The sequence below is a fragment of the Bos mutus genome, chromosome 7 (genome assembly GCF_027580195.1).
Source record: "Bos mutus isolate GX-2022 chromosome 7, NWIPB_WYAK_1.1, whole genome shotgun sequence".
NCBI classification, from domain to species: Eukaryota; Metazoa; Chordata; class Mammalia; order Artiodactyla; family Bovidae; genus Bos; species Bos mutus.
The window spans coordinates 83,670,735-83,811,147 of NC_091623.1; the positions used below are offsets into that span (position 1 = coordinate 83,670,735).

General features: G+C 54.6%; 4 protein-coding genes and 1 pseudogene across 14 annotated transcripts; 1 reads left to right on the forward strand and 4 right to left on the reverse strand.

The window, feature by feature from the left end:
• Positions 1 to 9,867: 9,867 nt before the first annotated feature.
• On the reverse strand, positions 9,868 to 18,458 carry MEX3D (mex-3 RNA binding family member D). The gene is made up of 2 exons (XM_070374309.1): positions 17,718 to 18,458; positions 9,868 to 12,112 (listed from the first exon to the last, which is right to left on the reverse strand). Exons 1-2 carry the CDS (start codon positions 18,322 to 18,324, stop codon positions 10,743 to 10,745), a joined length of 1,977 nt encoding a protein of 658 aa, XP_070230410.1. The 5' UTR covers positions 18,325 to 18,458; the 3' UTR covers positions 9,868 to 10,742.
• A 4,703-nt stretch (positions 18,459 to 23,161) lies between these two features.
• MBD3 (methyl-CpG binding domain protein 3) lies at positions 23,162 to 31,840 on the reverse strand. Of its 2 annotated transcripts, none has more exons than XM_070374310.1 (7): positions 31,564 to 31,840; positions 27,317 to 27,476; positions 26,662 to 26,799; positions 25,733 to 25,823; positions 25,287 to 25,464; positions 24,461 to 24,658; positions 23,162 to 24,377 (listed from the first exon to the last, which is right to left on the reverse strand). In XM_070374310.1, the coding sequence occupies exons 1-6, from the start codon at positions 31,671 to 31,673 to the stop codon at positions 24,466 to 24,468; spliced, it is 870 nt and encodes a 289-aa protein (XP_070230411.1). In that variant the 5' UTR covers positions 31,674 to 31,840; the 3' UTR covers positions 23,162 to 24,377; positions 24,461 to 24,465. The 2 variants fall into 2 exon arrangements, with proteins under 2 accessions (XP_070230411.1, XP_070230412.1); XM_070374311.1 differs by having other exon boundaries at positions 31,660 to 31,834.
• Positions 31,841 to 39,244: 7,404 nt separating this feature from the next.
• Positions 39,245 to 42,265, reverse strand: UQCR11 (ubiquinol-cytochrome c reductase, complex III subunit XI). The gene is made up of 3 exons (XM_005890437.3): positions 42,108 to 42,265; positions 39,727 to 39,870; positions 39,245 to 39,400 (listed from the first exon to the last, which is right to left on the reverse strand). Exons 1-2 carry the CDS (start codon positions 42,155 to 42,157, stop codon positions 39,750 to 39,752), a joined length of 171 nt encoding a protein of 56 aa, XP_005890499.1. The 5' UTR covers positions 42,158 to 42,265; the 3' UTR covers positions 39,245 to 39,400; positions 39,727 to 39,749.
• Positions 42,266 to 44,883: 2,618 nt separating this feature from the next.
• Positions 44,884 to 77,992, reverse strand: TCF3 (transcription factor 3). Of its 10 annotated transcripts, none has more exons than XM_070374313.1 (19): positions 77,693 to 77,992; positions 75,732 to 75,855; positions 72,523 to 72,595; positions 60,133 to 60,206; positions 59,839 to 59,917; positions 57,435 to 57,502; positions 56,203 to 56,332; positions 55,901 to 55,950; positions 54,586 to 54,688; positions 54,343 to 54,506; positions 54,132 to 54,261; positions 53,741 to 53,799; positions 53,562 to 53,640; positions 52,776 to 52,849; positions 52,260 to 52,418; positions 52,065 to 52,167; positions 49,753 to 49,882; positions 49,362 to 49,597; positions 44,884 to 47,115 (listed from the first exon to the last, which is right to left on the reverse strand). In XM_070374313.1, the coding sequence occupies exons 2-19, from the start codon at positions 75,801 to 75,803 to the stop codon at positions 46,973 to 46,975; spliced, it is 1,926 nt and encodes a 641-aa protein (XP_070230414.1). In that variant the 5' UTR covers positions 75,804 to 75,855; positions 77,693 to 77,992; the 3' UTR covers positions 44,884 to 46,972. The 10 variants fall into 10 exon arrangements, with proteins under 10 accessions (XP_070230414.1, XP_070230420.1, XP_070230413.1 ...); XM_070374319.1 differs by having other exon boundaries at positions 49,369 to 49,597; positions 52,260 to 52,421; XM_070374312.1 differs by having other exon boundaries at positions 52,260 to 52,421.
• Positions 77,993 to 116,355: 38,363 nt separating this feature from the next.
• LOC138988597 (large ribosomal subunit protein eL18 pseudogene) lies at positions 116,356 to 116,869 on the forward strand (annotated as a pseudogene).
• The last annotated feature ends 23,544 nt before the right edge of the window (positions 116,870 to 140,413 follow it).

Consider the following 140,413-nt stretch of genomic DNA (forward strand, 5'->3'; position numbering starts at 1 on the left):
CTCAGTCTCCTGTCCACTTGCCCTCCAAAGGCCAGGGCCCCTTCTCCCTTCCACCCCAGGTTCTCCCCACATTGGCAGATCAGCAGCAGCAGCGGAGATCAGGAACAACTCGTGCTGAGCAGGGGTGGTGAGGAGCTGCTGCTCACAGTCTGGGAACTGGGCCAGCCTGGCACCTCCTACCCGCTGGGCATCCTCTGGGGCCATGGCTGTGCCCCAGGCACCCACCAGCACCTTCAGCATGCCATCCTCATGCTACAGAGCATCTAGCGATCCTGAGGGTCAGAGTAGACCTCTGCATGTTGATGGACCCAGGACCCAGGGTCCATTTCTGCTCCCGTTGCCCTCCTTTCCCCACTGAGTGACGTACTCGGGGGCAGCATAGGGAGTGTGCAAGGGGTGCGGGGGCCTCGCCTCACCTCTAGACATGACTGTTCAACCCAGACTTGTGTCTGGATTTGTTCTTTTTTCATTAAAGGAAACTTGACTCTGCAGCCTGCCCCATCTGCCTCTCTTTGGGGCATTTGAGGAACTTTGGCAAACGGGCACCCAAACCCAGCATGATTTGAGCCCACCGCTCTCTGTGACACAGATAGATGGGCCAGATTTTCACCAACACAGAAATCCTTACCAGAGTGGGGTTCTGCCATGACCAAAACTCTCAAGTATGGAACACTGCTTAACGGATGGGCAGGCAAGACACGGATGGGGAGGCTGGGAAAATGGTGACCTCTGTCACACCAGGGCAAGACATTTGGCACCTGCTGCTGCTGTTGCTGCTAAGTCGCTTCAGTCATGTCCAACTCTGTGCGACCCCATAGACAGCAGCCCACCAGGCTCCCCTGTCCCTGGGATTCTCCAGGCAAGAACACTGGAGTGGGTTGCCATTTCCTTCTCCAATGCATGAAACTGAAAAGTGAAAGTGAAGTCGCTTAGTCGTGTCCAACTCTTAGCGACCCCATGGACTGCAGCCTACCAGGCTCCTCCATCCATGGGATTTTCCAGGCAAGAGTACTGGAGTGGGGTGCCATTGCCTTCTCCACAGAGGAACCTGGCGGGCTACAATCCACTGGGTCGCAAAAAGTCACCTGCTATCAGTTTCCAAATTGCAACCTGACATATGAAGCTAAATCCCCAGGGCTGATGCCTCTCATCTCTGGTCCTCTTCCTTCCTGGGGAGGAGGCCCCAGCAAGGTTCTCTGGATCTTTCTATCCATTTTCAGGCACTTATGCTTCTGTGGCTTCCCTGGTGGCTCAGCTGGTAAAGACTCTGCCCACAATGTGGAAGACCTGAGTTCAGTCCCTGGGTTGGGAAGATCCCCTGGAGAAGGGAATGGCTACCCACTCCAGTATTCTGGCCTGGAGAATTCCACGGACTGTATAGTCCATGGGGTCTTGAAGAGTCAGACAGGACTGAGTGACTTTCAGTATGTTGCTATGGAAAAAATTAAACCATTGGTGTTGCTCTTTTTCTCAACACTGTGACTCGGTGCATTCCTGCCTCTGGGTGGAAAGACCCAGCTGGTGATTTTGTGGAAGAATGGAGTGAAGGGAGGGAACGAAGGGGCTGGGGGTCCATCAGGGGAGGTCACAGGCCTGAGTGTGGTCAGACCTGGGAAGAGAAACTGTTCTGCATAAAAGAGGGAGAGTTTAGAATCTCCTTGGACTCCCTGGAGAACACGGAGGAATGGGGTGTGAGCAGAAAAGTACACAAACCGTGTGTGGATTGTGTTTTTTTTTGTTTTTTTTTTTTTACTTTGCTACTATTATTACTACTGAGGTAACATAACATGAAATTCACCATTTTAAAGGGTAAAGCTCCATGGCACTGAGTGCATTCACACTGTTGTACAGTTACCACCCCTGTCTAGTTCCAGAACAGTCCATCACTCCAGAAGAACACCTGTCCTCATCAGCAGTCACTCCTCACCCCTCCACTTCCACAGCCCCTGACAACCAAGAACCCACTCTCTGTGCCTGTGGATCTGCCTGGAGATCCACACTTCCCATTTTCTGTTCTGGACATTTCCCATCAACAGAATCACATGCTGTGTGGCCTTTTGTGTTTGGCTTCTCTCACCGAGTATCATATTCTTTTTTTTTTTAATTAAAAAAATATTTATTTATTTGGCCTTGCTGCATAGCATGTGGGATCTTAGTTCCCAGACCAGGGATGGAACCCATTCCCTCTACAGTGCAAACCCACAGTCTTAACCACTGGACCTCCAGGGAAGTCCCGAGCATGGTATTTTCAAGGTCCATCCACACTGCAGTGTGTCAGAACGTCACTCTTTTTCCTGGCTAATACTCTAATGTATAAACGGATGTTTCAAGTCACTCAGTTTGGGGGTGATGCATTACCCAGCAATAGCTAACTAATACACATGCCAAAGCATGAAAAGAACCCAGCCCCTTTTCTGCCCAGAACATTTGTTTCTGGGAGTGGAGGGGAGGCAAAACATCCACAGTCCATTTAACTGTGCATCTTGCAAAATGACCTACCTAGAGTATTTATTTCCATCTGTTTGTGGGCGTAAGAACAGCAACAATCTGTGAGAATCGCCCACACCCTGAGCCTACAATGGTGGTTTATTAAAAATAAACCAACCACGGAATATATTAATTTCATAACCTCCCAGACCGATTCTTATTTCTAGGTATGAGAACTTCGAGAGATGGCAAAGTGCCCACACCACCCTCATACTGAAAATTTCTGGAATCTTCTTCAGAGAGGTTAACTGTGTGTCTTAAGAAATAAAATTATTAGAAGAATTATTAGCCTCACCTTTTGGGGCATTTACAACGGGCTGGAGCTTCATGAAATGGAAATGAATTCATTCCAGGGATGACCAGGCCTTTTTTTTTTTTAAAGAAACCACGGAAAGCCTATTTAAACCTGAAAAGTGAGGGAAAATTTGGCTTCACTCAATTCTACCCTTTTCCCCCAATCTAAAGCGTCGGTAGAACCCAGCCTCTGGACTACCTACCTCTTCATTGGTCTGTGGGAGCATGTGTCACGATGCCTCCTCCAATCACCAGCAGGTGAGGCGGGACCAGGGCTGGAGCATCCCGGGCAGGCACGTTGGTTGGTGCCATGGCAACCTGGTGTGCCATCACAAAGCCTCTCTGGCTCCAGGTCCTGACTGCGGGCACCTGGTTCCCCATCTACTCTAATTCTCAAAGTTCACCTGAGTGCTTTCCCCCTCCCCATTTAACAGATGAGAAAACTGATGCACATGCGTTGCTAGCAGAACAGCTGTAAGTAGGTCAACCTGAATCATATCAGACTGCCTCACTGAAGAGTTTAAAAAATTCTGATGACTCAGGGGAATCATGCTGAGCAAAAAACAAAAACAAAAACAATGTCACAGTCTCATATACTGTAAGATTATGTTTATATAGCACTTTTTAAATGATATCCTTTTTGAAATGGAGGACATTTGAGTGGTTGCCAAGGTTAGGGAAATGGGCCACTGTGGTGGTGTATACATGTACCCACCCTACTAATACAACTGTAGATAACTAAATACACACACATACACAAACGCAAGAAAAACTGAGGAACTTGGAAATCTGATTTAGATATAAATGTATCCTGGTTGAGGTACCGACTGTCGTTTTGCAAACGCAAATTTTGCGGGAGACTGGACAGAGTGTATAAGGGATAAGCATTATTTCTTAAAACTCCAGGGGAATCTACAATAATCTCAATAAAAATTTCAATTAAAAACTCTGTTTTAGGCGGATTCATTTTGATATTTGGCAAAACTAATACAATTATGTAAAGTTTAAAAATAAAATAAAATTAGAAAAAAAAAAAAAAACTCTGTTTTGGACTTCCCTGGCAGTGCAGTGGTTGAGACTCCTCGCTTCCATTGCAGGGGTGCAGGTTTGATCCCTGATCTGGGAACTATGATCCCACATGCCAGCATACCTCGACGAAAATTAAAAATAAAACCGAAAAACTGTGTTCCTTGGTTCCTCAATAAATTAAACATAGGACTACCAAATAATTCAGCAATTTTATTCCTAGGTCTCTATGCAACTAAACCTGTGTGCCTCAACTACTGAAGCCAGTACTCAGCAATGAAGACCTAGCACAGCCAAAAATTTTTCTTTAAATTTTTAACATAAAAACAATTTAAAAATTCATTCCTCAAGGATGAATGGATAACAAAAGGTGGTCCATATATACATTAGAGTATTCTTCAATGATAAGAGGAGAGAAGCCCTGACCCTCCCTACACTGTGGATGAAACTTGAGAACACAATGCTCAGTGAGGGAAGCAGACACACGAAGACACACAGGGTGTGATTCCACTGATGGCAGATGTCCAGAACAGGCCGATCCATAGACACAGATCCTGGTTGTCAGGGGCTGGGGGTGGGGAGTGACTGCTAATGGAGGTGGGATTTCTTTTTGGAGTGATGAGAATATGCTGGAATGAGACAGGGGTGATGGATTGGCCAAATTGTGAATATACTCAATGTACACGTCAAAGTGGTAAATTTTGTTATGTTTACTACAATTGAAAAAAAAATCCTGCTGCCCACATGGCACCCAGACTAATTATGGGGACTCAGGCTTTGATATTTTTTAAACCTCCTCATCCACACTGAGGATCTGTGTTGGGAACCACTGGTTAGAGTACGTGAACAAGACATGAGAGCCAGATCTCCAGGGAATATGCGCCTGATGTAGATTGAAACCAACTGACTTGTAAACAATAACAATACACTCGAGGAAACGGAAATGCTGCCCAGAGAGTTACTGTTAAGAAATCAGCCTTACCATGAGGACTCCCCTGGTGATCCAGTGACTAAGACTCTGCACTTCCAATGGAGGGGGCCCAGGTTTGATCCCTGGTCAGGTAACTAGATCCTATATGTCTTAACTTTTTTTTTTTTTTTAAAGTTATTGTTAACAATTTTAAGTTCTGATGGTGACATTGTGGCTACGTGTGTTACTCAGTAAGCATTCTGGCTTTGTGGACAAATGCAGTTTGCTACAGAGCCTGGTGAGGGTGGGGCAATTGGAGAGAAACAGCCAAGAATTGCTGGGGAATTTGAGAATTGGTTATTTGCTGAAGCTGGGTCCTTTGGATTGACCCTCTCTGCTTGGATTTACATGTGATGTTTCCAACACTAAAAAGTTCTACGAGTCAAGCATAAGTCATTTTAGCTGGGACATGAATCCATCTTAAGGGTTGCTTGAAATAAACGAAAATCAGATGTTCCAACTCTGCAAGCGGAACCCTCCATGTGGGTGGGTATGTGGGGAGATTCCGGGACACAGCCTGTTCAGGGCCAATTTGGTCCAATCCCCGAGAAATGGGATGAACAGTTCTCACTGGGGGAGGGGAGGTTCCTGCCACCAGGGGAGACTTTAGAACATTTTCATCGTCAGAACTGGGAAAGGGGGGCTCCTGACATCGAATGGGGGGTGGGCAGGGATGCTGGTCAACCCCCGTAGTGTCCAGGATGCCCCTCAGAGGATGATCCATGATCCAGACCCCAAATGACCACAGTGCCTAGGGGGAGAACTTACATTAATTATCTAGAAAAATAAACTCCAAGCCCTACTCACACTGGACACCAGGGTAAATTCCCAACGGTCAGATGGTGTAAACCAGGTGGCTTCCAGCGTTTGTGTCACCTCCTCTCCCACTCAGGTGTGTATTTAAATGTGCGCAGTGTCTCAGGACCTCAGGAGGTCAGGCGGTTAGGGATCTGGTTAGGCTAAAGAAAAAACCCTCAGTTTCATTTGGGTAGCAGGGAGCGGTCCCTGTCGTGTATTCAGTCAGCAAACGTTTAGGGAGGGCCCACTGCGTGCCAGCGCTGAGTTGCTGAGCGATGGATTGTGGGCTGTGGAAGGGGACCGGCTTATGTCCTGAGGAGCCCACAGGCCTGGGCTAAGGGCAGTTACACCCACTTTACATAAATAATAAGGAGCGGGCTCTGCGGCTGTATCGGGCAGAGTGTCATGTGCAGCTTCGGCCACACGGTGGCGACAGAGGACGGGCAGTTCTGGTCCCTCCCGGCCGCTGGAGGGGCCCGGCTGGGGATGGCGCAAGGGGTTAGTAGCAGCAAAAGTACTTGGGGCTTTCTGGCTTCCTCCAGCTTCCGCCCCGGAGCAAACCCGCTCCTGGAATAGCAAGGATCAAGGCGCTCAGTCCATATCCATAAATGTGTGTGGAATTAATTCTGCTCCAGGTTCACGAACCTGCCAGTCCCCACCCCACATCCTGGTGTTGTTCAGTCCATAAGTCTTGTCCCAGCCTCTCGGAACCCATGGACTGCAGCACACCAGGCTCCACTGTCCCCGGCTATCTCCCTGAGTTTGCTCAAATTCATGTCCAGTTGAGTGGTGATGCCATCCAACCATCTTATCCTCTGCTGCCCCCTACTCCTCCTGTCCTCAATCTTTCCCAGCATCAGGGTCTTTTCCAATGAGCTGGCTCTTCACATCAAGTGGCCAAACCATAGTGTTGACTCTACAGACCTTTGTTAACAACGTGAGGTCTCTGCTTTTTAATATGTTGTCCACATCCTGTTAGGCTGCTCTGCACCTTTAAAGTCAGGGTGGAATTTAGGAACCACAGGAGGGACCTCTCCAGCAAATATGTGTCTCCCTGCAAATCAGTGGCTTCTCATCCCCCTCCATGCCTCATAGAGTTACCAATGAAGCAAATAAAAACATAATATGTTCTGTTAAATCTGAATTTCAGGTAAATAACCGAATGATCATCAGGTAGAGGGGTGTCCCAGGCAATATTGGAGACAGATTTTGACTAAAAGCATGATCCACTGTGTATTAGAAATTCAAGTTCACTGGGTGTCCTCTGTCTTCTAGGATGCATTATTTCAGCTCTGGCCTCTGGCTTCGGTGTCTCTTGGACATGCCCTCATTCTCATGGGGTGTTTTGAGGATGTCCTTACTTTCTGGCACCACAAGATGTCTAGGCTCATTTTGTAGTTTCCCTGCACAGGGCATAGAATCAGCCATTTCTCCAAGGTGCTGGGGCAGCTTTTAACACAGCTGTGTGAGTTTCCCATATTGAAATGAAGCACCACACATGTGGGGGCTTAAAGCAACACAAATTTATTCTCCCTAACAGTCCTGGAGGGCAAAAGTCCTCAGATTCACACGTGGGCAGGGCTGTCCCCTCTGGAGGCTCCCGGGGAACACTGGCTCCCCACTTTTCCAGCTTCTAGAGGCACCGCATCCCTGGCTTGCGGCCCCTCCCTCCATCCTCACAGCCAACAGTGCAAATCTCCCGTCTCTCTGCCTCTGACCCTCCCCCTCCCTCTTATAAGGACCCTGTGATGACACTGGGCTCCCCCTGGGGAATCCAGGGTTGTCCGCATCTCAGGGGCCTTAACCCCACCTGCAGAGTCCCCTCTGCCACATGAGGCGACACGTCCACAGGCCCTGGGATCAGGAGGTGATGTCTTTGGGATCATTATGCTGCCGACCACAGCAGCCCACAGGTTTTCCCTCCCCCGTGGCTTTGTCACCTTCAGGCCACTCTGTTCAGGATCTCCACTCCCTGTTACTCTCACCACAATCTCTGGGCACACTGGCCTTCCTGTTTCTCTGCTTTAAAAGAGTCTACATGGTAAACAGCTTCCCTAGATGCTATCTCAATTTAAAGTAAAGCCAAACAACATTTAAGATTCAATCTCTTGGTTGCACAAGTCACATTTCAGATGCTGGGTCACCCATGTGGCTGATGGCTCCTGTACAGGTCAGTACAGGTCTACAACAGTCCCATCATAACAAGATGCCCTATGGGACAATCCTGAACTGGAACCTTCCAGAGAGATGTGGCCCACAGAGGAACCTCCAGCCACCTGGGGCTATTTACATTTGAATTCTCTTGGCCAAAGTTCAGTATGGGCTGGTGTGTCTTTCTTTTTGTAAAGGGGAAGGTCCAAGGGTGAGGAAGACCGTGGCAAAAATGGGGACCCAATAAAAGTCCTGACACAGGTGGGAGAGATTAAAGGAGAAATTCCAAGGCCTGGCTCCAATCCACCTTTTCAACTCATCTCCCCATTATTCTCACCTGTCCCTCTGAGCAGCCATTCTGTGTTCCCTGGATGTGTCCTGGGATCTCATCACCTCCAAGTCTTTGCCATGCTATCTGCACCTGACTATGCCGTCCAGTCAACCCTCAGTCTAGCCCACCTACCATATCAGTTTCCCAGAGCGGCTTTAAAAAATTACCTTAAAGTGGGCAGGTTAAGACAATAGGTATATGTTCTTCCTGTTCTGGAGGCCAGAAGTCAGGGATCAAGGTGTGGCAGGACCATGATTCCTCTGAAGACTCCAGGGCAGGCGGTGGGTGGTCCTTCCTGCCTCTTCCAGCTTCTGGGGACTCCAGGCATCCTGGGCTTGTGGCTGCATCAACCCCAGTCTCGCCTCCAGTGTCACATAACTTCTCCCCACATGTCTGTGATCCTGCTGTGTCTCTTACAAAGACATTAGATTTAGGGCCACCCTAACACAGATGAAGGTTTTTCTGATAGCTCAGAGGGTAAAGAATCCATCTGTGATGCAGGAGACACAGGAGACACAGGTTCAATCCCTGGGTTGGGAAGATCCCCTGGAGGAGGAAATGGCAACCCACTCCAGTATTCTTGCCTGGAGAATCCCATGGACAGAGACGCCTCCAGGGTCACACAGCTTCTGCCCACACGTCTGTGACTCCTGCTCTTTTATAAGGACACTGTCTTACAGGGTCACCCTGATGCAGGATGATCTCAAGATTCTTGACTATAGCTGCAAAGCCCGGTCTGTAAGTTCCCACCCATAGGTTCCAGGGCTGTATCTTTTGGGGGCCATGTACCAATGCACTCCAAGGCTGGAGCCTCACCAGTGCTGGGAGTGTGGACCTAGGTGTTTCCCCATTTACAGATGGGGACATTCCAGCAGGACTAGACTGGAACCCTGGGTGCACAGGGTCTGTCCTGAGACCCAACTGGGTTCCACAGTCTGGGGTGACTACTCTCAACCAGAGGGTCCGAGGTGACCTCCATTTGCTCTTGGGCATGTCCTCTCCATCTCTGGCTGCTTCCTCTCTGTCCCTGTTGCCCCTTCAAATGCTCCTGTTATCCCAAACTCTTGGCCTTCTCCTGAAAGCCCTCCAGGCTGCTCTGCTCTGTCTTCCTAGTTTCCCTAGCGGGCTGTGTTCTCCAGGTCCCTCAGTGCCTGTTTCCAGAGCCAGCAGCCTGTGGTCACCTGGCCCCTGGGCTTGCTTGTCCCTGGAGCAGTCCTGGGCCCCTCCCTGTCAGCACATCCCATCCTCAACTCACTCCACTCAGCTTCCTCCCATCTCTGGAGCTCTGCTGGCCCCTGTCAGCAGCCCACAGTCCAATCTGTGACCCCCGAGTCCTTGCCTCTGGGCCAGTCCCAGTCCTAAAGAACCATGTCTGGCAGCCCCACACCCCAGAGTTCTCTGCTCCCAACTAGATGCCTGGGGGACAACACCTGAGGCTTATCACTGGGAGGAAGACCTGCCCCTCCTCTATACAATGTCATCCTGCTGGCCATGGGAGTGTCATGGCAGCAGGCAGGTGCCCCAGGAAGCAACCAATATCATCACTCCCCCACATAGCTCACAGCTGTCCCCATGGTTGGTTGTCCCCTAGGATGTGGGGTCCTGAGAATAAGAAGACCTGGCTGGACCACCTCTTTGTAGAACCCCAATAAGATGCCAACAGCACCTGGCTTGTGGAAAAGCCTAGAAGCGGGATATCCTGAGCCCTAACGCTTTGACCTGGAAGACTAGGTGGGTGGGGCTGGAACTGAGCCCCTATCCCAATCCCTCCCCCATGCCCACCCACCCCACACCAGGCCAAGGTCTCACATGTAGTAAAAAGACTTTATTAAGAAGGCTTTGAAGTCAAAAAATAAAACTCTTGATACAATTTTCTGAACCCTTAGGTCAGCTCAGCAAATATATAATCAGTAATTTAGCTGTGTAAGATTAAAGGTCCGTTACTTTATTTAAAATAAAATATATTTTAGTCTTAAAATTTATTCCATAAAGTACATATTTCCCTATAAATTCCCTACATATACACAAGAGGTAAAAAGTAAAAGTTTTTTTTTTTTTAAAAACAACAAAAATTAAAAACTGTCAAAAGAAACCACAGCAGAAAGGGATTAATAATTAAAAAAAAGTTAGAAAGTTCCGGACGCCCCTCGCCCCCTCCCCCCCACCCCCCTCCGGCCTGCGCGCGGCTTACATACTACAGGGTAACCATATGATCCCCCCAAAGGGAGCCATCCTCCTCCTGGAAGTTGCTACAGAGGTTGAGACCATGGGAAAACAAACACTGTCAAATTGATATCCGCTACATACAAAAGAAGTACAACCCAGAGTTGTAAAAATCGTGTTTTTTCTTCTTAAAAAGATCACCTTGGGCTGGGGGCTGGGGGCGGGGGGCGGGGGCGGGGGATAGGGGGTAGGGAGTGTCTTAAATAAAAAGTGCAAGCAGGCAAGCAGGCCTTTTCTCTCTGGTTTATTTTAACCTGTCGACTCAATACTGTCATTTGTTAAGAACTGAGGTGCCGCTTGGCCGCGTCGTCTCCACGCCTGGGACCGGAAGAGTTAAAGCTCGTCTGTAAACACTGGCCGCCGCCCCGCCCGCTTCCTCCCCTCCAGGCCCTGTGCACCCACCCTGCGCCCACTGATGGCCCCGGGGGTGGGGGTGGGACCGCGGGCGCACCAGGGGCCCAGCTAGGAAAAGATATGAATGGCCTGGGTGGCGGGTGTGCGGCAGGCCGGGCACTCCGGCTCGCTCTTGCCGCAGATGCGGACGGCGCAGTCCATGCAGAAGAGGTTGTGGCCGCAGGGCACCAGCGCGGCCATCACCTCACCCTCAGCACACACTACGCACTCCCGCGCCAGGGCCGCAGGCGCTGGGGCCGCTGGGGGCTTACGGCCGTTCTCGGGGGCGCTGGAGTCCAGCGCCGAGCACGAGGAGGCCGAGGAGCTGCTGGGCAGCGAGGTGGCTGTGGAGAAGCTGGCGCTGCTTGAGAAGGACGTCAGGGAGCCCTGTGGGGGCCGCCAGGGCAGGGCGCCCACTGGGTCTGGTGTAGGCCGGCGGGCCAGCGGGAGCTCCAGGCCCAGGCCACCGGGCTCGGGCAGCGTGGGCGAGTGGCGTGGTGTGCCGGTCCCGCTGCTGCGTCGGGCACCCGGGGCTGGCGGGGCGGGGGCCCCATTGACCGCTGAGCAGCCACCGAAGGCCGGCAGCGGGGTGGCCCGCTCGAAAGGCGCCCAGATGGTGGCCGCGGTGGGCACGGTCAGGTCCAGCGCCAGGAAGTCGAAGCCAAAGTCGCAGTCCTCGAGGGCGGGTGGCCCCGTGGGGGCCCCAGGACCGTCCCCGCCGAAGGTGAAGCCCCCATTGCCAGAAGTGCTGTAGGGGCTGGCGGGGCCGGTGTCCGGTACCTGCACAGGCACCGGCGGCCCCCCACGGCTGGCCGCGTAGAAGGACTCAGGACCTCCCGGAGCGCCCAGCGCAGTGTCCCCACGGAGACTGGCTGTGGGCGCTGGGGGCCGGCGGCCCGGGTTGGGGGCTTTAGCCCAGAGGCCTGCGGCCGCCCCGAGCAGGTCCAAGCAGACATCTGTGCCGTTGGAGTGGAAGTCGCTGTCAGGGCTGGCGTCGGTGAAGGCCCCCGTGCGCAGTGTGATATGGGCCTCGATCTCCTCGCGTGCCCGGTCCACGTTCTCGGGCATGCCCGTCACGGCAAACACCGGCTCCTTGTCGCGCCCAGGCGTCACGATGTATGTATGCGTCCGTTGCTGGATGCGCTTGATGGTGGCGCCCTTGGGCCCCACCACCAGCCCCACCACGCGGTAGGGCACGCGCACCTGAATCGTGGTCTGTCCGGGTAGGTTGGGTGGGCCCTGTGCGGTACCCGGCAGCCCGCCCGCCTTGCTCCGCGTGGCCCGGATCACGGAGAAGTGCTCGGCGGCCGACAGGATCTCACGCTTGGCCATCTCCACGTCCTCCTTGCGGCCGGTCACGATAAAGACCGGCTCCTCCCCTCGCACCGGAGTCTTGATGTACGTATTCGTCTTGGCTCGCAGAGCCTTTATCTTGCACCCTGGGGTGGGGGAGGGGGAGACATGGTGAGGGCGGGGACCCCTCCTCAGGACAGCCCCTCCAGGGCCGCAGCTGCATGGGACAGCTGGTGACCTGGGTGGGTGCCCCCACCTTCCAGCTGTAACATCAGACTGCCACTCTACATGTCCTTCCTCCTCTATAGAGACACTGGTCACTGGATTCAGGGCCACCCCAACCCATCATGACCACATTCTAACTACATCTGCCAAGACTCTTGCCCGGTAAGGTCACATTCTGACATTCCAGGTGGACATGGATTTGGGGGGACACCTTTCAACCTACAACAGGGCCTCTCTTTGCCTTTTTGACAATCCCCCTGCTATGCAGCAGGGGTTTGTAGGACCAGAGGGGACACTGAGGCCCAAGGATGGAGGGAGGGACACAGAGTGTCCCTGAGATTACAGTCATGTGAAGACGGAGCCCAGGGCTGGAGGGAGGTGGCCACAAGCCCCAGGACGCCAAAGCTCGTGAGCACCACTGGAAGCCCGGAGGCTGGAGAAGACCCTCCACTGGAACCTCTGGAAGGAGCATGTCCCCCGCCAACACCCCGATTTCAGATTCCCACCCTGCAGAACTGTGAGCATTCAGTTCTAGTTTCAAGCCATTCGGTCCACTGTACCGGACAGAGGATACTAACGCAGACTCTTTGACACCAACTCCCAGACTGCCTGGAGGGGAACCCGAGGCCTGGGCGGTGGGAACTTCTCATCACATGACCCTCCCCCAACAGCAGATCCTGTGCCCCAGGTCAAAACACCTCCACAGGCCCCCCAGTGGTCCCAGACACTGAAGGGAAGCTGGGGACATGCCTTGGGGGTTCATCACTGCTGCCCAGGTGACCCTGGGCCGCAGTCTGAGGGTTGACCCTGCAGAAAAGGGCCGGGACATCTGTTGAGGAGAGGGTCAGTCATGCAGGGTCCTTGACTTGGCACCTCACCCAGCATCTGGCAGCCCTCCCAGGGCTAAGGGGAAGCTACACATGAGAAACCTAAATGCCAGGTGTGGTTTCACCAGGCCCCTGACACCCCACCCCCACCCCAGGGCCTTCTGAGACATTTTGAACTGGGGCCCAGGAGACTGGGAGTCCCCCCACCCTCTAAGCACTGGGAAGCCAGGAGGACATAGGAATACTGTTTCCCTGTGGCAGGCAGGCGGCTCTGAGTGGAGTTAACAGTGTGGCTAAGTTCTCAACAAGAAAAGATACAAAGTTAGCCAGCAAGCCTTCTGTGCTGATCAAGTCAGAGTGATGGAGCCTGGGTCCCAGGCAGGTGCCCCTCACCCATAGCTGAATAAAAGCAGGGCAGGTGAGCAGGGGTCTGCCATCTCTCAGCCTCACCTCTTGGTCCCTGGCCATTTCCTCCATGCCCACCCGGGGTCCTCCCCTTGGTGGCTGCCCGGCCTTTCTGGCAATTCCAAAGGCCCCCCCGACCTGTGGCTGCGTCCATGCCTGCCCTGGTCTCCTCCCTACTTGGCTGCTGGGAAGGGCCTCTCCTGCAGTCCCCTCGCACCTAACCTTTCCCATCTGCAACTTTACTTTCATATCCTCTTCCTTCTTTGCATGACATCAGAGCCTGGCATGCCTTCCTCCAGGGAAGCCCACCCTGACTATACTGGACCAGGCCCCAGTACACACTTCTCAGACCTTATGTCTAACTTTCTGAACTCTCTGAGACTGGGGGACTGTGATGTAAGGCTGGTGCACTGGGGATACTCTGGGCATCTGAGGGACCGTTCCATGCCTCAATTTCCTCATCTGTCAAAAGAGAGCAGAAACAGACCCAGACTCACAGGTTTGGGGCAGGATCTGATGGGCCAGGGACTGGAACCTGCCCTCATGGGGGAGCCTCAAAGCGGGTGGAACCCTGCAGCTTTCTGTTCACGGGACCCCATCCTGCCCTGACCTGAGAGCAGCCTCGGGTGGAGCCCTCAGTGGCCAAACAGAACCCTGCTCACCACCCCCACTTCAGCTGTGATAGTCACTGCCCCCCCCACCACTAAGACCCCTAAAGGTGGCAGAGCTTGGGGGCATGGAACTGCACAAGACAGGAAACTGGGGCTCCAGGAGTGACCCTGGGGGCTACTGCCAATTGGTGGGTACAGCAGAAATGCAGATTCCTGGGCCCTGCCCCTACCAGGATTCCAACTCAGAGAACCGGGGAGGGCGGGTGACTTCCCCCGGCCCCAGCGGGCCCCATAGCTGCCGGACCTGCCCTCAGAGAGGCAAGGCCTCGGGTCCCCACAGGCAGCCTAGTTGCAGGCAGTCCTGCTTCCTGCTGCTCACATGAGCCTGGACCAGGATCCAGGCCACCCCTGCACTGAGTGCACTAGGCATTCAAGGAACCAGGCCCCAAGGGAGCTCATGCAGGTGACCATAGACCACACTTATCCAGGGAACCTCAAGGTCATGTGGGGGAGCCAAGGGCACCACCCTGGGAAGAAGGCTGCGTGCTGGGGGAGCGCTCCTGGCTAAGGGGACAGTGGGGACAGCGTTCCACAAGCAGGCGGGTGCTGGGACAACCCAGTGGGGTGCTGTCCCAGAGCAAGGCTGAGTCACAGTCGGATGTCTGGGGACAAAGCTGGCTCCCATGTGAAATAGGGAGCCATTGTGCAAGCAGGGAAGGCTGCGACCCCCAACCTGGGCCTGGCTCTCTTCCTATACTCCCCACTCTGGGTGGGTAGATAAGAATTTCAAGGCATGGCCCCCCATCACCCTAGGATCATCCCACAGGGATGGGGCCACACACAGGCAGAGAATACCAAGCAGAGGTCCCTCTCACTGAGGGACAATGAAGGGGACACTAGGTGGCTGGCAGGTCACTTGTTCCTGACCGTGACCTAGTGTGCTGCAGGCCAGGCTTGGTGCTGAAGACCCAACCCCAACACCCCAGTCATGGCCACACTGCAAACTCTGGCAAGGGGAGCCAGGCAGGAGGGCACTGGGGTGGACGGGGGCGGGTCTCGGAAGGAACAGGGCCAAGGTCAATGGTAGCAGATGTGTGCCAGCCCTGCCCACTTACGGGCTGGGGTGACACCCCCCAAACTGGTCCTTCTGAGTTTCCACTTTCTTGTTTGTGGAAAGGGGTCAGCTCCTGACACACCCAACCCTGGAGCCAGTTCTCTCCCAGCTCACCTTTTCTCCCCCGCAGTGCAAAAAGAGTCTGAGAGACTAGAGTGCAAATTCCGGCCCTACCAGCTGGCTATGGCTGCACTTCCACCTCAGCCGCTTTACCCTCCTGGCCTGGAGGTGACAGGTCCTCTCTAGGGGATACCGTGGGGCAGGCTGAGGCCCCCACTCAGTGGTCCTCTCAGTCCCTCAGGCCCCTCAGCCTCAGGGACCAGGGAGCACCACAGGGGTCATGGTCCCTACCCCTTGCCCAGAAGTTGCACAGACCTAGTGGGGAGGAGACTGAGGCTCACGGAGCAACATGGGGTTGTCCGGGAAAGGGAGAGCCCAGGTTTGTGGCTCTGGTTGCCAGAGGAGGCTGGACAGATGCACACCCCCTCCATGAACTCCAGGGAAGGGGTGGCCTTAGACCAGGGGTCAGACAGAAGAGTAAGTTCAGGGCAGGCCACGACCCCTGCACTTGGGCCAGCAGAGCAGGAAAAAGGGACAGGCTCCATGTTCAGGGACCCACAGGGTAGATGGGGAGGGGTGGGGGACTGTGACTGGAAGAAGGGCATAGTGTGTCTTCCAGGCTGTGCCTGAGGACTGGTGAGGGAAGATGGGAGCCACAGATACTTCAAGAGTGGGGAGCAAGGGCTGCTGAAGCTGCTGACCTGTCCTGGCACGTGTGCTCCACCCCCTGAGGCCCTGCACCCGACTAATTATGGGACGGCAACTGTGTGCCAGCCGGGACTGGGTGGAGAACCAGCATCTTGCTTGAGAATTTTCACAAAAACCTCCATTGAGGTGCTCTCCCCCAACCCCCGTCACAGAGAGGAACCACCCTAGATGTGGGGAGAGCTCTGGGGGTCCCTGCCTTGCTGCCTGCCATCAGTGGGAACCCAGGCGGACACCTGGTAAACGGGTACCAGAGGCACAAGTAAGAGACAGGGCGGAGCCTGACGACTCAGCCACCAGATGGCTCAGACGAGACCAGGGCTTGGGGCCCTCTGCCTACTGCCCACACCCCCAGGTGCTGCCACGTGCATCCACAGGGGGCTTGCCCTCATGCTCCACCATCCACCAGCCTAGTGACCTTGGGTGGCATCCCCGGCCTCAGTCTCCACATCTGCCCCCAACGGGCTTCTGAACATTTGGTGTGGGGCGGCTGTCTTCTTCCAGGTCCCAGTGCTGTTACCGGGGACAGGGCAGGGAGGGGACAGAGCTGGGAGGGGACAAGGCAGGGAGGGGAAGTGTTCAATTGGGGTCTCTTGGTGCTTGCCCATAGCCAAGGACCCCCTTATGGCAGTCCCCCGACCTAGCACCACACCTGGCCCTCCTTGTGTCCACATGAAGGGTGGACAAATGAATGACTGAATGTACCTGTGGCCGAGGCAGCAGGCTTGCTGGCCCCAAGGCCCCACCCACCTGGAACTAGTAGAGGGTGGTGTTGAGGTATCCCTGTGGTCCTCTGCCCGTGGCAGTTAGGGTGACAGGTCATCTTGCAATTCAAGCCCCCCACACCTTTCTCTAGCTCCCGTGACCGAGGTCCCAGAGGCAGGGTCCCCCAGCCCCATCTCAAGCTCCGCCCAGGCCCCACCCCAAGTTCTAGAACCTGGCTGACCAACAGAGAGGCCGGAGCCCAGAGGTGTGGGCAAGAGAAAGTTGAGGCTGGTGGGCAAGCAGCTAACAGGGTGGGTGGGTGTGTGCTGGGCCGGGCACTGCCCACCACCTCCGGCCCGCCCGCCCCGCAGCTCCAGGGCCAATGAGCGGCCGCCGGCCTGATGTCACCCAGCCTGGCTCTCTAACAAAGAGAACAATGGGGCGGCTGCAAAGACCTCCGACAATGCCGCTTCGGGACCCCCACACCCTGGCCAGAGAAGGGCTGTCGGGCTGGATCCCCCCAAGTGGCTTTCACAGGGGGTCCTTGTGCACACCCTAGATCCCTGACGGGGCTGACAGCGGGAGGGATATTCGCTCACCCTGTCCTGCTCCCCCTCACCCCAGCAGGGTGCCCAGGCTGGCAAGTCTTAAGGTGTACCCTCTTTGTGCCACCAAATCTCTCTCCTGACCCTGCCAGAATGCCCTGGCCCCTAGCCCCCCTCACACGCGAGCGAACCGCCCCGGGCCATTTCTGGGTGTGGAGAGGGCACTGCCCGGCCCAACCTCCTTATCCCTGGGATGGAACCTCCGGGAGCCCAGGGCCCAGGCAGTGAGCTGCACGCAGGGCGCTCTCCAGGCTGGAGGCGCCCAGACAAAGGCGGCAGCGGGGCCGGAGCGCCGAGGGGAGGAGCGCGGGCCGCGCCCAACTTTCTCCCGCGGCCAGCGGCAGGACAAAGGCGCACAGGCGGCCACCGAGGCCCGAGCCCACGCGGGGCGTGGCCGGGGTCTGGTGTCCAGCCGTGGGCTGGGCTGGGCGGCCCCTCTGGGGGCGAGTCGCGCAGGAACCCCTGGGGCGGCGCCCCCGACGGCGGCCACTCACCCTGGCGACCCACGATCTCGGCGACGTGCTCGGAGCTGGGCACGGGCACGCACTCGGTCATGTTCACGCTCTTCTTGCGGCTGCCGATCACGCTCATCTGCTCGGCCAGCAGCGTCGAGGGGCCCAGCGCCGCGGGGTGGGGCGCGAAGCCTGCGAACACGTCGGGCGGCGACGGCCGAGGCGGCGGCGGGGTGCTCACGTCCGGCTCCAGCAGCGGCAGCGGGCCGGGGGCCACGGCCACCCCGGGCGCCCCCGTCTCAGGCCCGTCGGGGGGCGCCGGCTCCGCCGCGGCCCCGCCGTCTGCGCCCCCAGTCGCTGCACCCGCTCCGTCTCCGCCGCCCGCGGTCGCCCCCTCCTCGTCCTGGTCGCCCGCGCCCCCCAGCCCCAGACCCGAGAGCTGGTCCAAGGCCAGGCGCAGCGCGGCGGCCGCGTCGTCGGGCTCGGGCGGCGGCCGGGGCGCGGGCGCGGCCTCATCGGCGCCCTCGGGCGGGGGCGGCGGCGGCGGCGGCGGCGGGGGACCCGGGCTAGGGTCCCCACAGACCGGCGCCCCGGGTCCGCTGCCGCGCGCGCCCCCGCCGCCGTCGGGCTGTCCGGTGGAGCTAGGCATGGCGGCGCTAGCGCGCGGGCCCGCGCTCCCGCCTCCCGGCCGCCGGCCGCCCCGCCCGCCGCCGCCGCCGCCCGCGCCGCCGCCCTCCGCCTCTGGGAGCTCGGCCGCCGGCCGCCGGCATCCAGCAGCGGGGCGGGGCGGCGGCGGGGCTGCTCGGGCGCGGGCGGCGGCGGCGCGGCGCGGCTCTGCTTGCTTCTCGGCGGCGGCGGCTAGTCGGCGGCGGCGGCGGCGGCGGCGCGAACGCTCCTTCCCTCCGCCCTCCCGCCGCCTCCCTCGGGCCGCCGGCCGCCCCGCCCCGGCCCCGCCCCCGTGACGCGGCCACCGCCAACAATGGGGCGCCGGGCAGGGCGCACGCGCGGGGCGGGCGGGGCGGTCACGTGGCGTGGACACCGCTGCCGCGGGCGCTCGGGCGGGCCGGGCGCCCTGGCACGTGCGGCCGCGGCCGCAGGTAGGTGCCCGCGGCGGCCCGGGCGCAGGGTGCGCGAGGGCGTCCGGCCCCAACCTCGCCTCTGCGCCGGAGTCCCGGGCTCCCCACTCCGAGACCCCTAGCACCCCTGCCGGGCTCTGTACTCAAGTCCCCTTCCTCTCCGCGGTCCCCGTGCACACCTGGCCTCTGGGCACCCCCGGGAGGTCACGGGCACCCACATCCCCTAAGTGCTGGTGTTTCCGGGCTTGGGCTGGTTTCCAGAGGCCAGAGCCCTCGGACGTGAGCGTCGCTGGGTAAAATTCCCGAGAGCGGCCCCGTGTGCCCACGCCTAAAGCCATCCTGTCCTAGTGGCCTCCAGCGGCCCTTCGGGGCCTTCTTTTTGCCTTTGGGGCGAAAGAGCCTTCCGGTTTCCCTTTACAGGTAAATAGATGGGCTGGAAGGAGGATTGGCCCGCCGAGTCGCCAAGGGGACCTTGGCCCCAGTCTCTGGCTGGATGCCGTGGAACCTCAGGACAGTTGCATGTGCTCTTTGGGTGCGAGAGGGGACGGCCTGCCCCTTTGCCCAACACTGGTCTCTCCCTTGGGTCTGCTGCCATCCTCACCGGACTTGGGTTCCTGCCCCGAATTCTGTGGAGTCCCTCAGCCATAGCTGCTCCCATGACTAGATGGTCCTTCACCTAGTCTCTTCTCTTCGTGGACTCTTGTCTCTCCTGGCAGGTGCCCCCTGCCCTTGAAGCCCTCAACTCCTTGCCTCCTCCTCATGCCTTTCCCGACCCCAGGCTGCATTCCACCCAGTTTCTCTCTCAGGATCTGAGAGGAACTTTTTTCCTTTTCTGTGTTTGAATGCTCTCAAGTATTGATTACTTCATCCTGACTTATGTGTGTCCCCTCCCCACTAGGACTGGGCTCCTGGAGGCAGGCACTGGAGCTACAGAACTGCTGGGCTCCCAGGAAGCATTCAGTGTGTGACCCCGGCACTCCCTCCCATGCCCCCTCTGTTCCAGCCACAGGCTTTGTCCTGTCTCCTCACCCAAAGTTCTGCTGGCTGTAGCTGGTGTTCAGAGCACAGGGGGACCTGCCCTGGCCCACCTGGCCAGCCTCAAGTCCCCCTGGGGGCACGGTGTGGGGAGGGGCCTTGGTGCCTGCTCATCCTTTCCCCTTCCTGGAACCCCACCCAGGGTGGCATGTTGGATGCTGAGAAAGGGGCTTGGGTGGGGAGAGGAGAGGCCAGGAATGGAGGAGACAGTGTTTGAGCTGGGGCAAAGAGTGGTATCCAGCCCTTACTGGTAACAGATGGGGAACAGGCCAGAGTGTCTTGTCCTGGGTGCACCCCTGTGGGTGGTCATGCATGCACACACGTGTTCTTCAGACAAGCTCGGACTGGTGAGAGTTAACAGCACAGTAGCAGGAGTTCAACATCAGCAGGAACTCTCCCAGAAAGTCAACCAAAGAGACAAAAGGTGGGGGAAGAGAAAATAAAGGAAAGGAAAGGAAAATGGATGGAAGTTGTCCAGGAAATAATGGGATAGTGGAGCCAGAGCCTCCAAACAGCTAGGACCCCACAACTTGTTCAGGGACTCAGGTGTCCTGGGACCACTAAGGGCTTTCAGGTCACATTCCAAAGGATCAGGAAGAAAGCCGAGCTTCCTAGGAGAAGTGATGGCTGACCCCAAGGTCCATATCAAGAGGGAGGAGAAATCAAGATGTTTCAGGCCGGCAGATCATCACGGATTAGCTTAATATACTGCAGGATGCACTCCAGCAAAAAAAGGGAGTAAGTAAATGAAGAAACAGGTGCTGCGCTAGGAAGGTGAGTTATGTGGGGCTGGATGATCATCTGAGGGGTTTAATCGAGGCCACTGATCAGGGTGTGAGGGGAACCGATCATCAGAAGCAGACTATGATTTTAAAAGAAGGCTGTCAGGCAAGAAATGGACAAGAATGGAGAGAGAAGGGGGAACGGGGACTCTGGGGCCTTGATTTCAACATGCAGTTGGAGACACCTGAACAATGACCTGTTGTATGTACATGTGGATTTGTTCACGATGGCCCTGTGGTGATGTGATTTAAAAGTCCTTTTAATAAAAAATAAAAGTCCTTTTAGAACTGCAAACCACCAATCTCTTTAGTGATTTTCATGCTGAAGTATTTAGGGGCAGGGGGTGGTGTCTCCTTCGAAATATACCAGAAATAAGACGAAGGGAGGGATGGACAGAAAGGTGGATGGGGGTTGGGGGAAGCTACAGATGAAATGGCAGTCCTGGACCCCTGGGCAGGGTACTCCCCTTGGCACTGTGGACATTTGTGGCTGGGTCTTTCTTGATGGCTCAGAGGTAAAGAATCCCACCTGCCAATGCAGGAGATGTGGGTTCTATCTGTGGGTGGGGAAGATCTCCTGGAGGAGATAGCAACCCACCCCATTATTTTTGCCTGGGAAATTGCATGGACAGAGCATCCTGGGGGGCTACAGTCTATGGGGTCGCAAAGAGTTGAACATGACTGAACAACTAACCAACAACATCCTCAGGGAATGGGGGGCCGCTGTGGGGTATGGAGTGGCATTCCTGGCCCTACCCACTTTATGCCTGGAGTCACCTCTCCTCTACTCCCTGGAGTAGTTTTCTGTGGCACCATCTGTCCAGCCTCCACCGCTGAATCGCAAGGTGTTCATCTCCCTGTGTAGCTATGTCCTGATTTTTTATAAGGGCACCAGGCATTGGGTTCAGGGTCACTCTACTATGTGACCTCATCTTAATAGTGACGTCTGCAAAGATCCTATTTCCACACAAGGTCCTGCTCACAGATTTAGGGAACCAGCTATCTGGGTGCCCCTCAGCCTGGTCAAGTTGACCCCTAAAATTAACATCATGGCGTGGTTAAGTCTGGCTTCTCACTGACCAGCATGTTCTCAGGGCCCATCCACACCCATGGTAACAAGTGTCAGGGCTTCTCTGCTTTTTGTGGCCAAGTGATGCTCCTGTGTCTGGAGGAGCTGGATTTTTGTATTCACCAGTGGATAGACACTTTGGCCATCATTTTTTAAAAAAAATTATGGCCATGGTGGCTTTTCATTGCTACAAAGGCTTTTCTCTAGTTGCAGAGTGGAGCATGGGCTCCAGAACACGCCAGCATCAGTTCTGACACAGGAGCTTAGTTGCTGGGACATGTGGCATCTTCCTGGATCAGGGATCAAACCCATGTCTCACGCATTGGCAGAGGAATTCTTTACCACGAGCGATCAGGAAAGCCCTGGCAGTCACTTTTTGAGAAGCCTCACCTGATCTTATACAGTGGGTGTCATCCCCTGATCCCTCCAACCCCACCGAGGATCAGCATCCTTGTTCTGGACAGTGTGATGTTCTCTGTTACTCTGTCCAGTCATGGCCCCCAGCCCCATGTGGTCAGGGCAGCTGAGGAATGCAGTGTCTAAGTTGTCACTGATTTCTATATCCATGGCCACATGTGACTGGTGGGAGTCCCGCTGCTTCCTCTGACCAGAAAGTCCCTGTTGCCAGGCATCACTGTCCCGTCACCCCCGGCCCATGAACCTGGGGGATCCTGAAATGATAGGTTCCAGGGCTTCTGTAACAACTCTTTATCCCCTGAAGGGACAGCAGCGACAAGGCCCAAGAGGCTACAGTGAGCTGGGGGAAGCTGAGGTTGCAGGGGCCTGGCCACATGGCCAGGTAGGAGCTGCCTCCACTGAACAGGAAACTTATCTTCAGGGTAACGTCCCCCAGAGTCACCCTGGGGCCTGTGGACACATCACCTCACAGGGTAGAGAAAACTTCGCAGGAGGGATTAAGCTAACGCCCCTGAGATGGGGATGACCCTGGATTCCCTGGGGGGTCCGTGTCAACACAAGGTCCTTATAAGAGGAGGCAGGAGATGCTGCCCTGCTGTGAGGATGGAGGGAGGGAGGGGCCACAAACCGGGGATGCGGCACCTCTAGGAGCTGAAAAAGGCAGGAGCCAGTGCTCCCCTGGAGTCTCTGGTGGGACCGGCCCTGCCCATGCCTATAAGAGCCACAGAGTAGGAGTGAGGAGGGCCCAGGCCACCAAAGCCCTGACCAGTTGTGGATTCAGACAGAAGCTCTGAGGGTCCAGGCTAGGTGGCTGGGCAGTGGAGGAGCCAGGGTTCTCCCGGCTCCTGAGCCCGGCTTTGGATCAGGAGAAAAGCCAGCCATGACCACTCCACCAGGGGTGGAGGGGCTGCTGGAGTGGGGTGGGTGGGACCAGCGCTCTCGCTCACACTGCTGGGGCCTGATCCTCAGGAGACCCCGCTAAGGGCCACAGGGAAGCCACCCAGCATCATTCTCACTTTCTTGCCCCGGGAGACGATGAATTTGAGGGAGGCTCCCAGCACACGGACACAAAACCCCCAGATTTGGACTGACACAAAGCCCTAGCCATACTTGCCTGACACGCTTTATTCGATGCCACCCACAGAAACCTCCTGCAGCCTCCTAGCTCCTCCCCTCAGGGTTGCAGCGGAGGGGCTTTCCTGGGGCCTGTGGCTACCTGGGCAGTGGTACTGCAGCCTGCACGGGGCAGTGCCCAGTCTTCAAGGCTTTGTGCTTTGACTGAACTTGGGAGGACGGGGTCAGCCAGCCTCCCAGGCTGGTGTCCTCAAGAGGGAGCCGGCAGTGTGACCCGGCCCCTGGAGGGTCCCAAGGCCACTACCACCCCGCCAGCAGGCCACCACAGCCCAGGGAGTCCGGACAAACGAGGCAGTGACCCGGGCCTCTCCTGACAGTCATGGCTGCAGGTGCGGCAGGCATGGGACAGGTCTGGCATTCACAGGCCACACTGGCCATGGCTCAAGCCTCCAGGCTGATGGATGGGCTGCAGCGAGGGTGCTGGCCGGGATCCACTCAGGCAGCAGGGTCTCCCTTCGCCCAGGCCCTTGGGCTGCTGGGACTGGGGCAATGCGACTCTGCTCGCCTTGTTCTGTGGAGGCCGCTGCCCAGGCCAGCAGGAAATGCACCTGGTGAGACCCAGGCCCAAGGGTGGCGCTACCCTGGAGCCTGGCCTGAGTCTGGCTGTGAGCAGTTAGTTCTCCGTCCATGGTGCTGACCATCAGGCTAGGCCAAGTCGGAGACAGCGAGATCTTCAGGTGCCGAGGCCCGAGTTCCCGTCCGTGTGTGGCCAACACAAGGTTCGCAGCAACGGAGACGTTTGGCCCCTGGGGGACCGTGAGTTTATTGTGGGTGCGCTGCGCCCGGCTGGTGGGCCTGGGGAGCCATCCTGTACTGCTTCTGGGAGCGCTGACATGTAGCCTGGGACATCACCCCTCAAGGGCACAAGTCAGAGGCGAGACTGTTCCACACACATTTCTCCAGTCCTGGGGAGCCTCGCAGGCAGCCTGGTGGCAGTTGTCCTGTGTGAGGAGCTCAGGGCAGTGGCCGTGGGGACCAGGCTGGCCTGAGTGCAGCATGGAGCAACCACCTGAGCAGGGGGCCTCCTGTGGACGGGCTGGGCCCTTCAGAGAAGCAGATGTGGGGGGTCCGTCAGGCGAGGGGCTGTCCTTCAGCCAAGCTCCTGCGGCCCAGGGGAGGGGGCACACCAGGGCAGGGTGAGGGCCGAGTCTGAGGTGGCCCCATGTGGGCGGGCTGGCAGGCGGGGCCCCTGCAGAAATAGATTGGGTGGCGTGAGTGCCTGGCCAGCCCAGGGCTGCTGCCGCAGGCACAAAAGGCCAGGCCTGGTGGCACCTGCTCTAGACGTGCTCCATCTCTGGGTCCTGGTCGGGCTCCTCCTCCTCCTCGTCCTCGTCCTCCTCGTCGTCAGCGCCCGCCCTGTCCAATGGTGCCTCACCATCCCGGGCCAGCTCCTCCACGTGAGCCAGCATGTCGGCCATCAGCGCCTCCTCCAGCCGCTTGCGGACTTGCTGCACCAGCTCTTCCTGCTTCCTGGGGACACAGGGACCCAGTGGCCAGGGTTTCCCAGTCTCAGACAGACCCCAGCCCCACGCTGTCCCACCTGCGTTTGCTGCTGCCCCTCCCCAAACCAGCTCTGCCAAGAGGGCCACTGTCAACCTGGGCCCACGACCCCTGGGCCCTCCCTGCCTCCTCCACGCCTGCCCCCTCTATGTGGACGAGACTTCCTACCATCACCAACCCATCCTTGGTGCCCCCACACTGATGGCCAAGAGTGCCCCCTGCAGGCAGGACCAAGGCCACAGTCCCACGTGGTCCCCACCTTGCTGACTCTATTTCTCCAAGTGGTGCTTTAAACGTCGCCCAGACTCTTACACAGTTGTCTTGACCTATCACTTCTGTCACCTCCTGCCCATTCCCTCCACGTGAGGCCTGTGTGTGTGTGGTCTAAGCACGGGTCCTCACCTCTCATGGGGCTCCCCTCTCGCCAACCCCCAGCACTCCAGGTGTGGCTGCTCTGCCTTGCAGTCTTCTGTGCACCCCCCACCCAGAGCCCCTTGAGGGGCTCAGAGCCCAGCACAGAGAAGCTGCTGCATGGCCAAGAGACCTGGCCTCTCTGGAGCACATAGCCTGTGGGGAGGGAGGAGCAAGGGGCAACTACCTGATGTCCTCATCAGTCACCATAAAGGCCTTGCAGAGCGGCTGGGCCGTGTTGAGCCACACCCCAGGGTTCTTCTCCACAGCGGCTGAGAGCTGCCCGGTGATGGGCGTGGTGCTGGTGTGCAGGGCGCTGGCGATGGCCGACAGCAGTGTCTCGTCTGTGCAGCCAGGACCCACTCCTGCTGGGCATGGAGGACGGTCACCAGCCTTGTCCCCTCAGCCCTTCTACAGGTTCGTCCTGAACCTCTCTCTGCGGGTGGGCAGCCCGTGGTGACACAGGAGCACGAGCTGCCCTCGCAGCGACAGCAGGGAAACCAGACCCCCAAGGCTTCTCAGGACCAGTGACTGTCCCGTCCCGAGGGTCAAGTGCACCCTGGCTGGCCCCAGGCTGGGGGACCCAGAGCCTTGTCCCTCCTCTGTCCCCTTGCTCCCCCTGTGGCAGGTCACCTTGCAGACCCTTGGGGAGGTCCATGGTCTTCACCAGCTCCTCTGCGATGTCAAAGGCATTCAGGCCGCTCAGCTTCTTCTCCCAGAAAAGCTGCCACCAGACACATATCAGGCGAGGGGATTCCCAGGCCACTCGCCCCCACAGCAGGCAACACGGGGGCTGGGCTGGGGTCTCAGCCTGACCTCTAACCCCACACTTGATGGGGCTGTTTGCACCCCAGGGCAGAGAAACCCCAACCTCGTTTCCAGCAGGATAAACACCCCAGACATCTGACTTGCTGCTGGATGGTCTGTGGTCCCTTCACCCCGGGGTTGGGGGTCAGGAGGCCCAGTCTCCACCTGAGCTGAGCCCGGGCCTGAGGCCCTGGGCATACAGTGAGCTTGCACCCTCAGGCTTTACCTTGAGACCCGGGAAGGGTGTCTAAGGGGTAAAGACCTAAATGGGAGAGTGGGAACACAGAGGTTTCTGACCTGTTAACCGGACAGCTGCAGCCCACATGGCACCGAGGGCACAGCCCATAGTGGGATCCCTGCCCTGCGGGTCTCCCAAGTGTCCCCCCTGTGCCAGCCATGGCCTCCCGACCCGGGCCAGTACCCCCACACCCAGCTATCTACTGGGTGTTTGTAAACACATGTGAAAACGTGGTAAGTCTTGGTTTTTGGAAAACAGTTCACAACACTGCATATGTGAAACATCATTGACCTGCTCGTGACAGTGGCGGCCCAGGCGGCCCCTTGTGTGTGTGGGTGGGGGGGGTGGGGAGACTGCTTCCCGTGGGACTGCACTCCAGGATGACGGCTCCTGATCACAGTGCTGGGGGCCCTGGGCCCACCAACTGGGCTCTGAAGAGTGGACTGAACTCCAGAGCCCACCTGACCCAGAGCCAGGCCTGCCACCGCAAGCAATCAAGGTGTGTGTGTGGGCTCACCTGCCGGGGCTGCTCCACAGCCTTCTGGGGGTCGCTCTTCACCTTGTTGCTGGGGTGGTTGGTGATCTTGGTCACTGGCTGCTTAAAGATGGATGCTGTTTGCCTGACCGGGAGGGCCGTGTTCAGGTCAGGCTTGCCCTGTGGAGACGGGATGGGGCAGGTCCTCAGAGTGCATCCCTGTCAGTGAGGAAGCTGTGCTCCAGGGCTTCAGGGTCCCCAGCACACCCCAGCACCCCTGGACCAGAGGCAGTGCTATGCCCAGGCCTGGGCTGATGTGCTGCCCTCGGTGAGCTTGGCCAGGGGCTGTGGACACACACCTGCCCCCTCCTGCCTCGTGGCCCCGTCCTCTGCAGAGCATGGGCCAGGTGCCCTTAGCCACCTCTGTCCTGCAATCAGGGCAGGGGACAAAGTCCCTGAACACTTGTTTATTGGAGACTTGCAGACACTACAGGCGCCAGGTGCCCAAGCACAGACCGCAGCTGGGCCTCTCCTGGGCAGGTGACGGGCAGGTCCCGATCTTCCTTCTGCTTTTCCATAGCCGCCGAGTCTCCCCCAAGGAGCAGCCAGGCATCTAACTCCAGGATGGGGGGTGGGGGATGGTGGGGGGGGGTGAGTACCTCCCTCCCGCCCCCAGCAGCAGCTCCCACGGGCTCACCTTGACCTGGCTTGGGGAGTCGTAGCGCACCCGCTGCCGGCCCTTGTTCACCTTGCTCATTAGCATCTTGCCCGTGCGGAAGTCAAAGGTGCTCAAGTCCATGGAGCCGCCCAGGTAGCGTGCCAGCTGAGGCTTGCTTCGGAACTTCTTCCCGCTTGGGCTGCGGACACAGAGGGTCAGCGGAGGCCAGGTACCCACTCCCCCAGCAGAGCAGATGCCAAGGCCAAGAGCAGGGACAAACGCTCCCGCCTATGGCAGGATGGGGCCAGCCCTAGGAGCCTGGCTGACATTTTTGGAACATTCCGGAAGCAGACCATGTGTTAGGAAGCCTGAGCCCTGGCTATGAGGCTCTGCAACCTGCACAGCCCATGGACGGGGCCAGGCCTCGCCTCGCCTGGCCTCTCAGAGCTCACACCGCAGGTGACCAGCATGGGACCCTGCACCAGCAGTAAGGACTGGTCACTGGGGACAAAGACGGGTGTGGCCACTTTGAGAAACAATCCAGCAGTTCCTCTAATGGTTACAGAGCAAGTCCACCTCTAAGTATCCAAGAGGAACCACAACACACGTCCACAAAAACAGATGCCTCGTCACTCACGGAAGCTGACTTACACTGGCCAAGGGAAATGTCCTGGATGTCCCTCGACCAGGGAACCTCATTCAGCCACGAAAATCCCAAGAACTAGTGAGTTGTACACATGAAGCCTCCAGCAGGCCTGGCACCCATCCAGAACATCTTGTTGCTCTCTGTCCCTGCCACTCTCCATCTGAGGCTGATGAGGGCTGCATTTTGTAGACCTCCCCTGAAGGCCTTTAGTCTGAGCTCATGCCAGCGCACACCTGCCCCCTCCAGGTGTCCCTGAGTACTGCAGATCAGCGACAAAAGCGGGCAGCATGGAACCCATGCTGACTATCAGCTGGGCAATGCCAGCTCTCCCCTCCACACCTCCCACCCCAGAGTTCCAAGGCTGCCGGGGACTCTTCTGGAAGATCCACTTTTCCCTTACTCCCTGTGCTGGCTGACGTGAACAGAGTTCACGTCCTGACTCCAGCTTCATGGGCAGAGGCAGGACCTCGACAAGCCCTCACCCCCACCCACTGCTGTCCTGCTCACACAAGGCCAGGGAAACAGAAACCCAGGCTTCAGATCTAGGGCTGGGGAGCAGGGGTATGGGTCAGAGGTAGTTGAGGTCTAGGGCTGTTTTTGGAATAACAGAAGGGTCTAACTCTGACCATGGTGACAGGTGCACTGTGTGACCTGTATGCTTTACACAGGTGACAGTACAGATGGCTCCTACCTCAGTAAAGCTCTCACAATAGTGAAAGTGAGGCCAAGTAGGTGGGGGCTGCCAGCAGCTGGAGAGCTAATGGATGTGGGTCTCTTCTGGGTGACAAGAACATTCCAGAACTATAGTGGTGACGGCTGCACCATGTGTGTGAATGTCCTAAAAACTGCTGAGCTGGACACTTTTAAAAACTGAATTGTGCAAAACATGAACTATATATCCTTTTTAAAAACAGTTTTTGCAGACTTGTATTGGGACATAAAGATGTCCAAGGTATTTTATCCAATGAAACAAAAATCTAGATTTGGTAAAACCTGACATACAGAACAAGAGTGGCCTTTCTACAGAACAAGGGCCACCCCGGGGAGCAGATGGACAGCCAGAAGCCAGATGGAGGGCCCCCTGAAGCACTGAGGTATTGTGGGGGTGGGAGCCAGTGCCCAGCATGGACACAGGGCTGTGGGAGGGGTAAGGAGTGGGCAGCAACCCCAGGCCTATAAGGGAGCTTGTAAGGTCTTGTGAGGTCTTAAGAGCAAGACACAGCTGGTTCCAGCCAAGCCGAGCCTGCTGTTCAGGGAAGGGGGCCGACCTGCTGAGCACCACCTACTTTCCTAAGTGTATTCCCACCTTTAAAATGGGCTCCAAGAAGTCCTCTGTGTTCCACTCACCCTAAAGAGTGACGCTAACTGCCAAGTCCTCAACTTCCTGCCTGGACTGTAAATGACAGCCACAGCTGGAGTCAGCTGCTTCATCCTCATCTCCCAGTCCTCAGGGCCCAGTTGCCAAGCTGGAGGCGGGTGTGTGTGTATAATCCCTCCCCAAGTATGTGAGGTGACACCACTTCTCCTGCAAAGAACACTGTCTCCCCACCACTCTGTGGACCAGGACACCACAGTTCCATGTGCCCAGGGGCCGGGCTAGGATCCAAGGGCAGCTATGTCCGACTCAACAGTCCAGACAGCTGCCTTCCCTCAGCAAGAAGAGTACCAGGGAAATCCACATGCTCCTGCCCCGGCACCTGGCTCCACATCGGGGGCTGAGAGGGCCAAGGACCCATATCCCAGAGAACACTGAGGGTTTCCTATCACAGCCCCCGGACCTCCCACTTCCTGAGACCAGGCAGGTCACCCAGACCAGAGGCCTGGGAGAGGCACTGGACCCCACACCCTCATTCTGTCTCAGGCCCTCACCTCTCATGGGAGCTATCCAGTCCCCTCTGGAGGCTTTCCCTACCACCAGATCCCAGTGCTCAGGACCAGGGCCTTGGCGTGGGATGCCACTGTCAGAGGCCCTGAGAGGCTCCCAGGTAGGGAGCAGGTGGGGACGAGACCTCAGATGATGGCAGTATGGGGCCTTTCAGCCACTCTGGCCACTTTCAGCTCCTGAGCCTCCTCACAGGCTCCTCCCACCGCCTGGACACTCCTCCTGGCTCCAAGGCCTGGCTCAGCTCTAGACCACCTATTCAGACAAACCCTCGCTGACCCACCCCCAGCTCAGCTAGGCACCCTGTCATTCACCCCTCACAGACCCCTGCATCTCTGCATATGTCACCACCTGTAACTATGAAAGCAATGGGGCACTTGATGACTGGGGCACCAGCTGTCACCCAGGAGAGGAGACCCAGTTCTTGTTCCCAGCTGAATGGTCAGCAGTTGCTACAGAGGCATCTACTAAATTAACAATGGATTAAAGGCACAGAGACCTGACTCAGTCTTTGGATCTAAAAGGAAGAAGTAAGTACACAAGTGTGCTTGGAATTAAATGAGGGCACGTGGTTCTTAGCCAGAGGCCACTTCAGGCACCTAGGAGGACAGAACCAGGATTCAAGTTTTCTAAAGAGCCAGCCATGCAGTCAGATACAATGAAGGGGAATATACATACAGGCCCTTAAGAGATGCTGATTGTAACCCCACTATCTCCTGCTTGACCTTTCCAGACTACAGCCAATCACAGTGTACACTGGAGGGCTACCAGCGCTTTTCCGACGTGAGAACCTGAGCTTGTCCTGGGCGAACTGCCATCCCTTTCCTGCTCACTTCCCTCACTCCTCCCAAAAGGCGGCTAGCAAAGGCCCTGGACCTGCTGCACACACCTCACCACCTGGCAGGCATTCAACACGTGGCAGGTGTCCTGCCTGCCTGCCTCCCTTTCGCCAGGGTCCTGAAGCAAAGGGGAGGGAGCCATCAAAGCCGGCTCAGAAACAAAGCATCTTCACCAATCAGAAAAAAAAAAGGAACAGAAAAGCAAACCGCAGGTGGTTGACGGTCTGAGGCTGGGGTTCCAGCCTCTTATTGTGTCACAGAGGTGTGGGTCCGTGCTACCTCACCCAGCCCAAGGGCAGGTCTCCCTCCAGTTTGGGTATGGGGGGGTTCACAAAGACCGCGTCCCCGGTCTGGGGACTACAAGGGCCACTACCCACGGTCCGAAGGACAGAAGGGCGGACCTTAAAAGACACGCAGCTCTGGAGCCCAGTAGCCCTGGTAAAGAGCCAGGAACCTGCATCCCTAGGCAGCCTTCCCTAGTTCCCCAGAACCAATACTGCTTCCGGAAACCCTGGCTCCCCATCCGCCCAGGCTGCGCCTGGCCCGGGAGAGCCCCACGCGGATCAAAGGGACACCCCAGCCCCCACCCCCGCCTCCCAGCGGCATCTGGCTCGAGCCGGGGTGCCCCTTGCCCAGCCGGCCGCTTCGCTGCGGCAGCCGAACAAAAGCCTCCGCGCGCCCGGGACCGGTTCCAGGGCCATGCGGCCGCGTGGGAAGCGCAAGCGCACTGAGACAGGGCCTCGCCGGGCACGCACGCGCAATGGGCAAAGCGCCCGCCGCACGCCGGCACGCACGCACGCACGCACGCACAACGCACGCGCGGGGCCCAGGCCGCGGCCCCGGTCCGGGAGCCCAGGCCGCCGCAGAGGCCGCTGGGAGGCGCCCGTTGGGGCCCTGCCCGGCCGGCACGTTCATTCACCTATAGTAAAAGACATCCCTGTGGCCGGCCGACAGCCCCGACCTTCTGGGCACTTCTTCCCTCTCCCAGCCCTGCGGGAGCGCCGGGCACTCCCACCTCTTCCGCTCCATCGCGCCCGGGTCCTCGGCCCGCCGCCGGCGCCGCCGCTGCCGCCCGGACCCCCGCTCGCCGCCGCCTTAGCTGCCTCCGCCGCTGCCGCCGCCACTTGCCGCGGCTGTTCCGGCCCGCAGGCCCCCACCCTCCGCCCCCAGCCGGGCGCGCGCCGGCTTTGCCGCCCTCTCGGCCCCCTCCCCGCGCTCGCCAGCCCCCGCTCGGGGGGCCCGCTCCGCCCACCCGCCCGCGCGCGGGGCCCCGTGCTGCGCAGGCGCCGCGGAGGCCCCGCCCGGACCGCGGCCTCCGGCCCCGCCCCCTTAACGGCGGCGCCAATCAGCGTGCTTCCTGGAGGCGGGGCCTGCGGCGGCGCGCGGCTTGTCTGCTATGCGCGTGCGCTTTGGGCGGTTCACACGTTCCTCTTAGCGCTGGGTCTCCGCTGCCCTCCTTGAGTGGTCTTTTCCCGAACCTCCTCCGCGGTCCCTCTGGTGTTTCGGGATGCCAGTCCAGTGCCGGATTGCCATCCTGCTGCTCCCCTAGTCTCGTCATTGGCATGCACGTCTAGGCGCATTGTAGGTGACCACCCACCTCCACACCCCAAGGCCCACCCGACGCTTTAATGACACCTCAGAACCCAGGCGCCAGCCCCTTCTTCCGCCTCCTCCTTGGTCCACCGCCTTCTGTTTCCGTGGGCTCTAGGACCTTCCTCGGAAATTTCCCGTCCCTCTTATGTCCCTTCACACTCCCCTGGGCGCTCCCCTGGCTCCGCTGCTCCTCCAGGGCTGAGCCGGGGCGGTCCAGGGCAGGTATTTCAGAAAAGACTTCTGAGTGAGTGGCCGAAGCTATGGTCAGTGCCAGGGGTGAGCTGGGCCTCCCGTCAGGCTTTTCCGGGCTTCCGGCCCCTGGGGGATGGGAGGATGCGGGTGGGAAGGGTCTGGGCTCCCCCGAGGGCAACCAGCTGGGTCCGCACGCCCTCAACTCCCTGCAAGTGCAGCCCTGGGTCTCCCGGTCCCTGCTCTGGTTGGAGGCGGTGCCTGGGCGGAACCCCAAAGATCGCGGCGGACAGGTGCCACTTGTTTATTTAAAGTCCCTGGTAAGTGCAACTTACTCATTACGTACCTTTCTCTTCTGAGTTCCCCAAGGCGGGTAACTGGGCTGTTCTCCTACAAACAAAGGGCAGAGTGGCCGGGCAGGCACCCTGATGGGTGAGCGGTCATCCTGTTACAAAGCTGGTTTCCAGCACTGGATGCTCGTGTGCAGTTCAGGCCCAAACCCAGGCCTCGAGGACCCTGGCCTTGCAGGGAGGGCAGTCCTGGTCACTGTTGTATTTTCTCCCAGCGTGTGTGACTTCGTTTTTCTTTTTTAAATCTTAGTTGCAAAGATAGACACGTGCATTGTAATCAGTGAAAGCACGGGTGAAGATGCTTAAAGGAAAAAGTTGTCATCCTTCTTGCTGCAGGAGCCCCCAGCCCTGCTTTTACTTCTCTTGGGTGCACATCAGCTGGAATTACTAGGTCATCTGGTGATCCTGTGTTCTTAATTTTTTGTTTTTATTTTTTGAGAAGGGCAAAACATCGTTTTAAACTTTTTATTTGTATACGGTTTTCAAAGGTTACTTTGCTTTTGCAGTTATTACCAAATATCGGGTGTATTCCCCTTTTGTGCAGTACATCTTTGAGCCTTACATCTTTGGGTATAGATCTATACCCAACAGTTTGTACCTCCCACTCCCCTGCCTGTATATTGCTCCTGCTCCCTCTGGCAACCACTAGTTTGTTCTCTCTATATATATGTGAGTTTTCTTCTTTTTAGTTATATTCACTAGTTTGCTAGTATTTTTAGATTCCTCCGATGTGAGATAGCATACAGTTACTTTCTTCATCTGACTGAATTTTGTTATTTTTTATGGCTGAGTAGTATTCCATTGTATTGATATATATATACACACACACACACACACACACACAGAGACATCCAATATACCACATCTTTATTATCCATTCATCTGTCAATGGACATTTAGGTTGTTTCCATGCCTTGGCTGTTGTAAACAGCCAGAGCAGTAAATAGTGCTGCTCTGAACACTGGGGTGCTTGTATATTTTTGAATTACTATTTTTATTTTTGTTTTGTTTTTTGATATATACCCAGGAGTGGAATTGCTGGATGTTATGGTAGTACTATTTTTAGTTTTCAGAGGAACCTCCCTGCTGTTCTCCACAGTGGCCGCACCAATTTACATCCCTACCAACAAGGCAGTAGAGTTCCCTTTTCTCCACATCCTCACCAGCATGTTATTATTGGCAGACTTTTTGATGATAGCCATTGGGACAGTGGTGAGGTGATACCTCATTGTGGTTTTGATTGGTGTTTCTCTGATGATTGATCATGCTGAGCATTTTTCATGTGCCTACTGGCCCTTTGTTTAATTTTTGGAGGAGCAGCCAGGCTCTTGTTCACTGTGGCTGTGCCCTTTCTCTTTCCCACCGGGAGTGAACAAAGGCTCTGATCTTTCCACACCTTCCAGTGTTAGTCTGTGGGTTTTGCCAGTCGCACACAACAGGTGTGTAGTGTCAGATCACAGCATCTGACATCAAGAACCAGCCCCCGCCAGTCTCTTGCCTCTCAGGGAAGCTGACCCCAGAGCATAGATAGTGGGCCTGTGGGTGCTACTTGGCCTGAGCCAGGCCCCTGGGATTGTCCTTGAGGGACTGCCCCAGAGGCCTGATCAGGAGGGTGGCTGACCCAGGGTGCTGGTGGCAGATGCCGAGGGGAAAGGCCAGGAACACTGCATGAGAGGGACAGGGGCTGGCCAACTCTTCTGTTGGGTGGGCGCTGGCTCTCTGAAATAAACTCTGTTTGCCTTGGCCTACTGGCCCAGTCCCTGAGCAGACACCCTCTTCTGCCCATTTCCACAAGGTGAAAGGTAGAAATCAAACCAGGAGGCTTAAACCACATGAGGACCTTGGAAAGCCTTTCAGAGGCAGGGTCTCACTCCCCTGCATCTGCTACCATGGAGGGGCTGTCCCAGGCACTGTGGGGTATGGAGCAGCATCCCTGCCCCCACTGTCCTGACTCATGCCAGGAGGACCCCCCAGTCATGATGACTACAGACATCCCCAGCCAGGGGTTCCTGCAAGCTGATACAAGGTATGCGTGGCACTCACCTCAGGGAGAAAATTTAGTGAGCACCAAAAACGTCAAGATTAATGGCACTTAATGTACTATTTTAACATTTCAAAATGAAAAAATCCTTGATGAACAAAATGTCAAGATTTTTTACTGAAGTATAGTTGATTTATAGTGTGTTTATGCTGCACAGCACAGTTACATGTAGTTATACTGCACACTCAGTTATATGTAGATATATTCTTTTTCATATTCTTTTCCATGATGGTTTATCACGGGATGTTGAATAGAGTTCTCTCTGCTATACAGTAGGATCTTGTTGTTTATCCATCCTATATATAATAGTTTGCGTCTGCTTGTCCCAAAAACTCCCAGTCCTTCCCTCCCCACTCCCTCTCGCCCTGGCAACCACAGTTCTGTTCTCTATGTCTTGGAGTCTGTTTCTGTTTCAAAGATATGTTCCTTTGTGTCATATTTTAGATTCCACATATTAAGTGACATCATATGGTATTTGTCTTTCTCTTTCTGACTTATTTTGCTTATTATGCTCATCTCTGGTTGCATCCATGTAGCTGCAAGTGGTATTATTTCTTTTTGATGGCTGATGTTCCTTTGTGTATGTGTGTATGTGTGTGTGTGTATCACATCTTCTTTATCCATTCCTCTGCTGATGGACACCTAGGTTGCTTCCATGTCTTGGCTGTTGTAAATAGTGCTGCTTTGAACATAGGATGGATGTATCTTTTCGAATTATAGTTTTTGGTATATGCCCAGGAGTGGGATTACTGGATCATATGACAACTCTTTTTTTTTTTTTGGCCACACCATGGGCTTGGGGATTTTAGATCCCCAACCAAGGATCAGATCTGGGCACTTGGTAGTGAAAACACAAGAGTCCTAACCACTGGACCACCAGGGAAGTCCCTATTTTTGGTTTTATAAGGAACCTCCATACTGTTTTCCATAGTGGCTGCACCCATTTACAGTCCCACCAACAGTGTAGGAGGGTTCCTGTTTCCACACCCTCTCCAGCATTTATTAGCTGTAGAGTTTTCTAATGATGGCCATTCTGGCTGGTGTGAAGTGGTACCTCACTATTGTTGTGATTTTCTTTTCTCTAATAATTAGTGATGTTGAACATCTTTTCATGTGCTTATTGGCCATCTTTGGAGAAATACCTATTTAGGACTTCTGCCTATTTTTCAATTGGATTGTTTCTGTTGTTATTGAATTGTAGGAAATGTTTATATACAAAATGTCAAAATTTTAAATACAGATTGAACAGTGCTATTTTAAAGTCTGAGACAAAATGAGGAAGATATGCCCTTTATATATGTTTTTATATAGTTTTTGATGGTTTATTTTCCTCTCCTGGAATATTAAAGTGGTTGAAAAAGTTAGCCTAAATGTTGTACTTAATCCAAACCTGCATTTATTAGAATTTTACTTTTTTGGCTTTCACAGGAGGAAACTCTGATATTTTCATTAAAACTATTAACCATCATGAAAATACATAAAAACTCATGTATGGCACGTTCACATTTCCTTTTGTCTCAGGCTTTGATGGGGCCTATGGGACTGTCCACACCTGCGAGTTAGAAATTGTTAAAAAAAAATGAAGTGTAACTTGTCTCATAATCCATCACTTATAGGTACTCAAGTGATATCTATTAAATACAGAGATTTAGGTGATGTCTGAAATCACATCACTCCACAGATAGTTATAATGGTAGATGACAGGAACAGAATGTCTCACTCTTCCCTCACAGCTCAGTTGGTAAAGAATCCACCTGCAATCAGGAGATCCCGGTTTGATTCCTGGGTCAGGAAGATCCTTTGGAGAAGGGATAGGCTACCCACTCCCGTATTCTTGGGCTTCTCTTGTGGCTCAGCTGGTAAAGAATCTGCCTGCAATGTGGGAGACCTGGGTTCGATCCCTGGGTTGGGAAGATCCCCTGGAGAAGGGAAAGGCTACCCACTCCAGTATTCTGGAGAATTCCACGGACTGTATAGTCCATGGGGTCTCAAAGAGTCGGACACGACTGAAGCGACTTAGCAGCAGCAGACTGGTTGAGCTTCCTAGGTGGCGCTAGTGGTAAAGAACGCACCTGCCAATGCAGGAGACATAAGAGATGCAGGTTTGATCCCTGGGTTGGGAAGATCTCCTGGAGGAGTGCATGGCAACCCACTCCAGTATTGTCTGGAAAATCCTCATGGACAAGGAGCCTGGTGGGCTACAGCCCCTGGGATCACAAAGAGTGGGACACCACAAAAGCAACTGAGGGTGCATGCAGTAGACTCATTAATAAACGTTGGTACCAGGCAGCTGTTTAAAAACTGTGGATGCAGTGTGGGTTTTCATTGAAGTATAGTTGATTTATAATGTTGTGGTAGTTTCAGGTGTATAGCAAAGTGATTCAGTTATACACATGCACGTATATATTCTTTTTCATTATGGTTTATTATAAAGTGTTGAATGTAGTTCCCTGTGCTATACAGTAGGTCCTTGTTTCTTTCATATATAGCAGTGTGTGTATTGAAGAAGGCAATGGCACCCCACTCCAGTACTCTTGCCTGGAAAATCCCATGGATGGAGGAGCCTGGTAGGCTGCACTCCATGGGGTCGCTAGGAGTTGGACACAACTGAGTAGCTTCACTTTCATGCATTGCAGAAGGAAATGGCAACCCACTCCAGTATTCTTGCCTGGAGAATCCCAGGGACGGGGGAGCCTGGTGGGCTGCCGTCTATGGGGTCGCAGAGTTGGACATGACTGAAGCGACTTAGCAGCAGCAGCAGCAGCAGCAGCAGTGTGTGTAATGTTAATCCCAAACTCTTAATTTATTCCTCCCTCCCGCCCTTCTCTTTTGGTAACCATAAAGTTTGTTTCCTATGTCTGTGAGCCTATTTCATAATAAGTTTTTTTGTATCATTTTTTAAAGATTCCACATATAAGCAATATTATAGATTTGTATTTTTATGTTTTATTTTACTTATGAAAATCTCTAGGCCCATCCACGTTGCTGCAATACTTCATCCTTTTAATGGCTGAATAATATCCCATTGTATATACACCACATTACCCATTCATCTGTTGATGGACATGTAGGTTGCTTCCATGTCTTGGCTATTGTGAATAGTGCTGCTGTGAACATTGGGATCCATGCGTCTTTTCAAATGAGTGTTTTCATCTTTTCCAGATATATGCCCAGGAGTGGGACTGCAGGATCCCATGGTAGTTCCACTTTTGGTTTCTTAAGGAACCTCCGTAACCATTCTCCACCATGGCTGAACCAGTTCACATTCCCACTGTCAGTATGGGAGGGTTGCCTTTTCTCTACACCTCTCCAGCAGTTATTATCTGTAGACTTTTTCATGATGAAGCTGGGTTCCTTCTGAAGCGCCCTGGCCTCCAGGAAATAAACAGTAGGTGAAAAAGGCTGGTGCACAAAGTATGTAGCACACGCCACTCCTTGTGTTAAAATGTGTGAAGCTGCTCTGGACTCAAAGTATGTGTCAGCATGTCTCCCTGAAATGTGTGTGTGTATTGACACCCCAACCCCCCAGTGTGGCTGCATCTGCCGACGGGCCCCCAAGAACACCGTCAAGGTTAAATGAGGTCAAAAGGGTGCAGCCCTGATCTCCTAGAGGCAGTGTGTCCAGAGTCCCCAGAGAGCTCCCCGCTCTCAGATCAAGGAAAGGCCACATGAGGACGTGGTGAGGAGGCGGCTGAACCAGGAACCAAGCCTCCAGAAGTGAGCTCAGGCTGCAGCCTCCAGAACCAGGAGAGGTTCACTGCAGCCTCGGCGGCTGGGCCTCTGTTCTGTGGTGGCAGCGCAGGCAGAGTCATGAGATGGCTGTTTTCACAGAGAGGATGTTTCTAGCCTCCTCCGGGACTTGGCAGGTGTTAAACAGTCCATCCTCCTGCACCTGCTCATGTTTGTATCTGTGCCTATACAGATAGGTTCTCAGGTGCCTCCCTTCAAGACAGAGTCTCCCCCTGAATGAGATGTGGAGGAGATGACCTGAGACTTCTGAGAGGCTTGTAAAAGGCAACTCCCCCAACCTTGCCCACCATATAGTAAGGAGGCTCAAGTCTCACCTGAGAGGCCCACATGGGGAGTAGCCATCTGAGGGGCCTTGCGGAAGCCCCAACACCTGCCCACCCCCACCCCCACCATGAAGCCGATGCCTCTGTTGCAACTTCGTGAGGGACCCTCAGCCAGCACCCCTCAGACAGATCACTCTCAAACTCTCACTGTGAGGTAACATTTGTCCTAAGGCACCAAGTCATGAGTAATGTTTAGGCAGCAAGAGATTAAAAACACCATGCAAGTATCACCCACCACACATCTGAAATGATCAAACCATGTCTGCCAGCCCCTGGGAACCCCAGACCTGTGCAGTTCTGGCGCTGAAGGGATCCCCAGGTCACCACACCCCAGCATGAGCACGTGCAGGCGGGCAGGTTTCAGAGTGAGGTTTAATGCTGTGTGTGTCCACACACAAAAGTTATTTCCACCAAAAGAGGAAATGAACTCGTGCCAGGGACTTCCTAGAGTCCATCCAGAGAGCCTGGGCAGTTCCAGATGCAGATGGCAGGAGGCAGCACAGCAGACATCTGGAGGAGGGACAGAGCAGGGTGAGCAGACGCCACTGCCAGGCGCTTTCCCATCTGTGAGATGGGCATCCCTCCACCCTGACCAGACCCAGGCAGGCTGAGGCTCCAGGATGGAGCCCCAAGGGGCCACGCCCACCCCATAGACCCAGGTTGCCATCTGTAGCTCTGTACTACCAGGCAGGAGGCTTGCGCAGGGCCCTGCCCTTAGGCAGGGTTGTTCAGGTGAGCCCCCCCACACCTGCCGCCCCAGCCCTGGACCTGCAGGCAGTTCTGTTCTGCCGCTCAGGGATCCCAGGCTACCCCCACTGACTGCTGCTGAAACTCACCAGAGGGGCCTGAGGTTGTGAGTCTAGTCATCCTTCTTGAACTTGCCGTTGATGTAGGGCACCCAGTCCAGAATCAGCCGCCAGTCAGTGGCCCATACCAGCCCCACGGCACCCACAGCGCCCCACAGGCTCGCCGTGGGGACCCTACAAGGACAGCAGGGGTCAGGCCTCAGCGCCCCTCCCACACAGCTGTTCATTAGGTGTCTGCCTTGCACCTGGCCCTGCCCCAAGTGTGGGCAGGACACATCCTGCTGATGACCCCGAGGCAAGGCCATTCCCATCTGCTTTCATATCAAGATCTGCTTAAGGTTTTATTTGAGGAATTCTGCTAAGAAAAGCCCAAGCCCAAGCTTATAACCATAAGGATAGAAAAAGCTTGCAGGTAGACACATTAACGAATGCAGTTTACAGCAGGTCCATCCCCGAGACAGCCAACGGACTGAGGTGAGAGTTGTCAGGGACCTGTCCTACTGATGAGACCATGGCACAGAGATGGCAAGCCACGTCCCTGAGACACACACACTCTGCACTCCGCTGGGTTCAGAGCCAAAGCAGGGGCTCCAAGACTACCACACCCCACATTTATATCCAGCAATGGGCATGGTCAAGGACGTCCCCAAGAGTCCCACCTCCTGGCTTGTATACCCCTCCCTTTGAGTGTCAGCAGGACCCAGTCACACCCCTAATAAAATATGGAGAGGGGTAAATCACTGCGGATGGTGACTGCAGGCATGAAATTTAAGACACATGATCCTTGGAAGGAAAGCTATGACAAGCCTAGATAGCATATTAAAAAGCAGAGCCCTCGCTTTGCCAACAAAGGTCCATATAATCAAACCTATAGTTTTTCCAGTAGTCATGTATGGATGTGAGCGTTGGACCATAAAGAAGGCTGAGTGCTGAAGAATTGATGCTTTTGAACTGTGGTGCTGGAGAAGACTCTTGAGAGTCCTTTGGAATGCAAGGAGATCAAACCAGTCAATTCTAAAGGAAATCAACCCTGAGCATTCATTGGAAGGACTGACTCTGGCCATTTGATGTGAAGACTTGACTCACTGGAAGAGACCCTGATGCTGGGAAAGGTTGAAGGCAAAAGGAGAAGGGGGCAGCCAAGGATGAGATGGTTTCATCACCACCTCAATGGACATGAGTTTGATCAAACGCCAGAAGACAGTGGAGAACAGAGGAGCCTGGGTGTGCTGCAGCCCATGGGGTTGCAAAGAGTTCACGACTTAGCAACTGAACAACAGAATCAGAGCCACCTGCCCTCGACCCCACTGTCCTGGGCATTGGCCTTGGGGCCTGTGGATGCTCACAGAGGGAGGTGGCAACGCACCTGACCTCCAAAGGGCACCCAAGGTGATGCTGCTGAGAGTCCCTCGTGGGCCTTCCTTACACCCTCACCACCTCTCCACTTTCTCACCGGAAGACACCAGGGCTCTGAGAGGGGCTAAGTGCAGGGTCTCCAGCTGGTAAGCATGGATGCTCCGAATCTGAGACACAACGGCACAGTGCCTCCTGGCGGTGAGTCCTGCTTCCCTGCCTCCGGAAGCCAGTGTAGAGTGCAAGGCTGCACCCATCCCCTTTAATATTTTACATCAATCTCATGTCACGTATCATACCATTTTAGTTTTTCCTTGCCCAAGGACTACAGCGTCAGTCTGGAAGGTTCTGTTTATCTCTGTCTCTAGCACCCAACGCAGTGCTAGGTGAGCCCACACACTGGTTGGTGCTCAGTGGGTGCTGCCAACTGAATGAAACCCTGGATGAGGGTGTCGCTGCTCTGATCAAGGCAGACAGGGACAGATAGACGGTGCTCGAGGGCTCAAGCTGCCCCGGGGGAGGGGCGGTAGGGGTCTCTGGTGGTCCCACCCAACGCCAGGGACCGCCTTTCGGCCTGAGTTGCCTCAATTATAAAGCGCCACTGTCACTGTCCACCCGAAGGTCCCTAGCAGCGCCGCCGTCCAGGGACATTCCCCACTTGTCACTCTCCTTGCCAGGGCTCGAGGACACGACTGCCGAGTACAGGCCCCTGTTTCTCAGCGCCCCACGTTGTGGGTTCCTCGATCCCGCTGCCACGTGGGGCCACACCCATTCCACCCGTCTCCCACGGGGAGCAGGGACAGATACAAATGTCGGCTTCACAGCAACGTCAGGCAGAAGCAAAGCCAAGAGCGCACAGGGTCAGTTTCAGGCTCCAGGAGCTGAGCGGGGGCGCTGGGCGCGGACTGGGTGGGCACCATCGCGGCCCCCAGGTGGAGCGGGTCGGGCGCCGGCCACACGAATGTGCGCGGGGAGGTCACGCAGCCGTTCCGTGCCTCAGTTTCCCCATCTGGGACCCGAAAGGACAAGGGGCTCTGGGGCGGGGGCTACGTCCTCACCAGTTTCTGGCCAGCTGGCGATAGCGCGGGCCCAGGAACCTGGTCAGCATCGCGGTGCTTTCCCTGCTCAGGGTGACCCTGGCCCTGACGATTCGGGCTCACTGCGCAAGCGCGCTAGCCGCAGCGCGCAGGCCCGCAGAGAGGCCCCGCCCCGTCCCCTCCAGAGAGGGCCGGCAGTGGGAGACCTTGAGACTGCCGCCGCGGCGCACGCAGATTCGCAAGCTATTTACACTAACTTCCGGGAACGGTCTGACGAACTCAGACTGGAATGGGCGGGCCCTGGAGGCCGGGCCTTGTGATCACGTGATGCGCAAAGCTGGCTCAGCCTCTGGCTGGCAGAGCGTCCGGAAAGTGCACAACCCGCAATCCGCGGCGTCTTGTGGGTTTGTGTCCCAGTTAGGTGCTAGAACTTTACTTTTAGTTAAAGAAACTGAGACCTGACGGGGAAGGGACTCGTCCAGAGTCGCACAGAGGGGAAGGGTGGCGATTTGAACTCTCTTTTGAACGAATTGGGCGTTGTCACTGGACTCGCTGCGTGTGACACCTTGGCTAGATGATAGTGCTTCCTGTAGCCTCGGTTTGCAGGCACTAAGTTGTGTGTTGCTCGGAGACTTGTCCAAAATTGTTTGCACGTTTCGTTTGGGAGATATTCCTCATTCCAGCAGCACAGGGAGGCCTGGCTCCTCGCTCTGTGTGCATTAATACCACCTTTTAGCTGGTGGACCGAGGACAGGTGAGTCCTCGTCATTCTGGGGCTCCAGCAGCGAATGTACGCTTGGAGATGCGGACTGGACACCGTGGAGTTTGTCTGGCCAGCCCAGCCCATCCTCCTGGGATCCGCCCTGGGCACCTCCTGAGACTTTAGCCTCAAACCGGCCCCTGGCCGCTGACCAAAGGGTTGGTTAGAGACCACGGTCTGGGCACGACTGATGCTCGTTGCTACTGAGTTGAACATAGTTTCTCTGCCTTTCCAGAGGCCCTAGGATTTCTTACGTTGGGATCAGAGAGGACCTGAAATAAGTTCTGTCCTTGATGGAAAACCTAAAAAGTGGGATGGAGGGGCCACCCTGAAGATTGTAGAATCTGAGACAGATTAGAAAAGATGAGCAGACATGGCCATAGAGGACTTGGGGCTGCAGGTCCTGAATCCAGCAGTTTCTGAAGCTCTGCCATGTTGCTCCTTGTGCTTAATGCTCTTCAGCTCAGGGGGCAGAATGCTTTTTTATTTCAAGTGATAAACAAACAAAAATCAGATTAAGAGGAAATAAAAGGCATGTTGGGTGGCTTCAGGCTCAGCTGCATCGAGTCTAGCAAAATCATTACATGTTTGCTCTCCATCTCTCAACCCCAGCTTTCCTCTGTGTTACTCTCTGGTGAACTCTCTCTGAGCAGAGGCACTCAGAAACTCCTGGTTGACATAGAAACTCTGGGTTGACATTCCAGCAGTCCTTGTAGGAAGATAGCACCTCTTTCCCAATAATCTCAGAAAATGCCCCAAAGCTGGTCCTTACTAGCATGTTGTGGAAACAAGAGCCGGCCCTTCTCATTTGTGGATGTGGGCTAAAATTGGAGGAGGATCCCCAAAATAGAATACCAGGATTCTGTGACTAGAGAGATGGTGAATAAGCAAGAATGGTTGCCCCCCCACCCCCACTCCCAGCCGCCCCTGGGTTCCATCTAGGATCCCCGTTTGGCTCTCAGGAAACCAAACTCTTTTCTCATGTTAAATTCACATTACATACATTTAACCATTTTAAAGTGTAGAATTCAGTGGCCTTTAGTATATGATTGTGTATCCATCACCTCTAATTCTGTAACATTGTCATCACCCCCAAAGCAATCCCATCTCCATCAGTATCCCCCCCATCCTCCTGCCCCCAGCCCTGACAACCAGGACCCCACTCTCTGTCTGTAGATCTGTCTGTTTGGGACATTTCCCATCAATGGAATCACATCCTGTGTGTCCTTCTGTGTCTTCTCTGAGCATCGTGTTCTCAGGGTCTGTCCATGTAGTAGCAAGTGTCAGGGCTTCAGCCCTTTTCAGGACTGAGTGATGCTCCCACGTGTGGAGGGACCACATCGTGTGTATCCATCTTTTTTACAACTTTACTGAGGTTTGGGTCACAGATACACTTAAAACATACAACTTGGACCTGTGTATTTACCCACTGAGGTCCAGGTCAGCCTGTGTTTTTACTGACCTTACTCACCACCCCCCTGTCAAACGGGTTGAGGGTGGAATTGTGCTCCTGAGGACTTGTTCAAGTCTTGACACCACCCCCCTCCACCTGTGAACAGGACCTTATGTGGAAATAAGGTGTCTGCAGATATGATTAATTAAGATGAGGTCATGCTGGAAATTTTATAGCCCTAATGCAATGGCAGGTAAGAGGGGTACCTGGACACAGACCCACAAGGAGAGGCCACCTGGAAATAGAGGTGGCGATCAGGGTGATGAGGCTGCAAACCAAGGCACACCCCGGGCCCCTGGAAGCTGATAAGAGGCAAGAAGGACCCTCCTGCGAGGGCCAGGAGGGAACATGACTGCCACACCTGAAGTCCCCTGTTCCTGTCCCCACCCCCGACCCGCGCGGAGCTGTTTCAGCTGCCCTGGGAGCCATGCACGCGCACACAGGAAGTGGCACCATCCCTGGAGCACGTATGCCCGGTGCCATCCTTGGCGGGGTGTGCTCAGGCATCCCAGTGGGCATCACCTTCCTCACCCCCCTTTTCATCCGTAAGCACACAACAGCTGAAAGATCAAGGGAGAGCCAAGTATTGTCATAAAATGTCATTTATTGCTACAGTGCTGTTATGTACAGGACAGGTTGCCAAATCGACTCTTAAAGAGGATCACTAGTAAAAGAATCCAGCCAGCTGTGTTGAGTTGTATAAAATTATTTTACTTAAATTTTTTTTCCATTTTAAAAAAAGTCAAGTTATCCTGAGGCACTCAGAGCACAATTTTCCTGTAACTGTGATTCTTCCCCCTCCCTCAAGGCTTTTTCCCAGGGCTGGGTTAATCTCATTATATATATATATATATATATAACATATAAAACTTAAATTATATATGTGATAGAGTTCAGAAATCTGTGGGCCTCAGGGAGCTGCAGAGGGAAACTGAGGCAGCTTCCCCATAGATAAGACCCACAGACCAGGGGGGTCACCAAGGAGTGTGACTTGGTCTTGGTAGGAGAGCCCAGAGGAACCCCAGGAGTCGAGGTGGGGCCCCCCAAGCTGGGATATCCCACCCATCCTGGTCTTGGAGTTTCCTCAAGCTTCTCATGGGACACCCAGCCACAGGGGCATTCCTGTCTTGGGGGCCAGGCAGCCCCAGTGCTTGGGGAATGAGGGTGAGAGTCTTAGGGTAGATGCCTGGGATGCTGGTGGTGTGGGGTGCCCACAGCCAGCCTGGGGGTCCATAAGGCCTCTGTGCAGGAGAGAAGGGAGGGCAGGTGAGATCCCACTGGGCCTGACTCCATGCCTAGGTGACACAGAGTGACCATCTTGGACTTTCAGTTTAAGCCTGGGATGGTCCCAGCAGTCCAGGTTCAATCAGCTCCCTTGAACACAGGTGAGAAGGGTACCTGGGGAGGCTTGGGAGCTGGCACTTAAGAGCCTGAGGGCAGCCCACCCTCCAGGGTTGCAGACACACAGACCAGGGGCCTTTCTAGGCAGGGACCCTGTTCACCACCCCACCCCACCCCCACACACACATCAGGACAACCACTTGGGGAGCAGGGGTTTTTGTGCTAGAGTTCGAAGCAGGGCCTCAGGTCCCCTGGCCAAATAGATGAAAATGTTCAGGCCCTGAGCCCAGGAATGCTGGTTCTCACAAAGTCCTATCTTGGAAAGGTCCACAGGCTGGGGGCTCAGTGTAGGGCTGGCCTTGGGAGGGAGGGACAGAGCTGCTTACAGGGGAGGAACCTTGACCTTCTGAGCGGGGATCATCCCTGTCTCCACTGAGATTCCCCATCAGGGTGAGGCCCACCCACCATTTCACAGACAGCAGATATTAGAGAACAGCCCCCGCCACGTTAGAACCGGAACAAGATGGCAGCAACCACCCCTGGGACCAACAGCTCCCAGAGAGGATGGGAGACCTCAGGTCTACATGAGGTCTTTTTTTTGCCATGCTCCACTGCACGTGGGATCTCAGTTACCAGACCAGGGATGGAACCTATGTCCCTGAATTGGGAGCATGGAATTTTAACCACTGGACCGCCAGGGAAGTCCTGGGGTCTTGTTAATACAATTTTTAATAACCTTGTTGATAATGAAATGCAATGCTAATTTCTAGAAACAGCAGCAGAAATAGCAAGAGACAAGAGACTTTTATACAAAAAAATTTGTTGCTTACAAAACATATGCAAAAAAGCTAAAAAAAAAAAAAAGGCATCCTAATTTTCTTCTACGTTATATATATATAAAAAAATCTCGTAACTAAGGTTCCTTTTATGTTCCTTAAAAACAAAACCAAAAAACGATCAGGCTTAGGCACGACTCGCTGCTGGCTCCGCTCAGCTTCTCCCTCCCGCGAGCAACACGTTTGACCTCACATTTAACTTAAGGCATCTTTTTTTTTCTTTTCTGACAAAGTATGTATTTCTGGCTTGCTTTCTTGCTTGGTTTCAGGTTCTATTGCCAAAAACAAACAAACAAAAATGCTCCTTTGGGCCCGGGCCCAAGCGGCAGGGCCTAGACGCAGTTTCAGGATCCATCCGGTAGGAGACCTGGTGGCCGGGCCCGGGGCGATGCTGGCTCGAGGTTGACCTCGGGCGACGTGGGGTGGGGATCTGGCGTCCGGCGTGACCGTCTCAGGTAAGACCGAGGTGGGGTCACTTGTCCGGGCGACATTCCTGTCACAGGTGCCCGGCAGGGTTGTGGGCCTCGCCCAGGCCGGGGTGGGCAGCCGACAGCACCATCTGGGGGTCTCCAACCACACCCGATACCTTCTCCTCTTCCCGGCGCTTCAAGCAGGCCGCTTTAGGGTTCAGGTTACGCTCTAAGGGGAAGGGAGAGCACTGTGGGAGAGGGTCCCCCAGGGAGCGAGGAACAAGTGCACCTCCGTTTCTCCGCCCATCCGCATAAGGCCGCGGGGGGCGCACGGTGGGCAGAGCGCCGGTGGGCAGGGCGGGGGTGGGATCCGCAAAGTGGGCGGAGCGCCACCCGTGGGGAGGGCGGGGCGGGGCGGCCGGGCGCCTACCTCGCACCTGCTGCTCCAGGCCCAGAATGACCTGCACGGCCTGTTGCAGGATGAGCAGCTTGGTCTGCGCCTTGTCCGACTTGAGGTGCAGCTGGCACATGCGCCCCAGCTCCCGGAAGGCCTCGTTAATGTCCCGCACGCGCACCCGCTCCCGCGCGTTATTGGCCATGCGCCTCTCCCGGTCCCTCAGGTCTTTCTCCTCCAGGGACAGCACCTCCTCCGTACTGCTGAGTCACAGCACCGGGGGCCCCATTAGTCCCGGGTTGGGTCGTGGGGAGGGCACCCGCTGGCTGTGTGGGCACACGCTCTGGGCCAAGCTCCAAGGGCGCCCTGTGCCTGGCTGCAGGCTGGGCCTCGACCCCCACCCCAGGGTAGACAGGGAGCTGGAGCGCAGTCTTTGCCCCCTGCCTGCTCCCCGTGCCCAGGATGGCCCAGGAAGCAGGGGAGGCCCCGTAACCCCTCCTGGGATGACGACCTTCCCCTTCAGAGCAGTTGTTTGCTGAATGATGGAGCTGGGCCTAGCTGGACCACCTCAAGCACAAGGGGCCTGGGACCCTTGGAAGAAGGGGGGTTCACAGCATCAAGACCTCTCACCCTGGGCCCCAAGAAATGTCTCTCCCCATGTTGGACTCTGGCTGCCTGACAGCCACCCTGAGTCCTGCCCGCAGGCCCCTGGAGCCAGGTACTTGCACTGTGAAAGCTGTGTGGTGGATGCAGTGTCGAGCCCTCCCCAGTCTAACAGGGGCTCAGTTCGCCACCTGGAGACCACGTGGTCCACACCCAGCTCAGGCCCCCGCTGTGCAGCAGGGAGCGCTGCACAAGCCATTGCTGCCTGCTTCCCGGCACAAGGCCAGTCTCACTCAGAACACCCGCCTTGTGGCCTGGGGTCCTGTTCTACCTGCCCACCCTGCCCCCTCAGGCCTAAGTGACCCCTGTGGGTGGCGGCAGCGGCCGGAGCCCAGGACAAGCGCGCAGACCAAACTGACAGTCAGGCCTCAGGTCCCCTTTCTTCCCTCAGGTCCTGGCGGGCAGGGGCCATGGGGGAAGAAAGGCCTGGGCCATAGCCCTGGCATCCAGTGCTCCAGTGCTTGGGCGCAAGTGCGAGGTGAGGAGGGCGGCTGGGGGAGGGGGAGCACGGGAGGCAGAGAGCAAAGAGGCAGGCGCGGGGGGTTGGGGGGAGGACACACACACACACAGCGTGACACCCACATCGCCATGGAGACGTGGAAACCTCAGAGCTGAGGGGACAGAGGGCAACAGGCCAGGGCCCTAGCTCCAGTCCAAGCGACAGCACTGCAGGAAAGAAAGGGTTAACAGGGCAGCAAGAGTTGGGTGGGGGAGTTAAGGAGGCAGCTGTGAGGGGGAGTCACAGGTGGTCCCTTCCTGAGATCCTCGCTCAGCCTTTGGGATGGGGGTGAACCCCTCTGCAGGTGGGGCTGATGGGCTCTCATGGCCACAGAGTGCCTGCTCAGAGCGACAGAGAAGCCTGTGGGACCCAGGGGACGCTAGTTGCTGCCAGCCCAGCTCTGGGCTTCGTGAGAAGGAAGGGCTGGGCAGGTGGGGGGTTCTCTGGGGTCTGGGGACACAGTTCTGCATCCAAGTGCCCAGGTCTAGAGGGCTAGGGATCTGGAGTCTGTTCTTCCCATCTCAGAGGGGACAATGAGGCCAAGCCAGGCAGAGGGCCAAGATCAGGAGTGGGGTATGGTCACTGGGGGAGTGGTCACTGCAGTGACAGTCACTTTCAGGGAGGGTGGTCACTGTCAGGGGAAGGTCACTGGGGCGATGGTCACAGCAGGGAAGTGGTCATGGAGGGAGAGATGGTCACTGCAGGAAAAGTAAAGTCAGCGGGGGGGTGATGTCACAGCAGCAGAGAGGTCTCTGCAGGGAAGTCACGGGATGACATCACTGCAGGGGGGCGCTCATAGCAAGGGTTGACATCACTGCAGGGGGAGGTCATAGCAGGGAAGATCAAGGCAGGGGAGGTGGGCTCCAGGAAAGGGGGGCGAGCGAGGGCAGCGGAGGGGAGGGAGCGCGCCCCCACTGACCTCGCACCTGCTGCTCCAGGTTCAGGATGACCGACACGGCCTGGTGCAGGATGAGCAGTTTGGTCTGGGGCTTCTCACTGTTGAGGTGCAGCTGGCACATGCGCCCCAGCTCCTTAAAAGCCTCATTGATGTCTCGGACCCGCAGCCGCTCCCGTGCGTTATTGGCCACCCGGCGCTCCTTCTCCCGCTCAGCCTTCTGCTCTGGGGGGAGAAGGTCGTCCTCGTCCTCGTCTGGGCTATGGGGCCGGGGGCCAGAGGAAGACAGTGAGGCAGGGCTGGGCGTGGACCCGCCGCTGCCACGGGAGTGGGCATCCCAGGCATGTGCACGTGCACCCCCAGGAGGCCCTGTGCACGTGTGTGGCGGGCCCACGGGAGTGGGGGAGAGCGGCACCTGGACCGGGTGCGTGGAGCCTTGAGGTCCTTCTTCTCATCTTCGGCTGTATCAGCTGCCACGTTCTCTTCATCCTCTTGCTCTTCCCGCTTGATGTCGGTGGTGCCTGGGGCAGTGCCGTGCCCGAGATCTGCAAGAGGCGGGGGTCAGCAGGCCATGTGGAAGCTCTCGGAGAGCTGGTCCCCAGCCCCACACAGGCGTCCGTTCCCAGACCCCAAGGACTGAAAGGCCTTGGAAATAAAGTGCACAAAAAGGTTATGGCTACTCAGGGCCGGAGAAGTCTCCTAAAACACTGAGCGCTGTCCTTGAAACAGAAATCAATAGACTTGAATATATCCAACTTGAGAACATCTCATCACCAAGAAAATCAGCAGCTGAGCCACAGAACAGAGACTCCTCACCCACAAGCGGAGAAAGGGAGGAGTCTCAGTGAGGGGAGGGCAGAGCGTCTAGGGAGCAGGCAGGGCACCTGGGCACTGCAGCTGCTCCATCACCCTGAATGGAGGAAACGCCATGGGTCTTAGCACCAGTCCTGAGTGTGACCTCTTGGGAAAACCCTCTGGCCTGACCTGGAAAAGGCGGTGACACACAGACCCGGAAATCCCAACCCACACCAGGGGACACTGCTCAGTAGATTCTGGAAAGTGCCAGCACAAGGGCCCAGGGTGGAGAGGGGCCTAGTGTCCTGTGAGGCCAGGGTGGTCCCTGCATGGGTGGGAAGGCCACCCAGCAGGATGGCGACATAAACCAACCTGTGGCTGAGGGTATACAGCTGCTTGAAGCCACTGTGGATCCCAGGAAGGTCTGGGCTGTCCTGTAGAAGGGGTGACCCCCTGAGAAGAGACTAACTCAGGCCTCTTGGCACTGCTGGCATCAGGCTGGGTGTCCTGGGCCCTGTGGGGGCTGGGTAGCATCCCCACCCTGGGTGATGACCAGGGTGAGACCCTGGGTATGGAGGGATGCAATCTAGACATCCAGGAAGCACAAATCAGAGCCTGGCTGGTTCTAGGGGTAGGGTGTGCAGGCAGGCATGAAGGTTGTGTGGTGGGGGCCTTATCAAGTCTGCATAGCACACTATGTCACCTGACAACCTGGTTTTCACAAGGTTGCTGAGGGCGGGGTGGATGGAGCAGCCCCCATGAAATCCAGGACCCCAAACCCCAGTGGGCAGCCTGCCAGTTACCCCTTTCTGCTGAGGATCTGCAAAGTAGACGGCTTTCCCCTGGCTGCTGCGGGACATGCAGCATGCTGCCACTCCCTCAGTCTTCAAAGAAACCCTCTTGACCTCGCCCCCTCTCACTACTGCTGACTTCTCTGCTTCCCAGACAATTAACACCCCAGAAATCCACTGACCTTGTCCCCCCTGCCCTGGCGGGGTCCTCAGCTCAGCATCTGACACAGTGCGCCCTCCTCCCCAAGCCTCAGTACCCACCCCGATGCACAGATCCAGGATCTGCCCCGTCTACACTCCACCTGGGACCCTCCAACTCCAACATGTGCCAAGGACGCCTAGATGCCACCTCCAGACTGGAACCCCACCTCATCTTCCATGTCTTCACATCCTTCAGAGCCCCTGGAAATTGCCCCTCATGGCCTCTGCCCAGGCTGGTCCCCAGCGGCCACCCACACCCTCCTTCTTGGAGGGGCAGTCTCTTCTGCCCCCAGTCTGTCCTCCCAGAAGCAGCCACCAGAGGGCGCCTGTGAACACCTGAGCAAAATCCCAGGCCCTCCTGTCCACAGCCCTCCAGGCTCCCCACCTGCTCCGAGATAAAAGCCCAAGTTCTCCCATGGCCCACAAGGCCCTGAACCACCTGCCTTTCCCTCCTCCCTCTCCTCATCTGGCTCCAGCTGTTCCTCCAACATGCCAGACACGGTCCTGCCCCAGGGCCTTTGCATGTACTCACCCTGGCACCTGCCTGCTCATTCCTAACTTTAAAACTGCAGACTCTGCAGCGCCCCTCTCCCCGCCCACCAACTTTCCCTCCAACATGTGTCCCGACATGCTCACTTCACCTTCTGACATCACCCCCTTTCTCTGCTCAATCCGTTTTGTTCCCCAGCTCCAAAAGCAGCAGTGCCCCAACCCCAGCCTTGTGGGACCCCAGGGCCAGGCCCAGTAGGGCTTCTCTGGCGAGGCTGAAGGTGGCACTGATGTGGAGAGTACATTCCTCTGCCTCCTCCTTAGTACCCTGGGGCCTCAGTTTCCTCAACTGGAAATGGGGGTAGACAGTCCTGAGCCCCCTTTTCCAGAGGAGGAACAAGGGGTCAGCCCACTAGTGGGCCCTCAGCACAGGCAACGCTGCTGGACTCACCGCCGTAGGAATCAGGCTGCCGGGAGAGGTCGGGGAGGGCCACATGGTTGTGCACGAGGCCACTGCTGCCAGAAAGGCCGTCCTCCGAATGGCCGCTTCCCACCTGTGGATGAGGGGGGTCATCGGCACTGGCCTGGCCTGTGCAGCCCATTCACCACCCACCCTCCTCCCAGGTCTGCCCTCACCAGCACTTACCAGGCCTGCATGCCGCCCACCCAGTGGCATGACAGGGCCAGCGAAGCCCGAGGTCAGTGCCCCATGGCCAGGTAGCAGCCCGTGCACGTCGCCTGCGGTGCCCACAGCATGGCTGCGGAGCACGTGGATGGCCTCATCCAGGTGATCCTCCACCTTGCTCTGCTGCAAGAAGGGTGGGTGAAGGGCTGGGAACGGCCGCCAGCAACCTTGCTGACCACTGCCTTGGACCTCATCCCCAATAAATTAGTTGAGACATCCATTCTGGTCAAGGGGCACCCGTCCTGTCACACATTCTGTTATTTACACCACACCTGGGGCTCTTACAGGACATGGTTTCCACGCCCTGTGAGACGTCACGTGACCATGGCAGAAACGAAACGCTGAGCCAACCTGCCCCGCCATCAGTGGACCTCCACAGGCACCCACCGTCCTTGGAACAGGTGTTCCTGTCTGTCCCTGTGCACCTACCCCACACTCCCACCATTGCACACCCTCCCCAGCCCCCAGGATGCTCACCAGGCCATGGAGACCCCCATCGTAGCTGGGCGATAAGGCACCGGGGGCTCCTGGTCGGGGCCACTGCGATGTCCCTGGAAGGGGCAGGAGACATGCACGTGAATGGGCACAGGTTTGAGGTGTGTGCCACGCAGCCTGACACAGGAAGAAGCAGGGCTGGACTGAGAGTCCCAGGCTACAATGCTCAGACTGGCCACATGGGGGCTCCCACGCCCGCAGGTCGGTCTAAAGGCCTGAGCCTGGATCTGGGCCCAGCTGACCAGGCAGCTCCTGTCTAGGGTGTGGACCCAGTGGGTAGGTCACATCTTTGCACCTCAGTTACCACTTCTATGAAACCCATGGGGAAGGAGGCTCCTCCCAGTCCCGCTGCACCTAAGCCCTGAGAACACCGTACAGGCCTATGGGTACTGTTAAAACTGCCCACACACCCCAGAGCCCTTGGTCCTCTGTCCTCGGACTTGAGTCCCGTTGCATAACACAGCACGAGGCATACAGTGTGTGTCTAACTAACAACCGTAGGGGTGAATAAACGCCAACACACCCATGTCTGCTCTGGCTCTTGGGTACCCCAGGCCTCTGCTGGATCCCTCTGCCTCTGCAGTGCATGGAGCACTCCCTCCCAGCTTTAGCTACTTTGTGAGATCCCGCTCCTCCAGGCTGCCCTCCTCGACAGCCTGGGAGACAATCGTAGGAACATGAGCTGAGGCAGGTGGTCGGTCTAGCTCCCCACCCAACTGGGGTTGCAGTCACCAGCCCTGACCCCCTCCCCCAACACCCTGCACAGACCTGCCAGGCCCTGTGGGGAGCCCACGGGGGTGGAGGGGCTGGAAGAGAAGTTATTGCTTGAGTGATCTGGGGAGTAGATCTGTGATGGGACAAGAAGAAACAAAGAGCCACCAGGTGGCCTGTCAGGGCCAGCTTCTCGGGGTCACTGGCTCAGCCACCCACCACATCCCACGCCTCACCGAGGCCAGGGCCTTGCCAAGGGCATCTCCGGAGCTGCTGGATGTGGTCCCACGGGAGCCTGTGAGTGGAGAGATGTGAGGCCCTAGCCGACAGAGGCTACCACACGGATGCCCCAGCCTGGCCCTGGGCGGCCCAGCCAGTCGGGGTCTGCTGCCGTCCAGCACCTGCCTCCGCAGGGCTCTGGGGCCAGGTGGGCTGTAGGGCTCTGCGCGAACAGCACACTTTGGGGGCCTCAGTTTCCCCAGTGGGGCCCCCTAATGAAAGAGCCACTTTGAAACAGCTGAGGAGGGCTGAGGAGCCGATAATAACAATGATAACCAGGACCACACTGATAATGATACCAACAATGCTAATCTTGAGCCCATGGGGGTGGGGGACAAAGGGCTATACCCAGGAGGCTCTCTGCCCCGCTGACGGGGGGCGTGTGGCTGGAGATGCTGCTGTAGGTGCCTGCAGGGCCCGAGAAGGTGGATGCGGCTGGAAGCCCGCCGTTCACCTCTGCTCCGTGCAGCTGGTAGCCCTGCAGGGTGGGAAGGATGGGTCAGAGGGATCACATCAGGGCACTGCCCCCCACCTGCCAAGAGCCACCCACATAGCTTACCATGCGCTCATGCTGGTGCAGGCTGCCAAACCCGCCGCTGCCCCCCACAGAGCTGCTGCCACCTGCCGGGAGGGGCAGGGGGGACGAGCCCCCGCCCAGCATGGGCCCAAAGCCTGCCTGGCCTGGGGCGCTCCAGAGTTCAGCAGAGGGGTGGAGGCTGCCATCTGCGGAGAGGGGGATGGTAAGGTGGGTGGGCACAGGGACCCCCGGCCTGCTCCAGGCAGCCTGGGTGAGCCCCCATACCTGCCATGTAGAAGGGGGTGGGGTAGGAGCTGCTGGGCGTCTTGGCGGATGGGTAGGTCGTGGGGTCCCTGCCGTAGTCGTCCCCTGAGCTGGGGGGGTACACCTGCAGGGGCCGCGGGCATGGTCAAACAGGAAGGACTGGGGCTTAACTCTGTCTCCCCTCCACCCCACCCCCCTGTACACTGTACAGCTCCAACCCCTCTCTCCAAAACTGTGGTGGCCAGTGTCTGTGGCTTGCCGGTGTCATCACCTATCTGCAGTTCCTTCTTCACCCCACCTCCTGCCCACTCTGCAGAGCCCCAGATTCAGACCTGAGGCCTTTGTAGATTAGACGCCTCACCCCGACCCAGACTACCTTTTCCCTCCTTAATCCAACAAACTCCTACTGATCCATCAAAGCCCAGCAGTGTCGTCCCCAGTGCTGGAACCTCCCTCAGACCAGCCCGGACCACAGGAGACCTGGGAGCCTCAGAGGCAGGGCCCTGGGTACACCTTCTGCCCCAGCTGCTCCAAAGAAGTAAGATGGCAAAGGCCTTTTAGGATCAGCACCAACCCTGATCAGCTGGCACTGTCTGGAAAGTGCTGGGATCGACTGGCAACATCTGCCCCGACAGTGGAGCAGAAAGCGGGGAGCAAGTGATGAGTCAGGGGGGATGGAGTGGGCTCAGGGGCCTCTCACTCTGATGTTTCAGATGTGACATCATGAGATGAGGCTTAAAACAACCTCCACTTGCCTGCTCCCCACCCCTAGGCTGCAGGACTTCAACCTTGGATGGTAACCCTGAGCCTGGAGTGGGCTGGGTCAGCCTCGGGGGCTGTGCTGGTGGCCAGTGAGGGAGGCAGGCAGAGAGGGCAGTGACCGATCCAGGGAATCCGGCAAATTGCCTTTTCTCTCAGCGTGATTAAGTCGCGGGAGCTCGGCACTGGGAGCCACTGACGGCTCGGCACCATCTGCTGGGCCTGGCTCCCTGCCAACCACAGGCAGAGGGGCAAGGATGCAGGGTGGCTCCAAGCCAGGCACAGGGAGCAGGAAACCCTCTGAACTGCCCCCATGATGCCTATCAGCTCCCACTCCCAGGACCCCTGTTCAAGCCCTTTCTGAGGAGCCTCAGCCACAGGAGACCACTTATCTTAAAACATAAGGGACCCAGGCTAGACCCAAAAAAGGCCTTCCCGACTCCCTCAGAGCTGGGGCCTCAGGGCAGAAGTCCTCCGAGCCCCTGGGGCTTTCACCAGAACCCACGTGGGGCTGGCCCACCCTGGGGGGTGTCACAGAGGCACTCAACCCATAGGGCCCATCTGTCCCACGACTCACTGAAGACGGGAGGCCAGGCGGCACCTTCCGGACCTTCTTGGGCTGCGAGTCTGTCGGGATAGGAGGAGTGAGAAACCCCGGCCCGGATCCCACCTCACCCTGGCCCTTCCCACCAGACATGCCTGTCACGAGAGGTGGCAGACAGCCTTCCCACCACCCACAGCTCAGAGAGGGGACCTGGGGGCTCTACTAATAGAACAACTCAAGCCTCTGTCCATGCACAGAACCTGGGGGGCAGGCATGTGGACTTCATAGGATGTGACTGCTGGGCCTCAAGGGGACTGCCGCCCTGGCCCACTCACCCAGGCTGCTGTCCGTTGCTCTCCGCCGAGGGTGCCCAGAGTAGGAATAATACTGTGACCCGCCCTTGATGCCCGAGGGGGACAGAGGCCCTGGGCTGCTGAGGGCCAGCTCACTGGGGAGGAAGCCCACCTGAGGGAGGGAGGGGAGGTGTCATCAGTCAACCCCCACCCCCCTCAGCCAATTCCGGTTAAAACAGTAAGTGCAAAGGCCGAGGCCAGGTCCTGGGGTGGGCGACCCGGGGAGGAGCTCCCTTCTGGCCAGCACCTGTGGAGCGTCTCTGATCAAGGCGTGAATGCAAAAGGCAGAGAAACACTGTCAAACCTGAAGATGCCGTGCGGTCTGGGCGCTAACACGCACAATTGCACCTAGGGAATCAGCTTGGTTTACTTTGTATGTATCCCTCCACTCTGCTTTAAGGCAAACAGTTTAAACTCGCAGACACTGGTATAAAATGGGACTCTTCCCTGGAGAGCAGGCGTGACTGGGGTGAAGGCCCACAGCTGCAGCCTCAGCCTTCCCATCTGTAAAATGGGCACGCCAGCCGCTACACGGCTCAGGGGTCATTGTGGGGACTGACGGGGCCAGGCAAGGTCTCCCCAGGCAGGGGTCCTAGTGCCCAGCAGGCGTCCTGTGGCTGTGATAGCTGCCACGCTGGCTGCAGCCTAGTGTGCACATGGGTGGTGCTGTCTGCAGCAGGGCCTAAGACTAAAGCCCCCAAGGGGTGGGGGAGAGGGCCTAGAGGTGTGACCAGGACAGGAGGCCACAGGGGACCGCTATGGTGGGTCACTGCCTCATCAGCCTTGCAGCAGGGGTGATAACCTTGCCCAGGCTGGAAGCTGTGGGATGGACCACAAGGCTGAGCTGGCCTCAGGTTCCCTGTCTGCCACTTGAGGCTGGGTGGGCGGGTGTCTCCTGAAGCCCCTTCAGCTATGTAGGGGGCCCGCAGGCTGGACCCAGCCTCTCCTCCACAGGCACCTGGCTTGGTCCAGGGCCCGGCCTGTTTTAGCTGCTGCTGGTGAGTGACCAGCACTCGGCTCAGCCAAAGCAGCTTCACAGATCAGGAGGAATTCAGGATGAGTTTGTTTAAAATTAAAACTAGAGAATACGAGGTGCTGACGAGAGATCAGGAGCTCCCCCCGCCGTCGCCATCCACCTGCACCACCCCCCAGTCTGGAGAGCGGGGTTCTCCAGGCTCTGCAGTCCCATGCCCTCCCCGCAGACACTGCCTCACCTGAGTCAGGCTGCTGACGCCAGCGTCTCTCCCGAAGGCAGCGTATGCGCCCCGCTCACTGCCCTTGCCTGGGGAAAGGAAGGAGGGTCACCCGGAGCTGCCTGCACACAGTAGGGACTCCACAGTGCACAACACTGAGAAACGTGGTGGGACACTGCTCTCCCTACAGGGTAGCGAGGGCCCAAGGGACAAGTGGGGGTCCAGCCAGATGCTGCCCCCAGATAACCTGCAGAGTATCCTGCAGACATGCCAGGCCCCCCTCGTCTCACCCCCGAGTTGGGACAGCACCAATTTGCCCCACCCCTCCGAGCTTCGGTTTCCTCTGTTCAAGGTCATGAGGTGTCAACTCCCCAGAGTGCTGGGTCTCAGGGGACAGGCTGGGGTCCCCGCTACTGCCTTAGTTCAGCACCCAGGGCCCGGGCTCCTTCACCAGCCTCCAGCCAGGGTTAGCTAATGAGTGAGCAAGTGATGTCTCTGGGGACGCTAAGTCAGGTGACTCGGTGAAGGGGGCCCTCCCTCTACGTGGGTGGGCAGGCCCCCACTGTGGGGGGACAACCTGTCAGAGAGAACTGCTGGTGTGAACGGCCTGCTGCGGTACACAAACACCTGGATCCAGCCTCGTCTGAAGCAGGTCCCGGGACCAATCAGTACCTGAGCCATGCAAGTCTGTTTCTGGCTTCTGCTGACCACCAACTTTGACTGAGGGTGGACCGTACTCAGCCCTACTGTGAGTAAGGACTCAGAATGTCTGACTGACTAACATGATTTATTCTCAAATTGCGGGGGGAAATCTCCCTTTTATTTTTTTTTTCCCTTTTATTTCAAAGGACAATTCCAAGTAGACTTCTGGAACAAACGCAGTTTAGGGAGCAGGCAGATGGACCATGCTCCTACCAATATGCAGATACCCCACAGGCCGCACCCAACAGCTCAACCTCCCATGACCCCTCCAGGCAGGCAACAATGGGCCCAAGTAGGGATGAACAAACTAAGGCCTGGAGGCCAGAGGGACTTGCCCTACAGTCCAGAGAGTGAACTTCCTTCCTCCCAGGGCGGGTGGCTGTGGGAAGCAGAGCTGGCCAGCCCAGCCAGGGCTCTGGGCACCCGCCCTTCCACCCCACATTGAGTATGGGGCAGGCACTAAATAGGGGGTATCCTGAAAGCAAAGATGAGGAGACGAGGAGAGGAAGCAGAGGTTCTGGGATGGGACCCGCAGTGACCAGAGCCCTGTGGATATACAGCAGGTGCCTAAGCCATGCACCAGGCCCCTGCATCAGGGAAGGACCAGCAGGGCGCGTCAAGGAGCCGGACCAGGTTGGGGGCCACACTGGAAGACTGACCCCACCCTTGGGCCCTGGCACTCACTGACCACGCCCCACCATGGCCGCACCAGCCCTGGTCACCAACCAGGGGCCCCAGGAGGTGAGACCTCGCCCACATCGCCACTAGTTCCCTGGGCGTGTCCTGGGCTCCCTGCTGCCCTGAGCTCCTTGGCCACAGGAGCGTGTGGCGGGCGCGGACACAGCTGGGCTCTGGGCCCTGCTGACCAGGCTAGGCCGTGGGAACTGCCCATGTTGGAAGAGGCTGAGAGAAGAACCCTGAGGGGGACCCTCTGTCATGGCAGGTGCAGAGGTGACCCCAGGCCCCTGGATCAGGCCCCACCTCCCAGGCTGGGAGATGCACACAGATGCCCGCTGGATACAGCAGGTGCTGGACGCTGCTCTCCCCAACCCTCTTCCCAGGGCCGCACCCAGGCCACACTCATCTATCTGGCTCCTTAAGTGTATTCAGCCACACAGGGCTTGACCCCAAAGCCCCCCCCACCCTGGCTGATTGGCTGAGGACCCCCAGTTCACCCACCTTCCCAGTGACTGCGAATCCTGCCATGACCCTTGGCCTGGGAACCACCACCCACCCCCCAGCCCCTCTCAACCCCCAGAGACACCAACTCCACCATCAGCCCCAATGCTTCCCTCAGAACAGGGAGACCAGGGCTCATGGGAACAAGGGTCCTGGGGGCCAGGTCCCTTCTTGGTGAGCAAGATGGGGGTGGGCCTTCGGGTCTGGGTAGCTGCAAAGTAATTACTGCCAGTTCTTGGAAGGCTCTGTGACAACCCTATCCGGAGGGTCAGGAAGCCAGGACTCAGGGTGGGGGACCCTCGTCCAGATCCTGATCCCCACAGTCAGGACGTGGGCGCTCCAGGGAGGGCGAACGGGCCTCAGCCGGGTCCTGAAGTGGTCAGGATTTCACTTCCCAGGTGCACTTGGAGGGTCCCTACCCATGTCCTCTCTCTGGATGAATATTCTGGAAGCCTTGGCACTCAAGTACACTGCCAACCTCCCAGACCAAGTGGGCGTGTGGGGAAGTGCGAGGGGCACGGGTGCCACACATGTAGACACTCACCTCCAAGCCCGGGGCCCAGGAATGTGGAAGAAGGGAGGCTGCTGTGGGACTCACCGAAGTGGGCACCGTCACTATAGGTCTGCGGGGAGACAGCAGGGGTGAGGGAGGCACCCCCACTTCAGGGCTGGGAGAGAGGCTTGGGAGGCACCTGGGTCAGGACACGACCCTACAATGCAGAGCCCAGAGTCCCTGCAGACCAGGCTGGCTCCAGCCTCACTGCTCTGGGCCCATTTCCCCATGCAACACGACCCCAGGGAGGGAAACCAAGGGTCTCGGCCTCTAGCGGCCCCTCACCCGGCCGGGGTCGAAGGAGGAACTGTCTTGCTCACTGGTGCCCCATGAGCCCGAACTTGGCCGGTCCTCGAGACCTGTAGGGCAGGAAGGCAGGGTCAGGGGCCTCACCTGCCCACTCCACACCAGCCCCCACCCTTGGCCAGAGGTGAGGGGTGGGGTGGCCCTTACTCAACCTGGGATGCTTTCCAGGCCGTTCTGACCCACCCTGGAGCCTATCCAGATGCACCCACCCAACTCTGCCCACAGTGACACCACCACCAGTGACAAGCACCCTGGATATGCGGGTACCAAGAAGACCAATTCCACCCATCCAGGACTGGCCCCCATCCTGCCAGGAAAGATGGAGCCCTTGACCGGTCTCTGGGCCTCTTAGGGGACGGGGGCGGGAAACAAGGGATGAGCTCTCATCTCCCCTTTCCCGTAGCTGCCAACTCAAAAGGTGGGGCCATGCCTTTGTTGTAAGGAGGAGCAGCAGCAGCCACCACTGACTCCCCACCAAGCACACAGGCTGGCGCCTGGGGAAGTGGAATCCAATCTGGAAGACGGGAGCTTACCCCGCTCACCCAGCCCAAGGTGTGGCAGGGGTTAACCACAGTTGGGACTGGGGACAAGGACCGTGGATGGAGGGGTGAGCAGGGTGGGGCCCTTATCTCCCTGAACACTCGCCAGGCACGGCCCAGGACTCTCCCCACCTCGTTCAGGGGCAGACAGCATGTGCTCGTGCTTTTCATGGGGGAGGGGTGGGTTGTCTCCAACACAGCCCATCGGGGGCCACAGGGCTCAGGACCCGGAAGAGCAAAAACGAGCAGTCCTGGGGCCCCTCCCACCTGTGTCTCAGTTTCTCTCCTCAGTAAGTGGGGTCATGAACACATCCCACTTTGCAGGACTGGGGGTATCCACATCTGACACTGAGTCAAAGCTCCCCAAGCTAGGCTGGGCGAGAGATGGGGGGAGGGCTGTGCCCAGCACTGCAGGCTGTGCCAAGGGACAACCCCTCCCCCTGCCCTGACCCTGCATGGTGGACATCCAGAACACCCTAGCTGGGAACCTTCACCCAGCATTCCTTTGCTCATCTGTACCAGAAACTTACTTCAAACTGCAGCCTCCTATTTTGGTGCCTTTGTGTTAATCATCTCCCCTAGAGAATCGGTGTTTAATTGCTATCTAATTTGCAAAATTGTGCATATTAATCTTCTGGTCTGATGAATATTCATATAGATCACTTAAGATTTTGTTTTCTAATCAAAAATTTCCAGTGTGATTATGATGGGGGGCTGAGACCTGCCATGGTGAGCAGGGGGTCATACAGGGAGGTCCCATGGTCTCCGTGAATCCATCCAGCATTTGCCACCAGATTTGGGGTGTCTGTTCCCCAAGGCTCTGGGCCTTCACTTGGACTACGGGAACTGGAGCAGCTGGTGGTGGGGAGTGACCTTGGGCACAGGGCCAGCACTTGAGCCCGTTTCCCTCCACACCCGCTTACCTGTTGTCCCCTTGCCCTCTGGCACAGCCCCTCTCCTAGATGAACTCATTCTGTTCTAGGTCCCCCATTCCCGTGGGCATTCGCAACAGGCCTCAGGAACTTCGAGCAAGAGCAGGAGGCCAGGTCCAAGGCCACAGCCAAGCCTCCCTGCACCCCAAGGCCTGGCAGGGCTGAGGGGCACTCCTGGGGCCTGACACCCAGGGACCCAGCCAACACAGGCCCCACAAGATTCAGGCAGAGGCAATCAGGCCCTGCTCTTCCCTTTTGGGTAAAAATCTCCTCCCCCAGCCCCAGCCTCCCCTCTCCTACAAACGACAAAAATAGGGATGACCCCTCCCCCACTACTCCCATTAAGTTATTCCCCCCACTACTGGTTAATTACACATTTTAATAACCCATCATGAATATTCATAACACATCCCTTGTTCATGTTCCAATTAATACGTACTAATAGAATAAGACTTCACAGTCTGAGTGTATTTTTTTTTTTAAACAATCACACTCTTTTATTTTAATAAAGCTGGAGATGAAGTGGTGGTGGGGCCGTACCCAGAAAAATCACCTCTCTGCTCAGTCCTGGCCCACCACCCCAGCAACAGACCAGAGATGGACCGAGCAGAAGGCTGGGGGGGTTAGGTGCGGCACAGAGGGACCTGCCCAGCCCGCACCCCAGCTGGCTGCCTCCTTGGCCAGGTGACATGGGGGGAGGGCTCCTCTGAGGGGCCTTGGTACCAGGTGATTCCTCCACAGCAAGTCTGAGGACTGGGACCTTGGACCAAGTCCAGCCCTTGCCTCCTTTTGTCAATAAAGCTTTATTAGTACAAGGTCACAGGAATTTGTTCCCGCACTGTCTACCACGGTGTTTGCCATTGTAGATTAGTTGCACATACTGTCTGGCTCTTTATCAGAAAGGTCAGCTGACCCGAGCATGGAGATTCCTAGAGCCAGTCCCCCTGTATAAAGCAGCCAGACCAGTGGACTTTGGTACTTGGAGTGTGGGGAAGATGGTCACGGCACCTGAGCAGGGCCCTGCAGTGCCCCCACCGCAAACCTGCAGCTGTATAGCCATGGTGGCTGTTGGGAGTTCTATCCTGCAGCCCCAGGCCTCGGGTCCCAGGCTAAATCCAAGGAGCTATCCTCTCCCCACCTCACTCCAACACTCGCTCTGCAATCCGACTTTGGCTCAGCCAGGGTGTGTCCCCTGGGTCAAGCCACCACCCTGCCCCAGGGTCTGCCCAGGTTCCCTGTGCACCCACTACCCTGGCCAGGCTAGCTCTCTTCCCTCCCTCCAGCCTCTCCCAGGGCTCCCCACTGCCCTCAGGGTAGAGACCAGACTCCTCCCTGACCACAGTTCTCTCCCAGCTCACTCCTACCTGACCCCCAGCAGGTGAGCAGATCTCGACCCCACCCAAGGTCTGCCTGGGTGGTCCCCACACCTGATGACCCTTTGTCTCCCAATAGGGAGGTCGCCATGCCAGCCCCCTCTGTCCCCAGCGATGCCTGCACAGGGCTAGCCCCCAAACAACCTCCACAGACACCGTGGCCCTCTCCACTGATCCGATAGCTACTGAACCCATCAAAACGTCATCTGCTGTGCCATCCTCCTGCGGTCACGTGTGGTGACTACTTGCCTGCAATGTGGCCTCCAGGACTGGGGAAGAGCTCCCACTGCCACCAGGGGCTAATTAACACACACTCAGATGGACGTAAGTGGCTAGCGACTGCTGCATTGGACATGTGAACCACCGAAATAAAAACTAAATAATAACGGTATAAACCACAACACACACCATGATCACACCTGAGAAAAAATTAACAGCACCTAAAGGGCTCCCGCACTGCCCCCAAGCAAGGAGATTTGAGGCTAAAGAGAAAGTCAGTGGAAGTAACACCCCACCATTTCCAAACGAAGGCTTCACTCCAACCCAACCTCTCATGAACCCCTGGAGTGGAAACCCCTAACCCCAGGGGCTTCCCCACTGGAAGGAGCTGGCCCTCAGGTGGAGGAGGGGGTCCCACAAACAGATGGTAATGCAGAGAAACAGGGTCTCTCAGGTGCAGAAGTTGCCCAGCTCCTCCTATGAATTTCAGATTCCTGACAAAGCGACAGCAGAAAGACCCTCTTCTGTTCCAGTCTATCACGGACTGGGTGGGAGGGTCTCGACTCCACCCCACCACCAAACCTAAGCTCAGAACCCCAGTCAGGAATTCCCTGCAAAAACAGGCACAGGGCAAAACAAAACCAGAATACGGAAGACAGGCATGTTCACGGATTTAGGATCGATCCCAGGAAACAGAAGGGTACCTAAGACTACCACTGTCGCATGTGCGTTCCCAAGGAAACTGCAGAGCTTGTGGGTTCCCTGGAATGGATGGAAGATAAGGCTTCTGGGAGACAGGAAACAGGAGAAACTAATAATTTTGCAGCAAATTCGCAAAAGCAGCATCAGAGGTGGGGAGGCAGAAGTGACAATGCAGAAGAGGTGATCAACACAAGAGTGGGCTCTGGGGATGCCCCCAGACACCAGGGAAGGGGACATTCTGAGACCCCAGGCGTCCAGGGAGAACAAGGGAAAAATCACCCAAACTCAAAAACACTGAGTCAAAAACAACCTAGGTGCTCAAAGCGAAAGTGAGGAGCTGGAGGAATGCGCACATCTCTTGGACACCACGGACTCGCATCCCCATGCAATAACACAATCCATAGAACTGAAGCTCAGGGAGGTATATAGTGGCCTCCCTGGGGAGTACCAGCACCAATCCCATACCCAGCCCACTGCCACTCACAGGAGGCAGGTGCCCAGGTGCCGCTCACCAGAAAAGCAGGAGCAAGGTGACATCAGCTGCAGCCCCTCCCTGTAGATCATCCAGAAGGAAGCACTCCCGGCAGGAGGGTAATCCCAGCACAGGCCACTCCAGTCAGGAGGAAGTGATGAACGAGCACCTTTGACCCACACGTTAAACAGAATTTAAGACACTATCCCACCAAGAGTGGGCACCAGAGTGCACAGGTGCTGCACTGCCTGGGGGACTCCCCACGGTTTCTCCCAAGGAACCCTTGAGCAGCTGCCATCATCCCCACTTCAAAGATGAGGAGACTGAGGTCTCCTAAGTGGCAGAATTAATATAACAAGAACACATGTTTCCCAGCTGGATACAAACACACAGGACAGGACTTGAAAGGAGAAATGACGTTTTTAAAAAGTGGCAATATATTCAAACCAAACAGGAGGCCAGGGGAAGGTCACTTTCCTGCAGAGCACAAAGATGTAATTTCACTTCTGGGGAGGAAACAGCCTGATCCAGGAGGAACCCCACCAGCAGAGTTGCACACCAGCACAGGCTGCCAAACTCAACCCAACAAAGTAAACCAGACCTGGGTTCAAGGAAGAAAAACTACCATCAGTGTGTGAAAAGTGAGAGGGACGCAGACTCGACTTTTCTGAAACCTGAAAAGCGCTCTGGAACAAGTGACTCGGGAAGATGATCAGATGTACACAGACATACCAAATAACACCAGTGAAACGGAGAGGCCAAAACATTTACACACAAGTCTGAATTCAAGGCGCAAACTCTCACTGGAATGGAAGGTGGGTTTTTGCTGACAGTGGGCAGGACCCACAGAGAATACCCCACTGTCCTGTGTCCTTGACATTGGACAAATGAAAAGCCTGACTGCGATGAGCAGGAGACGAAGATCTCACAGCTCTGGGTCCAAGTGCCCATTCTCAGGAAGAATGACAGGGGGCCATTTCAGGAAAGCAGGGAGACCCTGCACCTCCCCAAAAGTGGTAACAGCCCAAGCCGTGGTTACTTGTTGCGTCACTGACCCAGAAATGAGCCAGTCGAGGAACAAACCCTCCACCCCCCAACCTGGAAAACTGGAAATCTCTGAAAGAACTTGACCAAAAGGGAAATTTTTTTTTAATATTATCAAGAATCTACATTTAAAAATAATGAAAACACACATTTTTGAAACCAACAAGATATGGCCAAAGTGGTCCTCAGAGGGAAATTTATAACCCTCAAGAGAACAGAGGTAAACAAATGAGACTTCAATTCAAAAGAAAAACTTAACAAAAAAGGACGACTTAACACAGAAGTAGTGGGGAATTCCCTGATGGTCTGGTTAGGACTCCACGCTTTCATTGCCAAGGACCCGGGCTCGATCCCTGGTTGGGGAACTAAGATACCACAAACGACGTGGCATGGCCAAAAAATAAAGAAAGTGAGAAAGTAAAATAAAACAATACAGAAATAGGGCAGAGAAAAGCAGTCAACTGATAAACATCAATTCCACAATGAAGTAGACTCCTTGGAAGAAAAATCAATAAACAGATACAAGGAGACTTCCTTGGTGGTCCAGTGGTCAAGACTATGCCTTCCAATTTGGCAAGACTCTGCCACCAAAGGGAAGGTGGGCTTAATCCCTGGTCAGGGAACAAAGACCCCGTATGCTTCAGGGCAACTAGGCCCACGTGCCACAACTACTGAGCTCATGCACCTCAACTAGAGAGCCTATGTGCCCCAACCACTGAGCCCACGTGCCACAACGAAAGATCCCATGTGCTGCAACTAAGACCTGTAATGCAGACAAATAAATATTAAAAAAAAAAAAAAAAAAAAGGCTGAACCCCACATGACCTGCAAAATGCAAACCTGAGGCTGGCAGATCTGGTCTGGCAGTTAAACAAGGATATAGACCAAACGCGAAATTCAGGGTGCTTTGGAGTAGAAAAAACCATTAATTTCTGGAGAGTCAGGAGGTGGGGAAGGAGGACAGCAGGGGCCATCCTGAGATGCCCAACACACCACGATGATGCCAATCACTCATGTGGATAGTTGTATAGGACCAGAAGGAAACGCCCAGAACGTGATAAACAGAGTCAGAGAGATCTATCTCGAATCAACAGCCAGAATCAGGCCCGGTCCTGCTGACAACAGCCAAACAGCACAACAGCACACGCCTGTGTGGTTCCAGAAACACTGGCTGATGGGAAAAGGCACATGGTATCCTCACCAGGATGGAGGAAGCCGGGTGCCTGCAGGTGGTGTACTTGGAAAACCAAGCCAAGCAAAGAACCTAATTAGGGGATGTCAGGAGGCAACCAGGTAGAAAATATGATAAAAAAGATCCCCAAACAACATTTGTTCAATTGCAAGTCATGTTTGACTCTCTGTGACCCCATGAACTAAAGCAAGCCAGGAGTCCCGGTCATTACTATCTCCCAGAGTTTGCTCAAACTCATATCCATTGAGTCGGTGATGCCATCCAACCATCTCATCCCATCGTCCCCTTCTCCTCCTGCCCTCACTCTTTCCCAGCATCAGGGCCTTTTCCAGTAAGTCGGCTCTCCAACCACAGTATACAAAGTCCTAAAACATCTAGAAACAACCCTCACTGCAGAATTATGTGACCAAATTAAGAAAAAAACAAAAACTATAAAGTGATTAAGTGCCTTATAATTAATAGTTTTCAAAGTTGATCTTAAAAAATTAATATTAAGGGTTGCAACTTAAGGGAGAAGACACCACGTTCTTACAATGTAAAAATGCAATACCATAAAGACAAACAGTTCTTCCTAAACTTATCTATGAATTTAACATAAAATCAAAATCCTGAAAGGTTTTTTTTTTTTGAAGGGATGTGGGATGGGAGGAGATATAATTATTCTAAAGATCAAAAAAAGAATCAGCATATCTCAAAATATGTGGGTGGGAGACCTGGAAAACAAAAATTGACGTAAGACTATAAAAAACACCACAAAGCTATAGTAACTAACACTGGGTAGTACAGAAGTAAAATATTTATATTTTTATAGCAAAGTAAAAATACAAAGCAAAAATTCATGGCTAAATGGCAATTTAGGAAATGCTCTGAGGCATATCGAACCACCAAGAAAGATTTTCTTGAGTTTATTCTGTTCTGCTGCTGCTGCTAAGTCGCTTCAGTCATGTCCAACTCTGTGCGACCCCATAGAAGGCAGCCCACCAAGCTTCCCGGTCCCTGGGATTCTCCAAGCAAGAACACTGGAGTGGGTTGCCATTTCCTTCTCCAATGTATGAAAGTGAAAAGTGAAAGTGAAGTTGCTCAGTCGTGTCCGACTCTTAGTGACCCCATGGACTGCAGCTCACCAGGCTCCTCTGTCCATGGGATTTTCCAGGCAAGAGTACTGGAGTGGGGTGCCATGGCCTTCTCCTTATTCTGTTCTAGAACTTCCTAAATTAAAGGCTTACTCCACTTCTTTCCATTGTATCTGAAGACTGTCAAAGACTATGATTCCTCTTCAAGTGCAGCTTTGGCTGCACCTGTTTCTTATGTTTACGTTATTGCTGATTTCTGTCTAGCCTAGCTGTGTTTTACTTTCCTCTTTAACTCAAGAGGCAGACAAAAAGGAATTTTGTTATTTCCAAGTAGTTAGGCTTTTTGTTTATTTCTGCATTTTTTGGTCTTTTATTTGTAGTTTTACTGCATTCTTCTCAAGGAATGTGAGGAATTATATTTTGGTCACTTTTTTTGGTTACCTCCTTTTATTATGCTTGGTATGTGATCAATTTTTATAAGAAGTGTGATCCCTATTTACAGGGCATGGCCTTTGAAGGATAGTTCTTCTAACTGAAGGTGCCTTTCAGGCCTCATTCCAGGCTTTTCATCAGTATCTCTGGGTCCAGGGCCCAAGAGTGTCTGTTCTGAGCAGTCCCACAGGTTAGCAGGTTAGGTTGGCCATGTGTGCCACTGGCCAGGAACTGCTATGTAAGTTCAATCTTGATCACTCCATTATTGAGGTTCTCTACCTCCCATTTATTTTTCATTTCTTTGCTCTCACAAAAGCTGTAAAGGCATCCTTTTCTGCCCTCCAGCGTCTTTTCCTGTATATTCCTCAGTCTGATGGAATGAGGAACAGGTACATTCATGACCGTCACATCTGCCCTGCAGAATGGACTGTCATCTAATTCTTAAAAATTTCTCAGAAATGGCACCAAGGCTAGAACAAGTGGAAAGACTTGACAACATAAAAATGAAACCTGTAAACCACTGAGAGGAATTGAAAATCTACATCAGCAACAGTTATAAATGAAAACTTATGAAAAAGGCTGCAACACAGATCACAAAAGACTAATACCCTTCCTATAAAAAGCTCTTGCAAATCAGTAAGACCCGTATAGGGCAGGGGCACAGAACACTACAAAGAGAATACAGCATTGGGTGGTTAGCTGGGATGCTTACTAAACTCTCAAAGTTTCAGCTTTATCCTAAGTATAATGGGGGAGATGACTGCACCTGTCTCACCACCCCGGGAGGACTGAGGACTCAGAATGAAGGATCTAGGGTTGGTTCCTGGAGTACAGTGCTTGAGAAATGCTGATATAAGTTGCTGGTAAGTGTTACTATTGCTGTTGTTCAAAAATTCATCAGGCAGCCATAAAAAGGAACAAACTGTTGATCCAACAACTTGGATAGGTCTCCAAGGAAGTGTGATCAGTGGAAAAAGCTGACCCCAGAAGGCTCCGTGCTGTGTGGTTCCATGTATGCAACATCCTCAACACAGCGAAGTTGGGAAGATGGAGAAGAGGAAATCAAGGGTTGCCAGGGTGAGGTGGGGGGGAGGGGGGAGTGGCTGCAGGTGGGAGGTCGTAGGGCAATGGAACAGTCCTGAAGAGACCGTGGGGGTGGCTTCATGGTGCTACACGTGGGAAACAACTGCATGGAGCTACAGACACACAAATGGTGCACGCAGGACTCATTAATAAACTAAAATACTGAATAAACTCTGTGGCTTGTACGATGGTCAGTCTCCTGATTCCTTGTCATATGAGAGGAGGCTGGGAGGGGGTAGGCTAGGGAGGGGCTTGAGCTGCCCTGCACATTTCTTTACAACTTCCTGTGAATATATTGTAATTTCAAAATAAAAAGCTGACTAAATCCAAGTAAAAAGGGAGGAGGGCTCAAGACAGTGATCAGAAATTCATAAAAAAATAACCCATCTGACCAATATGCTTTTGGAAAGATAATGCTTTTGGAAATGAGCGATTGCTCATTAACAAGTTAACGCCCGCTACAGAGGCAGATTTGGAAGAGGTGGGGAAGAGCCGACCCTGGGATGCCAGAAGGACATCCTCCCCATGGACACAGGTCCACACCCAGCGGTTCTGGTCTGAAGCTTAGGCTGAGGCTGTAACCACACATCCGTGCTGACCCAGCGTGGACGCCGCCTTGCCTGCCTGTGAGGTTTGTACCAAGACTGTGTTATGAACATTTAGAAACACAAACCAGGAGAGCTGCAGAGACATGACAACAGAGAAGCCCTTCCTCTGGGGTCAGCCAGCGCCTCCTGATGTTTCTGGTTAGGGGGCCCTTGACCCTATAGTTTTTGGCACAGGAGGTGCTGCCACTGAGACAGCTGTGCCTCGGGGTTTCCCAAAAGGGAGGGGGTGGAAAAACTATTCTTATTCTACAGCCTCCTGATCTAACACAAGTAAGCCTCCGCGTCAGGTCAGCGTGGCTTCAATGCTGCCGACAGTCTAGACAGAGATAGCACAGACTGCAGGGCGGCTGCTCAGCCCACACGCCCAGAGACCCCTTCGCTGGAGACCCCTCCCCATGGCCTGGGCAGCTGCTCTCCTGGTGCAAAATGCTTTTTCGGAGCAGGTCTAGGAAAATGCAAGTGGACTTGAATGAATTCTAAGCAAACACTGAGCCAGGATGTACAGAGCGGGAGGGGAGAACCGGGCTGGCAGGACCCCCTGGAGCTCTCATCCCCTGAAGGTCACCCTGCCTGTCTGGAGGGCGGTGACCCAGGCTCAGAAAGCAGGGGGCTTCCCCAAGGCCTATCCTGCAGTTTGACCACCAACATTCATCCCTGGCGTCTTCCTGGGGTCTCCAACTCCACCAGGGAAGGAGCAGGGGAGAGCCCCTCAAAGGGGCCAGTCTCTGTTCCTGGGGCTCTCGTGTATGGAGCAGGACCCCCCCTTCACCGTGAGCTCAAGGCAGACATGGAGACAGCCCCATGCCTCAGGTCTTAAAGCACTTTCACGCCCAAGGACTCATCGAATCAGCTGACAGGGAGACTCATCTTATAGATGAGGAAACTGAGGCATGCAGGCACGTCACCTGGGTCAGGTGACACGGCCTGCCCTGTGTCTGACAGGACAGCAAGGAGGGGGCCCCTGAGTTCAGGTCTTAGGGCTCCCGGCCCCATGTCCCCTCCCCCACTCCTGGCAGCACTAATGGGTTGAAACAAACTGGGGACCTCTGGGGCTGGTACAGCCACACCACACCCTCGTGGGCAAGAAAGCTTAGCCCTGACATACAAGGGGTCAAGACCAGACCCTTCCCATCCAACACGGTCAGGTGGGGCTGTAAGTGAAATGGGCCTGCAGGAACCACGGAAAATCACTCTGAAAAACCCACAGGGGGGTCCCCAGGCTGGGCCAGGTGTGGGGTGTCTTGGAGGACTTTCCTTGGGGGCTCCTGGCCCCAAGTGAACCCTGGAAAAGGGAAGAGAGTCAGGAAGAGGCCTGGGGGAAGGTGAGGGAGCCACCTCACCTTCCTGAGGAGGAAGGACAGCGCCACCTCCTCCAGGAAGCCTCCCAGGGCTTGGCCTTCTGCTTGAAGCAGGAAAGCAGCAGCACCCCCAGCTCCTGAGGGTTGTTTGGGGGGCAGGGTGGCCGGTGGGGATTTCCACACTTCAGGAGGACGCCAGCCAGCCCTGAGGCCACTTCCTCCGGCGGAGAGGAAGGCCAGTGCCGGGCAGCAGCAGACAATACCACCCCCACCTTTAGGGAGTGGGGTAAGTGAGCACAAACCAGCCTTGAAACCCCTCCACCTCCAGCTGGCTCCCCTCAGCCACCTCAGTGGAATCTGGAGAAGACAGAAACTTCTATCGTGACCCCAGAGACGTGAAAGGACACAGCCTCCATCCCAGGGCCATAGAAAGAGACTGAAGTCCACATAGAGCGCCAAGGAGACGACCCTCAGCCCTTCTCCCCAACCGTCTCTCTGCCCACAGCCCTCCAGGGCTCCCATCTCCCTAGGGGAAAAGCCTGAGTCCTCCCCTGAGCCCACTAGGCCCTCCACGACTTGCCCACCCTTCCTCCCTCTGCTCTTCCAGCACCCCAGGAACTGTCCTGCCCGGGGGCTCGGCATTCACAAGCCTCAGTTCAGACATCTCCCTGGAGACGGCCCTTCTGCCCGGCTACAGAGTAGCTTTCCCCCAGCACTCTGCTGCCTAACCCCTGCTGTAAGCTACTTGTGGCCTGTCTGTCCTCCCTGTCCACCCTCTGTACTTGGTGCCACAGGGGTGACCATCTCATCCAGGAGTGGCAGGGACAATCCCGTGTGCACACTCAAACCCCCAGATCTAGAGCACACCAGGCCAGTCGCTCACCCCAGAGCCTGATCTCGTATACAGAAAGTGCCAAATACACACTTGACCAAGAACGGCCAGGAGCTGGGCAGGATGCGGAGAGCTGGGGTTCCACACCACACCCCTTCTGGCCTCGGGTTACCCCCTGGGGAGGGACTGGAGACCCAGAACCCACTGGGGCCAGGGAGACCTTGGAGGCCCAAGTGCCCACTTTAGCCCGGACAGCAACTCTGCGCTAACCACTGGACTCCCTCCCCAGCCCCATGGCAGATCACAAGACCATGACAACGGCTGGTTCTCCAGCTTCCCTCAGGCTCACTGTTGCCCCATCCCACGCCTACCTGGGAGCCTGGAAACACTGCCCCAGGCCCCTCATCTCCACACCACCTGGTGGGCCTGAGCACTGCCCCCGAACACCTCCTCCCTTGGTGCCTGGTCCACCAGCCCCCCACAGTAGCGGTCCCGGGCTGCCTGGCCCACCCTCCAAGAGGCGATCTCCTCCCTCAAACACAAAGCCGGGAGGCAGTGGGGTCCTCCTACCTGAGCTTCCAAACTGGGTCCCGGCCAGGGAGGCCGGCCGGCTCTTACCGTTGGCCACAGGCAGTGGGAACATCTGCAGGCAGGGAGGGAGAAGGTAAGTGGGGATCACAGCTCTGCCGGGGTCCTGTCCCACTGGGACCCCCACCCCCAGGGAGCACATCCCAGATCACGGTCACCAATGGGATTCGAAAACTCCTGTTTACCACTTTCCAGAGATGAATTAACCTATGGAGCACTTGATATAATCCCTACTCTTAGAAAGGATACACTTTTAAGTTCCAGCTTTAAATAAAAGTGATCATTTATACCTCAGGTGGATCCCCAGGCATTGTTATTCCAGCCTCTGACCCTGACCTTCCCTGACCAGCCTGGCTCCATCTCTCCTTGTGTCTGACCCCACGGGTGGCAGGGTGAGGGAAGGACACCCAGGCCCCACTGCCGGGACGGGGAGGAGCCCCACATTCTGGGCTGTGCTCCGAGGTTGTACCCCTCCCTGCCAGTGACTGGGCAGTTCTCCTGAGGGTGGGGGCACCCAGTGTGGGAACATCACCCCCCAACCCCCACCAGCCTCCCCACTCACTCACCCAAACCCACAGTGTTAAGTCCCTCAAGATTAAACAGCTTAGCAGCATTAACTGGGAAAACCCAACATCAACAAACCCTTGTGCCATAGAAAAAAACAAAACAGTTCTGCCCTGCCCCAAGGGTCTGAGTTCAGAGGTTCTTTTTGTGCCCCAAGTGACTCAGACTGGCCTGAATCAGGGATTAGGACTTAACTGGGGAGCGGCTTGTGGCCCCCCAAACCCTCCCTGGCCAACCAGGTGGTGAGGGTGTGGGATCTGTGGGTGTGACTGTTGGGGGTAGCATCATGAGCCTGGGGAAGGACCAGGAAGGGGGTCTCTGCCTGCACACCCCATTCTATAGAACGGGAAACTGAGGCCACAGGCTAAGCTGGCAGGGTGAGTGCAGAGGCTCATGGCAGGTGAGCACCCAGGCTGGATGTGGGTTCTTCGGGTTTGTGTCCCCTCTGGGGGCAGTGCGGTGTTCACTGGACCCAGGGCTTTGTCCTTAAGGTGGGCTCCTTTCCCGCTGGGGACCCTAGGCCTGCGCTGGGGGAGGGGCAGGTCTGGGGGTCATCAGTCAAGCCCCTCCGGAGGAGCAGGGGCTCAATTCTATTTCTGTTTCATCCTCCAGGGTGCTGGGGGGCCGCTGACGTGGCACTTGCCACAGGGGGCACTGGGCCGTGTCTTGTAGGCGCTTCATGTCTTGTGATCAGCCCAGACAGGCCCCCACACTGCTCAGAGCCTCAGTGTTTCCTTCGGTGAAATGGGACTCAGGGCTCAGGACGCGTGGGCTGTTGTGAAACCCAAGCGCACGTGGGCATGCACAGGGCTCAGAGGAGTACAGTCGAACCACTGTGCCAGCGCCTGCCCACAGCACCCTCCCCAGCCCCCAGTCGTTCCAGACCATCATCAGGCTGGGGACAACCTCAGGCCCACCTAGGGGACAGCGCTCAGAGCCCACATGCACTCAGGACCACCCATCTAACAGGAAGCCCCTGACCAGGAGGACATGGATCCTAACAGCTGGGGGCAGCTTTCTTCTCTGGTGTTTAAGTGACAGTTACCTCATTTCCTTCACATGGACCTGCCCCAAAGATATGCTTCCCTTTGAAATCTTTTGTTTTAGTCGAAATTAGGTTGTTTTAAGAAAACAAATTAAGTCAACTTCTATGGGGCAGGTGGGAGGCAGAGCTGTGAGCCGCAACCGGGGCTGTCTCTGGGCCTCTCCCCCCATGATGACAAGGAGGGTGAAAAAGATCCAGTTCTGGGTTTCCCCGGAGGATAGACACTGGGCACCTTTCCCACTCCACCTCAGTCTCCTTATCTAAGAAGTGGGTTGCTGGCTCTGAGCTGGTGGGGGAGGGGGCGGTCTGGATCCTCCGGACAGAAAGGGGAGGTGGGCAAGTGGTTAGGGCTGTCGGGTGGCAGGGGGAAGGGGCCACCCCCTCCCCTGACCCGTAAGCTGGTCTGTTCCAGCCCAATAGTCTGTGACTTGTCAGTTTAACAAAAAAACAACTGAGTAGCACCCCTGGTTACTCACCCGCGGAGGAAAAAATAAAACGGGGCTTAAAAATACCAGCCTGGCCCTTCCGGAGCCGCGGCCGCTCTGTCCCGGGGGCTGTTTTTCCGCAGGGTGGCTTCAGCTTAGGGACTTTTGTTTTTGACAGACCTCAGTGGCCTAGGCCTTGTACCGGCAGATGATCAAATTCAGACCGAAAGAATCAAACCAAAATGGTGCTCAGTGGGGCAGGGAGAGGGGCAGGATTTAGGAAGTCCACACACAGTCCCCAGGTTTACTTCTGTCACAGGCAGCCCACCTTACAGACGGGCAAACCAAGGCCCCCACTCCTCCAAGGGAAGCTCTAGCTTCCAGCCCCCACCCCCAGGCCTGTCTGAGCTATGTGACCTCTGGAAGCCAGCACCCTCTCTGAAGCTCCATCCACCTGGCCAGGGAAAAGGCTGTGGCTGGTGGAGCACACTGCCTAGGAAGTGTAGGGACATCCTCTGCCACACCCCACACTCCCATCCCCCCAAATTCCTGTGCATTGCTCTCAAGGTCTCCGGTCACTTATGACCCCAGCTCCTGGTGACACTGCACACAGGCTTTCATGTGAGTAAATAAATGAACAATTACACGTCCACTGTGTGTCTCCTCTAACCACTCACAGAAGGCCTCCACACGGGGCACTGAAGCATTGGGCACTCCCATTTTATGCACCGACAGTGCTGTGAATAACCCTGATCACACCATCCTATAGGTCAGAAGCAAGATCACTGTCAAGATCACTGCATGCCTAAAGCAAGCTGGGGTCTCAGGGCCAAGCCTCCACAAGGAGGAACTGAGGGCCCTGGGCAGCCCCACCCTTACTCTGGGCCTTAGTTTCCCCAGCTGTAAAGGAGTGGGCTGGACCCACTCTGTGCCAAAGCATACAGTTGGGTGACAGGTGCCCTGAAGCTGCACCCTGTTGTAGGGGTGTCAACCCATCCATTGGCAGCTCCCCAAATCTCCCCAGCCCCACCTGGGGTCCTTTGACCCAAACAAGTTTGAGGTCCAGATACTGGAGATGTTTTTGGTAGTGGCTTCTTCCCATGGTCCTGGGGCCGTGGAGAGCTGGGTGGAGAGGAAGGGTGGGTAGGGTCGCTCACCATGCTAAAGTCCAGGAGGTCACTGAGCTCCTTGTCCGTGCCTACAGGCGCCATCCTTTGCGACTGGTTCATTCTCCAGTGGCAACGAGGGGCCGGGGTCAGGTCCTTAGGCCTAGAGACAGCCCTGCGTGGTGGCCACCACAAGTGCAGGCAGAGGGGAGGAGGAAGGAGAGAAGAGGCATGAGTGAGGACGGCCGAGGTGGACAGATGGGGAGGCTGTTTAAGAGCCCCTCTAAATGCTTCCAGGGTCTGGGTCCTTTGCAGCCAGGATTCCGGGATTGGGGCCCCTAGAGACTCCTCCCCAGGGCCATGGGGGAGTTTGAACAACGGGGTTCGGGCAGCACAGAGCAGATCCCCTGAACTCCCTCAGCGACCACCAAGGAATCAAGTTGCAAATGTTACACTGAAGGCGAGGAGGAGTGGTCCCTTCCCAGATCGGTCAGAACCCGCCCCTTTCCCCGCCACCTCTCCTATTTCCTCCCACCCGCACGCTTCCCACCAGCCCAGGCCCCGCCCCCGCGAAGGAGGAGGGGCGACCCGGCCCCGCCCCAAGGGAAACTTGGTGACCCCCCCCAACAGCTGTCAGAACACGTTGAAGGCCTGGTCACCCCCAAATTCAAAGCAAAATAAATCCACAAGTAAGACTGCGAAGCCCCCTTCCTGTCCCACGACTACACTGGCAGCGGGGGTGCCGCGAGCAGGGACCGACCCACAAAGCTTCCCACCACGAAAAACAACCGAACTCTGAAAAGAGAAACACCACCCTAGATTGTTTTATTGTCACGATGTATCCAGCAATTATTTTTAAGCAACTTTGAAAATATCTCTTGCCCTGGGGGAAGGGGGTCCCAAGACCCGAGTCTCCCCCACCCTACAAGGTCCCTAGGGGCTCCATTCTAGAATAAGGGGGAATCCACCTGCCAGGCACCATCCCACACCCAGAAGAGAGAGGAGAGCAGGTCCCCGTCCCACAGTCACACAGGGAAGCCCCTCCAGGGCCTCCTCCCGGGCCCCCAGGGGGGCGGGGGTGGCAAGCAGAAACCGTGGGGGCCACGAGGGAAGCTAGGGTTCCGAGGTCGAGGGAGACCCGACTTCAGAAGCGGAGAAACCCCCGCTTTGTTTGCCAACTGGAGACGGGTGTGAAACGGATGCCCCGGCGCACCCCCTCCCCCGCGAAGCTTTTTCTTTTTTGGAGGGCGTGTGAAACTGACTTTTTTTTTGAGGAGTACGAAACCGCACTTCTTCGTGGGGTGGTTGAAACCGATTTAAAAGCAGACCTGAGAGGGGGCTGAAACATGCTTCTCTGGGGGAGCTGAGATACTTCCAGGGTGTCACGAGGACTTTTGGGGGCTCGAAGCCACTTTGGGAAGAGAGGGGAAGGACCGTCGTCCTCGGGGCTGGGGGGGGAAGGGGGCCCGGGAAACCAATCCCCACCCCACCCCCCGCAGCCGGTGCGGGCGGCGCGGCGCGGCCCAGGAGCCCTTTGAAGCTCGGGGCGCACCCGCCGCCCGCGCCCGCGGAGCGCAGAGCAGATGTGTCCCCCAGCCCGGCCCCGGCCCGAGCCCGCAGGCGCGCGGCGCACCTTCCCCGCAGACAAAAGGACGCTCCTTCTCCCTCGCTCGCTCCCTTCCAAACTCCGCCGCCGGCCGGGCCCCCGGGGAAGGGGACGCCCGCGGCCTCCGCGCCACTGCCCCGCCGCAAAGTTGGGCGGCTCCGCGTCACCCCCGCCCAGCTCCGCAAACTTTCCCGAAGTGCCGGTCGGCGGGGACGCGCGGGCCCGAGCGCGCTCTCCACGTCGTCGGCCCCCTCCGGCGCGCAAAGTTGGAGAACAATGACTCCGGCCGCGCCGCCCCCAGCCCAGCCCGCCCCCGCCCGGCGTCCCCGGATCCCGGCGTCCCGGCGCCGCGCGGAGGGGCCCGGTCCGCTGGGCACCAAACAGCGGAGGGTCCCAGCGCGCTCACCTGCTCGGTGCGGCCCGGCCCGCAACGCGCGGGGGGCGGTGGCATGAACGGCCCCCCCGGACAAAGAGGCGTCGCGGCCCCGAGGGGCGCGCGTGGGCGGCGGCGCGTGGCCCGGCTCCCCGCGTGTCCGCCCCACGGGCCCTGCGCGCGGCCCTGGAGTTGACGGAGACGGCGTGCGAGGAGTCCGCGGTACCCTCCTGCCGCGTCGCTGGGCTCGGTCCGGCCCGCTACGCCCGCGGCCGCTGCCTCATCTTCCTGCGGCGGGAGACATGTTCCGCCCCTTGCCCCTTGCCCCGCCCCGTCCACGCCAGGCCCCGCCCCAAAAGCCCCGCCCCGTCGCTTCTCGCGGAGCCCTCCGCCACCGCCTGCTCGCCGGGCCGCCGCCGGCCGCCCATACGCGCACGCTAGACGCTGCTGCGGACCCGCGGAGCCCGGCGCCTGGAACGGGAGCGCCGGGGATCTGTCGACCAACGGCGGGAGCGCGGGGGCAGGAACTATCTTTCAGCGCGGAGGCGCACGAGAGCTAGGCTATACTTGTGACGCAAGTGGGAAGGGCCGTGAGATGGAAAGATAAGGAGGAGAGGCCGGGGCCAATCGGAGGTAGCGAAAGCATGATTGGCAAGGCTACCTGCCGTTCGTGGCTAGGCCCCGCCCCCGCCCCGCCCACTTCGCTCGGCCTAGCGAAGAGGCGGGACTCTCCAAGCTGAAGGCCGCGAGAAGCTGTGGGGGGCGGGGAACAGCTGGTGTTTTATTCTCGGGTTTGCGTGGCCGCCCGCACAGTCTCTTCGTCTTGGTCGTATCTGAGTTTCTAGGTCTGCTCCCTAGTGCTGGGTTTTGCGAGCGGGCATCCTATGCCCGGAGAGAATGAATCAGACCTATTTTTCTCTCGCGGCCATGGCTGTTAGCTCCGTTTCAGGTTCTGAGAGTTCCGCGTGGAACCCGCTCTGTGCTTCTGACTTGCTGGTTGCCTTTGGCTGCCTGAGACTCAATTTACTCATCTGTTAAATAGGATTTGGGCCTGAGTTTGAGCTGGACTGAGACCTCACAGTCTCAGCTGCAGTTCTGGGGTCGAAAAGAGTCGGATACAACTGAGCGACTGAATTGAACTGAGCTGAGACCTCACAAAGCTTTCTGACTCTCTGTGAGTTCACTTAGATCCCAAGTTCACCCCACAGCCAGGAGCTCTTGAGCTTTTGGGAACCGTAGACCCTACAGAATGGAAATAATAATTATTATAAAGGAAAATGAACACACTCTAACACGATTTATGCCCCCACCCCCACCCCTGTGTCCGCAGAGATAAAATCAGAGTCCTTTCCAGGCTGAGAAGAAGACAATGTCCCCCTGGCCCAAGTGGCTCCAGCCACAGTGGCCTTCAGAACCTTCCAGGCTCACTCTTACCTCCAGGCCATTGCCATGGCTATGCCGTCTGCCTGGAAGGCTTTTCCACCCCATCTGGAGCCCCAGTTCCCCACAGTTCAGGGTGGTCAGGGAGGCCCTAGATCCAGAGAGCAGGACTGAAAGCAAGGCAGAAAAGTGGGAGCCCAGGGGGAAGGGGAAGGGGAGACGACTCCAGGGCAGGAGGGAAGCTCAGCCGGCTCCTAATAAAGCCTCTTCCTGCTACATGGGGACCGGGCTGACCCTCACCTTGACCCTCAGCGCCAAAATGCTGCCATGTGCCACAGGCCTCAGGAAGGGACTGAGGGTTTGGGGGGGTTTGGGTTCAAATCCCTCATCCCTCCTGGGATCACTTGGGCAAGCTCTTGCCGCTCTCTGGGCCTCGGTTTTCCCATCAGGAAAATGGGAGAGTGTAGTGATGGTCACTGTGTAGGTGCCAAGGGTATGTGCCTCCATCCTGTGGCCTCTCCCCACTGGAATACCCAAATCTCTGGAGTGAGGGCTCCCAGACCACAGCCTTTCCCCACACCAAACCTGATGCCACAAGTCCAGGGTCTGCTCTGGCTTGCCTCTATCCTGGGAGGCTTTCTTGAGGACCAGGCTGGGGGTGCAGTCCCTCTGGACCCCCAGCCGACTCAAGGTGGGCCAGCACCCTTTCCCCTGACAGTGCTAAGGGTCTAACCTGTACAGACAGAGCTGGGGCCAGTATTCCTGGAGTTGACACACCCCCTGAAGGGGGTAAATGATCCATTCATAGGCCATGCAATTATTGAGCACCAACAGTATGCCAAGCTTGGTGCTGGGTGTTGGATCACTGTGGTGATTATGACTTGTCTAGTCCCTTTCCTCCAAGGCAAGATGAACTGTCAGAGGCCCGCTGTTTTAGTCCCAAATGTGCTTCTTCTATCCATATGTTCAGCTGTCAGGTCCTCAATCCTGAGTGATTAAACCCATAAACCCATTATACAGATGAGGAAACTGAGGTTCAGAGAGCTCCTCCCTGGGGTCCAGTCCACCTGGGGCTCACACCTGCCAGGAGGCTCTCCCAGCACCCACAGGCCACCATTGTCTTCCCTGGGGAGGCCCAGCCTGGGGCTGAGTCACCGGGTGGAGCAGCCCAAGGGGGACCACCACCCCGCCTTGGCTGCCGCCTCTGCCCAGCCCTGAGGCCCGGGTGTGCCCTACAGGGCACTGGCACAGGGACAGGCAGCCAGCAGCTGGTGCCAGGGGCCCCTCGAGGGCAGCCCACAGCCCACCCACCCCCGCCTGTCTGACTGCGGCCTTTGTTTTCCTCTGGTGCCCGCCAGGGGCCTGGGGCCAGGCAGGAGCCACGGACCTGCCTCCCCCAGTGGGGGCTTCCTTCCTCCACCCAAGTCACACCTACTGTGTGCTGTCCCAGGCTGGGAACCTTGGGAGGAAGACAACCCCAACTCTGGTTGGGAAAACCCATGCCGAGGACAGAATCCCACTAGTGAGTGGGGTCGCTGGGGCAGAACACAGGAATGGTGATGGAAACTTCCAGAAGACAGTAGATGGGCACACCGCAGTTAACCATGGATTTAGGACTTGAGGGCCACTCTTCTGACATCATTTTCATTTGTCTTCAGAGTGGGCACCTTCTCCTGGGTGTGAACGGACCCCCCAAACGCACTCTCCCACTCCCACCCCACCCAGCCCCGCCCTGCTGTTCCTTAGCCCAGGAGGAAGGGAGGGGCCCTTATCAGTCAAGCCAGACCCCGTACACAAACCTCGGTTCATGGTCCCTAATTGGGGGGGCACAGGGTGGGGGACAACTGCCTAGAGCTGGGGTCTTGATGGGCCATTGGACCCCCGTGGGGCCTGGCCCTGGCTTGTCCATGCTCTCCGTGACTCCTCCCACACAGATCTGATTGGGGTTCCCTTACTCATTCATTCATTCATTCTCCCCGGCTTCTGGGAGGGAGGTCTCTGCAGGGTGTGCTGCTTGGGCCTGGGGCCAGGGCCTCTACCTGGATATGGGGTGAGGGGCTTTTTAGCCTCTGCAGAAGAGGGAGGAAGTGCTGGCCATGGAGGGCGAAAAGCGGATGATGGACGAAGCAGCAGCTCTGCTGGCCGTGCTCCCACCCCCCAGCCTGCCTTCCCTGGTGCTCAGAGCCATGGGCGTAAGGAGGGGAGGGGACCCAGTGATTGGACCTGGTTTGTCCTGGGGAGTCAGTGGGCCAGGAGGGTGCTTGGAGCCCCAGCTTCATGCTTTCCATTGTCGGGTTATCGGAAGAGTTTGGGGTGAGTTCCCTTCTCTGGGGTGGGTTCCCTGGGGCAACGACACTTGGGTGTGACCAGAAGGATGAATGGTCAGTGGGCAAAGAACAAGGAGCCTAGGGGGCAAGGGACTGTGTGGTGTACTTTAGGACTCCATGAGGCTGGAGTCCAGAGAATTGGAGCAGAGAGGAGCCAAAGTCAGGGGCACTGGGTCTGCATGGCAGGCGCACTATGGAGTCATGGTGGGGGTCTGAGCAGGAGAGGGACGTGGTCCCATGGCTACATTTGGAGGTGGATTCAAAGGGTTGGTCCTGGGGGTAGTGAGCTGGGTGGACTGGGGGTAGGTTTGAGGGGTGATGGAAGGCTTACCTGGGGGTGGGGGTGAGAAGGCAACCATCCATGGGCGCTGGGTGTGGGCTGGGGACCTGGGTTTGTGAATAGTGGTGCCCTTTTTGGAGCAAGGATATCTTAGGGCCAGGGACCAGATGAATGGGGCACAGGAAGTCCACATTCCCGCCTTGCCCAGGCCCCAGGGACAGAGCCTTGGCTTGACCACGAGGGACTTCATGAGTGAATGAATGAGTGTCCACCCTAATCTAAACCCCAGCCCCAAGCTGAGCCCCAATTCTGCTCTGAGCCTCTATTCTAGACTGAACCCTGGGCCCAGGCTGAGCCCCCGACCCTGGACCAAGCCTGACTGCCCTGCACCTCTCCCACCCGGGTCCCCCACTACCCTCTCTCCCTGCCCTGTACCCGTCCACCCCCAGGGCTGGTGCCACCTGTCCAGGGCAGCCCTTCCCCTTCCTGGCCGGGTGCCCACAGCTCCTGACTCAGGGCCCCCGGGGGCCTGTCCCACCACATTCCGGGGCAGCTTGTGCAAACATGGGGCGCCTCCCAACCAGCCCCTAGGCATTATCCAGCCCAGTTCCCCCGGGGATGGATGGGGTGAGGGGGGCAGGGCAGGGGACAAGAAACCTTGCCAGATTCCCACTGCCCACGCCTGTGGCCCCACTGACCTCTGCCTTGGAGGCATGGGGGTGCCCCACTGACCTCTGCCTTGGAGGCATGGGGGTTCCTGAGCTTTCTGCGGGAGGCAGCGGGAACCACCCATTGTTCAGACAGGGAAACTAAGGCTCCAGCCCCTGCCTGAGGGGGGCCAGCATCCTACACCTGGCTCACATGCCTGCCCATGCTCCTTCACCTGTTCGAGTGCGTGTGTGTGTTAGTCACTCAGTCATGTCCAACTCTTTGCGACCCCATTGACTGTAGCCTGCCAGGCTCCTCTGTCCGTGGAATTCTCCAGGCAAGAATACTGGAGTGGGTTGCCATTCCCTTCTACAGAAGATCTTCCCGACCCAGAGATCAAACCCAGTTCTCCCACACTGCAGGCAGATTCTTCACCATCTGAGCCACCAGGGAAGCTCTCACCTGTTCCTTGGCGCCTTTCGGAATCGAGAGCGTCCTGGCAATTAGCACCTTGCCACACTAAGGTGTGTGGGTTTTACTCAAGGATTCTGGGGAAAGTCATGGGGGCAGTGTGGTCTCCTTGGAGACAGGGGAGCTGAACCTGAAATGCTGAGTTGGTCCCAGGCTGGCGAGGGTGCTCAGGAAGAGGGCATGGGGCTGGGGCTGGGAGTGGCCTGGGGTATCAAACCCATTCCATAGTGTGTGCTGGGGGCCCTGGAGAGCACTTGGCAGTGAACGGCATCCACCCCAGTCCTGGCCACCCTGTGTGGGGCCAGGACCGCACACCGGTCTCTCCTTCCCCCTTTTCCACCAGAAGTTACCAAGCCTTTGCCCTGGCTGTGCCCTCCTTCTGGGTCATCCTTTCTCTCACTTGTGCCTGGCTCTCTCCTTCTCATCCTTCGGGCCCCAGTTTCTGTGTTGCCTCCTCCAGGAAGCCTCCTTGGCCTGCATAGCAGGCCAGGCCCTCTTCCCCTCTTATAACTCCTGTCACCATTCATTTTTTTGCCATTTCTGTCACCCTATCACTTGAACCAGATCAAGGGCCCCCAAGGGCGAGGCCCAGGCTTTCTTGCTTATTGTTGCCCCATGAGGCTCAGAGCATCCTGGAGACAGCGCAGGCCGGGGAGTGGCAGAGAGGCAGCTTAGGTCCAGTGGGGCTCCTGGTTCTTGGGGATAGATGTGGAGCCAGGCAGGTGGATGTCTAGGGGAGCACACAGCCCATGAGCTCTGCTCCCAGCCCCTTGGCCCAACTTGCCAACAGATTCAAGTCCCATCTCCCACTCCCCACCATGAGCCTTGGCTGTAAGACCCCAGGGTGCATGGCTGGATGTGTCATCTTGGAGCTCTGCACCCCAGAACCCTCTGAGGGCTGAGTCCCTAGGTGGGTGTTTACAAGGGGCAGGTCAATGGGGTCACCCATTAACATGATGCAGTTTTTCTGCTGGGCATCTCCTGGGATCCCTACTGGTGCTGCACAGGTAGCAGAGATGTTGGGGGGAGGGGGATCTGTTAATCAGCTGAGCTCTCTGTGCTCCAGGGATGGGAGGAAACTGAAAAGTTTGGCTGCCCATTTCCCCCCACCTCCTTGCCTTCCTTAGGGGTGGAAAAGGCACAAAGGCCACAGCTACAAAAGGACAAAAATCTTCAAATGTGACTCTGTAGATATGCTTCTGACAGGTAACAAACGAACAGACAAGATGGGAATTCCCAGGTAGTGCAGTGGTAAAGAACCTACCTGCCAATGTGGGAGACACAGGAAATGAGGATTCGATCCTGGGGTTGGGAAGATCCCCTGGAGTAAGAAGTGACAACCTGCTCCAGTTTTCTTGCCTGGAAAATCCCATGGACAGGGGAGCCAGGCAGGCCACAGTCCATAGGGTCACAGAGAGTCAGACACGACCAAGTGACTTAGCGCACACACACGCACTGATGAGATGTGACATATGGAAAGAAACTATTTTCAACCTAGTAACAGAATAAGGATTTATGTCCCTTCATATACAAAAAGTTGCTACAAATCAATAAAAAAACCACCCACCAAAATGGAAAACTGGACAAAGAAAGGAACAATTAGTTCACATGTGAAGCCACACAAATGGCTGCTGGAGAGACAGAAAAGGAAGCTTAAAGTCACTCATGACGAAAGAAATGTAAACAAATATGCAAATAAGAAACCACATTTTGTTCTGATAGTTGGCAAAATGATAAAAGATTGGTCACATCCTGCAATAGTGAAGCTAAGTGTGGAGGTCCTCTGAGGGGGTGCTTATTAATGAAGAAGCTCTACATCCCTTTGGACTCCCTCTCTAATTCCAGCCCTAACACTCAGAAATCTATTAAAAATGATAGGGCAAGCAGGGATGTTCATTAGAATGTGGTTTGTGGCAGCTATTACTCGGAAACAGCACATACCAACTACCAGGGATGAGAGAGAAGATCCTAGCCGTGGCTGAACAGGGATCACTGAACTGCTTGATGGGGCAGGGGAGTGTTGCATGCATGTTCTGAGCCAAGGACATCTGAGGTGGACTGTTCAGATTAAATACAAGTTCGAGACCCACAGCACCATTTTGGGAGCACAGTTTGTGTGAAGCAAAAATGTGTGTATCGAAAAAACACAGGAGGAGGAAATGCCCCAAGGGTTCAGCGGTTACTCTGGGTGCGGAGTTGGAGGGGGGGAACTTTCAGTTCTTATTTTATATTTATATTCATGAGGTGGGATGAACTTAGAGGTTGGATTGTGTTTTCAGTGTGAGTGTGTACATTCTGGCATTTTTTTAATTAAAAGAAAGTTTAGTTTGTCAATCCCTGATTGAGGTTGGGTCTCTGAAGAGCCATGGGAGGGGGTGGGGTGGGTTTCCACTGGGGAGATCGAGATTCCTTTCAGGAACTGGGTTCACTGGGAGTTCCCTGGAGGGGGCAGGCTTCCAGATGCCCCTTGGGTCCTCTGGGGAAAACCCCTGGTGCTCTGGGGAGGGCCCCCCTGGGTGACCTTGAGCCTGAGCCAAGTACAGGGAGCACTGCAAAGAGAGTCTGGCATGGGTACTTCCTCACTCAGAGCCCAAGTTCTCATCAGTTCAAGGGGACTGGAGATCTCACCACCCACCAGGGGCCAGGTTGGGCTGCCTGGTCTCCTGGCAGGTGCTGGGGGAGCGCTGAGGGGCGGCCCCTTCCCCAGGGGCAGGGACGGCCCCGGGCACTGCACAGGGGAACTGGGTCATGCGGGTCACAGAACTGCCCCTTTAAAGGTATCAATTCCCCCACTTTGCAGGGAACCTGGAGAAGTGTGGAGGGCATGCCTTGGACTCAGAACCACCAGGTTCTTGGTTTCTCATGTTTGGCCTTCCCTTGACCCTGATGTGTGGGCGGAGCCTGGCCCCACAGTGCTCCTAGGCTTCCTTCCACCCCCTGCCAGCCTAAGTGGCTCCTAACCCCTCGGTGCATCACCTATAAGGCCTGCGCACAGGCACAAAGAATAAGAAATTCACTCCCCAGCTCCTAATTCCTTCCCTGCCTGGGGGTCTGGCTGTGTCAGGCTGGCAGCAACACTTGCAGTCAGGGCTGGGGTCCAGGCAGGCCCTGGGGTGGGGGTACAGGAGGAATCCAGAGCAGGAGCAAACTGAGGTCACTTACAGGGTGTGCTCCAGCCAGCTCCCCCCTAGACCCTCCAGTCATGCTGGCGTGACCCTCCAGCCATGCTGGCGTCCCCCTCCCTGCTCCTTGGACATCATGACTCATGCTGACCTCAGGGCCTTTGCATGGCTGGCCTCTTGGCCCAGAGCACCTCTCTCCCTCATTCTCTCCTCAGCCCATCCATCCCCAAGACTGTCAGCTTTGCTTGCTCAATGTCCCCCTCCCAGTTCCTTCAGGGCAAATGCCCCCCATCCCCAGGCTGTCCCCAGAGTCCAGCCCACCCAGTGGAGAGGCTGGGGAAGACAGTGGTCCCTATTTCACAGGTGAGAAAATCGAGACTCAGAGGGAGAGGCCAGAGGTCAGACAGGGAGAGGCACTTAGAAGCGCCCCCCCCACCTCTGCCCAGCCCCTCTCCACCAGGGCAAAGGCATTTCCTTCTGCTCAGGGGGCTGTGGGGTCCTAGGGCAGCTGGTGGGGCGCCTAACGGGTCTTGGGGCCTGTGTGTGTGGCAGCGGCAGCTGGGGCTCCTGGAGCCCAACCCCCACTCGGAGTGTGAGTGGGAGGTGGGGGAGGGGGAGCAGCAGCTGGCGCCTGGCCCTGTGCCAGTTAGGAACCTCTGCGGGGTGGGGCTGCCCTGGGACTGTCTCTCTGTCTCTCTCTTTTGGCCTCTGTCTCTATATCTCCCTCTGCCTATCTGCCTCTGTCTCTTCTCTTTCTGTTTCTTTCTTTGCCTCTGTCTCTCCATCTCCCTCTGTGTGTGTCTCTGTCTTTCTCGGTCTCTGCCTCTCTGTGTTTCTTTGTCTATCTGTCTCTCATCGGAGCTGGGGGACTAGCCCCATTTCAGGTCATTAGGATCTCCCCTTTACCTCCACCTGCTGGCTGTGATCACGTGAATTGAAGGACCCCCACCTCAGCACCCCCGCTGTGGTCTCTATCCCTCCCAAGATGGGGAGCCTGGGACACCCCTCTTGTGGGCTGGGGGACCCTGGGCAAGTTTCCCAGATGCAAAGTCTGTGGGCACCCTCTCTGGGCCAGGGGTGGGGTGGGCCACAGCCGGTCTGGGAAGAAACAGTCACTAAGGAGCCACATTACAGGCATCTGAACCTGTCCTTGAGGGGGAGTTCCCTTACCTTAGTGACACTAGAGAGTCCCAGGGAGGGGATACAAAGGCCAGAAGTGATCCTGCAGGGGGGTGGGGTGGGGTGGGGAGAGGCCCAGCCAATGCAAAGGCCCTGATGCCTGGGGCAACCCTCAGCCAAATTCCTGGGTCCTCAACCCCAGGTCACAAAGCAGACTGATCTGCCCACCGCCCCACGTGAAGACCCCTCCCCCACCCCGGAATTGTGCCGGCAGCCAGGAGGGCACTAGGGGTGAGCAGGAAGCAGGGTGACTGCCTCCCCAGGGCCCTGACTGCCCAGTCTCTACATTCCCCAACGTCTGCCAGTACAGCCATCCCCTGAAACCTCCCTGACAATAGACTCCAACACCAGGGAAATATCCCCAGGGGGGCTGTGGCTTGTTCACCCCTTGATTTGCATTTTTGCATATTAATGAGGGTAGAGCTGCTAATTCTGCCACATTGTTTTAAAGGTGCAGAAACGCTGGAACTGCTGAGGAGTGAGGAGGGGGCATTCCTTACCAGGAGTGAGGAGGGGGTCCTGGGTCCCCAGATACAGGATCCCGGTCCCTCCGTCTCAACCGTTGCCCCTTGGGTCACAGGGGTGGGGTCCCCCAGTCTCTGTGTCTTTGCTCTTGAAATTGGGGCATCAACCTTGGGGGCAGCAGGGCAATGGGGAGTCTGGAATTTTCTGTCGGGAGCTCTATCCTGAGCATCCCATGGTGGGAAAGTCGAGAACTGAGGATCAGACTCTGCCATAAAATCTTTGGATTCCGTCATAGACTCTGGATCCAGCATCATCTCCATCTCCTGAGTTCAGGCTGGAAACCCCACTCCGCCCCCCGCCCCCCTCCCCGACTCCCCGCAGCCCCGGTGGGGGGGCGAGCGTTCTGACCCCACTTGTGGCCCTATGCTCTCTCAGCCCAGCCTCAGGACTCCTTCCAGCTCCCCCTTGCACATGCTCCAGGTGCTCCTGCTTTCCCTACAAGTTCACCTCTGCTGTGGCCCTCCAGGCCACCCTGCCCACGCGCCTGTTTAGCCCTGTCACCTCCAGGTCCCCATCCCGAAACTGGGAAACCGAGGGACAGGCTGGAGAGGCTGCGTGCTCGGGGTCACACAGGGTCCCCCCTCAGACCACTCCCCTCCCACTGGCCGCGGGGATGGGGGCTGGACCATGGGGGCTTGGGGTCCTTGCGGCGATTCAGGCCAGAGGTGCGCATTTGGGCGCGTGCTGCCACCTGGTGGTGCCCTGAGGTGGGTCTGAGGTTTTCCTCCCGCCTCGGAGCCCCCACTCCAAGGAGGACATCGCGCTGGGGACCCAGGAAGTCCCCGGTTGCAGGGATACGGAGGCGGGCCAGAGTCTCCGGGCCTGAGGGCGCGGGCAGCAATGGGCAGGATGGAGAGGCTTCAATGATGAGGAAGGAAATGGAGGCCCGACCCGGCTGCCCTGTCCTGACCCTCTCCAGACCCCTCCCGTCAGGCCTGTGACTGCTCCAAACCTTCTCGTTCCATTGTCACCCTAATCTGAACATTTTATGTCCACACAGACCCCTGGCCTGACCCGATGCGAGGTGTGAGCGCGGGACTGGGGAGACTCCCCTACGCTCCCCGGGACAAACGCACTGGGGGGCCCCGGGGCCAGTGTCCACCAGGGGGCGCCCGCTGCCCAGAAACCAGCGGAGGCCTGCTGTGCGCGGTGGCCGTCTGCGCACGCGCGTGCCCGGTGCCGGTGGGCTCTGAGTGCTCGCTGCGCTTGCGATGTCCACGCGTGCCCGGTTGGGATCTAGCACGTGTGAGCGCACTGTGCTCGCGTGTACGCAGCTCTCAGCTGTGCTCACGCGCTCGATTCTACCAGCACGCTGGAGTGTTCATGTGCTCGAACGTGTTTACATTGCCCTGCAACAGCTTGGTTGGGTACCGTGTGCTCAAGACCTGGCGCGTCCGGGCACAGGCGGGCATAATTTTGTTTGCACTTGTGAGGCCTGTTTATCCACGCGTGTGCACATGGGATAGCCATAACCAGACGTCCACATTTCCTTTGTGCATCGATCTGTCTGCCTGCCCTCGAGCGGAGTCCTATCTGTACGTCTCCACGTACTGCCCGGCATTTCTGCAGATGCGCAAGTCCTGGCAAACACGTGTCCACATATTCTGGCATGTTTATTGCGTGTTTACACATGTGCATGCTCATGTGTGCACTGTGATGGGGCACACACATACACACGTGTGCTCAGGGATGTTAATGTTTATCTCCATGTTAGAGCTTCCCTGGTGGCTGGCTCAGACAGTAAAAAATGTGCCCGCAATGCAGGAGACCCGGATTCCCGGGTAGGGAATATCCGCTGGAGGAGAACCCCCATGGAGAATCCCATGGACAGAGGAGCCTGGTGGGCTACAGTCCATGGGGTCACAGAGTCAGACACAACTGAGCGACTAACACACACATGCATGTACCTGTGCTTACAGCCACAGCCCACACTCAAGTCCCCCTTCAGAGACACTGCTCCCAGCAGGATGCCTTCCCACCAGTCAGCTGTCAGAACATCTCTAACAGGTCCTCCCTGAGATCCTGACGTGCATTTTGCCCCCTCCCTGCTCTCCCGTTCTTGCCTCTCTGGCCTCCACCCAATCTCCTCCCGCTGGTGGTCAACAGGCTCCGTGTCACCTGCAAGTGTCACATGTCACCTACAAGGAGACAGGGAGCGTCTGGTTGTGTTGACATCTGGGCCTTTGCTGTGGCCTTTCTTCCTGGCCCAACTTTCCCAGGACCCTGCTGACATGTCCCCAGCTCAATGTCACCTCCAGCCAGTGCTGCCCTCCACCACGTCCAAGAACAAGGAAAGCTTGTTTTTTTCCTTTCTTGTCCTAATCTGGGTCTTGGCTATTGCCTGTCCCCCATGAGGAGTCATACTCTGTGATGTCACCCCTGATTTCTGGCATCCCAGGGACACCTACCTGAGAAACTGGCAGAAGGACACAACCCACGGTCCCCTTGATTATGGGAATCTATGCCATGCTCTTACAACCCAGCCACTGTCAGCCAGCCCTGGAGAAGCTCCACCATGGCAGAGGCTGCCTGATATCTGGCCTCCCCCGCGTCCTCTCCACTCCCATCACTCTCCCTAATGGTTCCCTCTCCACTCATCAAACTTCTGTTCATCCTGTAGGGCCCTATTCCATTGGTCCCTCTTCTAGGATGCCTCACCTGGTCTCCTGGGGGTGAATGAACAAGAGGCTCCCATGGAGGCAGGGTGATCGCGGGTGGTCCAGGCCAAGTGTACAGACAAAAGCCCACTGGTGGTGCAGAAAAAGTGGACTCCAGGGAGGGGTGAATGCCAGTTCCTGGGTGCCCTGCAGTGGCTGGCAGAGCTGACAAGCTGCCCAGGAGGTTCTGATATGAGCAGTGTATCCCTCTACTGTGCTTCTCCCCTGTGCCTGTCCTTCCCTCTGCCTGTCTATCCCCTCCCTCTATCCCTAGCTCCCTCTCCTCCCTCCCTCTGTCCCTTGGTCACCCCTGGCCTGGCCATACCCCCAGCCACAGGGGGCCATCTCCTTGGCAACAGTGGCCATGGGGTCAGTAGCTGGATCAATCTCCTCTCACCCGGGTAGCCCCGACCCTGGACACGGAAGGTGACAAGGAAGTGGGGTCAGGCCTGGGGTCTGGGCTGGAGGGATGTTGTGGGGTTAGGACAGGGGTCCCTCAGCCAGGGCAGCAGTGGCGAGGCGTGGAGAGGGAGAGAGGGTCTCTGGTGGTGTGGTCAGCAGAGTAAGAGGTCAAGTGAGCCCTGGGCACATACTGACTCCAAGATTTTCCCAGGCCTGTTCTTCCCAGCACTAGTCACTACGTGCGAGGACCTGGAGGAAGGCTCAGTCATTGTCCCAGTTTGTAGCTAATAACAAGGACACCTGACTGGGCCCTGGTCACAGCTGGCCCTGAAAACCAGGGCTGTGTCCACAGCACGCCGGGCAAGTCCACATTCCTGAGTTGGCTGCCATCACAGCTTCTGGAAGATTCCATTACTGCTACTGAGCAGTCTGCCATCACTGCTTCTAGAATATTCCCCCCATCACCACTTCTAGAATACCTCCCTGTCACAGCTTCTAGAATATCCCACCATTACTGTTTCTAGAATATTCCTCCATCACCACTTCTAGAATAGCGCACTGTCACAGCTTCTAGAATAGCCCACCATCAATGCTTCTAGAATATACCCCTCTCATCACCACTTCTAGAACATTCTACCATCACTGCTCTGAAGAGTCTACCCCCAGGGGCCTTTAGGTTTTTCCCCTTTGGGATCAGGCCATGGAAGTTTCCCAAACACGACAGAAGGAATGGGCTCTCTCCCTTCCTCAGCGGCCGGCCGTGGGGACAGCTTAGCAGAGCAGCCACAGGGGTGAGGGCCACAGGGGGCCCTGGGCACAGGTCGATGGACCTGGCCTGTGAGAACATTGATCACTAAATGCGTTTGTATAGATCCTGGCACAGGTAGCCCTGGCCCCCGGGGGAAGCGAGGCAGGGCCAAGGGAGCCGTGAGGGGTCGGGGAGCCCTCCGCAGGCTGACTGGGGACGCTAGGGGTGCAGTACAGCACAGAAGATAACCTCATTCGTGTTCTCCTCTTTTCGAGCCTCACTTTCCCCATCCGGGAGGTGAAGATGTGGAGGGGCTTTGCGGTGGGCCTCCTGGGCCCCTCTATCCAAAGGAACCACCTCCATCTCAGAGAGGTCAGGCTGCTGGCCCAGAACCACACAGCCTCAGGGGTGGGGGCTCTGCGACGCGCTCTGTTGATGCAAAAGACTTTCTTTACCCAAGGCCTTCCCACCCTGCGGCAGGCACTAGGGGGCAGCTGGGGACCCCCTCCCCGCCGGCCGGGGCTGCTGGCCCTTTAAGAGACTCGTTTTGGCGCGGCCTCGGGGTTATCGATTGCAGCCTTGGAAACACGATTAGATTATCCCGGCTGGGAACGGCAGCCAGGCGGGGGCCGCGTTGGGGGAAGCAGGCTTCTTGTAAACGGCTCCCCATAGGACGTTGGGGCTGGGTCTCCGGGGCTCGATGCTGGGGGCTTCGCGGGTGCCGGCGGCCCTGTGCTCCAGATACTAGGGGTGGATAATCGATTCCTCCGTTTTGTGAGTAGGAAACTGGCGCTCACAGAGGGGTGCGCTTTTGTCCAGCACATTTATTGAGCGCCTCATGTATGCGAGGAGTGTGAATTCAACAGTCACTATATAGAAAAACGTCATTAAATAGTATTATTATCATAAATAATCAACCCCGCTGTCCTACGAAGCCTTTATCAGAGTCCACTCTGATCACTGTGACAACTGGTATGGGGTGGGGGGACTCTATGATCCCATCTTGCAGATGGGGAAACTGAGGCCTGAGCTTTTGCAAGCCTCAGGGGCTGAGCTAGAACACTCAGCTTCCTCCCTCCCCGCGAATCGACCCCTCCCCCTCTGATTCCTGGGGCACCTCCCAGGTGAGTCACTTATAAAGGGAAGAGACTAGTTTGTGGGGACAAGCCCTTCCACCAACCCTACTTTGTATGCAACCCCAAAGGCCTCTGGGAGGCATTTGAGCTTGGTGGGTTGGTCTGAGGCAGATTTACAACCCCCTCCCCAAATGGGGGCTGAGCAGGTGGTGAGCAGGGAGGAAAGAGTGGGAAGGATTGATGGGCTACCAAGTTTGTGGCTGGGGCGCCACCGCCATTACCAAATTCTGAAGCCTGGGGAGAAAGCTCCACTCATCCGAGCCTGCCCACTTGCGTGAGACCACGAGTGACTTCCTTGACCACCTACTGTGTGCACAGGCGCAACCCTCACCGCCCTCACCTGAGCGCAGCTGCAGGACTTGCAGTAAAAGTGGATCCCTGTGTCCACCCACGTTCACACTGGAGGCGCCCTGAAGCCCAGTTCCAAATGCTCCTAGAGTGAACGTTTGTCAATTGACTAAATAATAGTACTTAGCAATAATGGTAACCGTGCTTGTGCTTAGTCACCCAGTCATGTCCAACTGTAGCCCGTCAGGATCCTCTGTCCATGGGGCTTCTCCAGGCACAAATACTGGAGTGGGTTGCCATACCCTCCTCCAGGGGATCTTCCCACCCGGGGGATCAAGCAGCAAATTAAATAACAGTTTAGACAGGATGTAGCTTCTTTTTATGGAGAAGGCAATGGAACCCCACTCCAGTACTCTTGCCTGGAAAATCCCATGGATGGAGGAGCCTGGTAGGCTGCAGTCCATGGGGTCGCAAAGAGTCGGACATGACTGAAGCGACTTAGCAGCAGCAGCAGCTTCTTTTTTAAAAATTGTATTTAATTATTTGGCTGAGTTGGGTCTTTGTTGCAGCCTGCGGGATCTGGTTCCCAGGCCCCCTGCATTGGGAGTGTGGAGTCTTAGCCGCTGGACCACTGGAAAGTCCTTGGATATCATTTCTTGATTACCCTCCCAGCCTCATCATTCTGCAAACCTCTATTATCCAATCATTCCCAGCATTTATTGAGTGCCAACTGTATGCCCTAGCTACCCCCTTCATCCCCTCAACATCCCCGTGAGGCTGGAAATATGACCAACCTGGTCTACAAACTAGGAAATGGGGTCACGGAGGTGGGGGGCTTTCTCTTAGAGCTGAGAAGATGAGATTCTAAACCCAGATCCATCTGTGTCTGACCCTCAGCTTCTCTGAGGAAAGGGGTTGAACTCTTGTCCTGAGGTTCTGAATGTGGAGACACTAAGGCCCAGAGCCAGGGAGGGGCCCAGGTGTCTCCCAGAGTTTTCAGGAGGAGCCAGGAGACAGTTCAGGCAAAAGTGGGACAAGCCAGGTGAGGGCTACAACCAGACAGTGTGACCTTGGGACCACCCACAGGGAAGGGGCCTGATCCTTGTGGGAAGGGTCTCAGGAGAAGAAGGTCCAGGGAAGGGAGCATGCCCCTGCCCTCTCACAGCGGGAGGGGACCCCAGACCAGCCAACCAGAAGGGCTCTACACACATATATATATATATACACACACACACACACAGACACACACAGCAGGCACTTAATAGATGCAGATGGGGGACTTCCCTGGTGGTCCCATGGCTAAGACTCCAAGCTCCGGAGGCAGGGGGCCCAGTTCCATCCCTGGTGAGGGAACTAGATCCCTAACTAAGACCCAGTGCAGCCAAATAAATTAAAATGAATATTTAAAAATTTAAATAAACAAATATTTAAAATTTATTGTTTTTTAATAAATTAGAAATGTAGGGTCAAGGCCCAGGGGTGACCATGGGAAGGACTGCCTGGGGGCTGGGCCACAGGAGGGGTGAGGGGCCCACTTGTCCTCCTGGAGTCACCCCTGCAAAGTGCAGTGTGGGCCTCTCCCAGCTGCCTTCCCTGTGCCCTTTCGTAAACCTGTGTCTCTCTGCATCTGTCTTTCCCTGTTCCTCTGTCTCTCTGCCCCTCTCTCTGCTTCCCTGTCTCTGGGCTTGGCTGCAGTCACATCTCCCTACCTCTCAGGTCCGGCTCACCCCCTCCCCAGGCCCTCCCAGGTGCCTGTGCCGTGGCCTTTCCAGGTGCCCAGCCCCCAGCCATGAAGAGCCTCTGGGACATGAAGAACCCCTGGGGGCAGGAGAGGACAGCCCACAACCTCCCAGCCACAATGACTTGAGAAGCTCCGCAGACACCCCCCGCCCCTCCCAGAGCGGGGTCTGAGGCTGCTGGGCCTTGTGGCCTTGGCCCAGCCCCTGCCCTCTCTGGACAGTGTTACCCGGCTGTAAACTCCCAAAGGGCTGGGTTTCCGGGAAGCCAGAGACTGGCTTAGTCCTTACTTGAATGCAGGCTGGGAGAGTCTGTTGTCTGGCTGTGTTCTTCAGTCTGGGGTCCCAGGCAACCATGGTAAGCAGACACCAGATGGTGGGAGAGGAGAGAATGAATGAATCCACCAGTCCCTCAGGTATGATGCCTCCCTCAGGCCCTCCACTCACATCCTGCTGGGGCAGTGGCAGTCAGGGGTGCTGTACCAGAGGAGGGCTAGCACCCCTGGGGCTGGGTGTCCCCCTCGCTGCCTCTGGGCCTGGGCTTGGGGTGGTCCTACCCCACATATCCTTAGAGATCCATCCCAGGTGCTGCAGGCTGAGGTGAGCAGGGTGGCCTGGGTCCAGAGGGGGCAGTGAGGTAGGAGGTGGGAAAAGGAGGGAGACCGACACCATCCGGGCTGGGCTGCGGGGACCGTGGACCGTGGGGAGGTCTGCAGTCTTTTTGTTGACTTCACTGGGGAACCCCAGGAGGCATTAGAGTGATGGAGGGGTGAGGCTGTCTGGGCGCAGGGAGGGAAGGAACCCTGGGGATAGGAGGAGGCCAGGTGGCTGCGATGAGGCTGTTCTGAGGCCATGTGAATATCTGAACTGGAGAAGGATGGAGAGACAGCACAATCTGCCTTCCTGCCCAGTCCCTGACATGCAGAGGAATGGGGTGCCAGGAAGGAGCCCAGGGCCAGAGAAGGGGTGCAGGGCAGTGGCCATGGCCCTGCTGGCCCCTCAGAAGCAGTAATTAAGGGCTCCCGGCGTCCCCGCGGCGTGATGTATGTGCGCCTTAACTAATCATTTATTAGGTCACTGATGGTTCGTCAATATTAATTCATTTATTTAAACAACTCGGCTCCGTAATGAAGATGTTGCTTGAGAGGGGACGCCGGTGGGTGGTGGGGCCGGGGTTGCAGGCAAGGGGCTCGGGCCTAGGTCTAGGGGTCTCCGGGGCCCTGGGAGCTGATGTACAGGTGACATGTCCCAGCAGCTCAGGGTTACACCAACATGCCTGTGCCCATGAGGAGAGCAAGGCTGAAGCAGGAGGGGAGCTGTCTGGAGGCCCTGTAGCGATTGGGGAGGGTGGGGAGAACTCAGGCTGACCCCTCAGGACATGCTGACCCCTCAGGACACGCCCCTGCTCTCCGGCCCTCCTTGTGCAGCCCCACCAGCCAGCCACGGGCTAAAACGCTCAGGGCTGGCTTGCTCCCTATGTGTTCTGTGCCCTCTGCCTGGTGCATCGTTCCCTCACTCCTGGCCTGCCTGCAGACTTGGACTTGTTGGGGAAACATTCAAGAACAAAAATCAGATCACACTCCTCTTCTCTCTGCTCAAGAGCAGTCTATGGCTCTCCAGTGCCCTGCAGAGGAAATTCAGATGCATCTGTCTCCGCTGACCCCTGCCGACCCTCCCCACCCAAAGGCGTCTCCGTCACATCTCTAGCACCCATGACCCTGTCCTGGTGATTTGTTTATCTGTTTGTCCTCTATTTCCCCTGCCAAATTCACCTCACTGAAGGAAGGGACCTTGTCTGTCCCAGAGTGTGGGTGACAGGCAGCAAATGCCACCCTCCCCCCAACAGCAGACACTTTGGGGGCTCAGGTTGTAGAGTTGGGGCCCCTGTCACTTCAACACAGCTGCAGCTGTCTGTCCCCAGTGAGCCTGGGGGCCCCTCTGTGCTCTGGAGGGACCAGAGGTGAGGGGCGATGTCCCTCCACACCCTGAGGGATAAGTCCTGTCTTTTGTCCTTGGTAGTGACCACTCTGGGGCGTGTCCCTCCAGCTCCCTCCCAGGAGACCTCCTGCATAACCCGCCCTCACTCAGCTGGTCTTGGGCTCAGCTTCTGGGGCCCCCAACTCTGAGACACTGTGATTTGAGTCTCTGAAACAGGTCCAGGGACAGGAAATCCACATCACAAAGCTCTCCAATCCCCTTGCTCCGGACTCTGCCATTGTTAAAAAAAAAGAAAAAGAAAGTAATTATTGAAATCTGCACAGAGATGGCAAAGACACAAGAATGAGGGTGTAGAAGGTGTACAGACTCCAGGGTACCCATCTTATTGCTCATCCCATTCTCTGGCATTCTGGGATCTCAGAACTCTGGAATGCGGGGATTTGGGGATATCAGGATCTTGGTATTCTGTGATTTTCAGGGTTTGCTGCTTTATTCTCTTCCAGGGAGGTGTGGCAACTCGCCCCTGAGGAATTTCTAGGTCCCTGCTGGCCTGGGGCAGATTTTATTCCCTCTTCTTCCACCAAGAGCCTGGTGGTGTGTGTGTGTGCTTAGTCGTGTCAGACTCTTTAGTGACCTCATGGACTGCAGCCTACCAGGCTCCTCTGTCCATGGGATTTCCCTGGCAAAAATATTGGAGTGGGTTGCCACTTCCTCCTATAGGGGATCTTCCCTACAGGGGATCGAATTTGGGTCTCCTGCATTGCAGGCAGATTCTTTACCACTGAGCCATCTGGGAAGCTTGCCAAACTCACCCGGCTGACCTATTTGGCCACAGGGACCTGAGTGTGTCATGGACATGATCATGTCTCCTTTCTCCAGAAGGGGACACCGAGGCACCGTGTGGCTAGGTTACACAGCAGGTGAGTGTCAAAGCCAGGATTTGAAATCCCGGTCTCCATCTGTCTCACCTAAGATACTTCTTTTTCTTAAAAGACTTATATTTATGTATTTGTACTGGGTCATAGTTGTGGCATGTGGCCTCTTTGCTGCAGCATGCAAGATCTAGTTCCCTAACCAGGGATTAAACCCAGGCCCCCTGCATTGGGAGCATGGAGTCTTAGCCACTGGACCACCAAGGAAACCTCCCACTCAAGACTTTTCTAACAGTCATTCATCCAGGGCCCGCTCCTGCTCTACAACCTCCCTGCTGCCCACGGGGCCATGTCTTGAGGCCTACACCCTCCCTGTCTTGGCAGCCCCAGACCCTCTCTGTCTGTTGCTCGCTCTGAAGGCTGAGTTCCAGCCCAGCACCCCCCACCCCCCCCACCCCCACTGCCAAGCCCAGGACAGTGTGAGATTTCAGCTGGTCCCCTCAGTGGGCCTGTCCAAGGGCCCTGGGGAGGCCAGCCTGCAGCTCCCTCCACTCTCCCAGCTGTGGCCTCTATCTTGATTCTGGTCTGGCCTCTGATGGCTGCAGTGCCCATTATACAGATGGGGAAACTAAGGTTCAGCCAAAGCAGCAGGCCTCCCTGGCAGGCACACATGACAATAACAATGAGAATATCTCACTGCGAGGGTGTGGTGAGAACTGGTCAGTTCATTCATTCACTCACAGCCCCCAGGGTGCACCTCTCTGATCCCTGGGTGACCTGGGGCCCCAGCTGGTGAGTCCAGATGGGGTGGAGAGAGAGCTAGACACAGTCATTCCCAGCCCCATGGAGGTCAGGGTGGGAGAAAGATCTGGGGGTAGAGCAGGGGGTCAGGGAGGGGCTGAAAGCCAGACCTGGGTGAGGACTTGAAGGATGAGGAAGTGAAGAGGAAGGGAATTCTTGGTAGGAAGACCAGCACTTGCAAAGGCGCAGAAGTCTGGAAAGCCCTTCTTTTCTTAGAAATCTTGCCTGGCTGTGGCGAAATGTGTGCTTGTGCTCAGTCTCTTCAGTCATGTCTGACTCTTTGTGACCCTGTGGACTGTAGCCTGCCAGACTCCTCTGTCCATGGGCTTCTCCAGGCAAGAACACTGGAGTGGGTTGCCATGCCCTCCTCCAGGGCATCTTCCTAACAGCGAGGCTCAGATTGCAGCCGAGGTTCCAGGACCCGTTGAGGGCTCTGCTCTCTTGCAGGAGGAGGGCTTGCAGTGGGGTGGGGGACGCTCAAGCCGGGGAGGGCACGGCCCCTGATTTGCCTCCCAGATTTATAACTCCACTCTGGGTGCAAGTGGGAACTAGAAGCTCCACTGAGAATCAGCGACATTGTGAGCATTAATTGAGCACCTACTGTGTACCAGCCTTTGGCCTCATGCTCAGAGGTGACAGCACAGGGCTGGAGCTGGCATGCGAGGGGCGGTGGTTCTGCCCACATCACGTCCAGAAGGCTGGGCCCGCCTCCCAGGCCAGCGGAGGCTCCCATGGTGCACCCAGGAGGGCCTTCACTACCTTGGTGAACAGCTGGAACGGCTGGGGCTTGCAGGGCCAGGAGTGGACCGGTCGTGTGTGGCAGACCAGTGCTGGTCCACGTCTGGGGTCTCCACGACGCCCGAGGAAACTCCTGGCCACTCGGACAGTGCACAGGGTGGGCCGTCAGGGCATTAAAGTTAACTTCCTTTTAAACAGACTTAATTAGTGTTCTCCAGTCCCACATAAATTAATCGTGGCTGGCCACGGAGGCTGGAGCGCCCGATCGATGGGCCGCTGGACGGCAGCGAGGAATCCTCTGGCTCATCCGTCAAGTCGCTCTGGCTGATAACGGCTCACGGCTTTATCTTCTCCAACCAGGCCCAGGTGGCCAGGGAAGTCTGGGCAGGGGCGGCCCTTCTCTGGGTCTCCGTTTCCACATCTGTGAAATGGGGTGATGCTCAGATGAGGGGAGGCAGGCAAGGAGCCTGCAAAGGAAGGAGTAAGGTAATAGTAATGCTCCAGTGGGCCATGGGGCCATCCTGGGGCTGCTGCTGCTAAGTCGCTTCAGTCGTGTCCGACTCTGTGCGACCCCATGGACTGCAGCCCACCAGGCTCCTCTGTCCATGGGATTTTCCAGGCAAGAGTACTGGAGTGGCGTGCCATTGCCTTCTCCGATCCTGGGGCTAAGTATCACTTAATTTAATCCTGGTGAAGGGCTACAAGACTCCAGTTTTTGAATGTGTCAGCTGAGGGCAGAAGAGGCCATGTAAACTGGGCATCAAGCTCCAGGATGTAGTTTAACCATGTCTCAAGGTGTCTCCTGCTCCAAGGGCTGGGACTTTGGGGGTGATAACCTGAGGCATTGGTTATGCACCATTTGTATTGGGAGAGGGGCAGGGAGGGTTGGAGAATCCCCCAGGAGACCCTGTATCCCAAACTGAGATGAAGAAAGAGGGCACCCCAAGTCTTCTGGAGTCAGTGCTCTTGAACAGGGTGGAGGGATCCTAGGACGTGAAGGGTGCTGGCAGCTCCTTTGCCCTGCCAAGGCCAAACAGCCAGGCAGGGGTCCCCAGGAGCCCTCTGAGTGGGGACTGAGGCCCTACATTCCTGCATGTCTACACAAAGGTATCATGAAAATTTCCTGGGCACCAACCCCACCCCACCCCCCGCCCCCCCCCACTACCCCGGGTCTGGGCAGTGGGAACATTATGGTGAGAATGTGGGAAGTGGCCTCTCTCCGAGGTAGAGACAAACAAATGAATGTCTACTTAGAAAACCATGGAGGGTTCAGGAAGGGCTTCCTGGAAATGGGGGTATTGGGCTGAGACCTGGCGGAAGGGCTAAGGAGGAGGGGTGGCTGAGGGCAGATCGCAGGTGGAGACTGTGGGAGGTGTGAAGAGGTTCAAGAAAAACCCTAAACCTGGAGCCATTCTGGAGTTGGGAGGAAGACAGTAAGGTGGGGCATTTGGTGAGGGCCTGGAGTTGCAGCTGGAAACTTCCCTGGGGGCTCAGACGGTAAAGTGGTAAAGCGTCTGCCTACAGTGCAGGAGACCCAGGTTAGCGGGAGACTCCAGGTTAGCTGGAGACTCCGGTTCGGTCCCTGGGTCGGGAAGATTCCCCTGGAGAAGGAAATAGCAATCCACTCCAGTACTCTTGCCTGGAAAATCCCATGGACGGAGGATTCTGGTAGGCTACAGTCCATGGGGTCGCAAAGAGTCGGACACGACTGAGACTTCACTTTTCACTTGACTTTGCAGCACAGCGAATTTACGCGGGGCGTGGCCTCTGTGGGCGTGACCGCTATGGGGCGTGGCCTGGCAGGGTCACCCCTCTCTGAGCCCAGAGCAGTATTTCCTGACAGGGGAAGAATACGGACTAAACTGAGATCCCGGAGACTTGTCTAGAAGTCGGGGAGGCTCGTGGCAGACAGCTGGACACGGGCTGCTAGGCCTGTGGGGTAGAGTGGGGCCCGAGGGAGGAACGGGATGGGGAGGGGTTGGAGCCTAAGGGGTATTGGAGGCTCTGCCTGGGGGGCAGGGAGGGCTCCGCAAGGAGAGGACTTTTTTTTTTGGTGGTGAGGCCAGCGCATGTGGAATCTTAATTCCCCGACCAGGGATTGAACCCATGCGCCCTGCAGTGGAAGCGCAGACTCCTAACTACTGGACCACTAGGGAAGGGGAGGACTTTGAGGAAAGAGAAGGGACTAGCTGGGTGACAAGAAGATTCGGTTCTGCATGTGTGCATAAGGCCCTGAGTGGGGTACAGCAAAGAAGCTTGCTGTGTGGAGGCAGAGTTGGGGGTGGGGAGCTGAAGACCCCTAAAACCCCGGTGGAAAGTGGGCAGGGCAGTCAAGGATATGGGTTTTACTGAGAAGGGAGGGAACCACGAGGAGCTTGGGGGCAGTGGGGGGAGCTTTCAGAGGTGAGGGGCTACAATGCAGTTGTCTTTTTGGAAATCCTTCTAGTTCCCCGTGGAAGTTGTCCCAGGAAGGAGGAAAGAAGGGTGGAGGTGAGGGACTGAGGTCCAGGCAGGAAACAGGGGTGCCATGGCCTAGAGGTGGCCAGATTAGGGTTTGTTCTAAGAGGGGGTTGGAGAATCCCCGAGGACCACCCCCCAGGGGAGAGGCATGACTTGAGGGGCGGCTCCTTGTCCCTACCCCTCACAGCTGCCAGAGCCCAGACAGAAGGCTTCGATCTCAGTGGCTGGGGGCTGCCTGGAATTATTATTCATAAACATATTTCAGGCCCAGCCACTGAGCTGAGATCCCAGCCCTGTGTGTCTGCCGGCCGTGTCTGCTGTGCTGTGAGCTCGGCCAGGTCTGGAAGCAAGCTGCTTCTCCTGGCTCAGCACCAAACAGCCACTCAGGGCAGACGGATCCTGCACCTTGGTGGCCTCAATCCATCCTTCTGTACAATGGGGCTTCACGTGGACTGGCCTGGAAAAGAGGTTGTTAACAGGGGCTCTGCGGCAGGGGAGGGAGGCTGGGAGTGACCCCCCCCCCCACCCCTGGCATGAGCTCCACCCTGGGGAGACTGCAGACAAAGTCCCAGCCAGGGGAAGGGTCCGCATAGGGCGCCTCCTTCAAGCTTCAGATTCCCCATCTGGATCTGGTTGTTGTCGTTCAGTCACTCAGTCACGTCTGACTCTTTGTGACCCCATGGACTGCAGCACGCCAGGCTTCCCTGTCCACCAACTCCTGAGTTTGCTCAAACTCATGTCCATTGAGCTGGTGATGCTATTCAACCATCTCATCCTCTGTTGCCCCCTTCTCCTGCCTTCAACCTTTTCTAGCATTAGTCTTTTCCAATGAGTTGGCTCTTTGCATCAGGTGGCCAAAGTCACCAAACAAACAATACCAATAATAATAATACATGTCCAGTGCAACCAAGAGGGGCTTCCCAGCAAACCCTGTTACTTGGGCCAACTGACCTTCCTCTCTGGGCCTGGCGGGAAGAATCTTGGCAGAAAGAGAAAAACGACGCCTTTGGAAAATGATGGTTAAGGTGCAGCTGGCTGAGTGGGGTCCCGGGCAGACACACCCAGTGACAGCCAGCCCTGCATCCACGTCCCACCCGACTGGTCTGCCAGGGGCCTGAGGCCAGCCACTGGGCTCTCTGAGCCTCAGTTTCTCCCCCTGTGAAATGGGCATGGTTTGTGCCAAGAGGCTGGCTTCTGAAGGTTGGAGCCCTGGACTGGGTATGAGGGAAGAGGTGACCCTTGTGAAATGAGCTCCACCTCCATTAGAACTTCGCCTCCTGGAGGGGAGGTCAGGTTCCCTCCCCTGGGTGTGTCCCCAGAGCTGTTAGGCAGGCAGGCAGGGAGGGGCTGAAGGGAGGGGCTGCTCTTTCCCTTTAGGGGACCAGTATCTCTCTAAACTCCCTGAATGTACAGTAGGTCTGTGTACCTGTGAGCCTCGGTCTTCCCAGCTCTGAAATGGTCATGCTGACTGGCCTGCCATGTTTGAGCTGGGTCCCTGGCTCTGTGCTGTTTGCATCCCCAGAAGGACAGGGAGCTCACCTCCTCCCCAGAGCCTGCAGTGGAAGTTTGATGTGCATCAGGCTGGGGCCCGGGGATAGGTCTGGGGGAGGCAATTCTGAGAAAAGGTGGAGACAGTTCTGAGAAACTCCGAGACCCTGAGGGACTCCTTCCCCTTCTCAGAAACGCTCCCCCACCACGCGGGAAGATGCCTGAACAGGAGATGCTGGCAGCCAGACACGGGCAGGGGGCTTGGACCACTGCGGATGCCGGCCCCTGACAGTCCCCCCTCTCCCCTGCCACTCCCTGTCTTCCCTGTCTCCAGTCATAGCCCTCCACCCAGGCCAGTGTCCCCCACCTCCTGCCTATCCCCAGGGGGCTGCCATCCTTCACCTCCAGGCCCTGGGCCCACCTCCCCCGGCCCAGTCCCTCAATGTTCTGAGCCGATGGCTCTCTGCCCTACCCTCAGCCCCTCCCTACCTGGGTCCACTCACTGCTTTGGGCTGACACCCCCGTGAGCCCAGAATTCACATCCACTCAGCACAAATCTGGGACTGCTTCCGCCCTGCCTGCCCTGCCTGCTGTCCCCTCCCCATCCTGCAGAGGGGGCGGCACACTGACCTACAGCCCCTCCCCCGCAGTGTTCCCCGGCTGCCCTGGCCCAGGGTCATGCTAGACACAGGTGACCCTCCAAAGTTTGACCTCTCTGCGTGCCACCCCCAGGAAGCAGACTCAATCCTGGGCCACCCCTCCACCTTGGTGTCTCGTTGGCAGCCCTAGGGTGGCTGGGCCACTCTGATGTCAGTCTGGGAGTGAACGCCATAGGCTCCAGGCTGACCAGCTTGTTTATTGTGCACAGCTGGGGTCCCTCCCATGGCCCCCTGGGAGGTGAGATGCTGATCCTTGCCCAAGTGCTCACACCTGAGTCCTTACGTGTCCCAGGTGGCCCAGAAGGAAGTGGGGCTCTGGTGGGCAGTAGTGGTGGGCTGAGATACAAGGGGGGCCTTGCCCCGGTGTTGGGAGAAACTGGGCAGAAAAGGAGAAATATTCCTTGGTTGGAGAGCCCCCCAATCCTCCCATCCCCACCCCCACCTGAAAACCAGTTCTCCCAGGATCCAGAGCACGTGGGTGGGGGTTGGGAGAGGGGATTAGACTCAGGCCCGCAGCCCCCCACGGGTGTCCCTGAGGCCCACTGGAGGGGTCTCTGTGGGGCAACCCTCTCCATTAAGGCTCTGCCTCCTCTCCCCTCAGGATGTCCATCCCTAACTTCTGGGCATGCCAGCACCCCCTTGGAAATCACTGATAGTTCCCTTTAGCTTTCGAAATCCCCAGCCCCCAATTTCTGCCACAGATATCAAAGGTTTCACATAGATCAGAATGGTTCTAAGAAGCAGGCAGGAAAAAAAAAATGAGAAATAAGTTTTGGAGGCAGAGGAACTGGAGTCCTCAGGCATGGTGGGAGAGAAGGTGAGACAGGGTAGTTGAGCTGGGATCTTCCCCGGATCCCTGGGAAGTTACACAATCGTCGCCCCCTGGCTCTGCAGTCCCACCCCCAGGGCAGCCACAGCCTCAGGTTGCCATTCTGGATTTTTTAAAGTCGAGGTAAAATTGACTTCAGGTAATGCTAACTATTTTGCAGTGAACAATTCACTAGTTTTCAGTACATTCACAGTGGTGTGCAAACACCACCTCTGGCTCCAGAATATCGCACAACCCCAAAAGAAGGCCGTTCCCATCAGCAGCCACCCCTACCTGCTGCCATCCTAGCCTCTGACAACCACTCCTCCCCTGTGTCTGTGGATCGGCCTGTTCTGGACGTTTCCCATCAGTGGAACCACACCCTGTGTGTCCTCCTGTGTCTGCTTCTCTCACTGAGCCTTGTGTTCTCAGGGTCTGTCAACGCGGTAGCTAGTGTCAGGGCTTCTCTCCTTCTGACAGCTGAGGGACGCTCCCATATGTGGAGGGACCACAACTGTTTATCTGTCACCTGCTGGTGATCACTTCTGTTGCTTTCACCTTTGGCTGCTACGAACAAAGGTGCCCAGATTTCTGTTTGAGCCCAGCCTTTCATTCCTCTGGGTGACCCCTGGCAGCGGGGCTGCTGGATCTCATGGCAATTCTGTTTCTTTTCAGGAACCACCAAGTTGTTTTACACAGGGGCTGCCCCATCACAGCTCCTGAATTTCACCTTCATCCTCTGGGGAGCAATGGCCACCTGAGAAAGTGGGGCTGTGAAACCAAGAGGCGTGAGGAGGTGGATGCCCAGCCCAGCTCAGCCAGACCATTCTTCAGACCTTCTCACTCCCCCTTTGACCTCAGCTTCCCCATCTGACAAGTGGGCAGATGGGGTCAGACTGGGGCTTCAAATCTTTACATGCCGCAGCAGAACAATGTTTTTTCAGACAATCGCTTTTCACAAGGCTACCTGGTAGCTCAGATGGTAAAAACATCTGCCTCCAATGCAGAAGACCTGGGTTCAATCCCTGGGCCGGAAAGATCCCCTGGAGAAGGAAATGGCAACCCACTTCAGTATCCTTGCCTGGAGAATCTCATGGACAGAGGAGCCTGGCGAGCTACAGTCCATGGGCTCACAAGGAGTAGGACACGATAGAGCGACTAAGACTTTCACACTTTCATTAGTTTGGATGGATGAAAGTGGGGTCATCTACTCCAGGTGGGGGTGCTGCTTGAGGACATATGAGTTTCCTGTTGTTGCTGTCATAAACACCACAAACTTAGCACTTTAAACCACATGCATTGATGCAGTCCTGGAGGTCAGAACTGTGACATGGGTCTCACAGGCATGGGCAGGGCTGCTCCCTCTGGAGACTCCAAGGGAGCACCGGCTCCGGCCTTTTCCAGCTTCTAGAGGTGCCACATACCTGGCTCGCAGCGCCTCCCTCCATCCTCACAGCCAGCAGCCCAGCATCTCTCTCTGCCTCTGACCCTCCCCCCTCCCTCTTATAAGGATCCTGTGATGACACTAGGTCCCCCGGAATCTGGGGTCATCCCCATCTCAGGGGCCTTAATTTAATCTCTCATTCAAAGTCCCCTCTGCCCCATGAGGTGACGTGTCCTTGGGGCCTGGCAGTTAGGGGTGGATGTCTTTGGGGGCCACTATTCAGACCATCACAGAGGACACCCCCCAACCTGCATTCAACCTTCCTCATCCTGTGCCTACCTTGCAATCAGGACACCATTCATAGCCTCTGAGACTGCAGGAACATTTTGTGCCCCTGGGATTAGACGATCTCAACTTCCTCCCATCACTCACTTACTCAAAAAGCATTTATCGAGTACTGGCTGTGTACCAGGGCTCTCCAGCAGGGCCAGCTTTGGAGGCAGGGGACCTATGCAGTCTCCCAGGCCTCCACGCTTGGTTTAACACTCTGCTGCCACCATCTTGAGATTCTTGATCATTTGATCTCTGACCTTGTGTTTGGTAAGTGGCATCCATAAGGACCATGGAGCAAGGCATGAGCTCAGGACACACACATGGACCACTAGCCCCCAAGTTCCTGCTGCCCCGCTTGCACCACCAGCCTCTGCAGCATTGGCAGAATATTTCCATGTCCAGAAGAAAATACCCAGTGTGAGATGAAAACACCCAGGTTTGGGGCTGTTTCATCTGTTCTGATGAGAACAAAACATGCATGCACAGTCTATGAAATCCAGCATGTCTTTGGTGTGATTCTGGTGTGAAATCCAGTCAGTGTGGTATCTGTAGGTGTGATTCTGCACCTACAGGACACACAATCTGGTATCTGTGTGTACGATCTGTGTTGCACACAATAAATGGTCATGTTCCTGTTCACCATTCAAACTTGTAATATTTTTTTACTTAAAAGACACCGACAAGCCACCAAGATTTACTGTATAGTACAGGGAACTATATAGTCAATATCTTGTAATAACCTATAATGGAAAATAATTTCAAAAATAATATGCATATATGTATAACTGAATTACCTGGCTGTGCACCTGAAATACTGTAAGTCAATTATACTTGAATAAAACATATATATTAAGAAAAAACAAAAATTAAGTAATTATTGATATATTTTTTAAAAAGACACTGAATCGCAAGTGGAAAAAGCTATGACAGGTAGAGAGAGAGAGAGAGACACCGAGGGAGAAAGGAGAAAGCTATGCGTTTTAGCACCTTGAGCAACACTTGATTTCTTGCTTTCAGAACGAGTTGTCTTGCATTTTCATTTTGCAGCAAAGCCCCACCCCTTATGCTTTGGGTCCTGCATTCTGGGCCCTGGAGACGGCTGTGAACAGACAGGCGTCTAGTGGGAGAGACACTCAAGGAATAAGTGAACGTTTAGAATGTAAGGTAGACAAGATAGTGATAGGAATTGGGGAGGAAAGGGAACTTTGGTTATGTATTTGTTACATCTGTGAAATACCTACTGTGTATTAGTGGCGATGGTAATTTAATGTCAAGTTGTCTGATTAAGAGAGGATCCCACTTCATTCTCCCAGCCCAGCTGCCCTGCAAGTGTCTCCATGGTGCCAAGCACACAGCCTTCTATTTTCTCAGCAACAGAGGAAAGGATTCCTCCTTACTACCTCTAACTGAAAAATCCCAGGGAAGGACTTCTATTGGCCAGTTTGGGTCACATGCCCATTTCTGGACCAATCAGCACAGTCATGAGGAGGAGACACTACACAATTGGCTGGCTCCAATGAAGTACTCCCACTAGCCAAGACTTGGTTTTAGAAGGTTCTGTGAGATTGGGAGGAGACAAGCCTGGACACAGATATTTTTAGGCCCAGGTGGTAAGGGCTGGAGTGAGGGAGGCCAGAGAAGAAGGTATGATCAAAAGCTATGCTGGGGACCCAGATGAGGATTCACAAATGACGGCACATTGAAGGTGGGGCTTTGAGGAAAGTGTCGGGATTTGCCTGGCCATGAAAGTGGAGGGCAGAGAAAACACCATCAGTGAGAAACAAAGCATGGCTATAAAAGGCGGCAGTGATGGAGGTGGGCTGAAGAGCCTTCCAAGCCAAGTCAGAAGAGTGGGACCTTTGCCCCACCAATGAAGAGGCAAAGAAAATGTTTAGATCCAGGGTCTAAACTGGATCTGTGAGTGAGAAAGAGCCCCCTGAGGTCAGTGTTGGGGGTGGTCTAGACCAAAAATCAGCAAACTATGGCCTGAGTGCCAAATGTGGGCCTTGGCTTGTTTCAATAAAGTTTTGTGGGCAGACAGCTATGCCCACTCATTTCTACATCACCTATGGTGCTTTCACTACCAGAGTACAGCTGAGCTGTCCTAACAGAGACCGGCTGACCCAGAAAGCTGAACTTCTTTACTCTTGGCCCTTTGGAGCCTGGTGCAGAGGAGTGAGAGCAGAGTTGGGGGCCCAGGAACAGGTGAGGCTGTGGGGAAACTGAAGAGGGGGCCCTTCCCAGGGAGATCAGGAGGCAGGACGGAGGATGTGGGAAGGCCTGAACGTGGAGGTGGAGGAGGCTGAGTAGACAGCGTCTTTAGCTTGGAGGTGGGTGGCCTGCTAGGCCATTGGTGATGGGGACACAAGAAGGACCCTGAGGCCAGTGAAGCTGGCTGAATTGGGGGCCTGGGGCAGTGGAGTTGGCTCCCAGGGGAGGAATGCAGTGGCCCATGGGCCTAGAACCTTCCATGGGTCCCAGAAGGCTTGGGCCAAGTTCCCCAATGGGCCCTGTGGCCCTGCGGGCCGCCTTCAAAGGGGCCCCTGTGTTGCCAGAGGTCACCTGGTGACTGAAGAACAGAAGAAGAGCCCCCCAGCCGGAAGGCCTGAGGGTCCGGAGCTGCGCTGCCCACAGGGCAGTCATCCATCATGTGCGGAAGTCCTCCTGGTGGCCGCCTGGCTAGTCTAGAGGGAACTGCAGAGTCGGGAAAGTTTTCTCTGAGAGGAAGCCCCGGAGCCACCATCCAGGGCATTTCTGGGGTGTGTGGAGACACTGTAAGCAACCAGGGGAGAGCTGTCCACGCTGTGAGGGGCAAGGGTGGCCTGGTGACTGAGTCGAGCTCAGACAGAGCTACAGAGGACAACCAGAGGCCTGAGGGCTTCATCCCACACAGAATGGGGCCCTTGAGCCTGCACAAAAGGCCCGTTGGCCAGGACAGCTCCCTGTGCAAGCTATGACTCTGGCTCTGGGCTGGGCCCCTGTGGCCTCCCGTGCTCCACAGGCCCCCGCCTGGCACAGCCCCTGGTGTGCCGAGGATCTCCGGAAGGATGGGCCGTGGGGAAGGCCAGGCGATCGATAGCTCCGTCAGCGGCGAGGGCGGGAGGAAGCCAGGCCCCAGGCGGCTGCCTGCTGTCCCCCACCCCACCCTCCAGGAAGGCGGATAAGACTCAGGGACCCTCTTGAGCGAAGCCGGGCACCCGCCTGCCACCCGGCACCCCTATCTGCCGCGGAAGGACCCAGTTCCTGAATTGCTTGGATGGGCCGCATCGCAGGCCTCCACCGAAGCCTTTAATAGCCTGGGCCTAATGTTTTATTGTTGGTTTTAAAAGTGTAATTAGTTCAAGTGTAAACAGAAAAAACCTGCTTAATTAAGAATTTTTAAACAGGGGCATAAAAGCGCTGGCGGAAACACTGTGAACCCCTAACTGCTTTCATAAAATCGATTGAGAAGAGGCTCCGAGCGCACGGGCCGGGCGGGGCGGGGGCGCGGGGGGCTGTGGGCGAGCCTCCGGACTGATGCCTTTCACCCGACCAGGCGCAGGCCCCAGGGACCTGCCGGTTTACGACCGGGGTCTGGGGACCCGTACCTAATGATTTTTACGCATTAGTGGAGATGAGAGTTGGCTAAGACCAGACTGTTTAAGAAGCCTTTATGGGTATCTTAGAGCTGAGTCCCGTGACCCCGGGGCTTCCTGGGTGGTGAAAACCCCCACCCCCACCATGGAGGCCCTCCTCCTGACCCCTTCTTGGGCCGGTGGCCGGTCATCCTCTCCTCGTGGACCACATACACAGGACGGTGGACAGGGGAGGTCCGTGGTCACTGGCTCACCTCTCAGCCTATCAGGCAAGTCCCCTGCAGGTATGGACACCCACCCTCCGCATCAAGTGCGTGGGCTTACTGCAGGATGCTGGCAGTGCCTGCCTTCCACAGGGGCGGGAGGTGTCCACAGAGGTGCGTCAGGCTTGGAAGGAGCCAGGGTTCAAGGTGAGATCATCTGGATCCGGCTGCTGGGAAGGGGCTGGGTGGGACTGTCACCCTTCACCCAGAGGCCATACGGGCCCCAGGCTAGGCCCAGCACCTTGCCCAGTCCCAGAGTTTGTCTGCTTGAGCATCACGTTTGAGAAGCAGGGAGAAATTCCAGAGAGCCAAGTGGTTGATGGCACCATGCAGGGGTATAGACTGGAGCCTGTGGGCAGGGCTCCTGAAGGTCCCGGGACCAGCCTGGCAGGGCGTGGAGTGCAGGCTGTGGTCCAGCCCCAGTGCTCTCTCTGTGAAGGGGTCCCCTCTTCCCTCACCCTCTCCCCCACAGCAACTTTCTGAGAATAAGAATATGCGGTGATTGCAAAGTGGTTGGCAGGTCTAGGTTGGGATCTGGGACCCACTTCCAGTCTCGGAGCCTTGGGTGTTGAGAGGGGTTGGTGGTCTTCTTCACCTTTGTGCCCTGAGACTCTCCTTGGTCTGCCCAGTCTTGCTCCCCAGAGACGGAGATGGGGGATCAGAGCCAGCCAGAGCCGAAGGCCTCGCTTGTCAGGAGCTTCTCAGATTCTGCTGCTACTGTGGCTCCAACCCATGTGGCCAGAATGCTGCCCCAATGGACTGGCCTGGAGACCCAGGCTGACCCAGCCCCATGTGACCCAGGAGTCATATCCAGTGATTCCTGGCTTCGACGCCTGAGCTTGGATCTGCTGAGCCACGTGGAGACCACCTGGGAGGGCTCAGAAGGAGAGCCTCCCTTTCCAGAGCAGAGAGGCCACCTGCAGGAGGCCTGGGCTCCGCGTCTCTGGAATCTGGGCAGGAAGGAGCCCTACGGACACCCCTCAGGTGATCAGAGAGGCTGAAATGGCTGCCTAAAGCAGCCCAGTGGCTTGCGGTTGGGGGACTGAGAATCTTGGGGCCTCTCTTCCTGAGGGACAGGGACCAGGTGGATCCCCTTTGACCCCCTGCCCACCTGCCCAGTGGTATTTGGGGCATCTGGGCTGAGCCCATCAGTCTAGGGGGTGCACCGTGTACATCATAACGATATTGATACGTGGAGGGAGGCTGGGGCCCAGCACGGAGGCTGCCGCCCGGGGCCTGCCTGCTCGCAGCCGCAGCCACGAAGGCAGATCAATAACTGGCGAGGCAGACAGACTGGGGATTTCTCTCCTCTAATTGGGAGGTGTCAGCGGGGGGAGAGGGGGCAGTGCCCAGATGTGCAGGTGTGGCTGGCCCCTCTGTGGCCAGCGCTCAGGGTCTTAGCCCCGCTCAGCAGCTCTCTCATTTGTGAGTCTATCTCTGTTTCTCTCCCCGTGTCTCTGCATTTCTTTGTCTTCTGTGTCTTTGCATCTCTTTATCTCTCCTTTCCTGTTGGTCCCTGCTTCTCTGCGTAAGTCTTTGTGGGTCTCTGTCTCTCTTTTATTTTTAAATATTTATGTATTTATTTTTATTTGTTGGCTATATAGCATGTGGGACCTTAGTTCCCCGACCAGGGACTAAACCCGCCCCCCCTGAATTGAAAGTGCAGAGTCTTAGCCACCTGCCACCAGGGAGGTCCTTCTCGTCTCTCTTTTAATCTTCATTTCTCCATCAGTCTCTGTCTCTCTCAGTGTCTATCGCTCCTTGTCCCTCTCTGTCTCTCAATCTCTGTCCTTCTTTGTATCTCTCTCTTTTTTCCCCCCTCTCAGAATCTAAACTAGAATCTGAAATCTCTCCCAGAAATCACACTCAGGAGCCCTAGTCCAGGTTGGGGTGAGTTGGGCTCACCTCCTCATGGACCTGGGCCCCCTACTCTGGCCCTGGTTGAATGTCCTTCGTCTGCAGAGGGTTTGTTCAAGTTTGAACAAGTTCCCCTCCTGTAAAAGCCATGAGATCTCCATGGGAAAATCCCATTCTGGCTGTGATCTGCATTCCTGGAGATCATCATGGGGCCTGGTACATCATGCCCCATCTGTTTGGACCCTTGTCCTTTACAGGGTGGGGGTCTGTGCTACAAATGAGCAGACCCATCAGCTCCCCGTCCTTTCCCTGCCTTGTGCATGTTTGAGTCTTCCTCTTAGTGGGGCCCTGACTGAGTTCTCAACCCTTTGGAACCTCAGGGCTCTGTCTGCAATGTGGAGGTGAATTTCAGAAAATGACTCCCATTCCCTGTGATGAGCAGGGTTCCCTCAGCAGGCAGATGCTTGTGGGTGTGAGGAACAGGAAGCTGGATTCCAGGGGCACCAATAATAGAACTGTAGAGTGGATCTACGAGCTGAAAGTCAAAGACTGCGGTTGCAGGTAAGGCTTGATCCAGCAGTACAGCTTGGTTACCAAAATCCCAAAGATGATGGCCAGAAGCCTCTTCCCTCCTTCAAGCTCAGTGGGAGAGAGACAGAGAAAAAGGAAAGGAGAGAGAGGGAGAGGGAAGGAGGCACATCCCTCATGGTCCCTGAAGCATTTCAAGGCTTGGATTGAATCATTTAAGTCGCAGGACCACCCAGCCTTAATCCCTGGGGATGGAAATAGGGGCCACTGAAAAGGGAGAAGGATGATATGGATGTGAGCAGCCAATGCTGGTGCATAGAACTTCTCCTTCCTCTGGGAGAGGGTGGGGGAGTCGAGGAAGGTGCAGCAGATGCTTGTGCAGCTGGGGTTAATCCAGCCCACAGGTCCAACCCACCAGTGGTCAACTCCAACTTCTTTCCACCTCCAGCTCCAGTGCTCCCTCCTCCAGGCAGCCTTCCTTGACTGCCCCTCTCTGAATTTCCCGATTGAAACCCTGCTTCTGGCCTGGCCCTGGGCTGTGCTTGTCCAGCTCTGTCCTTGCCCCTTAAGGCCATGGGTCTCATGGCCTCTCTGCCCCTCTGCCCATATTGTCTACATGTCATTCTAATAAATCCTTCCTCCCTCTGCTGCCCCTGCCCAACCTCAGTTTCTCCTCCTGTAGGAGTATCTTGGGGCTTTTCAGGTGGTGCTAGTGGTAAAGAACCCACCTGCCAATGCAGGAGACATAAGAGATATGGGTTTGATCCCTGGGTTGGGAAGATCCCCTGGAGGAGGGTATAGCAACCCACTCCAGTATTCTTACCTGGAGAGTCCCATGGACAGAGGACCTGATGGGCTACAGTCCACAGGGTCGAAAAGAGTCGGACACAACTGAAGCAACTTAGCACAGCATAGCACAGAGAAGTATCTTGATCAGGGGAGGATCTGGGAAGTGGAACAGGAGTCTGTCAGCCAGCATCTCAGCTAGAGAGGGAAAAAAAACACAAATCTCTGGTGAGATTTGAATTTCAGAGAAGCAACAAATACATTTTTCGTGCAAGTTTTAATATACTCTTGCTTGCAGGCATGTCCTGGCTGCAGGGGACCACAGGGGCTGTGCCTTCTAGCTCCCCACACGCTGGGGTGGGTGCGGGGAGGCCCCCCAGGGCATCTGAGGATGGGGGCCTGGATCCCTGCAGTCATCATCAGCACTCTGCACCCAGGACCCACTTATACTAAATAGTCACTGTTCAGCAGAACTCACATGTGACTGGGTCTCCTGATTTTATCTGGGGACCCTAGTTGGGGAGACAGGCTCTGCAGGGCCTGGCTGATCTCTGGAGCATTTATTAAGCACCTAATATGGGGCTTAGACACTCCCCTCAGAGGTGGGGGCTGGGCCGGGAAACCCAAGTAACCAGTTCCTTGGGGATAGTGTGACCGGGCTTCTGGAAGCCCCCAGCCCAGCCAGGCCTGGCCACTGCATCCCTCCCAAGGCTCGATTGCACAGATCGATGCCTTCCCTCATGGTGTGGTGTTTGCAGGAGCTGTAGCCCTGATCGAAGCGGGCAGGGAAGGGGACGGGGAGGGCGGGAGGCAGTGGAGTGGGATGGGGGATGGACTGAGCGCGTGCGCATGTGTGTGTGTGCCCGTTACATGTGCGCAGCTGAGGGTACACGTGTGCCCACATCTGTGTGGGAGCATCAGTGTGTCTGCTGGCCAGTAGCTTGTGTAGACATCCAGCCAACCTGTGTCCCGGTGTGGATGTTGGTGTGGTCTATGTAGACACGTGTGAACACTTGCATGAGTGCGGTGGACCCTCTGACCTTGTCTTCTGTGCTGGTGGCCTGCCCGTGTTGAAGAGGTCCCCCAGAGCCACGGGTGGTGAGGGTCAGCAGGGGGCCTTAGGAAGCCAGAGTCAAGGGTGTCGAGTGTCCTGTGTTGGGGGCTCTCCCAGGGCTTCCTGCCTTGGCTGCCCACACGTAGATACCAGGATGGTGGTTCCAGGTGTCCACCTCCCCTTTCCAGCTGGACAGGAGCGGATGAGACCACTGGGTCCTCCGGGCAGACACTTGGCCACCATCCCGCTAAAGCCATTTCATAAATTCCCAGTGTGGGAGGGCCGGAGGGTCTAGGGGGATCCAGAGACAGCGACAGAAACAGAGAGAAGGGGGAGGGGTGGGGGACAGAAAGGCGCTGAGAGACACCCAGAGAGCGGCAGTTCACATGTCTCTCTCTCTGTCAACTTGACTCCCTCAGGCCCGCAGGATAACAAATCCTTACACAGAAACAGGACTAAATGAAGAAGCCCCCTGGGGCACTCGCTCCTGGGGTGACCTGAAGGGCAGAGCTTGCTCCTTCCCTCAGAGGCCCCGGCTGGCATGCTGGCCTGCGGAGCTGGGGGGTCAACGTCCCCATAGCTGGTGGATGGACCCCACCATGGGCACTCTGCCCAGCAGTTCCCTCTACCTACACCCTTCTGCTCACAGCAGCTGGAGGGACTGACATGCCAATGAGCTTGTGCCACTCTCCTGCTAAGACCCTCACTGACTCCCTATTGCTCTTATGATCAGATGCCGACTCCTCGAGGTGGCCATGTCAGAGGTGGGTCCTGCTGTCCATCCCCATTTCAGAGAGATAAATGCTGAGGCTTGGAATGGAAAAGGGACTCAGCCAAACTTCTGAGTTCTGGCTCAGCTGGGAGAGGAACAGAAGCAGTGGCTGGGCCTGAAATGGTACGAGAGGGAGGTTGGACACGAGACAGGAGCCCAAAATGGGGAAGGACCTGCTCAGTCTCCAGAACACAAATGCGGTACCCATAATATCCCAACATGAACACACAGGCATGTTTGTCCAAAAGAGACTCACTCAGGTCCTAGTGACTCTTAGTCACCAACAATTATGACAAAATTTCAGTTCCTGCTTCCAGGCTGTGCGTTCAAGGGGAGATGTATCTGCATGTGCTGAGAAGTGACAGTGAGGGAAGCGGCAAACAGTGTAGACCCACAGTCAGAAGTGAGGTTCCATGCTGCTGCTAAGTCACTTGTCGTGTCCGACTCTGTGCGGCCCCATAGACAGCAGCTCACCAGGCTCCCCCGTCCCTGGGATTCTCCAGGCAAGAACACTGGAGTGGGGTGCCATCACCTTCTCCAGTGAGGTTCCATACTTAGGGGCTTATTAAGTGCAGAAATCAAAAGTACTACAAAGACCAGCCATCACCCCAGAAAACCAATCTTCATCTGGACCCCCATTTGCCCAGAAGTCACAATCCATTCCTCAACTCTGTTTCAATAGAACATCAAATCTGTGATATAGGTTTTTTTTTTTCTTTTTTTTTTTTGGCCACACTGCATGGCTTGCAGGATTTCAGTTCACTGACCGGGGATGGAACCTGGGCCCTGGCAGTGAAAGCTCTGAATCCTAACCACTGGCCACTAGGGAACTCCCTGAGATATCATTTCATACTATTAAAATAATGTAGGCTTTATTTTCATTTGTTGTTCAGTCATTCAGTCCTGTTCAACTCTTTGTGACCCCAGGGACTGCAGCATGCCAGGCTTCTCTGTCCTTCACTATCTCCTGGAGTTTGCTCAAACTCACGTCCATTGAGTCGGTGATGCCATCCAACCAGCTTATCCTCTGTTGTCCTGTTCTCCTCCTGCCTTCAAAGTTTCCCAGCATCAGGGTCTTTTCCAGTGAGTCAGCTCTTTGCATCAGGTGGCCGAATTATTGGAGCTTCAGCTTCAGCATCAGTCCTTCCAGTGAATATTCAGGATTGATTTCCTTTAGGATTGACTGGTTTGATCTCCTTGCAGTCCAAGGGACTCTCAAGAGTCTTCTCTAGCACCACAGTTCAAAAGCATCAATTTTTCGGCGCTTAGTCATTTAAGACAATCATGATAAAAGGGAGAGAAAATGAAAGAAAAGTTGTCCCATCCATCTGTCACAAATTGAATATAGCATTGTCGCCCCCCACCCAAATTCATGTTCACCGCAACCTCAGAATGGGACCTTCTTTGGAAATAGGGTCTTTGCGGATGTAATGAGTTAGGGTATTGAGATGCTTTCCAGACCTGACTGAGGAAGTGCCATAATGGGGGTTGACATCCACCATAACAAGGACCAAAAGGTTCGTTGCAAGGAGCCCAAGAGCTAGGACGCCTATCAAAGGCTGCTGGTCAAGCTGAACAGGCCAGACCAAGCACCTCCATTTTCAGTCAAGTTGTACTGAAGAGATTGTGAGCTACACCAGCCGTCCACCTTGGTCCCTTTTCCAGATGATAGAGAAGATGAAGTTTTCGGGCTGGACAGGCAAGATAGCTGTGGTCATGGGGGCTGCAGCCAATGATGTGTGTGTCTAGGAGGTGCCCAAACTGAAGGTGTGTGCTCTGTGCCCAGAGTTGCATCCTCAAGGCCGGGGCAAGATCCTCACCTTTGGCCAGCTGGCCCTGGACTCCCCCATGGACTGTGGCCCTGTCTTCCTCTCTGGTCCTCCCCAGGGCTGAGAGGTGTACAGGCATTTCAGCAAGGCCCTAGGAACCCGGCATAGACACACCAAACCCTCTATACACTCCAAGGGCCAGAAGCTCGAGCACACCAGAGGCTGATGAGCCAGTCTCGGCTACACAAACTAACCCCAGATTCTACCTTGTTATTGAAAAGATTTGTGATGCTAAAAAAAAAAAAAAAGAGTCTTGAGATGACATCATTCTGGATTTAGGGTGTGACAGAAAAAGACAGAGAAACATACAAGGAATAAGGTGATGTGAAGAGGAGGAGCAGAGACTGGAGTTATGCAGCCATAAGACAAGGGCTGCCAGCAACACCAGGAGCTGGGGAAAGAGGCTGGGTTTTTCCTGCAGAACCTCCAAAAGGAATCAGCCCTCTGACACCAGGATCTTGGAGTCAGGCCTCCAGAACCGGGAGAGAATAAATACTGTTGCTTTAAGCCATTCAGTTTGTGCAACTTTGTTACATGGATGGACCCGAGAACACTCACACCTCTTCCTACTGTTATAGCATCTGCCCTGAAACATTTGTGTGTGACCTTTCACCCTTTTTCATGTTGATGGGAATCTTTTCTTCCTGTGTGTAGTTCATCCAAGACACTGCTCTCTTGTCAGTTTACAAGAGTATGTGAATGTTTTCCTAAGTGAATACTCAGCAGTCGTCATCTTAAATACTGGGACACAGATATATCATCATATATTTATTCATTAAAGATTTATTTATTTTTGGCTGTGTTGGGTCTTTGTTGCTGCAGGTGAGTTTTCTCTAGTTACAGCAACTTGGGGCTACTCTCTGGTTGCACTGATTGGGCTTGTCATCGCAGTGGCTTCTCCTGTTGTGGTGCATGGGCTTAATTGCGCCTCTGCATATGGAATCTCCCTGGAGCAGGGATCAAACCTGTGTCCGCTGCATTGGCAGGTGGATTCCTAACCACTGGACCACGAGGGCAGCCCTATCATCATTTGTTGAGCAAATTGTCTTGTTTTGAACACTTAGGTGGCTCCCATCTTTTTTCTGTTGGAGACAGGACAGCTGTGAGCATCCTTGAATTTAGACACTTGAACACACTGTGGAGTTTTCCTTCAGGACACTCTCAGTGTAAAGGAGTTACTTGTCAGAGACCATGAGACAAATATTAAGACCATGATGATTCATTTTCTCAAATCATCTCCAAAGTAACATTACCAAATGCACATCCTTTAGTTGTGTCCCAGCAGGTACATTTGCCATCATCTATGCCAGCCATGGGAATTGTTATTTTTTAACCCTTGAAATGTTGAGGTATACTTTTCAGTTATTTGTATACTGATCAGTAATTTCACTTCTAGATATACACCCAAAAGAATTGGAAAGAGCTACTGGGAAATGGCACCCCACTCCAGTACTCCTGCCTGGAAAATCCCATGGATGGAGGAGCCTGGTGGGCTGTGGTCCATGGGGTCGCTGAGGGTCGGACATGACTGAGCAACTTCACTTTCACTTTTCACTTTCATGCATTGGAGAAGGCAATGGCAACCCACTCCAGTGTTCTTGCCTGGAGAATCACAGGGACGGGTGGGCTGCCATCTCTGGGGCCGCACAGAGTTGGACACGACTGAAGTGACTTAGCAGGAACTGAAACAAGTACACACATATTCACAGCAGCAGGATTCACAGGAGCCATAGGTGGGAACAATGTAAGTGTCCGCTGATGGATAATGGACAAACACAATGTGGTCCAACTGTGCAGTGGAATATTACTCAGCCTTAGAAAGGATAGAGATTCTGACACCTGCTACAACCTGGGTGAACCTCAAGGAAGTGATGCTCAGTGAGAGAAGCAGACATAGAAAGCTGATTCCACTCACAGGAGGTCCCTGGAGGAGTCAGATCCACAGAGACTGAAGTAGATGGTGGGGCCAGGGACTGGGGGAGGATAGGAGGAGTCAGTGTTTCATGGGAGCAGAACTTCAGTTTGGGAAGATGATGGTGGGGGACAATGATGGTGGGGATGGTTGCATGACAATGTGAATGTGCTTAATGCCACTGAGCTGTGCGCTCAAAAATGGTTGAGATGGTGGGTTTTATGTCATGTAGATTTTACCACAATACAAAAACATTTTTAACGGGGAAAAAATGAGGTAAAATGTATTTGCAGTGAAATGCACAGATCTTGGTCTGTAGTTTGATGCATTTTAACAAATGACCGCTCGTTATGTGAACAGAATCCTACCACATCGGAATGCTGTGGTTCTAATTCATGAATTCTGGTTTTTCATGTTATTGGTTATTTGCATTTCCTCTTATGGGAATTTCCTCACTGTGGTTTTTGCCCATTGCATCAGGGTGGGATGCTGCCAAGAACCAAAATAAACCTGAACAACCTTAGAAAGGAGGCTTCTCAGTCTAGACACTGCACATCTCTAAGTGCCCATGTGAACCAGGGGTCCAGGGAAAATCGTGCAGTAAGAGAGCATCAGCCGAGACATGTGTGGGTGACACACGCTTGCACAACCCCAGCCTGTGTCTGCAAAGAGACCCCTGACCCCAGTAATGCATGTCCCTTGGGAAGGGACTGAGATGATGGTCTTTTTGCTCTGTTCTATCTGCCGTGGCTGAAAATATCATTTGCCACTACATATAATAAAGTAAACAGGCTCAGAATTTAAAATGTATTGGGACTTCCCTGGCTGTCCAGTGGTTATCCATGCTTTCACCACAAGAGGCACGGGTTCCATCCCTGGTTGGGAAGCTAAGTCCAACAAGCCACATGGCACATACAAAAAAAGAAAAGGAGAAAAAAGAAATAAAATGTACTGCTGGTGTGCCATTGTCCCCAAGACCAGAGCATCTTCCTGAGCCCAGATCTGAAGACTCTTTTCTGGTTGAAACATCCACCTCGTCTCCCCTACCTCACATCTACCACTCAGATTCCATCTCCGGGTCTTTGAGTCTCATCCTTCCCTGGGCAGAGGACTGAGGGTCCCTTCCCAGCTCTGAGTCACCCCTGCACTGAAGGGCCAGCTAAAAGTTGATGGGTAGATGGGGAGGCAGACATATGGATGGGGACACAGGTGAGTGTAGACTATAGACAGCCGTCTATAGACGGCTCAAAGCATAGAAGGGTGGTGAAGGCTAGATGAGAGAAAACATGGGAAGGTCTTAGAACAGGGCCTGGCACATAGGCAGTCAATTAAATGTGACCTTGTGACGGGATGGGGAAGGGAGTTCACAGGTAGACAGTGGAATGGATGAATGTCTAGGTGGTAGGAGGATGAAGGAATGAATGAAGCCATGATCGGCAAGTGAATATGTAGGCAGACTGATGCTGCTGCTGCTGCTAAGTCGCTTCAGTCGTGTCTGACTCTGTGCGACCCCATAGACGGCAGCCCACCAGGCTCCCCCATCCCTGGGATTCTCCAGGCAAGAACACTGGAGTGGGTTGCCATTGCCTTCTCCAATGCATGAAAGTGAAAAGTGAAAGTGAAGTCACTCAGTCGTGTCCAACTCTTAGCGATCCCATGGACTGCAGCCCACCAGGCTCCTCCGTCCATGGGATTTTCCAGGCAAGAGTACTGGAGGGGAGTGCCATTGCCTTCTCTGAGGTAGGCAGACTAGGTTATGTGAATAAGTGCTGACATCAATATGGCAAGAAATGGTTGGGTAGATGGAGGATTGGACAGATGGAAAGATAGGGGGATGATGGATGATGGATGACAGGTAAATCTATGGGCCTAAGGATGGATGATTGGTGATGTATTAATAGATGAATGGATGAATGGACAGATGGGTGGATGGATGGATGGATATAAGAGCATATTATAGATGATGAAGGTAAGCCTGACTGGCTGGCTGGGTAGATGAATGAATGGATTGATGAGTCTATGGATGCATGAATGAATGGATAGGCCTATGGATGGATAATGAGTGATATATTAGTAGATGAATGGATGGATAGATAGAAAATCATATAATAGATGGTGCATATAAGGATGAGTGGATGGATGGATAAGTCTATGGATAGATGGAAGAATGGATGGGCCTATGGATGGATGATGGATGATATATTAATAGATGAATGGATGGATGGGTAGATGGATGGATGGATACAAGAACATATTATAAATGGTGGATGAATGGATGGATAGATAAATGAATGGGTGGGTGCGTCTGTGGATGGATGAGGGATATTTGGGAGGATGAATGAATGAATGATGGATGGATAACTAGGTGATTGAGTGGATGGATGAAGGAATGAATAGGTCTATGGTTGGGTGGATGGATGAAAGAATGGATAGAGGGATGATTAATGTATGAGCAGTGGATGGATGGATGGTGGATGGATGGTAGATGGATGGATGGGTGGATGATAGATGGATGGATGGACAGATGGATGGATGGATGGTGGATGGATGGTGGATGGGTGGATGGATGGATGGATGGTGGATGGATGGTAGATGGATGGATGGGTGGATGGATGAATGGATGATAGATGGATGGATGGGTGGATGGCTGGGTGAATGGATGGGTGGATGGTGGATGGGTGGATGGTGGATGGATGATGGATGGATGGATGGATGGATGATGGATGGATGGGTGGTAGATGGTAGATGGATGGATAGATAGTGGATGGATGGATGGATGGATGGATGGTGGATGGATGGATGGGCTGGGGGTGGATGGATGGATGACCATACGCATGGATGGATGACCAGATGGACAGATGGATATGTGGACACTGTCCCCATTGAGTCCCACATCCAATAGGGCTGCAGGCCACCGCTTCCAGGCCTGGTTGGTTCTCAGGGGCTTCACTTTCTGTCTTGGATGTAGCCTTCTGCTACCCTCTGGGCCTCAGTCTCTCCCCACATTTGGGGAAGGGACAGGGGGAGCCCAGAGTCCACTATGCTGCTCCCTCTCCCACCACCTCCATTCCTCCTCCCCAGGAAGGACTGGTTCAGGATCAACGAATGAAGAACAAGATGCAAAAAGGTAATTAATCTATGGAGAGGGGAGGAGTGTTAATACCTTGAAGACACAGGGGACACACTGTCAGCTCCCACCAATTAGTGGCCTAAACCTGTGTGGCTGCTCTCCATGCTGCGGCCGAGTTGATTACTCTAATTAATTTTGCATCGACCCACATGGATCTGCCGGGGAGCGCTGATTGGCCTGGGAGATGGATGCTGCCGGCTGGCCCATGGCCCCCATGGTCCCCGGTTCTCCACACTCCCCGCCGCTTGGCCGGTCCCTCAATGTCCAATGTGCAAGGTCAAATGCTGCCCCACCCCCACACCAGCTTCTAGCATCCAGCCCACAGCCCAGTACACACCCGGATCTGCAGAATAGGGTGAGGGCACAGCCGGGAGCCTGTTGCCCTGTAACAATGATTGTGCAGAGCTGGAGGCAACTTCCAGGGCTGATGAGAGACCCCTCAGCTGGCCTGGCCTCTGAGGACCGCCCAATGGGAGGGCGTATTCAGGGGGTGAGGGAGCTATGTGCAGCTAAGGAAGCTTCTCCCTGCCTCGGCTTAGGGCAAGAGCCAGACTCACCTTTCCCCAAGCATGGGGGCACTTCCTGCAATCCAGGCCTTTAGTTTCTTGTTCCAATGCACTCAGATGGTTAAAGCCTCTGCCTACAATGCAGGAGACCTGGGTTCAATCTCTGGGTCGGGAAGATCTCCTGGACAAAGAAATAGCAACCCACTCCAGTATTCTTGCCTGGAAAATCTCATGGATGGAGGAGCCTGGTAGGCTACAGTCCACGGGATTGCAAAGAGTCGGACACAATTGAGTGACTTCACTTTCACTTTTTTTTTTTCCCCACGACACAGCCCTGGAGGTCAGAGGCCTTACAGGACTAAATCCAGGTGTGGGCAGGGCTGGTCCCTCCAGAGGCTCCTGGGAAGCACTAGCTACCCCCTTTTCCAGCTTCTAGAGATGTCCACATCCTTGGCTCACAGCCCCTCCCTCCATCACAATCAGCAGCCCAGCATCTCCCATCTCTCTCTGCCTCTGTCCCTCCCACCTCCCTCTTAAAAGGACCCTGTGATGACACTGGGCCCCCAGGAAATCCAGGATCATCCCCATCTCAGAGGCCTTAACTTAATCCTTCCTGCCAAGTCCCCTCTTCTGTGTGAGGTGACACATCCACAGATCCTGGGACCAGACAGGAACATCTTTGGGGCCATTATTCTGTAGACCACAGGGAGGTGTCCCAAAGCAGTGCCCGAGCTCTGGTCAGAAGCTGGATACAGCCATACCTGAAGGGGCTGTTTTGTTTTTTCTAATATATATAATTTTATTTATTTACTTTCGGTTGTTCTGGGTCTTTGTTGTTGTGAGCAGGCTTTCTCTAGTTGTGGAGAGCGGGTGCTGCTCAGCTGTGGTACACAGACTTCTCACTGGAGTGGCTTCTCTTGCTGTGGAACACAGGCTCTAGAGCACAGGCTCAATAGTTGTGACGTATGGACTTAGTTGCTCCGAAGCATGTGGGGTCTTCCCAGACCAGGGACTAAACCCATGTCTCCTGCATTGGCAGGTGGATTTTTAACCACTGAGCCACGAGGGAAGCCCTTAAGGGACTGTTTAAGTTGTTGGCATGAACAGAAGACAGGGACATATGTGGCCCAGAGATCTACTCCAGGAAACAGAAGACAAACGTTCTGTATAATCTCAAAGAAAAGAAAGAAGTCAACGATTTTATAGAAAAAAGATGAAAGATGAAATGCTAAGTAAGATGAGAGACTCAGATCAAAAGAAGGCTGGCAGAGCAAAGCCTGTCAATTAATGACAGCAAAACTATCATCATATGTGGTACAGATCAGAATCAACATTACGGCGATTCAAAGTGGCCACTAGTTTGCTCAATCATGCCAGAAGGCAGAGGGGAAAAACAGATAAGACAGAGGGCTGATGTTCCCAAACAGAACCATATTCCACAATGTAACAGAAGAAAACTTTCCTCGGGTGAAGAGAGGTCTGAATCTACAGCCCCCAAAAAGGGCTTCCATTTTTGAGGCAAAATTAAAGTAAAACAATCAAGCCCAACAATTCTCCAGGGGATATATGTGCATGTAGAGGCTTAAAGGGAACACACAGAAAGATAACTGTCAGGCACTTAAAAGTGCCAAGGATATTAAAGACACCAAGCTGTCACATAAAGGAAATAGTGTTAGAAAGACAAGGAAATAATGGGTAGATGCCTCATAACAGGCTTTAACCCATTTCTCCTAGTACTTGTTGAAAAGGATACACAGAAAAATAAGGCAGGGAAGGATCAGTATGGTTTAAATGATGAGATCAAGCTAATAGACATATCAGACTCTCCTGGGACAGAGAACAGAATTCTTTTAAAGGCCCTGGATCAAAAGCCAGCCACCTACTGGAGGGTGGGGTGGACTGGGAGGTTGGGATTGACAGGTATACACTGCTGATACTATGTATACAATAGATAACTAATGAGAACCTACTACATAGCACAGGAAGCTCTACTCAATGCTCTGCAGTGACCAAAAATGGGAAGGAAATCCGAAAAAGAGGGGATATATGTCTATATATAGCTGACTTTACTTTGCTGTACAGTGAAAGAGGAGAGTGAAAAAGTTGACTTGAAGCTCAACATTCAGAAAACTAGGATCATGGCATCCGGTCCCACCACTGCATGGCAAATAGATGGGGAAACAGTGGAAACAGTGACAGATTTTATTTTTTGGGATTCCAAAATCACTGCAGACGGTGACTGCAGCCATGAAATTAAAAGACACTTATTCTTTGGAAGGAAAGTTATGACCAACCTAGACAGCATGTTAAAAAGCAGAGACATTACTTTGCCAACAAAGGTACGTCTAGTCAAGGCTATGGTTTTTCCAGTAGTCATGTATGAATGTGAGAGTTGGACTATAAAGAAAGCTGAGTGCAAAGAATTGATGCTTTTGAACTGTGGTGTTGGAGAAGACTCTTGAGAGTCCCTTGGACTGCAAGGAGATCCAACCAGTCCATCCTAAAGGAGATCAGTCCTGGGTGTTCATTGGAAGGACTGATGTTGAATACTTTGGCCACCTGATGCAAAGAACTGACTCATTTGAAAAGACCCTGATGCTGGGAAAGATTGAAGGCAGGAGGAGAAGGGGACAACAGAAAATGAGATGGTTGGATAGCATCACTGATTCAATGGACATGGGTTTGAGTAAACTCCGGCAGTTGGTGATGGACAGGGAGGCCTGGCGTGCTAAAGTCCATGAGGTTGCAAAGAGTCAGACACAACTGAGTGGCTGAACTGAACTGAACAGTAGAAACTAGGCTTCCCTGGTGACTCAGATGGTAAGGGGTCTGCCCTACAATGTGAGAGACCTGGGTTTGATCCCTGGATTGGGAAGAATCCCTGGAGAAGGAAATAGCAACCCACTCCAGTGCTCTTGCCTGGAAAATACTATGGACGGAGGAGCCTGGCAGGTTACAGTCCATGGGGTTGCAAAGAGTCAGACACGACCGAGCAACTAACATACACACAGTAGAAACTAACACATTGTGAAGCAACTATACTCTGAAAAAAACTAATTTTAAGAAATAGTAAGGATGTTGGGCTTCCCTGATGGTCCATTGGTTAGGAATCTGCTTGCCAATGCAGGGGACATGGGTTCTATCCCTGGTCTGGGAAGATCCTATATGCCATAAGGCAATTAAGCCCATGCTTGACAAGAGAAGCCATCGCAATGAGAAGCCTGCGCACTGCAACTAGAGAAAAGCCCATGTAGCATCGAAGACTCAGAGCAGCCAAAAATAAATATAAAGAAATACATTTATAAAACTATATTAAGGCTGTAGATCTTGTCAAGAAGAGGAAGACTTAGAGATAACATTCTAGACGTGTTTATTTTTGACTTTATTGAAACTCTTAGAAGCTGACATGAAATTATCACCTGATAACCTTCTACAGCAAATATAAAGTTTAAATTTTCACAAACTTGAACTTATTAGAAGGAATGCAAGGCTCATCCGAAATTCTATAAAGCAAGAATACATACACATATACCTATATATGTGTATGTAGGTGTATAAAATATTAAATATATCCATGTATTTTTTTTTAAAAAAGCCAGGCACCTCGTGAGCCCTGAAGAAATCCTGATCCATTCCTTACAGTGGAAAGAAGGCTGCCATATTTGTCAACCACAATTACTGTTAGCCACTCAGTTGTGTCCGACTCTGTGACCCCATGAACTGTAGCCCGCCAGGCTCCTCTGTCCGTGGGATTCTCCAGGCAAGAAAACTGGAGTGGGTTGCCATGCCCTTCTCCAGGGGATCTTCCTGACCCAGGGACTGAACTTGGTTCAGGCAGATTCTTTACAGCCTGAGCCACCAGTACCAAAGCATGAAAAAGTAGTAATTTTGTGATCAAAACAATTCGAGTCCTTGAGAAACAATGCTAACAAAACTATCCTCACCAAAAATCTATGGGTGGTGGCCAGGTACAAATCTAATGCCTTAAGTGCTTCCATAGCTAAAGGAAAAGACAGTGAATGTAAATAAAGCCAGCATCTCAAGAAGGCAACAACCCTAAAACAGAGCTAATGAAAACAGAGGAACAAATTAATAAAGATAAAAGCTGAAATTAACGAGTTAGAAAAGGGGAACACAGCAGAATTAATAAATAAACCCCATAGCTGCTTCCCTGAAAATAAAAAAGAAAAGAAAATGCTCTAAAATAGACAAACCAGCTGGTAGAATCAAGACAGTCAGAAGAAACACAAATGAGAATTAGGAATGAGAGAAAGGCTATGAAACCATAAATACTGAGGCTGTTTGGATGCACAAAGATAAAACAGTGGAGGATTCTATGCTAATGAACTTGAAAACTGGGATAAAATGGATAATTTTCTAGAAAAAGCACAAATTACATAAATTGACCCCAAGAGCAGCAGAATATTTAAGGAAAGACATGAGAGAGTTTTGCCTCAAGGTGATGCCATGGGTCTCTACCAAAAATAGTTGAAAAGGAGATGTTCAAACAAATACTCATTCATGAATATTTATAGCAGCACAGTTCACACCAAGTGTCCATCCACAGATGATGGATAAACGCTACATAGTTCCTCCACACAAGGGAGCATCCCTTAGCCCTGCAAAGGGGAGAAGCCCTGACACTTGCTACCACGTGGATGGACCCTGAGAACACGATGCTCAGTGAGATAAGCAGACACAGAAGGACACGCGGGGTGTGATTCCACTGATTGGAAACATTCAAAACAGGCTGATTCACAAACACAGAGAGTGGGTTCCTGGTTGTCAGGGGCTGGGGAGGGCATGGGGTGACTACTGACGGGGACAGAGTTTTTGACTGAGGTATGGTGATACTGAAATTAGTAATAATAAACATGTATTTGGTCTTTGTCTCAGTTCCCGGCTCAGAGCTCATCAAATGCTGGAATTTCCTAAGTGACAAGAGATATAAAGGAAAGTGAAAGTGAAATCGCTCAGTCGTGTCCTACTCTTTGCGACCCCATGGACTGTAGCCTATCAGGCTCTGTCCATGGGATTTTCCAGGCAAGAGTGCTGGAGTGGATTGCCATTTCCTTCTCCAGGGGATCTTCCTGACCCAGGAATCGAACCTAGGTCTCCTGCATTGCAGGCAGATGCTTTACCGTCTGAGCCACCAGGGAAGCTATAAAGGGGTCTTTAGTTATTCACAATATAAGTACCTTCAAGCACAGTGACAGACTATTTTCTTGGGCTCCAAAATCACTGTGGATGGTGACTGCAGCCATGAAATTAAAAGATGCTTGCTTCTTGGAAGAAAAGCTATGAGAAACCTAGACACTGCATCAAAAAGCAGAGACATCACTTTGCAACCAAACATCCATATAGTCAAAGCTATGGTTTTTCCAATAGTCATGTATGGATGTCAGACCTGGACCATAAAGAAGGCTGAATACCAAAGAATTGATACCTTCAAACTGTGGTGCTGGGGAAGACACTTGAGAGTCCCTTGGACAGCCAGGAACCAGTCAATCCTAAAGGAAATCAACCCTAAATATTCATTGGAAGGACTGATACTGAAACTCCAATACTATGGCCCCTGATGGAAAAGAAAAGACCCTGATGCTGGGAAAGACTGAAGGCAGGAAGAGAAGGGAATGACAGAGGATGAGATGGTTGGATGGCATCACTGACTCAATGGACATGAGTTTGAGCAAACGCTGGGAGATAGTGAAGGACAGCATGCATAGACTGTATGCTGCAGTCCATGGGGTTGCAAAGAGTCAGACATGACCAAGTGACTGAACAATAACAACCAGCAGGCCCCAATATTAAGCCTCCAAAGATAAAATGAAAAAGGAATCCACAGACTGCCCCCCATCTCCATGAAAGCAAAAAGAACAAAATCAAGTCTTATCCAGGTAAATCTAGAGATACTGGAATAAAACAATCCTACCATCATCAATTAAGACAGGTTCCAGGATGGCAGAAGCTAGTCAGTGTTGGAAAATCTATTCAGATAAAAATAGACTTCGTTGTCCTAATAGATTGGAGCAGATGAACCAAAGGCTCATCAGGAGATGCCACTGTTCGGTAGGCAGAATAGGGAAAAGGAGTCCAAAATGGCGGTGGCTAAAAGACAAGGAAGGTCAAAGGAAGGTCCGAGGACCAGAGTGAAGACTTCAGGCAGAACAAACAGCACTCCTGGTTAAGCCCAATTTGCATAGGGCAGACCCAGGTGAAGGAAAAACATATAAAAGGAGGAGCCAAAGCACTTTCTCACGGACTCTCTCTCCCGCATGCGTGCACTTTTTTCTTTCTTTCTCTCTCTCTCACTCTCCTGCTATCTTCTAAATAAAATAGAGCTGTAACACTGATTTGCCTAAGAGCTGTAGCACGGTTTGTCCAAGACCCGAGAGCTGTGACGCGCCAAGGGCTTTAATGTCCGTCGCTCCAAATCTTTGTTGTGACGAGACAAAGAACCGAGGAACATACACTCGCGTGACACCACTAATATTCACCAGAGATTCTAGGTAAAACAGGAAAATAACACTCTTTTTATTTTTTGCTTTAATGGAAGTTAGGTATTTCTTTTACTTTAAAATTTTTATTGGTGTATAGTTGCTTTACAATGTGTTAATTTCTGTTGTACACCAAAGTGAATCAGCTGTATGTATACATATATCCCCTGTTTTTGGATTTCCTTCCCATTTAGTTCACCACAGAGCACTGAGTAGAGTTCCTTGGGCTATACAGTAGGTTCTCGTAATGTCATAGTGTGTATGTGTCAACTCCAAGCTCCCCTTCCAACCAAGCCCCCTTTTCCCCTTGGTGTCCATATGCTTGTTCTCCGTGTCTGTGTCTCTATTTCTGCCTTGCAAATAAGTTCGTCTATATCATTTTTCTAGATTCCACATATATGGGTTAGTATATGATATTTGTTTTTCTCTTTCTGACATAACTTCACTCTGTATGACAGTTTCTAGATCATCTTAGGAAATTTCAACATTTTATGAACTCTGAATCAGAAACAGAGATGAAGATCAAATAACACAATCAACACATCTCTACAAGTGACCCAGTTTTGTTCCTTTTATGGCTAAGTAATAGTCCACTATAATATATGCACCACATCTTCTTTACCCATTCACCTGCTGATGGGCATTTAGGTTGTTTCCATGTCTTAGCTATTGTAAACAGTGCTGCTATGAACATAAGGGTGCATGTGTCTTTTTGAATTATAGTTTGATCCCTGAGTTGGGAAGATCCCCTGGAGAAGGGAAAGGCCACCCACTCCAGTATTCTGGCCTGGAGAATTCTGTGGACTGTATGGTCCACGGGGTCGCAAAGAGTCAGATGACACGACTGGGTGACTTTCACTCACTCATTCACTTTCTCTGGATATAGGCTCAGGAGTGGGATTGCTGGGTCATATGGTAACTCTATTTTTAGTTTTAAGGTGATTCTATCTTTAACGTGAATGAATAAATGGACAGGACTTCTGGTACCATTGTTAAACACTTGAAACCTTCACAGAAGTCTCCAAGAAACAGTGTACCAGTAGCATCTTCTACCTTTTTCATTGGGGACCCACATGTGCCTTGACCAGGGGCAGGGGTTCACAGAGGTACAGGGAGATGGGCAAGAGGTCCATACTAAACCCCGGAACCTGCACCAGATCTCCCCAAAATCCCTGAAGCCTGCACCTCAAGAGGGCTGAATGGAATGGTGAGGACCTTCAGAAGGCTCATGCCCCCTTCTCTTTTCCATGAAGCCTTCTAGTAAATCCCTTCTATGGACAGTAATTCACCAACATCACCGGGGCAGGTTGACCACACTGTGGAGGTGCTGGCAAGCTCCATAAGGCAGGATAACAAAACAGTTCATAATGGTAGGACAGGTAACACTTGAATCAATGCCCACTCTGATACCACACAGGGCCCAGGGGGCTCCTGGGCACAAGGCCTTTGATTTCCCCCTTTCTTTGATTATAGGAAACAGCCTTCACTCAGCCTCCGTGAACTTCCTTGAGTTCTAATGGCAGATTCAAGCAGTTGCTAATTAGGGAAGGGAGGGGATGCAAGACCAGGGAAAACCAAAGTCAGGAACAGCCTTGGGGCAAGGTCCTGGTTCCCCAATAGTGGATACACACAACAGTACCTTTGAGCTATTTTGCAGATACTGAAACCCCTCCAGGTAGAAGCGTTATTCATTCAGTCCTGTCCGACTCTTGGCAACCTATGGACTGTAGCTTGCCAGGCTTCTCTGTCCATGGGATTCTCAAGGCAAGAATACTGGAGTGGGTTGCCATTTCCTACGCCAGGGGATCCTCCCAACCCAGGAATCAAACAGGGTCTCCTGCATTGCAGGCACATTTTTTTTTACCATCTAAGCCATCAGAGAAGCTAATAATTAACAGTGATATGCAGCCCACAAACATGTAGACCCCAGACTAGCTGGACCTGAAGGTTGATGATGCTGACTCCTACTTAACTCACCAGGCGCTCATGAGAAGAATGGCCACAAGCTGAACATGCCCGCTTTGAACAATGACTATAAAACTTCTCACTACCTTCCCCAAGTGGGGACACATGATTTTGAGGGCATTAGCCCACTGTGGCCCCCTTTGCCTGGCAAAGTAATAAGGCTATCCTTTTCTACTTCACCCAAAATTCTGTCTTTGAGATTTGATTTGGTGCAGGTGTACAGAAAGGCTGAGCTTTCAGCATCAACTGGGGCTGTAAAACCAGTATGATTTCTTAAGCTGAAATGGGAAAGGAATTCACATGTTGCTGTTTTCAGAGGTTGTCACTGTATCATGGAAACCCCAAGAGAGTTTATGAAGTGTTACCAAGGTGTTCACAACAGTTACAATGTAAATATGCAAAAGCAACAGTAGCTTTCTGTGGATGGGTGACAACCCTTGAGAACACAGATTTGGAAAAAAGAATCCATTCACAACAGTGTGCATGCTAAGACATTTCAGTCATGTTCCACTCTTTGCGGCCCCATGGACTGTAGCCGGCCAGGCTCCTCTGTCCATGGGATTCTCCAGGCAAGAATAGTGGAGTGTATTGTCATGCTCTCCTCCAGGGGATCTTCCCCACCCAGGGATGGAACCCACGTCTCTTATATCTCCTGCATTGGCAGGCAGGTTTTTTTTTTACCACTAGTGCCACTTGAGAAGCCCTATTCATGACAGCAATGAAAACAAAAACTCAAGAAACTCACAGACACTTCAGACATATGTGGGACTTAAAAACACACACACAAACCTATTGAAGGACAATTAACATGGAATATATGAAGAGATGCTCCAATTCTGAAGGAGAAGACCCAAGAGTATAAAAAACATGTCAATTTCCTCCATATCCATCCATACAATGGTATTTCAATACAGATGAAAATTCCAGTCAGATTCTTTTCCCCAGGGTGAAGGAGAACTGAATAAAATTATTCAAAAGTTCTTTTGGCAGAATACACTGCTGGCTTGGGAGTTGCCAGGGTTTTAAGAGCCCAGTAGTCGGGGATGGGGGACTACATATTTTTGCAAGAAATTGAAATGCATTGTGAAACGACAATACTTACAAAGTCATGCTATCACTGGCCTAAAAGCTGATCAAAGTATATACTGGGCTTCCCAGGTGGCACACTGGTAAAGGATCCACCTACAATTCAGGAGACACAGGAGACGTGGGCTGGATACTTGGGTCGGGAAGATCCCCTGGAGCAGGACATGGCAACCCATTTCAGCATTACAGAGGAGCCTGGAGGGCTAGTTCATAGGATCGCAAAGAGCCAGACATGACAGAGCTCCCACGTGTGCATAATTGAGGTGCCTTTTCATTTTGAGCCACAGAGGCTGCTGTTGGCAGAGCTGTTACAGTTACAGATAGAATGATATGGGTTTTCTTTTTAAATCTGTATTTATTCATCTGGCTGCACCAGGTCTTAGTCGTAATATGTGGGGTCTTTAATTGTGTCGTGTTAGATCTAGTTCCCCGACCAGGGATGAAACCCAGGCCCCCTGCTTTGGGAGTACAGAAGTTAGCCACTGGACCACCAGGGAGGTCCAATGATATGGGTTTTCTATTTCTCTCCTTACACCAAAGGAAGCACATTCCTGGGTTAGAGGGGATGGTGTCTAAAATGGCTCACAGCTCTAGAAATAGTTGTAAGATATTAACTGTAGCACTCTTTGACTTGTTTTTTATAATTGGAAATAATGTCTGGATCAATCTGGAGTCCTTCCTTGGTGGGAACTTTGTAGTGATGGTGGAGGGGTGCATACACCCCTCCATCGCAGGGCTCAATCCTTTGACTTGAAGTGGCCATTAGCAACTTCAACCCAAGGAGAGACTTGAAATCACCTTGACAATGTCTACCCTGTGCTCAGATGTGTGAGTCACCCCTTGCTGGGTGACCAAAGACCCAAAACTTAGGGACTTAAAACAGCACCCATTTTTAAATTTTTAAAAATATTTATTTATTTGTTTGGCTGCACCTCGCAGCAGGCAGCTGCTGAGTTTACCTGACTAAGGATCAAACCCACATTCAGGGGAGGGGACTGTCCCAGGGTGTGACTCGCTTGGGGACTGACCTAAGGTGTACTGGCAACACCAGGTGACACTCTGGTCCTGGAAGTGTGATGAGCGAGGGGATGAGTCACTCCAGTTGTTCAGACTGTCCCACCTGTATCCGCTGATAGCTAGCCAACTCCAGACAAGATCAGCAAGTGACCTCCCCAATCACACACAGAATACACTGTTGCATATTGTAGTATACTATACATCACTTTGCCAACAAAAGTCCTTATAGTGAAAGCTATGGTTTTCCTACTAGTCACCTACAGATGTAAGAGTTGGACCATAAAGAAGGCTGAGCACTGAAGAATTGATGCTTTTGAATCGTGGTACTAGAAAAGACTCTTGAGAGTCCCTTGGACTGAAGAAGATCAAACAAGTCAGTCCAAAAGGAAATCAACCCTGGATATTCATTGGAAGGACTGATGCTGAAGCTGAAGCTCCAATAGTTTGGCCACCTGATGTGAAGAGCCGACTCATTAGAAAAGACCCTGATGCTGGGAAAGATTGAAGGCAAAAGAAAAAGTGGGTGGCAAAGGATAAGATGGTTAGATAGTATCACTGACTCAATGGACATGAATTTGAGCAAACTCTGGGAGACAGTGAAGGACAGGGAAGCCTGGCATGCTGCAGTCCATGGAGTTGCAAAGAGTTGGACATAATTTAGCAACCTAACAATAGCAACAACTGCTATTATCCTTGCTGCTATATCCCAGTGAGGTATTGTGAGTGTTTGTTATGCAGCATCATAGCATTTGATGACTGATACAGCCTCACTAATTAGCTTCTCTACAGGAGAGGCCTGGAGCAGGCAGACTGAGAAACTGGGATATTCTTAATAAAGAGTGATGTTTCATGAATGGATAAAGAATGTGGTATATCTATACAGTGGAATATTACTTAATTATAAGAAAGAATGGAATTATGTCACTTGCCACAACATGGATGGACCTAGAGATGTTCACCCTAAGTGATGAAAGGCAGAAAGAGAAAGACAAACATGATTTATCACTTATATGTAAATCTAAAATATGACACATATCATGTGATGTTGCTTAAATGTGGAATCTAACAAATGGTTGCTGTTGTTCAGTCATGGTACAAAGGAACTTATTTATAAAACAGAAATAGGGCTTCCCTGTTAGTCCAGTGGTTAAGAATGCACCTTGCAATGCAGGCCACATGGGTTTGATCCCTGGTCTGGGAAGATTCCACATGCCACAGAACAACCAAGCTGGTATGCTGTAACTACTGAGCCCTTAAGCCCCATCCACTGAGGCTGTGTGTTGCAAGTATTTAAGCCCACATGCCCTAGAGCCTGTGCTCCACAACAAGAGAATCACCACAATGAAAAGCCCACGCACAGCAATTAGAGAGTAGTCCCTACTTGCCACAACTAAAGAAAGCCTGTGTGCAGCAACAAAGACCCAGCACAGCCAAACATAATTTTTTTTTAAGTAGGAATAGTACAAGTGCCCATCAGTGGATGATAGATAAACAATATTGTCCCTCCACGTACCCGAATATTACTTGACCATGAAAAAGAGAGAAGCACTGACATTTGCTACAACAAAGATGGACCCTGAGAACACGATCCTCAGTGAGAGAAACAGACACAGAAGGATACACAGGATGTGATTCCATTGATGGGAAACGTCCAGAACAGGCCAATCCGCAGACAGAGATTGGGGATCATGGCTGTCAGGGGCTGGGGCAATGACTACTCATGGAAAAGGGGTTTCTCCTGAAATTTGATAGTGAACTTAATTGCACAGCTCCTGAATATGCTAGAAACCACTGGATTGCACACTTCAAAACGTTTAATTTTATGATATGTGAATTTTACCTCAATCTTTAAAACAAGGATAAGAAATTCAGTTATGTTGGCAGGCACAATACAGTTATCAAAACTAATAGAAAAGATGGGTATCTACTGGCCTGAAAATATTCTCAATATTACCATTAAGTGGGGGAGGGGAACAAAAAAAACAGCATTTTGATTCCCTGGTTACAAAATGAGTACTTCATATCCACAAGGATATCTGCATGGAAAAACCCTGAACTATATTATGGATCAGGATAAGAGAGGTCTACACCTGATGTGGACTCCTGCAAAGGGTTCTGAAACAGAAAAAGGATATTACAAGAAAACTGGGGAAATCCAAACCAAGTCTATAAGGTATAAATCAGCATTAATTTCTCATTTATAACAAACTTTTCTATATGTCTAAAATGATCCTACAATACAAAATCTCATTCTTTGTGTTTGCTTAAACCTGGGAAAATTTTTTAAAGGGAGAGAACAGTTGTTTCAGTTCTAAGGAATGAAATTACCAATAATTAGCTTTTCTCTGTTCTTTTCAATATTTTCTAATTATTTCCCACCCTGGCAACATATTATTATTTTTCAATCAGAAAGAGGTCCTAATCTTTAGTGCCGGTCATAGTGTACGAAGCCATTCTTACAAAATTCTTTAATATTTATGTATCATTAGTTTCCAGGAATGTATGCATCTGTATGGGAGAAATCTGGAAAGGTTTCTCTCTGGAATGGGGAGATGGATATTTTTGGTAGTGGTGGTGGATGATCTTTATTTGACTACATTTTCACCACCACAGACTTGCAGTGTTTGTGTAATAAAAAATAATAATGGGATTTATTTTTCTACCCACGAACTTCCCCCATGGTCTCCTGTGAATTTTCCCAATGACCTTTCCCAATACCCGCAGTAATTGATTCTCAATCAGATATTCAAATAGGTGCTTGGAAGGAAGACACAGTGATTTGGCAACTTTGATGATAAAGAATTTTTCCTTGGCCGCTCTTCCATCCTGCCGACTGCTACTTGTCTCCTACCCACTCCCACCCCCTCGACCCCCACTTTTCCAGCTCAGCCCCAACTTTGTGCCCCCTCCACCGCCTTGCAAATATCTTTTGGTTTTAAGAGTTCCCCAGGGAAGCCTTGTTCTAAATGAGGTGTAAAAATCTAAGCGGCACACACACACACACACACACAAAATAGCGAGAGGTTGGAATCAATACCCTCTTCACAGCTGCATCGATTAACAACCATATTCTTCATTTATTAATTATGAAGGGGGATTTCAGAGCCGCTTTCTCCTTCTCTGACTGTGACATGGCGGCCCCCCATCCCCACTTCCGGTGGCTGCCCCTCCCCCTCAAGGCTGCTCTGGGCCTGGGGGTCTCTGGTCCCCTGACTGCACCCCCTAGTCCTGGGAAAAGAGGAGGAAGGCAAACACCTGATCCCACCTGCGGGTCCAGCCAGAAACCAAGTGCTTGAGAATTAGCCTTGCAGCAAATTATTCTATTCCTTGGCTTCTTTGCTGTTTGTTCTCCTTGTCTCCCCTACTAGAACGTAAGCTCGGTGAGGGACATCACCAGGTTTGTCCCTGCCCTGTTTCAATGGAGGTTTGCTCAGTGATAGTGCAGGTGGAGCCTGAAAAGAGAGGGCTGTTCGGATGAGGGCAGTAAGCATCAGTCCTTTGTCTGGGCTGAACCATTGTTACACCAGGGCAAGATATCCTGGGTCTGGGAACTCATGGGACAGAGGCCAGGTCAGGCTCACCTTTATTCCTGAGAGGCAGCATCAAGATAGCCCAGAAGTGACCACAGAAAATGCCCGTGGCAGACGAACAGAGGGGTGAATTTATAAATAGAAGGGTGGGTGAGTGGATGGACAGGTGGGTGGAAGGGTGGATGAATCAATGGATAAATAGGAAGGAGTGGATGGGGGATGAGTAGGAGGGTTGAGGAATGAATGAGTGTAAATGGATGGTGGGTAGATGGATGTGTAAATTGGGTGGAAGTTGGATGGATGGGAGGAAGGATGAGTAGATAGCTCAAAGGATAGATAAATGGTGGCATGAATAGATGGATGAATAGATAAATGCATGGGTAGGCAGGTGAATGGTTTGGTGGATGAATGGATGGATGGATGGTTGGCTAGGTGGATGAGTGGATGGGCAGATGAATAAATATGCATGTAATGTGTGGGAGAATGGACAGAGAAATGGGTGGATGGACAGAAAGATAGGTAAGTGGTTGGATGAATGGAGGGAATATATGGGTGAATTGCTAGGTGGGTGGGTGGATGGATTGATGGATCAGTGGATGGATGAATGGGTAGGTGAATGGATGGGTAGATAAATGGGTGGGATAGATGGGTGAATCAATAGTAGATAGTTGGATAGATGGATGAATGGATGGGTGGATGGATGGGACATTGGGTATATTGGTGAATGTATGGATTATTGACTATATGGGTGGATGGATAAAGAGACAAATAAATGGATGCATTTATGGTTGGATGAGTTGGTGAATGCATGCAAGATGAGTGAAAAGTTTGGTCAATGTGTGGATGGATGAATGGATAGGTGGGTGAATGGATGGGTAGAAGAGCAAATGGGGTGTAATGTGTGGGAGAATGGATAGACAAATAGGTGGATGGATGGATGGATGGATGGCTAGAAAATAGATAAATGGAGGGATGGATGGGTACAAGGATGGGCGGGTGAATCAACGACCATGTTGGTGGACGGACTGATGGATGGATAAAAAGATGGAAGAGTCACTGGATGAATGGATATGTTGGTGAACATATGGCTTTTTGACTGTCTGAGTGGATGGATGTTGGATGACTGTCGGTAAAAAAGATGGATGGGTGGGTGATTTGAGTAAATCAATGGGCAGGTGGATGGATGAACACACGGGTGGGCACATGGGTGGATGAACCCACATGCTTAGGTGGGATTATTCTGCACAGGTTACTTCCTTTCTGAGTATTTCTTGTACCTGCACAGGTGCTGTGGGAGGAAACTCCTTGAGGGCTCAGGAGCAACCAGCGATTCTCAGTAGAGGATGGCACAGGGGTTGCGGGGCTGGGGAGACCTACAGGGAAGAGTAACAAGCAGCAGAAGTAGCCACTGCACTTGGAGCTGGCGGCAGGCCAGGCCTGGGAGGGGAAGTGCAGGCAGGACTCCAGACAAGGAGGGATGCTCAGAGGGGTGGGGAGCCGGAGACCCAGCCTCTGCTCTTCCAGCCCGGTCAGCCTAGTCCTCCTACCCGAGGGACCCCCTGACAACCAGCTGGCAGTCCCCGCCCCCCACCTTCCGGGGCCCTCCTCGACTCTGCACAGGGCACTTTCCCTTGCCCTGTTTGTGCCCGCCCAGCCCTCATCTTCTCCAGGCGGATGGCGGCAAGAAAGGGGGCGGTCCTGCGCGGGGTGTTGGGGTGCACAGCTGTGGCAGCGGGAGCTAACTGTGGGCACCGGATCGTGGGGAGGGGCGCATCTGCCCGAGGTCGATGGGAGTGGGGGGCCCGGGCTACGGTTTACACTGAATCCACGAAAATCACCGAAGCTTGAAAAGTGCTCAATACGCCATCGATCTCTCTCGGCTGATCGGCGCGGCCGCCGCAGTGGGCTGGGAACAGGGGCAAGGCGCGCACCGCCTCCCAGCTCAGAGCCCCGCACACCGCCCCCACTTGCCCCCAGCCTGGGGAGAACAGCCCCCGAGAGCACATGCACACCGCCAAGTCTTTCCCCGGCTGTTGTGGGTGACACGGAATTAAGACAGAAAACCTGGCTGGTCCACTGCCGGGCTGTGGGACCCTCCTGCCTTTCTGACCAGCCTCCCTGGGCCTCAGTTATACAGTCTCCGTAAAGTGGGTTTCGCCACACTTACTCCGACGGGAATTCCTGGCTTCCTCGCGTCTATCTATGGGTTCTGCATCTCTTCCCATCTTTGTAGTGTGTCTCCATTCCCTCTGAGCTCAGGGGAGAGGAAACAGTGAGTGCAAAGGCTTGGAGGCCGGAGGCCATGTGGGGCATTCAGAGAACGCAAGGACAGGCGACTGGGACCTGTCTCTGGAAGAACGATGGGTGACGGGTGTTTGTGGAAGCTTTGGTCTTTAATCCTGGAGGATGTGGTGCAGCCTGAATGGTTCAGCATCTTCCCCCTCAAAGCTATGCCTCGATTCTGACATGGCCTCCCCTGCCCCGCCCCCATGGCCCATTGGTCACCACTGCCTCTCTTGACCCCCCCACTGGTTCCCTGGGGACCTTTCAAGCTCAGTTCCGAACCACCCCCCTCCCCATCAGCACTCACATAATCCCAAAGGGCAGTCTGTGACCTGTCCCACTCCTCGTCTAGCCCCATGCCAGCCAGCCTGCATTGCTAGGGTCACTTATGCCCTCTCATCCCTCCTGGACTTTATCCTCCTGCCTGGAGGTGTGTCCCCACCCAGTGCACCGGCTAAACCTTTCCTTACCCTCCAAGACCTCACCCCAGCTCTCCCAGGCAGATCCCCCTGCCAACCCTGGGGCCTCCTTTGGACTGTCTGGTTCTGTGTCCCATGGCCATGATTGTGGGGGGTTGCTGGGGACATTTGTAGCAGAGACTGGGTTGGGGACTTTGGGGACATGAAGCCAGAATCTTCCTCCAACAGCCAAGGAAACTGAGTCCCACCTAGGCGTCCTGCCCATTCAGCTTCCTCTTGCCTTTGAACCTAGTCCCCAGCCCACCCACAGGGTGAGCGCATGCCACTGGTTCCCAAGAAGGAGAGAGAAAAGAGAAAAAAAAAAAAATAGAGGAGAGAAAAATGAAGTGGCTCCCTTCCCTCACTCCTTCACCATATGCCCCCCTGTTTTCTGGTCTCTTCCATGAGGTCCCCACTCATCTGCCCCAAGTCTCAGCACCCCCAGGACCCCCATATGACCTCTCCCCACCCCTGCATCCTTCTCCCTAAAGGTCAGGCAGCTAATTTCATTCCTGTGTATCTCTCACACCTCGATGATTAATAATTGAAGAAAATGTATTTCTTCAGGGGCCCAGAATAAATCAGAAATAAGCCCAGCATTCACATTCTACTGGAGGGCTGGGGACACCCTGGGGTGGGGGAGGTGGGGAGGAAAAGCTGAGAGATGGGATGTGGACTTCTGAGGATCTAGTAGCCCTGAGAATACTCAACAGTCATCTCAAAACCATCATAACAGCATCAACAAGAACCATTCATGGAAAACTAACTCTGCATCCAGAGGCAGTGTGCTTGTGAAGGAAAGAAGCTCCTTGACCCCATTTTACAGACAAGGAAATGAAGACCCAAACAGGGGTGTATCTTTCAAAAGATCTTTTGGGGGTGTGGACTATTTTAAAGTCTTTATTGAATTTGTTACAGTATTGTCTCTGTGGTTTATGTTCTGGTTTTTAGGTTATGAGGCATGTGGATCTTAGCCCCCCAACCAGGGCTCAAACCCCCACACCCTGCTTTGGAAGGGGAAGTCTTAAAACCACTGGACCGCCAGGGAAGTCCCAGGGATGTGTCTTGCCCAGAGTCACACTGCTTGGGATTCAGACTCAGGTGGGTCCTATGCCACACCTGGCGCTCTGTCCAAGACAGGATATCTTCCCTTCAACTGGAGTCTGAGGCTCAGGCCCATGTGGGGTTGGCCTGACTCCATATGGGGTCTGTTCACTGCCCCAGGACCTGCCATGTGGGGACTGATGAGGTCAAAGTCACCAAGGCACACCCATGTTCACAGCACCATGATTCACAGCAGCCAAAAAGTGGAAACATCCCAAGTGT

Excerpts from the sequence above, each read along its gene's own strand:
- UQCR11 (XM_005890437.3), bottom strand. The coding sequence starts at position 42,157 with ATGCTGACCAGGTTCCTGGGCCCGCGCTATCGCCAGCTGGCCAGAAAC. Across the intron at positions 39,871-42,107 it reads CGCCAGCTGGCCAGAAACTG|GGTCCCCACGGCGAGCCTGT; the intron begins GTGAGGACGTAG and ends CTGTCCTTGTAG.
- MBD3 (XM_070374310.1), bottom strand. The coding sequence starts at position 31,673 with ATGGAGCGGAAGAGGTGGGAGTGCCCGGCGCTCCCGCAGGGCTGGGAG. Across the intron at positions 27,477-31,563 it reads AGGGATGTCTTTTACTATAG|CCCAAGCGGGAAGAAGTTCC; the intron begins GTGAATGAACGT and ends CTGTGTCCGCAG. Across the intron at positions 25,465-25,732 it reads CCTCCCCAAGGGTCTGCAAG|GAGTGGGTCCTGGCTGCACA; the intron begins GTGACCTGCCAC and ends CATGCCCAGCAG.
- TCF3 (XM_070374312.1), bottom strand. The coding sequence starts at position 75,803 with ATGAACCAGTCGCAAAGGATGGCGCCTGTAGGCACGGACAAGGAGCTC. Across the intron at positions 53,641-53,740 it reads TTGGCAAGGCCCTGGCCTCG|ATCTACTCCCCAGATCACTC; the intron begins GTGAGGCGTGGG and ends GTCCCATCACAG. Across the intron at positions 52,422-52,775 it reads ATGGGGGTCTCCATGGCCTG|CAGAGCAAGGTGGAGGATCA; the intron begins GTGAGCATCCTG and ends CCCTTCTTGCAG.
- MEX3D (XM_070374309.1), bottom strand. The coding sequence starts at position 18,324 with ATGCCTAGCTCCACCGGACAGCCCGACGGCGGCGGGGGCGCGCGCGGC. Across the intron at positions 12,113-17,717 it reads CGAGATCGTGGGTCGCCAGG|GGTGCAAGATAAAGGCTCTG; the intron begins GTGAGTGGCCGC and ends CCCCCACCCCAG.